This window comes from Podarcis muralis, chromosome 2 (genome assembly GCF_964188315.1).
Source record: "Podarcis muralis chromosome 2, rPodMur119.hap1.1, whole genome shotgun sequence".
Taxonomy (NCBI): Eukaryota; Metazoa; Chordata; class Lepidosauria; order Squamata; family Lacertidae; genus Podarcis; species Podarcis muralis.
This window is the reverse complement of record NC_135656.1, coordinates 110,075,471-110,217,612: the sequence shown is the minus strand read 5'-3', so window position 1 is coordinate 110,217,612 and position 142,142 is coordinate 110,075,471. Positions and strand designations below refer to the sequence as shown.

Below are 142,142 nucleotides of genomic sequence, written 5' to 3'. Positions count from 1 at the left end.
TCAGCCACAGGCTGTTCCCACCACTGAGAAGAAATGCAGAGAGGGTTAAAATGCAGAGACTGGCCCATTAAGAGACACAGGAAGGGGTTGACAGGCTTGAGAGGAAGGAAAAAGAAACAGAACGTGGAGATGCAGGGTTTTTGTTTTCAATTTTTATTTTTGTGTGGATTTATTGACTTTTCTGTTTTGTTTTCCGAACTGCCAGCAGACTCGCCTCAAGCTTCCTCCTCGGCCTCTTCGCCGAAATCCTCCTCTTCCTCCGCCGTGGCGTCTTGGTACTGCTGGTACTCGGACACCAGGTCGTTCATGTTGCTCTCGGCCTCCGTGAACTCCATCTCATCCATGCCCTCGCCCGTGTACCAGTGGAGGAAGGCCTTGCGCCGGAACATGGCCGTGAACTGCTCGGAGATGCGCTTGAAGAGCTCCTGGATGGCCGTGCTGTTGCCGATGAAGGTGACGGCCATCTTGAGGCCTCGGGGAGGGATGTCACAGACCGCTGTTTTGACGTTGTTGGGGATCCACTCCACGAAGTAGCTGCTGTTCTTGTTCTGGACGTTCAGCATCTGCTCGTCCACCTCCTTCATGGACATGCGGCCCCGGAAGACGGCCGCGACAGTTAGGTAGCGGCCGTGGCGTGGGTCACAGGCCGCCATCATGTTCTTGGCGTCAAAGACCTGCTGCGTTAGCTCGGGCACCGTCAGGGCGCGGTACTGCTGGCTGCCGCGGCTGGTCAGGGGGGCAAAACCGGGCATGAAGAAGTGAAGGCGAGGGAAGGGCACCATGTTGACTGCCAGCTTGCGGAGGTCGGCGTTCAGCTGGCCGGGGAAGCGGAGGCAGGTGGTGACGCCGCTCATGGTGGCCGAGACCAGGTGGTTGAGGTCTCCGTAGGTGGGCGTGGTGAGCTTGAGCGTGCGGAAGCAGATGTCGTACAGAGCCTCGTTGTCAATGCAGTAGGTCTCGTCCGTGTTCTCCACCAGCTGGTGCACGGAGAGGGTGGCGTTATACGGCTCCACCACGGTGTCAGACACCTTGGGAGAGGGCACCACGCTGAAGGTGTTCATTATGCGGTCGGGGTACTCCTCGCGGATCTTGCTGATCAGGAGCGTGCCCATCCCGGAACCGGTGCCGCCGCCCAAGGAGTGGGTCAGCTGGAAACCCTGGAGGCAGTCGCAGCTCTCCGCTTCCTTCCGGACCACGTCCAGGACGGAATCCACCAGCTCGGCACCTTCTGTGTAGTGGCCTTTCGCCCAGTTGTTCCCAGCTCCGCTCTGGCCTGTAGGAGGCAGGAGAGGGGAGGGGGGAGAAACCATGAAGCCAAACTGGCTCATTCTCACACCCCACACCACCCATGGCTGCTCTTCTGTTAGCTTCCCAGCCCACTTCATTCACATTCAGTGTGTCTCCCTGAACTTAAAACTAGATACACTCGTACCTTGGTTTTCGAACAGCTTAGTTCTCGAACGCTTTATTTTTTCCCCAAATTTTTTTATTGGTATTCACATTATAAACAAACAAACAAACAAACAAACACACAAGACAAACAAACAAAAACCATAGCCTTATTGAAAATTACACTTATTAACTTTGTTAAGTGACTTCCTCGCTTCCCCTTGGTCGAATTTCATTGCATGTCCTTTTAACGGTTTTCCAAAACCCAATTCTTATGAAATCTAACATTAACATCCTTAAATCTTCACCTTATGGAATTAAACATATTAATTTGTCACTTCACATAAATAAAATCCTAAGCCAATTAAGTATCTGCAAGCTATTAGGTAATTTAACTTAACAAATTTAACTAGATAATCATTAAATTTATTCCACTCTTCCTGATACCACTCCTCCTTCTGGTTGCGGACTCTTCCGGTTAGGTCAGCTAGCCGCGCTTTGGTTTCCAAATGTTTTGGAAATCGAATGGACTTCCGGAACGGATTCTGTTCGACTTCCAAGGCACAACTGTAGATCCTTTAGACCCCCAGTAGTAAGGAACAACTCTCTTGCGCAACCAGTTTTAAGAAAACCATCCCAGTGCAGCTCATTTGCATCTTCTGCTTGGATAAGGCCAAGAAGTTCGCTACATGAATATGGCCCGAAACGGGAGAAAGACGGTAATTATGGACTGTTGGGACTTTGCAAAAGTTGGAATGACAAACCAATCCACCCAATGCTAGGAAGTGATTGGAGATGCAGCTCAAAGGGGCTATATCTACAAGGAATGATGTGCCACCCTGGGGGAGCCTTACTCCTCTACAGCAGATCTTGGTGCCCTCCAGATTTTGCTGGAATGCAAATCCCACCATCTCCGACTGCTGCCCGTGCTTATCGAGGCTGATGGGAGAGTAGGGAGTCCAACAACTTTTGGAGGATCGCAAGTTCCCCCAGCCCTGCCCTAGATGCGCTGATCAGACCACTGGGAAGTCTTTTAGAGGCAAGGCTTAATGTCATTTAAAATGCTGGTTTGGGCACCGTGCTTTTGGGCAGCTCACAGATGGCCAATTGCCTACAAAAATTGTGCACGCAGCAGCGCTTCCTTTGCCAGGCTGATTACAGGGGGCGAGAATATGTGGTGAGAAATGGCTCCTGGACATCACTCCCTGTTACTCTCAAAGCCTGGTGTCTCTAATGCACAACTGGGGGGGAAGTAACAGAAGCAGAAGAGGAATTGTGGTGTTTCCACTCTCCCTGAAACTGACCGCAAGTGCACACCCACACCTTCTCCATGGGAGCAACCTATTCTCTTCTCCTTTCCACGATAAAGAAGGTCAACCCAACTAGTTTACAGGAGGCATTTGTTTGCAGTCCTACCCCCCTTCCCTCCCAACTACAGATAGAAACAGCAAAGATTGGGATTGCATCTTACCAAACACGAAGTTGTCTGGTCTGAAGATCTGACCGAAAGGTCCAGACCTCACGGAGTCCATAGTTCCTGGTTCCAGGTCAACCAAGATGGCACGAGGGACGTATTTGCCACCTGGGAGAAAGAAGGGCAAAGGATACCTGAGAAAGAGGACTGCGGTTCCCCATCCATGGGCCCCTTCCATAACAGAAACCATGTTGCTAGCTTCCTATCCATTCAAGTTAAATGCAAGTTTTTTAATGACGTTCAGGTTTCTCAGTAGAATAGAACAGTAAGTCACCAAGGAGCTTTGAGAAGGAAAGTACATTAGAATACAAGATGTTTGCAAGAGACACTTTGGACAGTGAACAAATGTGCGCTGGGACTGATGACAAATCTTGAAGGCTCATTTGAGCTCAAGGATGCTTCATCTATTATTTTACTGCCTGCACGTGGGGATAGCCTCCCATATAGATCCCTGGTAGGCAAAGCATCAAGGGATGAAAAACAATCTGAAGCTTATCCCTACATAGCAAAAGGAAGGGAGTAGATGAAGAGTGCAGCATCAAATGCGAGAGAGGCAAGCAGCAAAATGTCACTGGAAAGCGTGGGGAGATTTTGAGTCATTTCCCCTGCTCATTCTGGTGGAAGCCTCCCTCGTGGTCCCTAAAATTCTGCTGCTTGCGTTGTTCTGGTCCAGCAACAGCTTTCCAAGTTCCATTTTGAAGGCTTGCCTTCCCCGCCCTCAGCAGTTAAGAGCTAGGAGCTTGCATTTAAATTGCAGTGGTACCTCTAGTTACGAACTTAATTCGTTCCAGAGGTCCGTTCTTAACCTGAAACTGTTCTTAACTAGAGGCGTGCTTTCGCTAATGGGGCCTCTTGCTGCCACTGCGCCACCAGCACACGTTTTCCGTTCTCATCCTGGGGCAAAATTCTCAACTCAGGGGAACTCTTCCAGGTTAGCGGAGTTTGTAACCTGAAGCGTTTGTAATCTGAGGCGTTTGTAACTCGAGGTACCACTGTATTATTTTTTAAAGCTAACACAATGAAAGATGAAATTCTCTAAAGACTGAAAAGGTGGCACGAAGCAATCTCTGGCAACATGACCCTGAAATGCACAGATCCAGTATACACGCCTTCTCACTTGGGAAACTTTCCATATTCCTTTTTCCTACTTATACATAGGACAAAAGGTATAATAATGAGAAGAAATGGTAAGGGAGCCAGAAAAAAGGCAGGTTATTCAGATACAGTGGTACCTCGGGTTACATACCCTTCAGGTTACACACTCCGCTAACCCAGAAATAGTGCTTCAGGTTAAGAACTTTGCTTCAGGATAAGTACAGAAATCGGGCTACGGCAGCGCAGCGGCAGCAGGAGGCCCCATTAGCTAAAGTGGTGCTTCAGGTAAATAACAGTTTCAGGTTAAGTATGGACCTCCGGAACGAATTAAATACTTAACCCGAGGTACCACTGTACCGAGTTATGCACGCTATTTGCATAAGTAACTTTGTGAATCAAAATGGTCCAGAGCACCTTGGGGGGGTAGGGAAAGAGGTGAATACTCACCTGTGGCTTCATTGTAGTAAACACTGATGCGGTCAAGTTGTAGGTCACTATCGCCATGGTAGGTTCCAGTGGGGTCGATCCCATGTTCATCACTAATCACCTCCCAAAACTGCAGGGAATAAGAAGAAAAGGAAGATTCAAGTTAATGGCCAGGGACACACCCCAGTCATGGAAGCAGCACGACGTGACCATAACACACCAGGAAATCAGTTCTGGCTAAGGCAACACATGCCTGAAGCCACATCAAGACTGGGTTAATGCAATGCGCTCTACCTGGGGCTGTCTTTAATGCACCTTCAGAAGCAGCAAGCATGCACCAGCTAGAATGTTTAGCAAGACCATCCTGCCATGTTGCCACCGGTTGCCATTTCGCTCCCTGAAACAATTCAAAGAGGTGACTTATCTAAATGGATTGGGCCCAGGATACCAGTGGGATCTCCTCCCATGCTACCCAGCCCACTCTCCAAGATCAGAAGGAGAGGGCCTTCCACTTTGATTGGAGTGGAGACACAGTTGAGGACAATGACAATCGCAAGAGGCAGGGCCTTTTTAGTGCCTGCACCAATATCATGGAAGACTGCCGTGCGCAGAGTGACTAGCCTTTTCTGGTTGCTTTTCACCTGTTTGTAAACAGGGAACACTGTGCAACTGATTGCTGTACGTGTGTGGCACCCACAGGAGTTTCTCCACGTTGCAAATGTGCCCACAGGCCCGAAACCGTTAGCAACCCCATTCTTCTAAAAACAACAACAAAACTTTAATGACAAAAGGTTGTAGTCCTAACTGACGCAGCACTCTTCATCTAGCAGCAGTGCTCTACTGCAGTGTTTCCCAACCTTGTGCCTCCAGCTGTTTTTGAACTACAACTCCCATCATCCCTGACTAGCAAGACCAGTGGCAAGGGATGATGGGAATTGTAGTCCAAAAACAGCTGGAGGCACAAGGTTGGGAAACACTGCTCTACTGCACGGCTGCTCAGTGGTGAGAAGTGGACTTTGCACATGCTCAAGAGCTATTCGTGACCAACTCAGGCTGCTTCAGGTCAAAGCTGAACACTGAAATCTAGTTCCGTGGCCCTGTGCCAGCTGAAATCAAGACCTGGAATACAGATTTGGGAAAAGCAGAAATACGAGTGGGAGAGCGAGAGAGAGAAAATACTAGACTCCTTCCACACTACCTTAAAAGGAACATCTCCGCTCCTCTCCCCCATCCAGTCATCTTAAAGGAGAGACTGTTCGTATCTCCCTCAAAGGCAGATGGGCTGACTCAGCAGCTGCAGCAGCCAACACAAGCACTGCCTTGTTCTCCTGGAAGGCGAGCCATGGATGGGGAATGGCTTTTAGCTGCAGCTCAGTAGTGCCCATTGACTTCCCCCTGATCTAGAAAAAGTAAACACCCTTCTCAAGAGAAACTAAGGGGGCACAAACTTCGTAATCAGAGCCTCTGTCTCACACACATACCCTGAAAGCAGCACCCCAATATATCCTTCTATTTTATTCAGTTACGGTTCACTCCTAAGTGAAGTTGTGTTCTCACTCCCAGAAGGCCTTGCTCCATTGCTAGGAATCAGAGGGACGCCATTTTGTTTTAAAGCAAACTTCCTTCAACAAGGGGGCCCCAGATGTCATTGGACTACAACTCCCATCAGCCCCACTCAGCTTAAGTCAGTGGTTAAGGGGTGATGGGAATTGTAGTCCAACACCATATAAGGACTCAGATCGAATAATGTTGCTCCAAACCACAATTACAAACTCTTGCCTTGTGAAATCCATCAGGCTGATAGTTTCACATTGAAGAGGGCAGTGCCTCTTCAAACTACCGGTCCAGCCTCTTAAAGTGCACTGTTGTCTCAAGAACAAGCGGTTTCCAACAGCTGAGGCTACTCCATCTTGCCCTGTTCTTGAGCCATTGCCCACCCTCAGTAAGAAGCAATTCTGATCAGGGGTCATATTTAACAAGGGATGGGGGGGGGCCTTTTCTGTAGTGGCCCTACATCTCCCCCAACACTACCAGCTGTGATCTGACAGGCCCCAATACTTCAGAAGAGCCTTTATGTCTGCTTTTTCTTGAGCTGTGGTCCAACTGATGGTTTTTCTTGTATTTTTGGCAAAATGTTTGTTGCTTATTTTCACTTTATTTATCAATTTTGTTGTCATACTGTATTGTAACTGCACACCAACTTCAGAGCCTCCACCCCACCCCAAAAACAGTATCGAAGTATTTTAAGTGGATAAACGTGATGCTGGACTAATCTACTTCATCCCCCCCCCCAAAAAAAATGTCCCAGCTAAGGGGGCTTTTCTCAGCATCCAGCCCTAGAACCACATTCGTGGCCTGCCATGCAGTGCAAGTTATGCTGGTGCTGGCCAGGGTGATTGTTAAAAATTATTATTAAATTACCTCACGTGACATCTTGCCTAGCAATTTTCAAATGGTTTACAGGCATTTCGAAAGCCACGACATACCCAACACACCCCTGCGGTTTCAAATTGCAGAGAAAGCTTGGTGTGGGTGGACAACTCGTCTTTTTAGGGAAGCTTGATCCAACCATTACTCGGTACTTTGGGACAAACCACGCACAAAACTTTTCCTCAAAGCACAGCTTGAAAACCCCTGCCATTAGTCTCGCTCCCCTCCACCCGACTTCCTGGTCTTGAAAGAGCTTTGATTGATTGCATTTGAAGAAAATAAACTTGAACACTTTGGATAGTTTCTCTCCCGCTCCTCAGAATTTGTAGCAAGCAATTGCAGTAAGAAAATTAAGAGAATTATATATCTAACAGACAATGCATTTGGGTCCTCTAACAGGAGGGTAAGAGAGACTCAGTAAAGAGTAGGAAAGAGTAAAGAGTAGGAGAGAAATGGATCAGCATTGTATTAATATCAGAAAAGGGGAGTGAGGTTACAGGAAACCAGGCAGAGGACCTTCTCGGTAGTGGAACACCCTCCCATCAGTCGTCAAGGAAATAAACAAGTACGGTGGCACCTCGGGTTACATACGCTTCAGGTTACAGACTCCGCTAACCCAGAAATATTACCTTGGATTAATAACTTTGCTTCAGGATGAGAACAGAAATCATGCAGCGGCAGCAGGAGGCCCCATCAGCTAAAGTGGCGCTTCAGGTTAAGAACAGTTTCAGGTTAAGAACAGACCTCCAGAACAAATTAAGTTCTTAACCCGAGGTACCACTGTATCTAACTTTTAGAAGACATCTGAAGGTAGCCCTGTTTAGGGAAGTTTTTAATGTTTGACCTTTTATTGTGCTTTTAAATTCCCCAGAGTGACTGGGGAAACCCAGCCAGATGGGCGGGGTATGTATGTATTTATTTTTGGAAATTTCCAAAATGGCAGAAAGCCTTGATTGGGATGGGGAAGGGCTTTACAGGAAAAGAACAATAGACAAGTTTTCCTTGGCCCCTGATTTTGTGTTGCCACAGACCATGGCAAGTATTTGCAACACGCTGCTCCAAAACACCATTGCTCCATACCTGCCCCCTCACCCATCCCCACAGCCAAGCCGGCAATCAGGAAATACTTTGCGGGCCTCTTGAGCCACCAGCCTAGCTCCCGATTTATATCTTAAGATCCTTGGCATGCAAACATTAAATATAACCCCGTCAAGAGTGCAAGCCACCTGCTGCTGTTGCGGTTCTAACAAGGTGCATGTGTCCGAGACACACACTTATGGGTGTTGCACCTGCCAACATGACTACACACCAGACACCTCCATCCCCATTAACCTACCGGGACAGACAACACCCCCCCTTTCAGATGCCTCTTCCGCCCCCTACCCCCCGCCCCAGGGTCTTCAGGCCAGCTGCTTCGAACATGAGCAAGGTCTCTCACACATGCCAATAAGCTTTCAACTGCATGGACTGGACAGATGGCAAAGGACTGAGGTTAAGCTGCTTGTATCCGGCCTTTGTGGATCAATTCCCCAGCGGGGGGGCGGGGGAATTAGAGCTCCTTCTGGAAGCTGGAAGTCCCAAACAGGAGAGAAGATTTAGTTGAGGGAGCCCAATTAGACGCAGGGAAGGAAAACAGACATGCCCAAAGGCCAGCGTGAATGAAATAAAAGACTGTTTCCACTGGTGGGGATGCAGGTTAAGACCAGGAGAGAGAAAAACAAAGGTATCTTGTGAATTAAGATAGGGAGCAAAGGCCAAACAATTGCGACAAGCCATGGGCAAGCAGCAACACAGGTTTCTGTCAGCTACTCAGACATTCAAGACTAGGCAGCCAAGATGCAAAGGTGGAGCCTCCACTGCTGTTCATGAAAACTACACAGTACTATTTGCCTGTATTTCAGCCCACTGTGTTTTTTTAAATGTAAAACGCCCACAGAACTAGGTTGTCTGGGTAGTACATAAATGCAACAGATATATATGCACTTGGGGTTACTTTATCCTGCAATAAGGTTTGGAACCTGACAGGGACAGGAGGAAATTTGGCAGTGATAAATTAATATCCTGCACCACCTGGTGCCTCCCCCCTAGTCCAGATAAGAGCAGAAGCTATAGGGCGATGCAGGAAGGATCTATCCTGAACAAGGTTTCCTCTAATCTGGGAACACAAGCCTGATTCTGGAGTTGGAGCCCTACAGAACCACTGAGATATTAGTCTGTGATCGTGACAGGTGATGGCATCGTGACCCATCTTGCCTGCACCCCTAAGATTGATAATAATAAAATTTTATTTATATCCTCACTTTATCCATACAACAGGAGGAGTTGCCCCCTTGCCTAAGCTTGCTATGTTGGAGAAGAGAGCAGTTCATTGAGGAGCCGGGAGACAAAAACTATGAAAATTATGTGCAAATTCCTGTCTGTGTGTGTGTGTCACACACACACACACACACACACACACACACACACAGCCCACATCCCTCAGGGAGGCCCTTCAGTTCTATAGAAATCAAATCCAGCAGGGAAAGGGTTACTATACAGCCCCATCTGTCCATGCCCTGTGATGAATGGGGAGGGAGGCCCCTTAAGCTGCCACAGGAATCCATCTCATGGTCTGGGGAAAACAGAACTCCATTTTCCATTTCTGAGGACACCCCCCCCCTCCCCATCACCTCCCTTTAGGCCACAGCTGTGGGTGGTTGGACAAAACATTCCACACATTTTTCAGCGCCAGGGTAATGGTTGACTGGAGGGACACGGACTGGCCAAACCACCCTTACACACACACAAACACACCCATGCCCCCCAAGGGACTCTCTTACCAAGACAGCTGCTCGGAAGGAAAGGATAACTGAGAAGGCGGACACAGCAGACCTTAACTCTGCCCTGGAAAAATTAACAACAGTGCTACCAAAGTTCAAGTGACTTATGAGGAACCGCTAAGGGAGCTGGGCATGTTTAGCCTGGAGAAGAGGAGGTTAAGGGGTGATATGACAGCCATGTTCAAATATATAAAAGGATGTCATATAGAGGAGGGAGAAAGGTTGTTTTCTGCTGCTCCAGAGAAGCGGATATGGAGCAATGGATCCAAACTACAAGAAAGAAGATTCCACCTAAACATTAGGAAGAACTTCCTGACAGTAAGAGCTGTTCGACAGTGGAATTTGCTGCCAAGGAGTGTGGTGGAGTCTCCTTCTTTGGAGGTCTTTAAGCAGAGGCTTGACAACCATATGTCAGGAGTGCTCTGATGGTGTTTCCTGCTTGGCAGGGGGTTGGACTTGATGGCCCTTGTGGTCTATTCCAACTCTATGATTCACCCTGTGCGAAATCTAGTCACCCAACGTTGATGAAGGGAGACATATTCTGGGTTCTTCCCACAGAGCATGAAGGACTTTTAAATTCTGGGGGACATTTACAAGATTCATGCCTGCTTCTACTCAAGGGAAGTAAGGCAGCCAGCAGCTCAGCACAATCCTTCTTTGGCCAACTAAGAGCCTGTTGGATCGGAGCGTACAACTACAGAGGGAGTGGTCAATAGCCACTGATAGCCTTTAACCTCCACAAATTTGCCTAATCCTCTTCTAAACCATCCAGTTGGTTTCATAGTTTAATGATGCGAAGCACCTGCTCTGTCCTGAATCCTTCATCATTCTGCTTCATTTCATGTCCACAGGTTCTACTACTTTCTCCCGTGTCTCTCTCCTTATGCACCTCAGCTGCAATCTGGTTTGCCTGTGAAGCAGATTATGAGAGAGGAACCTTCTGGAGGAGCCTCTCTTGCTGCTCACACTGGGAAGAAGGAGGTTAAGAGGGAATTGCCCAACTTGAGTGCATGGGAGAGAGCCCACGGGCCAAGTTAAATCCTCCCATGCTTGTTCAGTTAAAGGCATCCATCCTTCCCAGACATCCTCAATTATCCGAAAGGCTCCCATGAAGAACACACACTTTGTTTTCTGTTGCAACAGAAGGCAAGAACCATGGGTGGAAGCTACAATGAAAGATTTCAGGTAAACTCTAGGAGAAACTTCCTTAAGGTAACAGGTGCTGAGACAGTGGAGCAGATGGCCTTAGGAGAGATGGTGGGCTCTCCTTTGCTGGAGGAATAGGAACCAGGGATGCTGTTGGTGAAAGATCCTGCACCAAGTATGAGGTTGGGATAATCCCTTCTGACTCCTTGAAGTGTTGTGATTCTAGAGCAGGCGTCCTCAACCTTAGCCCCCGCCAGATGTTTTGAGACTACAATTCCCATCATCCCTGACCACTGATCCTGCTAGCTAGGCATCATGGGAGTTGTAGGCTGAAACCATCTGGAGGGCCAAGGTTGAGGAAGCCTGTTCTAGAGCAAGGAATTGGCATGGCCATTTCCCAATGCCATATCAGGGTCTCACAATTACTTTAAGGAGACTTACTTACCACTTAAGTCATCCTGTCATTCACAATCAAAGTGGCTAAAGTAACTTTTGCTACATTTCCCAAGCTTATAAAAGGATTCCCCTCTTACTCATGTGGAACAAGGGACTGTAGCTATTCCAGATTAATGCAAAGTAGAACCATGGCAACTGCAGATGTGTAAAGGCAATTTTTTCAGCCTCTCTCTAGCTCCCTCCTCAAAAAGGGGGGGGGGGGAAGATTAGAGTACTAATCTACCTAGCTTTGAGGACAATTAAGGGATGCTGATATAATTTATGTAAAGTGCTATGTGGTCATGCAGCACTATCTCATAAACGTGGTTGTTCTAATCTTTTAACAGCAGCATTATATGCCCATGTTTTGAGATCACTCCCATATAGGTTAATATTTAACATTAACTACATTTTTGTTCTAGAAGGTAGATTAAGACCTACGGTTATGTAAGCACCTGCTATGTGTATCAGCTACTGCTATTGGGCGATTAAAGTTATCATAGAGTCCTCATGTGATCAAGTGACAAAGCCACTGTGTAATGCTCGCAGGCATCTCACAGGGATCTATGTCAAAAAGGATATTTTAAATATTTCAGGCTCCACCATTATGAACAAGAGCAAACTGCGGGGTTCGTTTAGGAGCAAGGCAGGCTATATTCTTGTACTGCATACGAATCATTATCAGGAACCTATTTCCCAGAGCACCTCAGATGATGCACTGTGAAAATATCCACGACTCTGTGTCATTCCTTCCCCAAAAAAAGGCATTAGCCCTACTCTGGGCATGCTCAGAGCTTTAGCAGATTTATATATCCTAAAAGGGACCTGCATTCCTCATTCCTTTTTGCTTTAATAGCTGAAACGGAACAAAAATTGTAGAAGGGAGTTTATGGTGTGTTAGGGAATGCTTGCACTACCAAAGCCATTATTGGGTTTTATATGGCTTACACCGCCATGGCTTGCTTCGAAGAATCACGGGGCACGACTTTAGTTGGTTCAATCCCATGGAATATCCAATGAGGGCTAGGAAAAGATCCCCTCTCTTAAATCCTGGAGAGCTTCTGCCTAGATGAGGCAATGCCCCCATTCAGTAGAAGGCAGCTTCCTTTGTTCCCATGGGAATTGTGTTCTATGGTCCTCAGAATCCAATTAGCATCTTCCCCAACCAGCCTTTCATCTTCTCAAGTGTTTTGAGTCCCTAGTATGGGCGCAGCCTTAAGTCACAGATGGCTGGGGCTGATGTGACCTGCAGTCCAACAGCACAACTGGAGGACACAAAAGCAAATAAAAGCTGCCCTGAGGTCAAGGTGGAACAGTGCAGACATGATAGCCTGCGGCCTAGTCGCGTCCCCCCCAAACACCATTCAGGGACAGGTATATCCTGTAGGGAAAGAGGAGTGAAGAACAGATAAGTTAACCACAAATCAACAGAACATCTATACTTGCCCAATTCCAAACTTTGTCTTATCGTTGAGTGGAGTGGGTGGGTCAGGGAAGAGAGGGACAGTACATAGAAAATGAATTTTGTTGTGACCAAAAATGTTCTCAAAGAAAGGGAGGGGAACCCCAGACCTGGCAGCGGGAAGGGGGGAGGCTAAAATGCATGCTAATCTTTTCTTTTCTTAACTCATTCCATCATGAAGACCAAAGTCAGAAAAGTAATGCCATTTCTACCACTGCTGCAGGAAGTTGTACTTCAATTCGAAAACACCCGCTATTTTCTTTAGAGAATTCCCTCCCCAAGATACTGGAGACTCACAATCGCTTCACACATTTTGATTTTTAGACGTACATCTAAAACGTAGCATGCAAGAGAAATCTAACTGGTATACAATAATCTCTCAGCTGAATTCAGAGCCAGAGTTGAGTGGCCAACATTGGTTAAGTTAGAAAACGAGGCAACAAAACAAACTCTGTGACCCTACAGCTCCCTTCTTCAAATGCCCTATTGAAGTTACCAAGGCAGCATTTACACTTTACCTTTAAAGCGAATTCTTCCCCTCAAAGAATTCTGGGCACTGTAGTTTTTTTTCAGGGTTGATTGGAATTGTCACTCTGTGTGGAGTTAACTACAGATCCCAGAATTCTTTGAGGGGCGGAGTGTTTTAAAGGTACTTAAAAGGTAGTGCAAGTGACACCAAATTGAAACAAACACCCTTGTAGAACATTTTTTAAAAACCCACAAAAAGCCAACTTGAAACTAAGCTACTTTTAGTTTTACAATAATCTCTCCAATTTCTCCGTATGGCCAAGTTTGCTTGTTTAAATGGAGAATGTTAAAAAAGAGATCTGTTCAAAAGATCTGACAGCTTATGTCGCCTTACAATTTGTCCCACTTAAGGACTGTGGCCTCGTTTTTTGTCTTAATGTCTATGCCAAGGCATAGCCAAAGCAACTCTGGACACCTGTGTTTGCCATTTGCTGGCCAAACACACCCAAGGCACTGCAGAGCCATGAATTTTTAAATACACCAGGGGCGGGGGCAGACTCACTTGGTCTGGACTCACCCCGCGGCAGATCCAAGCTGGCAAGAAACTGCATTTTTTTTTAAAAGCCAAGCTAAGCACCTACTAGAATTGGCAGCTCTAAGAGGTTCCAGAATATGTAGCTCTGGTAGGAAGTTTCTGCTCAAAGGAAATGGGAGGGGGGCACGTTCCAAAAATCGATGCTCCTCTTCTTGTAGAAAGATATGGCAACAATGCACCCGGCTGTGGGAGACAGAATACGCTCTCTCCTTTTTTTTTTTTTAATTCATCAGGTGCCAGCAGAGATGCGCAAACACGCCCTCCTGCCTACGAAAGAATGTGCCGCAATGTAGGTCATACAGAGGTGAGCTGGGTGGGGCAGCTGGGAAATTGCAGGCAGTGGGGTTGCCTAGCTTAGGTGCATCTTCAAGCATCATCATAAAAGAGGTAGCATTTTACACATCAGCTCAGTATTCAGGTAGTGGGACCACAATCCCCTAGTATGAAAGATTTCCATAGTATTTTCTAAGCCCAGTGCAACAGGAAGAAGGCTGGTTAATCAGATTCTCTTTCTCCCCCCCCCCCCAAACAAAGATCTACAGGGCAGTACACCAAACTGGATGACTCTTGCCTGCAATTGCAACCTTATGCCCTCAACCTCAATCTGTGTGTGTTTAAAATATACCATTCTTTTTAACCAGACAAGTCAGTTTGTAGCCTTCCCAAGCTACAACTTTACTGACATTCCACCACATTCTAATAAGAGCAAGCGTGGTTTACAGGTCAGGTTTAAACCTTAATGCCATCCTTTAATACATCGGGGTTTGGTGGCTCTTCCTCAACCCCATATTAATGAGTAACTGTCACTCATTTTGCAGTGGTGGCAAACCCTGCTTTCTGCCCATCACAATGTGTATAGACGTCTCTGTGATCTCCCATAAGGGTCCCTGTTTAAAGCCATGCACACACATCCAGTCTCACACAAAATGGAGCATCTGACCAGTGTAAAATCCACCCACACTGATCTGGCCCCTTCCAATTCTATGGTTTTATGGAAGATAATCAAGCAGGCAAAGACTGCACCCCTCATTTAAGGTGATAAAATGTGGGAGGAAATCGTTCCTTGGTGCAATGTAGATTGACATAGTAATATCCAAGCCTTGGACTGCAGTAGATATATATATATATATATATATATATATATTTGCCCAAGTGGAGAAGTATCATGTGAAAACCCAAAGCTTGCATAGTTCTTTTACAACTGCCAAATTCTTGACAAGATGTCCTTTATTTCTTTATACTAGGGAAGCATATCAGCTACCGGATTTTTTTTTAAAAAAAGCTTATTCCTTCATTTAAAGATGTACCTCACAATAGCTCTGCACCATTTTGATTGTGATTTACACCAGACTGAAAGCGAGCATTGGAAAATATTTACCATTTCCTGTTAAAAAGCATGATGAATGTAGGGTCCTGCTTTACACAGAAGTGAAAATCCAAAATTCCCCTTTATTTTACTTCATTTGCATTGTGGGGAGGGGCAAGCAGCTGACCACAGGACGCCCTTCCATTGTTCCCAGCTCTGCTGTAAGGGACACACCTTAAGAGCTGTCACTCCTTGCAGGTCTTGCCTGGCATACAAATAAGACCGCTATCCTCCAATCTGCGGACACAGTACTATACAGTGCTCTCTTTTTTGTTAGTATGGCTTGAAGCCCAGCTGAAGTTGACCAGGCTCCTTTATTTTTTTTGCTTGGAAGATGTTCTTACTATTCAAGCCAGCAAATGGAGAAAGATTTATCTTGATGCTCCCGACAGATGGGAGAAACCACAAGATTGCTACGTTTTTTAGGTCACACACACAGGCTCAATCTTGGTTTCTCCAGCAAGTAGTGCTAGAGAGAGTGCTACAACCCCTCCTCCCTCCCTTTGCTAAAGAGAGAGAGAGACCCACCCAAACCAGACAGCAGCCATTACAGGCACAAAGGACGGAGGAAAGTGGTGTCGTGGCTACGAGACAAAGTCATCATTCCAAAGCAATTTGCAATAATAAGAGGGGAGAGAAGCAGCCCGGGAGCCTCGACTCGGGAGGGAAAGAGGCTGGGGAAGGAAGGATCAAAGAGCACCCAGAAATTTAAAGTGTGGGGGGAAGAGCAGAGCAAATGCGCCAGCCCCTCCAGCCATGTGCTCCAGCCTCGCAGACAAAGAAGGTGGAAGATGGTGGGCGTGCCATTCGGCGCCAGAAATGGCATTTGCTCAGCAGAAAACGGGAAAGGGCGCGCGGGGGGAGGGGAAAGGCGAAAAAAACCCTAGTTTCTTTTTTTTTAAGTCACGAGGCGTTTTATTTCAATGAAAGAAGATACCAAGAATCAAAATCGTTCTCAGCAACATTCGACGGGCCATTGTTGCAACAAAATCACAACAGAGACCTCGCGGTTCCTTCCTCCCGTTTTTTCTTTTTTTGCAAACAAAAGGATACTCTCTCTGACTGCGCCGGGTGGGGGAGGGGAAAGATCAGCTCCCACGTTTCCTCGAACACGAGGGTGGGAGAGGCAGAAACGTAGTGGGGCATTACAGCACAAACTCTGCAAACCTCCCCCCCTTTTGAATCTGGGGTGGGAAAAGCACCATCCCAAATGACAACGAAGCTGTTGCAATTGACCGGGGGGATCCCGGCTTTGCGGCCACCAACCTACTTTGCTACTAAATAGCAGCTTTTTCAAAATACACCCATGATCGAGTTCCGGCCCCTCTGCTTTTATATCACGAACAGTGTCGGGTTTTTGTTCTTTTTGAGCCATTTTCTTGGGAGAGCAGCAGAGGGGCTTTTTGTTAAGCAAACAAAAACAAATCCCGAAATATATATGTTTAAAAACAGAATCCGCCCAAAGCCAGAAGGAAGCCGGGGTGTGGCGAACAACCGCGTGGGTCGCGCTAATCTGGTCCATTCCGTTGCAAGGAAGAGAAACCGTATCCTGCGCCTTGCACTTTAAGGAGCGGGTAGAGCCGAGCCTCGATCAATTCCGCGGGGGGGTCTTTTGGGGGGGGAGTCAAGCCCTTTTGCTGGAGATACCCCCCTCCCCGCTTTCTCCAGCTGTGTCATGCGCGTTTTTGTCTCCCCACGCCTACCGATCATTCCAGACCGTTGCCCCCCTACTCTGCCGCTTTTTTTTTACCTCCGAAAAAAAAAAAAATCTTCCCACCCCACCCGCGATCCCTTTAGGTTAAATGATCAATGCATGCACATTTGTGCATTTTATTCGGGCCAACTGCCACCCCAGCTTGAGAACAGGAAAACACGGTGGCGATGGAGCAGCCCGGGCTTTTGCTCCCCGCCTCTTTCCCCTCCCAAAAAATTCAAATCGCACCTTCGTACCGCAGCCGATTTGGCGCTTAAATCTACACGCAACGTTAGACCGATAGATCAACTGGCGCGCTCGCTCGCCCAACCCCACCACGCCGAGCGAGCGGGAACGGAGGAGATAATACAGCTTTTCTGGTTGACTCATCCGCCGAAGAGTCTAATCCCGTTAATTTTAAATCGCGGCATTTATTACGGGAGGACGGCACTCCCCCTCTTCCTTATTTTAGAGGAAGGTCTTTATTTATTTATTTTTAAACCCACACACCAGTAAACACTGCTAGCTTTATAAAGCAAGCCCCAAGGCGGACACAGATACCCTCCCACCCAAATCCTTTTCACCCGGACAATGGCTTCGCCTACACAGGCGGCCAATGCACTTTCTAGAGAACCGAAAGAACGCCGCACGGCGTTAGAAAAATCGGATTATATTTAGCAATGACCACACGCTGACAACAAAAAACAAAAAGGTCAGAGACTCCTGCTACTGCCCTTATTTTAAAATTAAGTGCAAAGCGAAAGATTATGCCACCGTGGCAAGTACCATAACCCGTTTTTTACCGAATTGTGCCGCTGCACCCCTCCCCCAAATAGTATCTGTTGCATTCACGCGAGAAACATATTTATGGCATTCTCACCTTAGCACCGATCTGGTTACCACATTGCCCAGCTTGAATGTGAACGATTTCCCTCATTTTGCTTGGATTTTATTTTTTAACCACTTCCCCACACTTTTAGCTTGCACGCTTAAAACGCCGCTGTTTGCTCTTTTTTTAAAAAACACAGAACGTTAGGGAGCTCAAAGTTCTCTTCTCCGAACGCGGCGGCGGAAGCTGAACGTTCCAAAGAGGTTGGCGAGGGAGGCTGGCGAAAGCCAGACAAAGCTTTTATAAAGTAGCGGGCGGCCCGCGCTCCGATTGGCCGAAACGGCCCAGGGGCGCCGAGCTGATTGGATGGCGGCGACAAGAGACACGTGGTGGAACGAGGGGGAAGGCCGAGCTGGGTGTGGCGGCTGATAGAGGCGCGGGGGGATGTTGGGAGTTGCGATTTTCCTTTTGTTGTGACAAAATGGGGAGTAAGGGGTCCGCTGTCGAGGGGGCTTGGAATGATGGCGGGTGGTGCACATATAGGATGTCTATTGATGCGCACAGCCCAGAATTCCGGAGCATGTCTGTGATGTAGTACCGCAGGCACTGATTATATAGATGGTGTGCAAAATTGGCCACCCAATTTCATGCAGCCTCCCCCAGGAATGAAGGGCAAGCATTCATATGCAGTATACTTAAAAGCATGCAGAAAACCTGTGGCCCTGCAGATGTTGTTGCGCTGCGACAGCCGCAGCCGGCAGGACCAATGGTTAGCGCTGTCCGGAGGACCACTCAGCTCCCCATTCCTCGGTCGCACTCTGACACCACTGTGAGTGATAAATTGCTCACTGTCAGAGGCTTGAGAATCAAGTTTTCTCTATTCCTGGGTAGCTTCGTCCTGGTCTATTTATTTGCAAAATTAAAAAATAATAATGTGGTACGTGTGTGTGTGTGTGTGTATTCACCATGAAAAGTGAACAGGATAAATCCACTTATATGTATAAAACAAGAATACATTCATGCAACGAGTTTGAAAAATATCACAAGTCGGTAGATCAGCTTAATATAATTGGATCACCCTGCAGAGAAAGCAAAGCCTGGGAGAACAAAGGAGTTTTAAGCAGGCAACTAAATGCCAGTACGTACTGGTGGTTCATTGGGAGCACGTTCTGAAGGGCATGTAGAGGTGTACCAAACTATGACCGAAATGTTGAGAATTGGCATTTTTATAAAGCAGTAACGTTTATTGGCAGGTTTTGGTATTTATTATTAGCAGATCGTTCAGTCTTTGTGCCATATGTTAAATATTTTGATGGACAGATTGCAAATTTGGTGCTATGTTTCATTAAAAGGTTACCAGTGTGCTTTGATTGAATTAATAAGATAATGTTGCTATATCTTATGCATTTTTTCCCTTTGTGAGGCGTGGCTTGCTGTGCGAAAGTAGCATACCAATAATGTTTCAATTTTATGTTTGACTCGCTGAATTGTTTTAACAGGGTTGTTTTATTCTACATTTTAATTATGGGTGTTTCTATTTCAGTGTTGTGTCATTGCTTACGATACCTGTAAACCACTAAGACGCCTATTTTGACAACATTAATTAAGAGGAATAATACAATAATAATTATGAGGACCCCTTAATAAAATCTTCAAGCCCTGCCCCTGACTCCTCCCTGCCACCCCCCAGGGACCCTATAAAACCTTTAGGGGGCTAGCCTCCCTCTACTAGGGTTGCCATATTTCAGAAAGAAAAACCAGGACACCCCGAAAGTTGTTGAGCTTTTTTAAGGAAGAACCCATAATTTGAGCACTGGCTGATGTCTATATGGGATTGGTTTTGGTAGGACTTACTTTCCATGTAAGAGTGCTGAGGACTGCTCCATCACTTGTCCAACCTTCCTGGCTTTTGAAGCACATTAGTAGGCTTCAGCGGGACACGGGTGGCGCTGTGCCTTAAACCACAAAGCCTAGGACTTGCCGATCAGAAGGTTGGTGGATCAGAAGGTTGGCGGTTCGAATCCCCACGACGGGGTGAGCTCCCGTTGCTCAGTCCCTGCTCCTGCCAACCTAGCAGTTCGAAAGCATGTCAAAGTGCAAGTAGATCAATAGGTACCGCTCCGGCGAGAAGGTAAACGATGTTCCTGTGCGCTGCTCTGGTTTGCCAGAAGTGGCTTAGTCATTCTGGCCACATGACCCGGAAGCTGTACGCCAGCTCCCTAGGACGAGGGAGCAAGACGAGCGCTGCAACCCCAGAGTCGGCCATGACTGGACCTAATGGTCAGGGGCCCCTTTGCCTTTTAGTAGTCTTCAGCACTTCCATGAACTCTGCTCTCTGGGAAGCCATGATGAGCAGCCGTTCATCCTCCCAACTTAGATGCTGCAAATGTGGGTGCTGGAGACTTGTCTGGGGTGCCTTGGCCACACAGGCCCCAACTAGAAAACCCACCTGTCTCACCGGCCTTGAGGCGGCACTCAGGTCAACAGATCACAGTCTTGGCCGCACCATGATGGGATGCAATTCCATTCAAATGATAGTTATGATTCCTGAATTTGCATTTACACATGTAAAAAAGCATCTGCAAATATGTGACTGGGTGCCCAGACCAGCATTTATGAACACAAGAGAAAAGTGTCCCTGCTAAGCTCACCTCTATCTTCTGCCGCTACAGCCACATCAGCTTCCTTGTTCGGCCTTTAGTTGGTTTGCATAAACGTCAAGGCTCTTGAGCTCATTTTCGAAAGCACTTCCCTCAGTGCTAGCCTGAAATGGGCTCGAAAGACCAGCGCCATCTGCCCTGTGCTAGAGGCAGGGTTGGCCCATTCATGAGACAAGGTGAGGCGACTGCCTCAGGCGGCAAAATTCACAGGGGCAGCAGATCCCAAAGCCAATCTTTATTCAGGGCCGGCCCACCCATGAGACAAGGTGAGGCGACTGCTTCAGGTGGCAGGATCCACTGAGGCAGCACTGGTTCCTGATGCCAATCTCTCCCTGTCTTTCTTCTGTTGTAGATCATCCTTCACCCTTTCCTCCCTGGCAGGGAGGGGAGCACCATTTTGGGGTCTGCCTCAGGTGCCAAATGTCTCAGGCCCACCCTGGCTAGAGTCTCACTGCATCATTCAGAAACCAAGTCTTACTTTTATCTTGCTCTGGCTGGCAAAGAAGGGGCACGGGAGCTGTGCTTCCACATCCTTTTTTTAAAAAATAAATTTTTATTGCTTTTCCAACATAGATTAGAGACAATACAATACACGATACATAGACAAACAAACATATAAACACGTATAATTTCAAAACCTCATTTTCATAAATCTTACTTCCCCGACTTCCCCATGCCTCCCCTTTCTGCATCTCTATTTTAAAATTTCTTCAGCAACTCCTCACTTCAATTAACAAATTACTCATTTTATTTTTTCCCTTCTTCTCTTACCTAATCATTTACAGCTGTAATTTGTTTTTCATTACCCTTGACATTTTAGCATTCATTAATTTTATAACAGTTCTTGAGATATACTTTAAATTTATTCCAATCTTCTTCTACCGTCTCTTTTCCTTGGTCACAAATTCTGCCAGTCATCTCCGCCAGTCCCATGTAGTCAATCACCTTTGTCTGCCATTCTTCCAGTGTGGGTAGTTCTTGTGTCTTCCAATACTTTGCTAAGAGAACCCTTGCTGCTGTGGTAGCATACATAAAAAATGTCCTATCTTTCCTTGACACCAATTGGCCGACCATGCCCAGAAGAAAAGCCTCTGGTTTCTTATGAAAGGTACATTTAAGGACCTTCTTAATTTCATTATATTTCATTTCCCAGAAGGCCTTAATCCTCGGGCATGTCCACCAAAGGTGATAGAAAGTGCCTTCAGTCTCATTACATTTCCAACATTTATTATTGGGCATATGATAGATTTTTGCAAGCTTGACTGGGGTCATGTACCACCTATAAATCATTTTCATAATATTCTCTCTTAAGGCATTACATGCCGTAAACTTTATACCGGTGGTCCATAACTGTTCCCAGTCAGCAAACATAATGTCATGAGCAATGTCTTGTGCCCACTTAATCATAGCTGATTTGACTGTTTCATCTTGTGTATTCCACTTCAACAGCAAGTTATACATTCTTGACAAATTCTTAGTATTGGGTTCTAACAATTCCGTTTCTAATTTTGATCTCTCCACCTGGAAGCCAATTTTCCTGTCTTGTTTAAACACCTCCATTATTTGATGATAATGGAACCAATCCCGTACTTTAAACTTCAATTTCTCATAACTCTGTAATTTCACTTTTTCACCATCTTGTTCTAAAATTTCCCAATATTTTGGCCATTTAGATTCCATGTTGAGTTTTTTCACCTCCTTAGCTTCCATTAGTGACAACGTGCTTCCACATCCTGTCTGGCTTCTGTACTGAGTGCGGGGAAAGTTAGTGGAGCAGGACCACACAGGAGAGGCATGGCCTGCAGGGAAGGTGAGAGTCTGGTGGGCCAGCTTCAGAGGGCTTGTTGTTTAGTCGTTTAGTCATGTCTGACTCTTCATGACCCCATGGACCAGAGCACGCCAGGAACTCCTGTCTTCCGCTGCCTCCTGCAGCTTGGTCAAACTAATGTTCGTAGCTTCGAGAACACTGTCCAACCATCTCGTCCTCTGTCGTCCCCTTCTCCTTGTGCCCTCCATCTTTCCCAACATCAGGGTCTTTTCCAGGGAGTCTTCTCTTCTCATGAGGTGGCCAAAATATTGGAGCCTCAGCTTCAGGATCTGTCCTTCCAGTGAGCACTCGGGGCTGATTTCCTTCAGAATGGATAGGTTTGATCTTCTTGCCATCCATGGGACTCTCAAGAGTTTCCTCCAGCACCATAATTCAAAAGCATCAATTCTTTGACGATCAGCCTTCTTTATGGTCCAGCTCTCACTTCCATACATCACTACTGGGAAAACCATAGCTTGAACTATACGGACCTTTGTTGGCAAGGTGATGTCTCTGCTTTGAGAGGGCTAGTGGGCCAGATATGGCTTGCAGGCTGCAATTTCTCATACCCCCTTCTTGTGGTGTTGCATGGTGTTGCTGTGTGGCAGGCTAACTCCAGACTGAAGTTTCTTCCCAAATTATTTTCTTCCTTGTTTCTCCTTATGACCTTATCCATCCCTTCCTCTCTGCTCTAGTTTCCCTTTGTTTCCTTCTCCATGGGACTTTTCATCAGGCTGTGCCTTCATCCACCCATGCTGTTTCTCCTCCTTCCCATGTATGGCCTTTGCAGAAGCTTTCCTTGAGACACACGACTAGCTCCATCTTCCCTGCCCCTCCGCTGCTATTCTCATTATTCACATGGGAATAGCTGGCTTCCTCCACACCCCAAATGTTGAATTGGTTCACTGAAGGTGGAACAGATGAAGCCATGGGCATAGCCAAGGGGGCCAGGGAGGGTCAGTTGCCCCCCCAATCAATGAAAATCAATTAAAAAATACATAGCAAACTGAGGTTCTGTCCCCCCTAACAAAGGCCTGGCTGCGCTCATGGATGAAGCTGGTTTATGGTACGTCAGGTGTCTGGATCATCTAGCCCAGTAATGGGGAACCTCAGGGCCAGAGGCCAAATGTGGTCCTCCAAGAATCTCTACCTGGCTTTGTGCTCTATCACTTCACGGCCACACCCAGCTCCACGTCATCTGCTTCCTGAGATGGCCACCTCACTTTGCCTAATAGCAAACTGCATTAACATCCCTGGCACTTGCGTCTGAATAATTTAGGCACAAGGCTATGTCCATCCTGTTTGGGCTTTTAACAGCCATTAGGATTCATCAGCCAGGACTGCATTCTCTATCGCTGCTTCCGGTATTTGCTATTTACTCAGCTTGCTTTTAATACTGTCTGAATCGTAACTGGATTTCTTTTGCATGCCACCTTTAGGACACTTTTATACTGCCATTAAGAAAGCAGCGCTCAATAAATTAGGGTTCCCATATTTCAAACAACGAAGATCCATTTTTGAGCTATTTCTATGGGAAATCGACAAAAATGGCGCTGCCAACATGAGCTCCCATACGTCTGGATATTTCTGAACATTTCACACACACACAGTTTCCGTCCGAACACTGCTGCCAACCGCAGTACAGTGGTACCTCGGGTTAAGAACTTAATTCGTTTTGGAGGTCTGTTCTTAACCTGAAACTGTTCTTAACCTAAGGTACCACTTTAGCTAATGGGGCCTCCCACTGCCGCTGCATGATTTCTGTTCCCATCCTGAAGCAAAGTTCTTAACCCGAGGTACTATTTCTGGGTTAGCGGAGTCTGTAACCTGAAGCGTCTGTAACCTGAAGCATCTGTAACCCGAGGTACCACTGTATTCCAGATATGTCTGGGGAGTTCTGGACGTATGGCAAGCCTAAAAAAATAAGCACCCTTAAGGCAGGAGGGAAGGCAATCTTTAAATGTCCTCAGGTCACTGGGAAGGGGAGGAGTTATGGAGCTCTGTTTGCCAGGCCTAGCCTTGGCATCTTGGCCCACACTCTGAAAAAAGATCAGGAAGCAGATAATAGGAGAGAAATTTGCCTGGCAAGGGACAAATGGTCCAATTCCAAGGAAGATGGCTTTGCATCCTGGGTGGGGGAACTGTGGTCCTCAGGATGCTGCTGGACTATAATGTGCATATTCCCTGACCATTGACCGTGGGTCCAGCCCTGGGGAAAGCGTGGGGAATGTTTGCGCGACACACATACACATTGCAGCTGGCACATTTAACGTGTCCACGACACAGTTTGGAAAGCTCTGCTGTAGGATCACTGATTTTCCACCTCTGCTTTGTATGCAGCCAGGTTTAGTAGCTATTCTTATCTGTTTTATATCAGTTTTATATTCTAAACTGCCCTGTGATCCTCAGTTGAAGGGTGGTATAGAAATTTAACACCACCATACTGTGACCCCCTTTTTCTAGATATTTCCAGTGCTTTTTTCCTGGGGGGGGGGACGCAGGGTTATGCATACCCCTAAATATTTTGTGAATCTAACAGGAGAAGAAAATTTTAACTTTCTTCAACTAGCACAGTGAATCGTCAGTTCCATTGCTATCCTGAATGGCGGCCTCATTTCTTGTCACGGTGTTTCCTGAGTCTCAGATGGAAGCGAGCGTTTAATGTGTGAAGTAGGAGTTGGAATCTAGCACAGTGATTGGTCAATTTCGTTGTTACCTCCTCTGATGGCAGCTTCATTTCCTTTCCCGGTGATTTTCTTGGGTCAAAATGAGAGTACTGTACCCCTAAACATTTTTTTAAAAGAAAAAAAGCACTGGATATTTCTGAAAGTTGTTGTTGGGCTCCAGCAACACACATCAACCCCAGCCAGCAAGGGTCAGTAGTTAGGGATGACAGGGGTTGTAGTCTAAGGTTACCAGACGTCCCCAGATTTACAAATCAGTCCCCATACAAAATCCATTGAAGTTGAAAAGTGTCCCCGGATTCATTGAAAAAAAATCTGGTAACCTTATTGTAGTCCAGCAACATCTGGCCCCAGGTGGCCCATCGCAGGTGCAGACATTAAAAACAATGGTGACTATGAGGCACAGAAAAGAGGTGTGTGTTGCTATTTCCATGGAATGAAGTACAGAGAGGAAAGCAAATATTTGAAAACAAAAACCTCATATTTTAATTTTTATTAAATTATGTATATATTTATATAGTACCCTGTTCAGCTTGTCTACACCAGTTAGCCTTTCCCCCGACATACTCTATTTTATATTTCAAGAATTGGATGCAGACGCGTTTTTGCTGCTTCCTGGTGTGGCGTGTGGTGCGTCTTGCTACTCAAATGCAGCTTGGATAAAATCTAACATTCCTCCTTTTTCATTTCCTATCTTTTTGCATGGGAAACGTTAACTTCCGCCAAAAAAAAAAAAGGCTTCGAAAGTGAACCCGGAAGCTGAAAGCTCTGTATAAATCTATCCAGTAATTGCTGTATTATAAACTCTATAGTTCCCGTACAACCCGACCTTTCCCTTCTCTGTGACTATTCTCTGAATTCCTAGAGGGCTCTGGGGAGGAGGGACCGTTCCACCAGCTCCATTCACCCATACAGACCAATGGAAAAGGAGAAGTGTTTAAAGTGGCAAGAGGATTGACCAATGGAAAGGAGCGTTTGCAAGAGAGGTGGGACGCATGCAGAGAGCGAAGTTCGAAAAGCTGCAACTTGCAGCCACTTGGCCTCGTGCTCAGTGTTAGAAATGGGTCTCTGGAAGCAGCTTGCGGAACGGTGTTTTCCTTTTTTGTTGTGGTGGTGAAAGGCAAGTGCGGGGAGGTGGCGGCTCTAGGAGTGGAAGTTGCACGCCCCTAAAAAGAAAGCTAGCCTGGAAAATGGGGCTGGTGCGGTGGAAAACGGAGGGGGCATCAGAAAATGGGTTGGGTGTGTGTGTTTCTGGAGCGATGCAGGGTCAGGATCAGTGCCGCTGAGATCTACAGAAGGGATCTGAGATCTGTGTGTGTGTGTCTCCGTCCTGGGTGGATTTTGATATAGCGCTAAATGTACTGCGTCCCTCCCCCTTCCACCCCCCGCCCGTGTTCTGGGTGTTCTCCTGGTGCCCCAGAGCACATTTGTCTATTCTGTCTACATTTCCCACTAGGATCTGATTCTTCTATCAAAGATGGTGCTGGAGAATCCTTCACTTCGACTTCCTCTGTGTTCTCGACGTTTTTGCGTTCCACAACAGAGGCTTTTACTTCATTATTGGTGACAACGTATTGAACGCCATACTGTTTTAGCAAGCTGCATGCTAATAAATAAATAAATATCCCGGCTCAGAAACAAAACTCTTTACCTGCAAACCTTCTTTCTCTACCTCTCCACGACACTCCTTTTCTTCGGACTCCCATTTTCTCCTGTAGTTTCAAAACTGTGCCGCCGTCCAAAGTCCACTGCTGGCACAAAAATTACCTTGGTCTCATCCTTTGGGGTTTGAGAATCGTTGGAAACTGCTAGTACCATAGTTTCATGGTCTGGCTCTTGTTCTGCTGTGAACACACCTACTGGTGAACTCTGTTGATACAGGCTCAGTGTACTCAACTTTCTGGTACAGTGGTACCTCAGGTTACGAACTTAATTCGTTCCAGAGGTCCGTTCTTAACCTGAGGTACCACTTTAGCTAATGGGGCTTCCTGCTGCTGCCACCACGCCACCGCCACACGATTTCTGTTCTCATCCTGAAGCAAAGTTCTTAACCCGAGGTACTATTTCTGGGTTAGCGGAGTCTGTAACCTGAAGCATAATCTGGTAATCTGAGGTACCACTGTATTGTGTATGTATATCACACCTGGTGACAGACTACCAGGAAAGGCAATCAGATAAGGCATTATCAGATAACCTGGCAGACAAGAAAAACAACAACATTCAAATTTCTGCTGTAGACCACCTTTTCTGTGATGTAGGTATGATGTTTGTGGGGGGTGGTCTTGGGTTACACCCCTTCTGTGATGTAGGTATGATGTTTCTGGGGGTGGTCTTGAGCTACATGGTGGCAATTTCAAAAGTCTATATAAGGCCTTGTGCGCCATTGTTCTGGGTTGTTCCTCCTTTCTTGCGGGTGAGGGGAGCACCCTGTTGCAACAGATCAATAAAGATCAAGCTTAAGCTTCTCAATATTCTCTGGTTGGCCTCTGTTATTTTCTCCTACCAATAGGGAACCCACGTAAGGACTCTATACGGGCTCTTGGATACCCCATAAGGGGAAAAGGGCAGATTTTTATTGTTTACAACACTTCAGAGCAGCTGGGGATCGCAAGAGAGCTCGCTTCCCGGGGAGCAGATCCCAAAGTGATCCCCTTTGGGGTTTCCTGAGGGGTACACAACAGCCTTTGCGCTTCCCCTAATTCCTCGCGAAGACCGAGCCTACCGGGAAGTGATAAAACATAACATTTATCCTTTATTTTTGAATGTGCAACATTCACTTCCGTATTCGGGCGCGCGCGCCGCAGTTCAGGAAGCTGAAATCTTTGTAACTCTATGGTTGTCGTGCCTGTGTGGCCCTCTAGCCCGACGTTTCTCTTCTCTGTGGTCGTTCTCTTCTTGCCTCCCGAGCAGGCGGGGGAACCGTTTAACCCTCTCCGTTCTCCCTCCCCCCCCCCGGTGAACAGACCAATGGAGAGGAGGAGAGCTTTGAAGTGGCGGCGCGGCTGACCAATGGAGAGAGAGGCGGGACCTGCATGCAGAGAAGTGAGCGCTGGAGCCCAACTCCTGGGGCTGCCGCTTGCAGAGACTTTTGTCCCGCGTTCGGTTTTAGGGGTTGGTTCCCTTAAAGCAGCTTGCAGTGCGGTTTATTGGGGGGGGGGGCGGTGAGGCTTTAGGATAGAAATGTGCAAAAAAAAAAAAAAAGTTGGGAAAATGGGTTTGCGGGCAGGTGGAAAATCGAGGGCAGGGGGCGTCTGAAAATGGGTCGGGAGGGTTTTTTTTGCAGGGTCAGGATCAGTGCAACTGAGATCTGGGGAAGGGGGCGTGTGTTTGTGTCTCTGCCACGATGCGAGGTTATGGCTCTCATTTTGTTTCTTGCAGAATGGATCTAACGCAGCGTTTGGTCTGGGATGAAGAAGGGGATCCTGACGATTCCTCCGATGGGGCTGGCGACTCTGGGAAGCCCCCCAAGCCCGTGGGGCGCTTGCGCCTCCTGAGCGGCAAGTATGGCCCCGAGAAAGGTAAGGACGGTGCCTCTTAACCCTGCGCTCCGGTTGCAATTTTCCTAAGAAGCGATCAAGCCTTTTCTGCTGCGTTTGATTGGATAGATTGCTATATTCCAAAGGCTGGGCATGAAGGGTTCTGGATCTCTGATCTGTACGAGGAGCCATTTCTATCTTAAGATCTGTGCGAAGAGAGAAAGAGAAGGAATGCAAATTAAAACCAGCCCTTGTCTTGTTGGATCGTGGGGCACTCAGTTCCTGCCAAGAGAAAAAAGGGGTTTTGCTGATTACTGTTAGTGTGGGTTGATTTTAAAGTTGGTTCGTGAATAATATAAAGTTACTCCTTGGCAGTGGGGCTTAGGGAGGAGGGCCAGTTTGAACAACAGAGGGGCTGCTTCCATAGGTTGGCATCTTTGCCATCTGCCCATCCCAACCTACCCATGAATTCTTCTTCTGCTCCTCCCAGAGGCAGTAGCCTGTAACCTGAGCTTTGCCACCACTTTCCTGGGGCCAAAACACACTGCTCCACAGCTCATCCCTAATTTGATGTTGCCTTCCTGTGGATTTGTCGTCATAAATTCCTTTCAGAGCTCACCTTGACTAAAAAGCAAGTAATAACAGTTCACCATACATAAGGGTCAAATGCTTAAGGTTATAAACCTGAGTTTGATTAACCTGCCAGTAACCTGAACTTGGGAATCCCAGCTGCATCAGTTTCTGCATGGGTTAACCCTTTGTTGATGGCTTTGCTAACTTGTCTCTTTTTGATGTTTATGGAAATTTCTAAACCTTCCTTCATCCACCAGAGAGGCAGTGATTTTTAGGGTGGGCCAGAGTTGCTAAATCCCATTGATCATGGTCTGATTTACCCTTGGTTATGTAAACAATTCAGGTGTGGTTGTACCTGACTAATGGTTCATATAAATAGGCTTGACTCTGAACAGATGGATGAACACAGGTGGAGGTTTGAAAGCCAGGGATTTGTGGGCTTGTTGGTGGAGTTTTATCCTGCCTTTTTGCTCAGAAAAGTGATCAGGGTGCTTTAACCTGCTTAAGCACTTTTTTATTTTTTTGAAAATATTTTTTATTTGCTTATATAAGTTTTAAAAATTATAATATCACAACACATCCACAATTAGAAGATTCAACCAAATCTCTGGACTTCCCATCTTCCCCTCCATGGGTTCTGTTGTTAAACCTTTTCGACTGCATCTTTTTTCAATAATCCATGTTTTTGATAACTCCTTTATGTCCATAGTTCTCATTACAAGTGTTGTAATAATAATAATAATAATAATAATAATAATAATAATAATAATAATAAATTTTATTTATACCCCACCCTCCCCAGCCAAGACTGGGCTCAGGGCAGCTAACATCAGGTATAAAAACAATTGATTAAAATACAACTTAAAAATAAGATTAAAATACAACATTAAAATGCAGCCTCATTTCAGTAGAAACTCAAATAAGAAACTTTTTTGGGATGAAAACATCAAATCCTGCTAATGTTTTCAACTGCTTACAGTGGTCTCCAATATAATTTATACCCCCCATTCCTTATTAAAGCTTTGATCTTCCTGATCCCCAAGCTTTCCAGTCAGTTTTGCCATTTCGGCATAGTCCAACATAACCTGCTTAAGCATATAATCAAAATATTGAGGTAAATACACAGAACAGCAACTGTAAGCAATTGAAACAAACCAAGAGGGAGCTAAAAACTATATTAAGAACTAACACCAATCAAATAAAAAGAACCGCCTAAATAACAGAGTTTGGTGGAAAACAGGAATGGAGTGGGCAAAGTGGATCTCCTGGATTGTGGAGATCTGTGGTTCCTTCCATGCAGTGTCTAGCACTCATCATATTGAAGGACGGACTTGGAAGTTGGTTGAGGGCTGACTTCAAGCATAATTATATAAGCACTTTTGCGATTCACTAGGATGAGTGTGCAACTTATTGGAAGTACTTATGGAGAATATATGCTACTCATAAAAGGCAAGGCTTTCCTTGTACGGAAGAGAATAAGGGAGGGCGTGTTAATATTTCAGAGAACTTGTTTCCTTCTCGGGATTCCTACTACCTAAGGGCTGCTTCCTGGTTTTCATACGGAGCTTCAGTGTGGAGGTTGTGTGAATAGGTCATCCGAAACTACACACCCTTTGAAAATCTGGTTGGCATCGGTGCTGATACCATTTTGGTGTCTGGTGACGAAAACATAGCTTCTGGAAATTATGCCCAGATGAGCTATCTTTGATACACCGGAGTTTATATGTATTTTTATTTTATTGGCCTAGGGTAGTATTACTCCCTGCCAGGGACGCGGGTGGCGCTGTGGGTTAAACCACAGAGCCTAGGACTTGCCAATCAGAAGGTCGGTGGTTCGAATCCCCGCGACGGGGTGAGCTCCCATTGCTCGGTCCCTGCTCCTGCCCACCTAGCAGTTCGAAAGCACTTCAAAGTGCAAGTAGATAAATAGGTACTGCTTCGGCGGGAAGGTAAACGGCGTTTCCGTGCGCTGCTCTGGTTCGCCAGAAGCGGCTTCGTCATGCTGGCCACATGACCCAGAAGCTGTACGCTGGCTCCCTCGGCCAATAAAGAGAGATGAGCGCCACAACCCCAGAGTCGGCCACGACTGGACCTAATGGTCAGGGGTCCCTTTACCTTTACTCCCTGCCCCGAGTTCTTTGGATGGAGGGCAGGATATAAATATTTTGCATTGATTAATCAATTCTTCTAGATTTCTGGATCTACCCTGGGGAGAACGTCATTGGCCGTCTGGAAAGCTGTCAGGTCTGCTTGCCCGCTGCTTCGGTTTCCAAAACTCACGCTGTGATTGAGGTTCCTTCCCACAAGGGACCCCACCTGTTGTATGACTTGGGAAGCCTGAACCGCACACGCCAACAGCGCATGGTGTTAATCCCACATGTCCGATACAGCCTTCAGGATGGAGACGCTCTGCTCTTTGGGGACGTGGGGTGCCAGTACTTCGTGCTGGTCCCGGATGGCACCGATGAATCGCTCGATGAGTCTGTGGAGGTGCCACCCACGCAGAAGATTGTGGATGTCGGTGCTTTGGCCATTGAGGAGACACCTGCACCGGGGAAGCGGATAGCCTTTGGAGGAGTCCTGGTGCAAGATTCCGACAAGGAGGAAGATGCGGAGGAATTAGTGAATGGGGCAGGCAGGAGCCGACATCTCCCAGCAAGTGATGGTAAGTGGGTGTTGGGAAAGTGATGGGGGTGGGAATCTGCCATACTGCCCAACTGGCAGGGTGGATAAAAATCAATGATTTTTTAAAAAAAATAAAATTAAAAAATCAGATTTTTAAAAAAATTAAATCAGATTTTTAAAATAAAATGCTTTTGGAGGAAAAATCTTTCTAAATATAGTTTTCTGTTTAAGTTACATTATAGTCCGAAGGCTATTCATCGGGAAATACGGTAAGTACAGTGGTTACCTCGGGTTACGTACGCATCAGGTTACATACGCTTCATGTTACAGACTCCGCTAACCCAGAAATTGCACCTCGGGTTAACAAACATGGATACATATGCTATAATGTTACTGCTTTAGTTAAATAAATTCTTTAAATTGTTATTAAGGAAATGATTATTTTTTTCTCCTTCTGATAAAATACAGCAGGAAAGTTGTCCAAATATAAACAGTTAACTTGCAGTTTCATAGGAGTATATATATTTAAAGAAGAAGAATAAATGAGCAGATTAAGTTAATTTGGATATGCAGAAGATATTAAAAATAAAATTAAGGAACCACAGAAAGAGGGGAGAAGGAAGTCAAGCTTTGAAATGTCAAAGTGACTGGAAAATTAGTGAAATGTATAACTTGTGTATATACACACACACACACACACACACACACACACATACACACACACACATACATACATATACATATGCATACAGTCATACCTCTTATTGCGAATGCTTCGTGTTGTGTTTTTTCGGGTTAAGAACGCGGCAAACCCAGAAATGTTTACTTCTGGGTTTCGCCATGCGCACACGCGCCAAAGCGTTCTGTGGGGTTCTCGCATGCGCAGAAGTGCTCTTTCACACATGCGCAGAAGCGCCGCTCTGGTTACGGACTTTTTGGGTTGTGAACGGTACCCCGGAATGGATCATGTCTGCAACCAGAGGTACCGCTGTATATACAGTGGTACCTCGGGTTACATATGCTTCAGGTTACAGACTCCACTAACCCGGAAATATTACCTTGGGTTAAGAACTTTGCTTCAGGATGAGAACAGAAATTGGGCTCCGGCGGCGCAGCGGCAGCAGGAGGCCCCATTAGCTAAAGTGGTGCTTCAGGTTAAGAACAGTTTCAGGTTAAGAACGGACCTCCGGAACGAATTAAGTACTTAACCCGAGGTACCACTGTATATATGTCGTATTGATTGCAAACGATTTGTTTAGGTTTATTTAATCTGGAGTTTCCCCATCCCTGCTGTTTCTGATTCTTTAAATTTCCGGTCTTCCCCACTAGGGTCAGATTCCTCTATCAAAGATGGTGCTGGAAGATGCTCTGCTTTGGGTTCCTCTGTGTTCTTCTCTCCCTCTGCTACTGTCGTGCCTGAAAGGTAATGCCTTTTTCTAGCTGCCTTTTCTCAAGGGAAGCAGGCCTGGTATATGGCAGTCCCTGTGGAAGAAATAGGGTGCGTAAGCATTGTGGGAAAGATTAAACATACCCGTGGACTGTACCGTGGTTCATAGTGACAATCGGTAGAAATGGAGCCTCCATGTCCAGTGATGGTATATCTTCAATTAACAGACCTTTGGAGGCGTCAACAGAGGGTGGTGTTAATTTTTTAATTAGTGCTAAAGCACATTCCAGCTACATACAGTCATACCTCGGGTTGCGAACGCTGCGGGTTGTGCATTTTCGGGTTATGGACTGCGCCAAACCCGGAAGTACTGAAATGGATGAGCACCAACACTTTGAATTGTGCTTGGAAATGTACTGGGAGCCAATGCAGGTCTTTCAGGATCGGTGTTATATGGTCTCGGCGGCCGCTCCCACCAAAAGCTTTATACACCACATAAATCTGTTAGATTCATTGACTAAGACATGGGTAGGCAACCTAAGGCCCCGGGGCCGGATCCAGCCCAATCGCCTTCTCAATCCGGCCCATGGACGGTCCGGGAATCAGCGTGTTTTTACATGAGTAGAATGTGTCCTTTTATTTAAAATGCATCTCTGGGTTATTTGTGGGGCAAAGGAATTTGTTCATCCCCCCCCCAAAAAAAATAGTCTGGCCCCCCACAAGGTCTGAGGGACAGTGTACCGGCTCCTTGCTGAACAAGTTTGCTGACCCCTGGACTAAGATATCTCTAAATGAATCAGAGCCCCAGGTTCTACAGTAGAGGGAATCTGACGACTTGCTGTGAGCTTTAATCCCCACCCTCCACCCCCGCTTGTTATTTGTACCCTGCAGTGATGAAGAGAACGAGGAACCCTCTGGCAGCGAACCGCCTTGTCCATCCCTGCGCCTGTTCCTTGAGAGCCAGGATGGTACCCCAAGCCAGGAGGGGCATCCTGTCCAGCCAAGAATTACAGGGACGGGAGTGAAGTCGGGAGACAAGGCACCCCCATCAGAGCCAAACCTCGTCAGTTCCCACCAGGACAGCGATACAGGCATGAAGGATGAGCTGAGAGTGGGCAGCACCCCTGAAACGCCAAAGTCAGGGGGCCTGAGGGAAGGTGGCTGGGACTTAGAGGTGGGCAGCGACACGGATGAGGAGGAGCCGGCGGTGGGGACTCCAGACATCGGCTGCCGGAAGAGCCACCAAACGGTGGACAGCGCCACAGATGTGGAGCGAGCAGAGAGCCCTGGGGTTGTGGGCTTGCAGGCACACCGACCGGTTGAAAATGGAGACAGCGACACAGATGCAGAGGAAGGACTGGAGAATTCAATTGCTGCATCTCCTGGAGGCCTTGATCCCTGCCCCGTAAAGGAGGGGGTTGGCTCCAAAGGGGCCAAAGGTGTTGCACATCCTGGGGGCTGCTGCCAGCCCAATGAGAAAGGGAGCGGTGACAGAGATGGGGAAGAGGCAGGAGCTAACCCAGATGTGCATGGAAAGAGGACCAAGAAGCCTGTTTTCGAGGAGGACAGCGACACAGATGTGGAAGACCCGTCCCTCGACGTGGAGGATCCTTCTGGGATTCCGAAGACCCACGAGGTTGCGGGGGACAGCGGTGGCGATACAGATGTGGAGATGGCCGACTTGGCGCTGGAGAATTCAGACGTTGCTCACAGCCTCCGTCCATCAAGCTGCAAGCCCGTCGGGACAAACGGAGGAGAGATCTCCATCGAGGAGGCTGCGCTGCCGGGCAACAGTCACCTGGGCAACTGTGTAAGGGATGGTGCTGATGTTGTAGGGGAGAGAAAGGAGCCTGATGCTGAACCCCAGAGAGGTTGTGAAGCTGCCAGTGGACAGTCCAGCAGTTTAGGTGGGAAGGAGCCCCTGGGGAAACCCGAGGCTATAGAGAGTCAACACTTGGCTGCTCTCTCTGTTGACAGTGATACAGATGTGGAAGAGGAGGATGCTGGAAATCCAGATGTGGGCTCAAACAAGGACCACGCAGCCACTGGGCTCAGTGGAGGATGTATCCCTCTTGAGAAACCAGATGTTTCTGGTCCTCAGGAGATCTCCAGAACCGTTGAAGGAGAGGACGCTGACACAGATGTGGAAGCGACGTCTCCATCCCACAAGGAATCTGTGGCTGAAGACAGCGACACGGACGCGGAGGGGGATGCTGAACGGTTGCCCAGGAAGCCCACGGAAGAGCAAGACATGCAGCTGGTCGCCGTGAAATCCTGTCCGAATGGGAAGAAGTTGACTGGCTCCACGTTGGAAGCAAGCGTTGGCCGTGAACCTTGCAAAGAGGATGAAGATACAGATGCAGAAGGAGAGGAGCCCCACCCAGGAGACGACAGCAACACTGATGGTGGGTATGAAGTAAAGCGATACGAAAAACTGTGTCTCTCGTTCGACTTGGAATACACCTGAGTTGTGGTACCAGGTTTGCGCTTGTGCAGTTATCCTGAGCAGGGCCTTGCACAAGTCAGGTGCCCTTTAGATTCATTTTACAATGGTACCTTGGTTCTCAAACTTAATCTGTTCCAAAACCAAAGCGTTCCAAAACCAAGGCACACTTTTCAATCCATTCCAGACTTTTAAAAACAACCCTTAAAACAGCAATTTAACATGAATTTTACTATCTAACAAGACCATTGATCCATAAAATGAAAGGAATAATCAATGTACTACAGTCACACAATCAGTAGCTGAACTGGGTTCCACACAGTCACAAAAGCAAAAGAAAAAAGAGCCACAAAAACGCAAAATAAATAAGCAAAAACAGACACACCTCAGCGTAACACTCAAATCAGAAGCATAACACTCAAAACGGAGCACATTCGACTTCCAAAAATAGTTTGCAAATTAGAACACTTACTTCCGGGTTTGCAGTATTTGGGTTCCAAGTTGTTTGAGTACCAAGGTACCAGAGTATTTTATTTAGACTACTTCTGTCCTGCCTTATGGGCCCCAGAGAGGTGTCCATAGGTACCAAGATCATTCAGGCAGTATCTTTTTCCTCAGATCCTTGCTTTTCCCTCAGCAGCTCTGAGCCAGGCGTGGGGAACCTTTGGCCTGTTGGGATTCGCAGGATACTGGATAAGTCTGCAGGCTTCAACAGGATGATGCAATACTCTGCTGGGTCAGAGTGACTCAGCAGGAGTGTGATTGGTGTGATTGGCTATCACCTGTTTTAAAAGGAAAGCCTGTTTAACAGTGGGTTGTGGTGGTTGTGCTGTAGTGTGGTGGTGCTGTGGTGGAGAGTATTCGTTTGTAAGTACTCTGTATGGACTGTTTCTTTTGTAAATGCCTGTATATAGCTCACATTAAAAGGACTGCACTGAAAAACCTGGAACTCTTAGTGCTTCGCTGAAAACGCCGCGTGGAATACGCGACAGGGTTATGGGCCCAGCACGCTCCCGCTGCGCAAGAGTACAGGTGGCAGTTATCTAGCCGTGGGTGCTGGAGGTGAGCTGCAGGGATGGAGCAGTCCAGAACTGGCGTGTTGCTGGAGAAGCTAACGGCCACGAACTACAGCATCTGGTCGGTCCGCATGCAACACTTCCTCAAGCGTGAGGGCCTGTGGAAAGTGGTGGAAGATCCACCGCAGCCCTCTGAGGAGGATGAAAGGGATGAGAAAGCTTTGGCTACGATCATCCTTGGAGTGGACGACAGCCAGCTAGTCTACGTAGCTGATAAGGTGACGGCAAGTGAAGCGTGGAATGCGCTCAAGGCTGTCCATGTGCGAGAGACAGCTGGCTCACTTATAACACTGACCAGGAGACTGTACCGGTGTCGGAAGAAACCGGGGGACTCCCTGGTAAACCACCTAAAATTCCTAACAGGCTGTTTCCAGGAGCTAGCCTTAAGAGGGAGGCCTGTGGGGGAAGAGGACAAAGTCTTTATAGTCCTGAGTTCCCTTGATGACAGCTATGATATGCTGGTCAACTCCCTCGAGTCTGTAGAGACTGATAAGCTGACTCTGGAATACGTTACCGGACGGTTGTATGCAGAGGAGGACAGGCGTGCAGAGCGAAAGATGACCTCAGCCCAGCTGTTGGAGCATCCCAGAGGGAACAACAGCCGGGAAGAGCAGAGGTGTTGGGAGCCGGAGAAACAGCCAGGAGGAGCTGCTGCAGACCAGCCGGTGGTCAACAAAGTAAGAAGGTGTTTTTGCTGCAAGTCCAGTGGACATCTGCTGCGGGACTGCCCAAGAAAACAACAAAAACAGCAGAAGCACAAGTGGCAGCAGAGGGAGTCTACCGCTTGGGTGTCTGCAGATGGTCAAGAAAATGAAGAGCTGTGGGTTCTGGACAGTGGAGCTTCTCAAACCTTTTGTAAAAGAAAAGGACTGCTAACTGATGCTAGGGCTTCAAACAAAAAACATGTAAGTCTTGCTACGGGCCAGAAAGCTAATGTGGTTTGTGAGGGGGAGGTTGTGTTCCCACAGCTGGGACACACATTCAGGAATGTGTTGTGTGTGCCTAGTTTGCAAAACAATCTCCTGAGCATTCCTGACTTGGCAAAAGCAGGCTTTGAAGTAAACTTTGTGGGAGATCAGTGCCAGATAAAGCAAAATGGGGCAGTGTTGGCAAATGCTAACCTTAGAACTAATATGTATGTACTGCAGTGTGAGTCTAAGGTTGCGAATGTGCAAAATGTCCCAACCCATGATATGTGTATTCATCTCCTGCACAGGCGTCTGGCTCATGCAAGCTATAAGGTGCTGAACAAAACATTGGAGTTGTGTGGGGGGATGAAAAACGTTAAAAGTTGTGATAATTACTTAGACTGCAATATCTGCAAGGAGGTTAAAAGCAGGGCTTGCCCAGTAGCAAGAGCAAGCCAGAGAGAAACCAAAAAACCACTGGAGTTGATTCATGCTGATGTAACTGGTCCTTTTCCACCAAGTGTCTCCCATAACAAGTATTGTTTGATTCTAGTGGATGACTATTCTAGATTTGGCTGGGTCTATCCATTAAAGCAAAAGTCTGACGTTGCCCAAACTTTGAAGTTCTGGGTAAGAAGGGTAGAAAGGCAACTTGGCGAAAAGGTGTGCTCTATTCAGACAGACAGGGGAGGAGAGTTTATGGCAAGCTCCCTAAGAAACTGGTTGCGTTCCCAAGGGATTAAACATAGGCTTACCAATGTGGCGACGCCTCAGGAGAATGGAGTAGCAGAGCGTAGGGGAGGTGTCTTGCAGACACAAATGAAAGCATTGTTAGCAGATGCAAATCTTCCAATTAAGTACTGGGCTGAAAGTATTAAGACTGCGAACTATATTGGGAATCGCTTGTGGTCAAGGGTACTAGATGACATACCCTATAAAATTCTCTATAACAAAAGTCCCAGTTTGCAACATTTGAGAATCTTTGGGACAAAGGCGTGGGTTGACATACCTGTAAAGAACCGAAGAAAAGGTGGGAAAAGGGCACAGCAGTTGCTGTTTCTTGGGTATGAAAGTGGTACGAAAGCCTATAGGTTTGAAGATGATAAAAATCTTTTGAGTTATAGTCGATCAGCCAGCTTTAATGAGCAAAGAAATTGGCCCAAGATACATGCAAACCTGCTGCCAGAAAAAGTTTTACTGCCGAGCATACCTGATAAGGCAGTTGAAACAAAGCTGAGAATTGGCAGCTCTCCCAGAGAAACTGAAAGGGAGGAGGTAAAGGTTGAGCATTTTTCTCCAGCTGCTAGCATGGAGCAGGGGAGAGAAGAAAGTGCAACAGGGACAGGAGGAGGTAAATCTCCAGGGTCAATCCACCCCAAAAGCAGTCCTGAAGGTAGCCCAGGGGGTGAGATAAATGAACCAAGGAGGTCTGCAAGAAGTAATAAAGGTCAACCTCCAGACCGTTATGGGTTCCCAGCCACCATAAACCAGGTTTGTGTAACTGAGCCAGAAAACTTTGAAGAAGTGCAAGAGTTACCTACTCTAGAGAAAGAGGCGTGGTTAAAGGCAATGCAGGCAGAGTATAACTCTCTGCTAAACAACAATGTCTTTGTACCTACAGAATTGCCTGAAGGTAAAAAGCCCATAAGCTGTAAGTGGGTTTTTAAAGTGAAAAAACTGGCTGATGGTAGTTGTCAGAGGAAAGCCAGGTTGGTTGCAAGGGGCTTTACACAAAGGAAAATGATACATTATGATGAAGTGTTTGCCCCAACAGCAAAGGCTGAAACAGTAAAATCAGTTTTAGCAATGGCAAGTCTGAGAGGGTTAAAAGTTAATCATTTTGATGTTGCCTCAGCATATTTAAATGCTCCTATCGACGCTGAGGTGTATTTACAGCAAATACCAGGTTATGAGCTGGAAAAAGACAGCATGGTGTTAAAACTGCAAAGGGCACTATACGGTTTACACCAAAGTGCACGTCTATGGCATGAATGCATAGACACAACTTTGAAAAAGATGGGATTCAAACAAAGCCTGGCTGATTCCTGTTTATATTCAGCAATGGTGCAAGGAAGTGTTTGTTATTTACTTTTGTACGTTGATGATATCTGTCTAATAACAACTGCACAAAAGCAAGTGTCTTGGTTTATAAACAGCCTAGGTAACAAATACAAACTGAAGTATTTGGGAGAGATTCAGAATTACTTAGGAGTAGAGGTTCAGAGAAATGAAGAGGGTGTCTACTCTCTGAGTCAGAAGGGAAAAATCGAAAAGTTACTGAAGACATATGGAATGGAGAGGGCAAATGAGGTTGACACTCCCATAACTACCCAGTACAAAAATGAACCAGAAGGGCAAAAATGTGAGAATGCAACAGCGTTTCATTCTCTGTTGGGTTCTCTGTTATATTTAAGTTGTTGGACAAGACCCGACATAACATTGGCAGTGCACATGTTAAGCCAAAGAAGTGCAGACCCGGCTCAGAGAGATTGGGTAGCACTTAAAAGAATCCTAAGGTATCTGAAAGGCACAAAAGATTACAAACTGGTGCTGGATACAGGATATGATCAGCAAATGTATGCATACGCTGATGCCAGCTGGGGGGACAGAGAAAATGGAAAGTCTACCACTGGCTATGCCATATATATTGGAAATGCCCTGGTTCAGTGGAAATCCCAGAAACAAACATTTGTTGCCACAAGTACTTGTGAAGCAGAGTACTCAGCCATAAGCGAATGTGTATCACAAATAGAATGGTTTGCTTGCCTAACAAAAGAGCTTGGAATACCTTCTGAAATGCCAATCACTGTGCTAAGTGACAACATGGCTGCACAACAGCTTGCCAACCAACAGAACTTTAAAAGCAAGAGTAAACATATTGCTATAAGATACGGAAATGTGAAAAATGCTTTGGAAAGAAATGTGTTAAAGGTACAGCACTGTAGCACGAAATGTAATGTGGCAGATTTGTATACAAAATGTTTGGATGCTCCTAAATTTCGAGACTTAAGAGAATTATTAGGTCTCAAGCCTTTGACTTAAGGAGGAGTGTTGGGATTCGCAGGATACTGGATAAGTCTGCAGGCTTCAACAGGATGATGCAATACTCTGCTGGGTCAGAGTGACTCAGCAGGAGTGTGATTGGTGTGATTGGCTATCACCTGTTTTAAAAGGAAAGCCTGTTTAACAGTGGGTTGTGGTGGTTGTGCTGTAGTGTGGTGGTGCTGTGGTGGAGAGTATTCGTTTGTAAGTACTCTGTATGGACTGTTTCTTTTGTAAATGCCTGTATATAGCTCACATTAAAAGGACTGCACTGAAAAACCTGGAACTCTTAGTGCTTCGCTGAAAACGCCGCGTGGAATACGCGACATGGCCTTCCAGGTGTTTCCAAAATACAGTTTCCTGCATCCCTGGCCGTTGGCCATTTTATTCATGGCTGCTGAGGGTTGTTGAACAAGCTGTGGTGGGCCAAAAGTTCCCCATGCCTGCTTGGAGCCAAGGGAGAGGGGCTTGGCAGCCGCAACTCAATAATAATAATAATAATAATAATAATAATAATAATAATAATAATAATAATAATAATAATTTATTAACAATAAAAATACAAAGTTCATTCTTCTCCCCTTCTCCTCTCATCACCCAGAGGAGCCTGACCTGGCTTTACAAGACACTCAGTGTTTCTTGCCTGTCGAGACCTCCTCTCCCATGGCTGCAAAGGCGAGAGATCCCTCCACAGCAGGTAAGGATCCTGAGTGAAGCCCGTGGCAGCTGTCACAGGGGTAAAAGTAAAGGTAAACGGACCCCTGACCATTAGGTCCAGTCGTGGCCGACTCTGGGGTTGCGGCGCTTCATCTCGCTTTACTGGCCGAGGGAGCCGGCGTACAGCTTCCAGGTCATGTGGCCAGCATGACTAAGCCGCTTCTGGCGAACCAGAGCAGCGCACGGAAACACCGTTTACCTTCCCGCCCGAGCAGTGCCTATTTATCTACTTGCACTTTGACGTGCTTTCGAACTGCTAGGTTGGCAGGGGTAGTGGTTGAGAAATCTGGCTTCTCTGGGGAAAACATTTGAGACCATGTGTGGCCACTATTTGGGCCTTGGCTTATAAGCACCAACACTGTCGTTTCTAAGCGCTGGTCTTGTGCAGCATCAGTGGGGGGGGGGGGATATGTAGAAAAGAGAGAGGACCTTGACTGTCAAATGCCCCCTGCCCCCCACCCGCCAGAGGAAGGTACACCTGACACTCATTAGCCCCAAGTTAAAGCCTTGTTATTTGCCCAAGCATTTTCTCTTATGATATTTTTTAACTCCGTTTCATTGCATTGGTTTGTGTTACATAGGGAAGGCCTGAAACTCAGTGGCAGGACACCTGCTTGGTATGTAGAAGGTCCCAGTTTCAATCCCGGGGGGGGGGGGCTGGGAGAGTCGGAGATGCCTGAGAGCCACTGCCAGCCTGTGCAGGCAGCACTGAGCTAGGGAAACCAGTTATCCGATTCTCCACAAAGCAGCTTCCCTATGACACGTTAGATTTATTTGTGTCAGTTTTTGGATGAAGATTGGGGCAGGGGGAAGAGGTATAGCTGTTGTGTTGGGAGAGGAGGAGTCCAGGGCCTAAAAGGCCGGGGTGTAAACTTGTGGTGGGGGAGGTTTGAAGATTTAAAGAGAGAGGGTCCTCTCTCTGTGTGTCTGTCTCTCTCTCTCCCTCTCTCTAATTCTTATTAACTTTTCTGTTTTACAGTTTAGAATATTCATTTAAACAACCTTAAAATATCAGTGACACCCCTTCTACTCTTTCCATGGTTCATTTTGCATTACATAAATCCCGCATATTTTTTATAACTAAACCGTTATTACTTCCATCAAAACTTATTTACGCTGTTGAATTTATCTTAACGCTGCCAACGTTTTAAAGTGTACACAATTTCCCCTCATATATTCAAAAAACATTTTCCAATCTTCTCTAAACGTATGTTCTTCTTGTTCTCTTATTCTATACGTTAAGTCCACAAGCTGCGCCTATTCCATCAGTTTAAGTTGCCATTCTTCTTTAGTTGGGACCTCGCTAGTTTTCCATTTTTGGGCTAACAAAACACGGGCCGCCGTAGTGGCATACTTAAATAACCTTTTTTGACACCTGTGGATTTCTGTCTGAATTATCCCCAACAAATAGGACTCTGGGTTTGTTTGTTTTTTGGAAAAGTGTTTTTAAACATTTTTTTCAGTTCATTATAAATTATTTCCCAATACTCTTTTACCCTTTTACAGGTCGGCCACATTTTTATATATATATAAAAAATGGATCCTCTCAAAATGTTGAACACCTTTCCTGTGTTTTCCACCCTCCACCCAGGTGCCAATTGTGCTCTCGAAGAGGCGGCTGCAAAGGCATTTGTCTTTCAGTCCCCCTCTGTGCCATGCAGACTCCAGGCTGCGAAAGGTGAGTCTATATTGACCCATGTCCACATGGCAGCCTCTTCCCCACAGTTGTCCAGATGGACTCTTCCAGACTGCACCACTTGCCTCAATCCTATAAGGCTACATGACCCACCATTTGGTCCAATGGGGTTCAGTACCGAATGTCTGGACCTGCCCTGATTGGCTCTGCTGGCTGGGACTGATGGGTATAAGGAATCCAAACTTTGGAGGGGTGGTTTCAGGCCTGAGGGGCAGCAAAGGGAGAAGGGGGCGGCGTGTAAGGGAGCAGTAGTTCTTGCTGAAAATCTCATGGCATAAACTCTTGTCAGCTTGTCCTCTTCGTCAGCTCTCTTTGAATTGTCCCTATCTGCATATCTATATATATATTCATTTCATTTCCTTCTGGCTTCACTTACAACGCCCAGTTTTCTTACCACCAGGAAAATATATTTTATAAATGCGTGTAAAGAGATTTGCACAGATGAACTGGGCATTAGCCTGTGAAAGATCGTAATAAAATTTGTTGGGTCTGTCCTTTCTTTCTTTCTTTCTTTCTTTCTTTCTTTCTTTCTTTCTTTCTTTCTATTTTCACACACACAATTGTTTGCATTAAACCATAGTCCATATCAATACATTTATGGGGTTCCCTGAACCCCCGGGCTTCCCCCCACCCCTCCCATGGCTCCCAAAATTTATATTCCCTTTTTTCCCCTGCATCTAATTATATTTATCTAAATTATCACCCTTTAATTTTATCCTTTGTCATTTTAAATTACAAGTATTATGTCAATCCTGCTAACATTTTTAAGTGTTTACAGTGTTCTTTAATATATTCTATAAAGTTATGCTATTCTTTGTTGAATTTATCATCACCTTGGTGCCTGATCTTCCCAGTCAGCCTTGACATTTCCACATAGTCCATCATCTTCATTATCCATTTGTTGGGTCTTTTCAGTTGCTGCAAGACTCTTAGTCGATTTCCCCACCCCACCCCATCATCACGCTAGTCAAAGGGCCGCTTTAAAAAGCACCTCCGATTTATTTCTATAAGGCCGTGATGAGAGGATTTAAGGGCTGAGAATTAGATGTGGCCAAACTACATCTCCCATCAACCCCAACAAGCATGGCCAGCGGTTGAGGCTGTTGGAAGTTGTAGTCCAGTAACATTTTGCAGGCCAAAGATCCCCCACCCCCTATATAATAATAATAGTAATAATAATAATAATAATAATAATAATATATTTATTTATACCCCGCCCATCTGGCTAGGTTTCCCCAGCCACTCTGGGCGACTTTCAACAGAATATTAAAATACAATAGTCTATTAAACATTAAAAGATTCCCTAAACAGGGCTGCCTTCAGGTGTCTTCTAAAAGTCTGGCAGTTGTTTTTCTCTTTGACATCTGGTGGGAGGGCGTTCCACAGGGCGGGTGCCACTACCGAGAAGGCCCTCTGCCTGGTTCCCTGTAACTTGGGTAGAACGATGGGGGTGGAGATGCTTCTTCAGGTATACTGGACCGAGGCCATTTAGGGCTTTAAAGGTCAGCACCAATACTTTGAATTGTGCTCGGAAACGTACTGGGAGCCAGTGTAGGTCTTTCAAGACCAGTGTTATATTGTCCCGATGGCCACTCCCAGTCACCAGTCTAGCTGCCGCATTCTGGATTAGTTGTAGTTTCCGGGTCACCTTCAAAGGTAGCCCCACGTAGAACGCACTGCGGTAGTCCAAGCGAGAGATAACTAGATTAGAGTCAGGGGAGAATGAACACTGTGTTGGGATTGCCTCTCTTCTTTCTCTCCGCGCAGAGAGCAGCTCCTTTCTGAATGACGACGACTCGGATGCTTACACGATGGAAGCCACCCAGCCATTCTGCCAGGACCCCGGGCGGTTCTTAGAAGACCCCACTCAGGACTTTCTTGGCAAAGAGGAGGAAGATACAGAACTAATCTTGCCGCGTTCGTCCGAACAGGCAACGCAGATGGTAGTTTCAGGGTCGGCCTCTAGGGGGCAACAGGCAGCCAGCCTCCTAGGGACCAACACTCCACAACTGTCCCATTCTCAGCCTGCATCGCAGCCAGTGGGAGGCGCTGCTGCCCAGGAGCTCAAGCAGGAAGAGGAAGCCCAGCTGATCCACGCAGGGCAGATTCCCTCTGTCGACAGCAGTCAACCCTCAACATTGGCCGACGAGGTCTCCGGGAGCCCAAAACAGGAGGGTGTGACAACTCCTGAAGGTGGAAGCACTGAAGTGAAGTTAGAGGCACAGAACGAGGCAGGTGAGCGGTAGGGATGGCTGGGGAGTGTATGGTCATCCAAAAAAGGTCTAATAATAGAATCATAGAATTGTCATGTTGGAAGGGACCACGAGGGTCCTCTAGTCCAGCCCCCTGCAGTGCGGGAATCTTTTGCCCAACGTGGAGCTCGAACTCAGAACCCTGAGAGTAAGAGCCCCAACTGCAGATGTGTGTGTTGAGATACTGCTTATTGTCATCTGGCTTTTCGTGACAGCAGACCGCCACCCCTCTTGCTCTCTGGATAGTTCCTCTTGGAATGGCTTCCTTGCCTGTGAATTGTGTATCTTTCCCTCTCTGTGTATATTAAATAACCACCAGCAGCAGAAGCCCTTAGGTCCCAGGGCAGGCTTTGACAATCAAAAACAACGCCAAAACCAGGGTAAATACATACGATCTCCAGAATTGGGTTGGGCCTTAAAAATATAGTGGTACCTCGGGTTACAGATGCTTCAATTTACAGACGCTTCAGCTTACAGACTCTGCTAACCCAGAAATAGTACCTCGGGTTAAGAACTTTACCTCAGGATGAGAACAGAAATCGCACGGCGGTGGCAGCAGGAGGCCCCATTAGCTAAAGTGGTGCTTCAGGTTAAGAACAGTTTCAGGTTAAGAACGGACCTCCAGAACAAATTAAGTTCTTAACCCGGGGTACCACTGTACATCAAAAGTCCGAGTAAAGAGGGGTTTGTTGTATATATGAGAGTTGCGTGGATGGTAGGGAAGGGGTGAAATAGCACATGGCTATTGTAGGGAAAGAGCACTGTGCAAGGCTGCCCAGCGTTCTCTCTGGCTCCATCCATTTCCTCTTGGACAACAACCCTTCATAGGGGGTGGGGGTGGGAAACCCACCTATTTGTTCATTGGAGGATTTCATAAGGGTCTGTCATGTGGGAGCTGGCCCAGTCTCCAAGTCGCAAGCCCAGGGGGGCTTAGCAGGGAAACTGGCGGTGACAGAGGCCAAACCATGGTGGGTTTCCGTTTGCGTTCCTGCAAATTAGGAATAGCTGACGGGCCTGGGAGGCTCAACTCTATGAGAATCCTCTGAGAGGGTCGAGCCGGGGTTTAGTGGGGCTTGTGTTTTGGAACCAGAGATCTCCTTCCAAGAAAGGAGTGGTGGTTCTTCCGGTTGGCGCTGCCTCCTTGTGGCTGGAGTGGAAGTGTTAGGATCGTTCTACTCCCGTGTAGGACCCTGGTAGAGACACATGCCTGACTGGCATGTTCTCTCCCTCCTGGTCGTTCGGGAGCTTCACAAGCTTTCTTCAGCCCGAACATCACAGCGACTGATACCAAGAAGCATCAGCACACTATTTGTAGTTCGCGTAACAGAACTCAGTAGCTCAGCATTTTGGCTAATCTACTTTATTTACATATAATACACTCGGAGCATTCTGCTTTAGCTCCTTCCTCTTTCTCATCAGACAGCAAAGAGAGAAAGAACAAAGGACAATAGTTCCACTTTCCGGAACACAGTACAGTGGTACCTCAGGTTACATACGCTTCAGGTTACATACGCTTCAGGTTACAGACTCCGCTAACCCAGAAATAGTGCTTCAGGGTGAGAACAGAAATCGTGCTCCGGCGGCGCAGCTGCAGCAGGAAGTCCCATTAGCTAAAGTGGTGCTTCAGGTTAAGAACAGTTTCATGACCTCCGGAATGAATTAAGTACTTAACCTGAGGTACCACTGTAATACCAAAACATCCTGTCTCCGTCACTTCCCACTCTGTGGAATGAAAACATACACCGTCATGTGATAGACAACAATCTCATGACTGCAAACATGGAGCAGGAATCCCAACAGGAAGTTGCGCCACTCGGCTTAAGACTTTTCACTCTGCTTCTTCCCTAGCTCCTGTTGACGTGGAGTCGGAAGGCAGGAGCTCAGCTCCGGCAGGAGAAGCAAGGAATTCTGAGCAGGTGGGCTTGGACTTGGCGACTACAGCCCTTCATTCCTCCCTCCCTGAATTTCTCCGCATAGCTCCTGTAGGCCTTAATCGCCCTTCATATTACAGGTGCAACAGGAGCCGGCGGCCTCTGTTGTTGTCCCGCGGAGGCGCGGTCTGCGGTCTGCCAGCAGTACTGTTTCCCCAGCTCCCGTTCCAGAGCGACTGACCCGTGGCCCTGCGGGATCTGCTGATGCGGGTGAGTCCAGGGAACCGGCGGTCCCTGTCTCCAGGCGCCAGGGGCTGCGGCGGCGGAGGAAGCCGACCCGACTTATGGGAGAGCCAGAAGAGGAGCCGGAGCAGTCGGAAGAAGAAGGACCGAGCCCTGGCAAGAAGACCAAGAACAGGGAACCGGCAGCCACCCCGCGTCAAGGCCGAGCCAGGGGCTCGCAGAGGAAAACGGGGGCCGCCAGCAGGCTTCAGGAAGGGCCGCCAACAGCCATAGACAGCCCTGGCCCCCGGGAGAGAACAAGGCGAGGGAAACAGGGGACGGCGGTCGAGCCTGCGGAAGAACAGGAGGCCCCGCGCCCGAGGACCCGAGCGGCCAGCAGGCGGTCGAGCTGCTCTTCAGTGAGCATGCCCAGCCCAAAGGATTCTGGGAAAGAAGCCAAACCTGGGCAGGTGGGTAAGGGAGCAGCAGGAGGAAGAAGGTCATTTGTGACGCTATTGGATGAGGTGGTCTCATGCCTGGTTAAATTGGATTTGGCCTTTTCAGAATCCTGTTAGACAGCCTGTTCTGAAAACGAAGCCAGATGCACGAGTGCTGAGTGGGTTTCAGAACCCTTCCTGCACCTTTCCTGTAGGAAAAATGCTCCTTTGCTGAGCTCCCAGTAAACCCGGCTTAGCCTTGCCTCCTGTGTGAATCCTCCTGGCTCCGGTGTGATAGTCCTTGGTAACCTGTAGGCAGGGAGAGTTGGGCCTTGACAAGCAGGCGGTGGGATGTCCGGTGGCAGGGAGGGGTTTGCGAGCCAAAGGATTGGCTAAGACGGTGAACTTTTCCGCCTCGGTGTGACCCTCTCCTCATTATTTTGTTTGCCCCCCTTCACCCCAGGAGCCAGCACAGTCCACTCCGCCCTCGGGAAGGAGGTCCCGGAAGCAGAGCACAGAGAGCAAGCCAGCGGGAACAAGAAGCCAGCCCCGGAGGCGAACCCAGGACTCGGGGGTCTCAGGCAGTCCTGTCCCAAAGGTACTGCACACACGTTTTGGGATGGAGGAAGGGGTTGGGATGGAGAAGACCTTGAGAGGGCGAGCTCCGGGATCTTAGCGTCTGGCACCCTCAGCAAGGAAACAGTAGCTTGTGCATATTTTTTAAATTTTATTTTTTTCACATATGACTTTTTAATCCACCTTCTGAACTCAACTGGAATGTAAACGGGAAAGCTATCAATATTTAGTAAAACCAGTAAGTTCTTAACTACTTTCATAGAAATATTTTTTAAAAGATAAGGAACAGGAATGGTTTTTGTTACAGTCAAACAGTAATGAAGACTCATTGCACAGTTTATAGACAAGCCAACAGTACTGAGCTCAAAGGCATTACCTCTGGTAATGACTAGTTTGTTTTAATCCAAGATGACATTTGCAGAGATAACACGGACAGTACATCAAGACTTTGAAATGTCCAGACCATTTCGTATTTGTATAGAAACATGCAAAATGCTATATGAAGTTTCGCATTGTTACTATGAGAGCAGTTTTCTTGCATGCAGCACGATAAACGTGTGGGCACAATCTAGCCCAGATTTCAGCGCTTTTAATTTCACAATGTTCACATATTTGTGTTGAGCAAAGACACACAAATGGAATTCATAGCTCGTGGCCCAAGTTTTGCAGTAGCCTTTCCCCAAGATGTTGTGGGACTACAACTCCCATCGTCCCTGACCACTGGTCCTGCTAGCTAGGGATGATGGGAGTCGTAGTCCGGCAGTCTTTGGGGGACTCAAGGTTGAAAAAGGGCTGTTCTATAGGGTTTGAGAAGCGTGGATTTGAATGGCTTGCCAGTGACTGCATGCTGAGGGTTGGGGTTATATTCCCCCCCCCCCGGCCCCAGTGACTTCCCTTTCCTTCTTTTGCTGCCCCTCCCAGGTGCTGTTCATGGCAGGGACAGGCGAAGAAGGGGAGCACATTGTGACGGAGCTGGGCGGCTCCTTGGCAGAGTCCGTCTTCGACTGCACCCACCTGGTGACGGACCGCATCCGGCGTACGGTCAAGTTCCTGTGTGCGATGGCGCGGGGCATCCCCATCGTGACCCTCAGCTGGCTGGAGAAGGTGAGCTGCTTCACTTGCCTCCCTCCCAGAATTCTCTGGGGCAGGGTTAGCCACCAGGGGGCCTTTCCAGTGCCAGTGGACTCCAACTCCCATCAGCCCCAGCGGTCAGAGATGATGGAAGCTGTAGGCCAACCATATCCATAGCCATTGACTACTTCTGTTCTGAGGGATGCGGGTGGCGCTGTGGGTTAAACCACAGAGCTTAGGACTTGCCGATCAGAAGGTTGGCAGTTCGAATCGCCACGACAGGGTGAGCTCCCATTGCTCGGTCCCTGCTCCTGCCAACCTAGCAGTTCGAAAGCACGTCAAAGTGCAAGTAGATAAATAGGTACCACTCTGGCGGGAAGGTAAACGGCGTTTCCGTGCGCTGCTCTGGTTCGCCAGAAGCGGCTTAGTCATGCTGGCCACATGACCCGGAAGCTGTATGCCGGCTCCCTCGGCCAATAAAGCGAGATGAGCACCGCAACCCCAGAGTCAGTCACGACTGGACCTAATGGTCAGGGGTCCCTTTACCTTTACCTTACTTCTGTTCTACAGCAGGGATGTACCACTTCTGCAGTCCGGAGGGGGTGGGCAGTGACATTTCATTCTCCAGGGAATAGTCTGGGAGAGAATACTGTGTACAGCTGCCTTTGATGACTGATCAGGCTCCATAGCAGTGATCTGAAGGAGCGTCTCCATCCCCGCCGTTCAGTCGTTCACTGAGGTTCAGCTCCGAGGGCCTTCTGGCAGTTTCCTCACTGCCAGAAGTGAAGTTACGGGGAACCAGGCAGAGAGCCTTCTCGGTGGTGGCGCCCTCCCTGTGGAACGCCCTCCCTTCAGATGTCAAGGAGATAAACAACTATCTGATTTTAGAAGACGTCTGAAGGCAGCCCTGTATAGGGATATGTTTAATGTTTTGTTACGTTTTTATATATCACGCTGAACGATGGGGGTGGAGGTGCTTCTTCAGGTATCCAGGGCCGAGACCGTTTAGAAGGGCCATTGGCTTGATCCAGCAGGGCTCTCCTTGTTTCGGTGAACCAACGAGAAGTTGGTATCATGGTAGGGCCTTATACCTTTCCGCAGTTGGCTGTGTGCGGTGGCCTCCTTTAAGGGGAAAGGGGTGGCCCTTCAGCGGTTTCCCCTGCCTATTCTCCAACCTCCTTCCCACGTTTCCTCTCCTCGCAGAGCCGGCAGAACTCCTTCTTCCTGGCCCCAAACAGCTTCCTCGTTTCTGACCCCGAGAAGGAGGAGTACTTCCGGTTCAAGCTCGCCACGTCGCTGCAGAAGGCCCGGCAAGAGGGAGGCGTGCTCCAGGTGAGGTCACGGTTAGCAGCCTTTGCCTTGGGCCACGCCCACAGAACTACCTAGCCCAGGTATGCACGGGAAAGGGGCAGAGGGTTTTCCCCAACCCCGGAGATGTTGGAATGGGGTTTGAATTTTTCTCTCTGATGTGCAGCAGGAACCCCGTCCGGGAAGAAACTGATAACCTGTAAGTTTAAGGTCCCAACCAAAGAAGAGTGGCAGCTTAAGCCGACAGAATATGTGCAGCTTGCAGACTTAACATATAGAATGAGAGAACAAGAAGAACATACCTTTAGAGAAGATTGGAAAACTGTTTTGAATATACAGTGGTACCTTGGGTTACGTACGCTTCAGGTTACAGACGCTTCAGGTTACAGACTCTGCTAACCCAGAAATAGTACCTCGGGTTAAGAACTTTACCTCAGGATGAGAACAGAAATCGCATGGCGGCAGCGGGAGGCCCCATTAGCTAACGTGGTGCTTCAGGTTAAGAACAGTTTCAGGTTAAGAATGGACCTCCGGAACGAATTAAGTACTTAACCCGAGGTACCACTGTATGGGAAATAACTGTGTACAGCTGAAAATGCTGGCAGCATTAAGATAAATTCAACAGTCTAAATAAGTTATGATGGATGTTATAACGGAATACTGAATGGTATAGTTTCTGCAAAATATGTAGGGATTTATGATATGTAAAATGAAACATGGAAGGAGAAGAGGGCAAGTCATTGATATCTTAAGGATGTAAAAATGAGTACTTTAAAGGGTAAAACAGAAAATTTAATTAAAAATTACAGTGGTACCTCAGGTTACAGACACTTCAGGTTACAGACTCCGCAAACCCAGAAATAGTACCTCAGGTTAATAACTTTGCTTCAGGATGAGAACAGAAATTGCGTGGCAGTGGCAGTGGGAGGCCCCATTAACTAAAGTGGTACCTGAGGTTAAGAACGGACCTCCAGAACAAATTAAGTTCTTAACCCGAGGTACTACTGTATATACAAAAAAAAGAAAAGAGGAAACTGATAACCCGCCCACTTCTTGTGGGCTGTAACGCCACAGCGAGTTGGCACCCTGACACCGCTTCGCTACAGTTCCTTGGGAGGTTGGGGGCAAGATCGGCAGAGGGGTCCCCTTTGGTGGTTCCCTGCCCTTGAAAAGTTTTGGGAGAGCACATTCTCTGCAGCAGGCCCTGAGTGGTGGAATTTCCTTCCCACAGACGCGTGTTATAGTATTAGGATGAGGAGATGTAATGCTAAACCGCCCCTGAGGTAACGGTGGGAGGCAAGATACAGCACGAAGGCTCAGAAAATGTCTTTCAGCTTTCAGAGGAGCAGCTGTATCCATCTGTTGCAGGAGAAACAACCTAGAGCTTTGCTAACCCTTTTAAAGACTAACACATTTCATTATGGTATCAGCTTTCTTTCTTTTTTCTTTATATTTTCAAATTTATACATTTCATTAGTTTTGCAATCAATTTAACATTTCAAAATTTGACTTCCTTCCCCCTCGTTCTGCAATTCCTTAAATTCATTTTTTCCTATTTTCTCCAATCCAAATTCATTTTAATGTACTCATTTCTTTATCTACTGTAGATATATACTCTTATAAAACTGCAGGTTATTACATTAATCCTGCCAATGTTTTTATCTGTTTGCAATTCTGTCAATATTCAAAAAACCATTTCCATTCTTTTATAAAAAGCTTGTTATCTTGAAATTCTTATTCTTCCAGTCAGTTTCACCATTTCTGCATATTCCATGAGTTTTTGTATCCATTCTTCCTTTTCTGGGACTTCTGCTTTTTTCCAGTTTGGGGCAAGTAACATTCTTGCTGCTGTAGTAGCATACATTAATAAATTTCTATACAATTTAGGTAGTTCTGTCCCTATAATTCCCAAAAGAAAAGCTTCTGGGTTTTCTAAAAAAACAAACATTATTTAAAACATATTTTTCAATTCATTATATATCATTTCTATGGTATAAGCTTCCATCTTGAGTCGCAGGCATAATCCAATTCTGAGTCAACCCTTCCTCGCTAATCTTCGCATTCCCGTGCCCCTTTGAAACAAAACAGACCTGTCTCTTTTCCCTTCCAGGGCTACGAGATCCACGTTACGCCTAACGTCAACCTGGAGCTGGAGGACATGAGGAACATCGTGCAGTGCGGTGGCGGGAAGTTCTTATCCAGAATGCCTCGAGCCTACAAGGTGAACTGTGCCTGTTTACATGGCATCCCGTGGGGTGCTGGCAGAAACGATGAGGCAAAAGGAATACCTGAGAGCAAGACCTGACTCTCTCTTTTTTATATAAATTTTTATTAGTTTTTTTAACATACCATTTTCAAAGTAATTAAACATATTTTTACATCTTATTCAATATTTTGACTTACATCAGTCCAGTCTGAAAATTTTCCAATCTCTTAGTATACATTTCTTATTTTCCCTGTTACATTTAAAACTCATAACCAATATCTCTATTCTTTAACTACTTTGTAGCACTTCATATATTTCTCCCTACAAACTTCTTGTAGTCCTACTAGCGTAATTTGTTGATTACAATTGCTCTTCAAATAGTTCGTATACTTCTTCCAATCTTCTGTAAATCTCTGTTCCCGCAAGTTTCGAATCCTTCCTGTCATTTTGTCCAATTCTGCATAGTCCATTAATTTCGTCTGCCATTCTTCTTTCATCTGAGTTTCTTCTTGCTTCCATTTCTGGGCTAACAATACTCTTGCTGCTGTTGTTGCATATAAAAACAATTTAACATCTTGCCTATTAATATCCTGACCTATAATACCAAGTAGAAATGCTTCTGGTTTTTTTTTTAAAAAAAACGTTTTTTCATCTCATCATATATCATTTCCCAAAAGTTCTTTATTTTCTTACATTCCCACCACATATGATAAAATGTTCCTGCTTTTTCTGAGAGTGAGACCTGACTCTCAACCTTTTTCATTTATTTCCTTAAGGACAAGTGCGTTGTGATTTCCTGTCCCGAAGACCTGCCCCGCTGCAAAGCAGCTCAGGACGCCAAGCTCCCAATCGCCAACGCAGAGTTCATCCTGACAGGTATATTGCAGCAGAAGCTGGATGTGGACGCCCACCGGCTGAACGGGATGAGCCCCCCCTCCGTTGCCACTCCCCCGACCAGGACGAGGAGGAAGAGGGCGGCTGCGGTGCCAGCAACCCCAGCCTTGCCCAGCACAGCCAAGAGGCGGCGTTGAGACCGAAGCACATGACGACGTTGCCTTAAACTTGTAAATAACTCTTGTGTGTTGTTTTTTTTACCACTGTCAATAAAATGGGTATAAAAAGCAACCTGGTTCTTTTGGAATTGTGTATCTGCGGGAAAGGGAGGGTGTGCATATTTCCTGTGGCTGTGCCAAGGGGGGGAATATAATAATAATAATAATAATAATAATAATAATAATAATAATAATAATTAATATAATAATAATAATAATAATAATAATAATAATAATAATAATAATAATAATAATAATTATTTATTATTTATACCAAACTGCATATGGAAGCCAAACAGTTTTCATGCAGGGCTTTCTGCAGTTCTGCCTCAGCAGGTTCAAGTTTTTTGTTCTACAGTCGTACCTCAGGTTACATCCGCTTCAGGTTACAGACTCCGCTAACCCAGAAATAGTACCTCAGGTTAAGAACTTTGTTTAATAACTTTTTATTGATAATAATCAGCTAAATAGTTTGAGGATCTATACAACTTTGTAACATGCAGAAAACAGCAGTCTCAGAGAAACCAAAGACTGGAACTGAGGGAAGTCGGGGGGTGGGGGTGGGTGGGTTTTGCCGGGGGGGGGGGGCAGGCAAAATGGGGGGGAAACAAGGATGATATGTTTTTGGATAATATGTCTTGTTTTAATTTTGAATAAAAAAACTTTTTTAAAAAAGAACTTTGCTTCAGGATGAGAACAGAAATCGTGCAGCGGCAGCAGGAGGCCCCATTAGCTAAAGTGGTGCTTCAGGTTAAGAACAGTTTCAGGTTAAGAACTGACCTCTGGAACGAATTAAGTTCTTAACCTGAGGTACCACTGTAAATAATTTTTATTAATTTTCAGTTAAAAACATCCCAATTGATAACAAATCCAATCAGAATACAAACACAAGTTAATGTGCTTTCAAACCGTCTTGAACCGTCTTTCTTTGATACTTTTTGGATGTAGTAAGTAAGAGCCACCACACGTGGTTATAAGGCCATCTTTGACACACTTCACTAGTACGAAAAGAATGTAAGCAAATGTGTCTAAAGGGCAGACCATACAAGAGCTAGTTTTGCCCTTGTTGTGCTCTCCAGAGACAACAGGACTCCCAGCTCCCATCAACCCCAGCTAGCTAGCGTGGTCGGGGATGATGGGAGTTGTAGTCTGGCAAATATGCTGTGTTGGCTTTGCCTGCTTCAGACAGTTACCAATTGTATGAAGGGCTTTTTTAAAAAAAGTAAATAGCAGGCCCTAACCCAGATCATAGATCCCTGTTGGTTGTGGGAATTAGAAGGGCTTTTCGCTCCTTTGCCTCATTCTGGATCGGGGCCTCCATGCCTGCTGTTTGTTGGTCTGGAAGAATAGCTAGAGCTCTCCATCGCACCCAGTGGAAACCTTTTCTTTCAGTGCAAATGACATTTGGCCTTATTTACCTTCCTCCCAGGATCCCAGCCTGTGTTGCGCACATACATATCTCCTGCCCGCTACTTGATTTTTTTTTTTTAAGTGATCTATCAGATTGCTAATCTAGTAGAGCTCTTACGTTATGCCCGGTTAAGAAATTGAGCTAAGAACCTGAAAGTCCCTGTGTCATGAATTTACTGAGTGAATGGAGCAAGTTGCAGCTCCTCACCTGCGATAAGGAAGGGGATGGTAATCGTTTGCCTTCATGGCAGGGGCATTTTGGGGAAAAGTCTAATGTTGAGAGCCACATTCCCTTCCCGTTTCCCAGGGGCACACACTTCTCAAACGCTTGGAGAATTGTGGCGCACTTAAGAACATTCCAAAATCCACATTCGGGCAATGCCTTTTATAGGTCAGCCAAAACGTCACGAAATAGTGAGCAAGCCTTCAAGTTACTCAGAGCTCTTCTTCAGGTTTGATAGCAAATAAGGCGAGGTGGGAGGGAAGTTGGCTGATGATGAAGTCATGGAGTTTGCATCTTGGCTGGCCTGATAAAAGCACTGCTTTGGTATGGACTTTGGACTTTTATCTGACGGGCAAACACACCTACCTTTCCTTTTTAGAATAATACCCTCTTAAGAATTGCTTTAATGTCCTAACTGTGAGAAGTTTTCAAGCTAATGGTGCGTTTTTGCCTGAAAGCAGCTGGCGTAGGTTGGAAGAAAGGGTAGACCTTTTCGCTGAAATGGGCTGTGTGTGTGCAGAGGTGAGACCCAGCTGCTACATCATAGAAAGAAACTTGGCCTCCCTCATAGTCCAGGTACACGCCGACCTTCCACCATGACGATCCATTTTGAGGCTCGCTATCCTCCTCTGTTGGCTCCAGACACCATATCTTGTCTGCCAGAGAAGTGGGATCCTTGCCTTTTTGCCTTGGGATGGACTCCAAGGCTACGCCAATCAACCAATCTCCCTTGTTTTGCACCTCAACCTCCCAGTAGTGTCTTCCTGAATGGAACCCCTCTTTCGCCAGCACAACGGGAGAGTCCTGAAATATCGCTGGATAGTTCAAGGGATTTTTAAGCAGTCCAAACGCCGTACGATAGTTTTGCAGTAAGAAAGTATATTTGGGATGAGCAGTGCCGCAGTCCAGGGTGATTGGTTCTACTTCTGATAAGCAAAGGAAAAGAACAAGTTAAATAAAATCGGGGCATCCTACCCTAGCTCCATCCTAGGTTAAAGGTAAAGGTAAAGGGACCCTGACTGTTAGGTCCAGTTGTGGCCGACTCTGGAGTTGCGGCGCTCATCTCGCTTTATTGGCTGAGGGAGCCGGCGTACAGCTTCCGGGTGATGTGGCCAACATGACTAAGCCACTTCTGGCAAACCAGAGCAGTGCACGGAAACGCCGTTTACCTTCCCGCAGGAGCGGTACCTATTTATCTACTTGCACTTTGACGTGCTTTCAAACTGCTTGGTTGGCAGGAGCAGGGACCAAGCAATGGGAGCTCACCCTATCGCGGGGAATCGAACCACCGACCTTCTGATCAGCAAGTCCTAGGCTCTGTGGTTTAACCCACAGCGCCACCCGCATCCCTGATCCCTGCTTAGACGGAAGCTTTTCAAGAAATGGCAAAGTAACTTCTCTTCCTATATAGAAGCCAGTTCCAAACACAAATAAACACAATCAAGAAACAGAAACCAGAATGGAGATGTGCTGATAGGAACAGCCTTGGCAGCGTATGGATGGTGTTTCTGGAGTCATCAGGCAGGTTTAAACCATAGCCTGACAATGTCACAGCGCCTTTTCCCACATTATACATGATTGGTTGCCGCTTGTAAACACAGCTGCACATAACAATGTCATCCCTCTGCTGAATCCTTGCAGAATGCAAGCTCTGCCTCCATGCACCTCAGGACACAGAGATGCAAGAAGGAGTTCTGCTGGATCAGACCAAAGGCCCGCCTTCTTCAGCATCCTGTCTTCAACAGTAGCCCAACCCACAAGCAGGCTCCGAGCATGAAACTTCCTCTCCCGTCATTGGTTCCTAGAGACTGGTCCCCAGCAGCATCCTGCCTCCACATGTAGAAGTTCCACTTCACTATCACGGCCTTTATTCTGATTATCAGGTGTTCAGGATGTAAGTGGCATGTAACCAAAATACACAACCCCCACACCAGAAGGAAATATCAGCGGTCTCGGGAGAACGCCAGAAGTATAGAAAAATTTTCAGGGAAGAAACCTAAGGGAGTCCCTATGAGGACTGAATGTTCATAGTGGCCGCAGAATGTACATTAACTGTTTGGGGTGGGGGGAATGGAAAACTGCAGGTGGGGTGACAGGATCATCATCATCATCTGTTGTTTTTGTTGTTGTCTTGTCACCCCACCTGCAGTTTTCCATTTCCTCCACCCATTATTATTATTATTATTATTATTATTATTATTATTATTATTATTATTATTACCCTGCCCATCTGGCTGGTTTCCCCAGCCACTCTGGGCAGCTCCCAACAGAATATTATTATTAATAATAAAGCGATAAAACACCAACCATTAAAAACTTCCCTAAACAGGGCTGCCTTCAGATGTCTTCTAAAAGTCAGATAGTTGTTTAGTTCCTTGACATCTGATGGGAGGGCGTTCCACAGGGCGGGTGCCACTTCCGAGAAGGCCCTCTGCCTGGAAGTGAGTGTCTGGGACTCTGAAGAGCAGCACACCACAATGCAACATTTTCTTCCACTTGCCATGGCAAGTCAACAGACGTGCCATGAATCTGTCTAATTCTCTTTGCAAGCAACCATTGCCACGTCTTCAGCCATAGAATTCCATGTGTTGATCACATGTGGTACGAAGAATGGTTTTCTTTCGTCTGATCTGACATTACTCTCAATCATTCCTGAACTTCCTTTCAGTTACCTGTTTTGACGATGGGTCTCATCTTATTCCATGCTAGGTATTGCAATGGACCCTTGAACTTGCCCAGGCAGAGTTCCCTGCAAACAGCAGAGCGGTCAGCCTGGTTTCCTACGCCCTCAGCCTCCTTTTCAGCAGGGAGCCTAGTGGGAAGAGGAGCAGAATACCAGTTACAGCAAGTGGCCATCCGCTCTCTCACATATGAAACTAGCGGAAAGACACCATACTCACTTCTTCAGGAGCTCCTTGACGCCCTGGGGAGGGGGAAAGAAGGTGAGATGGTTAGGAAGCTTGAATCTCTCCTTTCATATCCTGGAAAAATCACAGAATCTGATACACTCCGTCATCCACCCTAATCTTGCCTTCCTCAAAGCCATTAGGTCCCTCTGTCCTCCCATTGAATCATGGAGTGCTGGCTATCCTGTTTGCTAATTCTTCTTTTCTAGGGGCCTGGGAGTGTGGGGCTCCTTTCAGCCCACAACCCTAACTAACCATACCCCCTTGCCTTCCCAAAGATGGAAGACACTCTCCAATATTCCCACCTGATTTGATAAGACACAGAGAGATGACCTCATACAGGAGACTAGATTGACACGGAAACAGATTTTCTCCAAGTCAGCTTCACACACAATCATAGGATGTTGCGGAATCCCATGGACAAGAATGATGAGGGTAGAGCCAATGGTAAGATTTCCTCATCTAGCGATTAATATTTCACCTGGGTAGACGAAGAGCTAGGTGGAGGGCTCCCGGCATACTGGTTCAACTCAAATATAAACACCAACAACTGGGGAACACTGGCCTGCAAGCGCTCCAATTGGAGAACAGCCTTTACCAAAGGTGTTGTAGATTTTGAAGACGCTCAAACTCAGGGCAAAAGGGAGAAACGTGCTAAGGCATGCTTGGCAAACCCTCACTGAGATCAACTCCTGCCCGGAAACCTATGTCCCCACTGTGGAAGGATATGTGGGTCCAGAATTGGCCTCCACAGTCACTTACGGACTTATTGTTAAAACCGTGTTCATGGAAGACAATCTTACTTGGCTATGAGTGATCGCCAAAGAAAGAAGAAGAAGCAACTCAGGTTCATGCTGCTCCATGTCTTCCACAGAGAAGCAGCTCCTGCAGCACCAGCAGTATGTCTGAAGGGGACAGGGCTGGAAATTGGGTTTTGGCCTGGTACCAAGTCACACAAGTTGCTCAGGCTGAGGAGCTAGCTTGGCTGCAAGTTTTATAGGGTTAATTGTTCCCACACTGGCTTTTGGGGTCCTAGAATCATAGACTTGTATAGTTGGAAGGGGCAACGAGGGGCATCACTCCTCCTGCGTTGACTCCACCTACCGAAATGCCAGTCCTTGCTCCGAAGTGTCTTGGCCCTCTCCTCATTCTGAATCCTTAACCTATTCTGTGTGATTGGTTATAGATAGTGATGTGGGGCAGCCCACTTTCTAGCATGTTATTTTTCTGTGGGAAATTTGCCATTTTGTAAAAGCAGAGACATCACCTTGCCAACAAAGGTCCGTATAGTAAAAGCTATGGTTTCCCCCATAGTGACGTATGGAAGTGAGAGCTGGACCATAAAGAAGGCTGATCGCCAAAGAATTGATGCTTTTGAATTATGGTGCTGGAGGAGACTCTTGAGAGTCCCATGGACTCCAAGAAGATCAAACGCATCCATTCTGAAGGAAATCAGCCCTGAGTGCTCACTGGAAGGACAGATCGTGAAGCTGAGGCTCCAATACTTTGGCCACCTCATGAGAAGAGAAGACTCCCTGGAAAAGACCCTGATGTTGGGAAAGATGGAGGGCACAAGGAGAAGGGGACGACCAAAATTTTCTGGGAAACCCTCTGCAATGGTTACACTAAAGAGGGGCCAAGGTTTTGGCCTCACCAGGAGAAAGGCAGCTGAATCCGTCTGCTCCATTTTGGCCTTTCCCTGGCTCATCATCTCTCTGGCTGCAGACAGGCCATCCCGGATGTCCCAGAGATGCACCAGCATGTTCACGTGCGCAGCGTTTTCATCCTCATCTAGCTGGGCCAGTACTGCATCTTTCCTCTGGCTCAGGAATCGCTGCAGCTCAGCGAACTCGTCCTCAATCGTCTTGCGAAGGGAATCAGCTGAGTTCTGCAATGGAAAGAAGTTCCACTGGGAGGTTTTTGTGGTGGCGGAAGTGAGAACCCAGGTAGCCGTTCAGTGAGAAGAAACAAATGAATCAAAATATACCTTGTAAAAATGAGGGGTTGTTGCTAATCCAGGCCCCCTCACAAGCCCAACTTGGCCACATCCCCATTTAATGGTCTCCTTGCTAGGTCCATACATGCTTTTCAGTGGCAGGCGATGGTGCCATCCTTCAGCTGGGAGCCAAGCTCAGCACCCACCCATAGTGGGTGCCTGCCATTTTGAAGTAAACCCGATGTAAAATGAATTTTTCAGTTTTATACAGTCCAGGCAAGAAGATTTAGTAGGTCTATAGCAGGCATCCCCAACCCTCGGCCCTCCAGATGTTTTGGACTTCAATTCCCATCATCCCTGACCACTGGTCCTGCTAGCTGGGGATCATGGGAGTTGTAGGCCAAAACATCTGGAGGGCCGCAGGTTGGGGAAGCCTGGTTTGGACCCTTTTCAAAAGTGCCACTTTTGAAAAGAAGCTAAACTAAGCTCCCATCCATGGTGGCTGCTCACCATCTTAAGTCCCCAAAATGCAATGTCCCTGCCTTCTCTGTAGTGTCTCTCCCTTTGTGGAATGCTCTCCCCAGGGAGGCTTGCCTGACTCCTTCATTGCATACCTTTAGGCACCAGGCAAAATAATAATAATAATAATAATAATAATAATAATAATAATAATAATGATGTCTATAACCAGGCCTTTGGCCTTTAACTATCTGTGGCCTTTTAGAAGTGGGTGGGGTGTTTTTAATGAATTCTTTCCTTGGTTTTAATGTATCTATGTGGGCTTTTCTGTTTGGTTGTTAAGTCATTTTGGGTTGCCTTGGGCAAGATAAAGTGAATAAAAGAATATAAATAATAATAATAATAAGAAGTAGAAGAGGAAGAAGAAGAAGAAGAAGAAGCTAGGAATTATTTCCTCTTACTCTCAAGGAACATATGTTTTCTTCTTGACATCCTTCCTGTTGCTCTTGTTGTTTAATTCTGGTTTCCAGGCAACCCAGAACCTTGTCCAGCTTCCGCTAGGGGAGGAAGAAGAGTTTGTGAAATTAGGCAGGTCAGGGAACCTGCCGTGTCTCCCAGCGTTGTTTTTCTCTATTTCCTTTTATTATTTTTGTTCTACGTTCCAGGATTGCAGATATTCAATGAACAGCAGGTTATAAATACTGCAAATAAATAAAATGCCACCTCCTTAACTTTTCTTTTCTGAACTAAACAGCCCTAAGTGGTGTAACCATTTCTCACAGAGAAGTTCCTCCATCCCCTTAAACATTTTGATTGCCCTTTCCTGAAACTTCCCTATGCAGGGCTGCCTTCAGATGTCTTCTAAAGGTTGTCTAGCTACTTATCTCCTTGGGACGTTCTAAGGAAAAGTGGGACATTCCGGGATCAAATCAGAAACCGGGACGGCTTCCGCAAATCCGGGACTGTCCCTGAGAAATAGGGACACATGGAGGGTTTGTTATTATTTGATAACAAATAACAAGCTGCCCATTTACACCACAAAGAACTCATAACCCGCCTACTTTCAGCAACCAGAAACATCATAGCCAGACACTGGAGAGACCTGTCACGGGTAAGCATGGACCAATGGTACCAAATAGTATGGGAAACAGCCCTACTAGAAAAATTAACCAATAAACTGAAACTGACAAATAGAAGAAGACGCCTTCACCCCAGTATGGCTCCCCTTTATCACATACACAGCCCAACAAGACAACGACAAAAATCCACCAACCGCCTACAAATCAATATGGCTAACCTGATCCAAAACACCCACCCACTTCACTCACACATGAAAACAAAGATCACCACAGCCAATCACAAATGAATAACCACAACCTAGGCCAACCCTAACCTCTCTCACCACCAAAGGAACACAAGTGAATAGCAGAACCTGCACAAGTGACGCTGACACAAAACCCCACATATATTAAGTAAAATAGAAACATTGCCACCCGATCCCACCCCCACTCACCTTTCACCCCTCCACCTCTTTCCCCCTTTTCTTCCTAATGTCTCAACAAATGAAGGTAAAGGTAAAGGGACCCCTGACCATTATGTCCAGTTGTGGCCAACTTGGGGGTTGCGGTGCTCATCTCGCTTTATTGGCCGAGGGAGCCGGCGTACAGCTTCCAGGTCATGTGGCCAGCATGACTAAGCTGCTTCTGGCGAACCAGAGCAGCGCCCGGAAACGCCGTTTACCTTCCCGCCGGAGCAGTACCTATTTATCTACTTGCCCTTTGATGTGCTTTCGAACTGCTAGGTGGGCAGGAGCAGGGACCGAGCAACGGGAGCTCACCCCGTCGCAGGGATTCGAACCACCGACCTTCTAATCGGCAAGCCCTAGGCTCTGTGGTTTAGACCACAGCGCCACCCGCATCCCTCCTCAACAAATGAAACTGATCTGTAAAAAATGTTACTGGGAAAAAAGGGAGAGACATTGCACATACTTTTGTAAACCAAGAAAATCTTTAACAACAACAACAACAACAACAAATAAGGTTACCTTCCCTTTCACAACACCGCCTGAATCAGCTGTTGGAGGGCAATTGCCTCACTTTACTTCAAGCATCCCCAGTCTCTTGTTGCATGCTTACCTTGTTCTGCTCAGCAGCGTCTTTCAAGGAGCTGAACTTGTGTCCGGCGTGGGCAGGCGAATCCACACAGCACAAGCAAACGGGGTCCTCATCGGTGAGGCAGAAGAGCTGCAAAGTGCGACCGTGTTTTGCGCAGAGCAACCCCTGATCAGCACCCGGGCTGCTTCTGCCTGTCGGCGTCTCTCCGTGATTTTCTGGGTCTTCTCGCGCTTTCTTCTCGGGGACCTCCTCCTGGGCCTCTCTTGCCTTTTGGGCCAAGTTTCTCAGCAAGTGATTGGGTGTGAAATGTCTGTCAGGACAGGGGGCCCGGCAGTCAGGGCAGCTAGGAGCTCCGCCTTGCCTGTCCCAGGAGGAGGTGATGCATTTCTGGCAGAAGCAATGCCCACATCGAAGCAAGACAGGCTCAGTAAACACGTCGAGGCAGACGGAACAAGTCAGATCTTGCTGAAAACCCTCGGCCATCTCTGCTGACAGATTGCAGAGTCCAGTTTCGCTTTCTTTTCTCTAGTTCCTCCTTTTGCTTTTCTCTTGTTGCTTAAAGGAGCCACACCTTAGAGGTGGAGCAAAGTGACCTTTGCTGTAGCCATATGAAAAGACTTTGGAGTCTTTTGCAATAGCAAAGAGGCACTTCTTTCCCCCCAGGGTTTAAAATGGTTAACTTCTGAAATCAGCTGAAATTTAGGTCTTCTGTGTACTTTTAAAGACCTTGTGCAGCTTTTTTTGAGGGTGGGCGCTGAATTTTTATGCTGGGATTTGTTTACTGTTGCATGGTGCCATGCTTTTATAATTAAAATGTAACCCTTCTGTTGTCTGCAAGCCGATCAGAGAACAGTGTCATGGTGTGACATTGTTGGCATTCACCTGTCTCTGTTAATTAATAAAATTAACTAAGGGGACATGGGGTTTTTACATTGCAGATACAGCCCTGCCGTGCACCAGTTTTGAGGCAGAATTAATTACTAAATAATACTGCGTTTTAAAGAGTTATTTTGTGTTATGTATTCAGTGGTCTGTGTTTGCCTGAACTTAAGTCGGGACTAAGGATTCTGAGCCCCCCCCCCCCAATGTTCTGATTAGATACATGATATCCAATCACAGAACATTTCAGGATTTGGGCCTCTGCCATTGGCCTTTAATCTCTGGGTCATGATTCGCAGCTTGGAAGTTTAGACAGCCAATCACGTTGGGAGTGGGAGTGGCCCAGGACTTCAGAAATGTGTATAAACAGTTGCTTTGCCCGTTGTCAGTTCTGTTACAGTGGTACCTCAGGTTACATACGCTTCAGGTTACAGACTCCGCTAACCCAGAAATAGTGCTTCAAGTTAAGAACTTTGCTTCAGGATGAGAACAGAAATCATGCTCCGGCAGCACGGCGGCAGCAGGAGGCCCCATTTAGCTAAGTGGTGCTTCAGGTTAAGAACAATTTCAGATTAAGAACGGACCTCCGGAACAAATTAAGTACTTAACCCAAGGTACCACTGTATTTTGTACACAAGGAAGGAGTGATATGTACTTCAGGCGTTGAAATGTGCTTGATGACAGTAAGGACTCAAAACTATATTGCTCTTTACTTGACTTTTTAATCTCGGCACCCTGAAACTCCAGCCAAATTTCACTCGCAACCTGGGTCAGCTACAGGTGCAATTTCATCCCAGAGTTCCCCCAGTTGCACTTCTGGATGCTTGGACAGTTTAGGCAATTAAAGAAACACTGTGACACGGCTTCCCTACAGTTCCTTGGGAGGTTGGGGGGCAAGATCGGCAGAAGGGTCCCCTTTAGTAGTTCCACTGCCCTTGAAAAGTTTTGGGAGAAGGCATTCTCTGCAGCAGGCCCTGAGTGGTGGAATTTCCTCCCCACAGAGGAGTGTTATAGTATTAGGAAGAGGAGATGTAAGGCTAAACCGCCCGAGGTAACAGTGGGAGGCAAGATACAGAACGAAGGCTCAGAATATGCCTTCCAATTTTCTGAGGAGCAGCCGTATTGGTCTGTTGCAGGAGAAACAACCTAGAGCCTTGCTAATCCTTTTAAAGACTAACACATTTCATTATGGTGTCAGCTTTCTTTCTTTTTTCTTTATATTTTCAAATTTATACATTTCATTAGCTTTACAATCAATTTAACATTTCAAAACATTGATGCTTTTGAATTATGGTGCTGGAGGAGACTCTTGAGAGTCTCATGAACTGCAAGAAGATCAAACCTCTCCATTCTGAAGGAAATCAGCCCTGAGTGCTCACTGGAAGGACAGATCCTGAAGCTGAGGCTCCAATACTTTGGTCACCTCATGAGAAGAGAAGACTCCCTGGAAAAGACCCTGATGTTGGGAAAGATGGAGGGCACAAGGAGAAGGGGACGACAGAGGACGAGATGGTTGGACAGTGTTCTCGAAGCTACCAGCATGAGTTTGACCAAACTGCGTGAGACAGTGGAAGACAGGAATGCCTGGCGTGCTCTGGTCCATGGGGTCATGAAAAGTCGGACGTGACTAAATGACTAAACAACAACAACAACATTCTTGCTGCTGTAGTAGCATACATAAATAAATTTCTATACAATTTAGGTACTTCTTTTTTTTAAGAGATATTTATTAAAGTTTTACAAAAGCATGAATACAAAATACATGAAAGAAAAAATAAAAATAAAAAATACAACATACAAAAGACAAAACAAAAAGTAAGAAAAAATTTAAAAACAAAACAGTTTTTCGTAACTTTAAACTCCTTTGCTTGTTTCTTTGACCTCCTCACACCTCCCCTTTTTGTATTCCCATTTATATAATCAAATCAGCAAATCCTTACCCTCTTTCATTTATCTTAACTCTATGTCTTAACATTTTTTAACTCTATATTTTCATCCATTATCAATTCATTTTTGCATATTCTTATTAACTTTGTTGCTAATGCCACTTATTTTCAATCCAACATCATTTACAATTTAGGTACTTCTGTCCCTATAATTCCCAAAAGAAAAGCTTCTGGGTTTTTTTGTTTTTTTGTTTTTTTTACAAACGTTACTTAAAACATCTTTTTCAATTCATTATATATCATTTCTATGGTGTAAGCTTCCATCTTGAGTCGCAGGCGTAATCCAATTCTGGCTCAACCCTTCCTCACTAAGCTTCAGATTCCCTTGCTCCTTTGACACACTACAGACCTGTCTCTTTTCCCTTCCAGGGCTACGAAATCCACGTTACGCCTAACGTCAACCTGGAGCTGGAGGACATGAGGAACATTGTGCAGTGCGGTGGCGGGAAGTTCTTACCTAGAATGCCTCGAACCTACAAGATGAACCGTGCGTGTTTACATGGCATCCCGTGGGGTGCTGGCAGAAACACTGAGGCAAAAGGAATACTTGAGAGCGAGACCTGACTTTTTAAATATAAATTTTTATTAGTTTTTTAAACATACCATTTTCAACAGTAATTAAACATATTTTTACATCTTATTCAATATTTTGACTTCCATCAGTCCAGTCTGAAAATTTCCAATCTAATCTCTCAGTATACATTTCTTATTTTCCGTTACATTTAAAACTCATAACCAATATCTATTCTTTATCTACTTTGTAGCACTTCATATATTTCTCCCTACAAAACTTCTTATAGTCCTACTAGCGTATTTTGTTGATTACAATTGCTCTTCAAATAGTTAATATATTTCTTCCAATCTTCTGTAAATCTCTGTTCCCGCAAGTTTCGAATCCTTCCTGTCCTTTCGTCCAATTCTGCATAGTCCATTATTTTCGTCTGCCATTCTTCTTTCGTTGGAGATTCTTATTGCTTCCATTTCTGGGCTAACAATACTCTTGCCACTGTTGTTGCATATAAAAACAATTTAACATCTTGCCTATTAATATCCTAACCTATAATACCAAGTAGAAATGCTTCTGGGTTTTTTAAGAAAATGTATATTGCAACATCTTTTTCATCTCATCATATATCATTTCCCAAAAGTTCTTTATTTTCTTACATTCCCACCACATATGATAAAATGTTCCTTCTTTTTCTGAGAGCGAGACTTGACTCTCAACCTTTCATTTATTTGTTTAAGGACAAGTGTGTTGTGATTTCGTGTCCCGAAGACCTGCCCCGCTGCAAAGCGGCTCAGGACGCCAGGCTCCCCATAGCCAATGCAGAGTTCATCCTGACAGGTAAGCAGAAGCTGGATGTGGACGCCCACCGGCTGAACGGGATGAGCCCCCCCCTCCATTGCCACTCCCCCGACCAGGACGAGGAGGAAGAGCAACCCCAGCCTTGCCCAGCAGAGCCAAGAAGAGGCGTTGAGACCGAAGCGCAGCCCGTTACATGGCAACGTTGCCTTAAACTTGTAAATAACTCTTTTGTGGTTTTTTTTTTACCACTGTCAATAAAATGGGTATAAAAAGCAACCTGGTTCTTTTGGAATTGTGTACCTGCGGGAAAGGGAGGGTGTGCATATTTCCTGTGGCTGTCCCAAGGGGGGGGGAATATATGAAGTAATAGTAATAATAATAATAATAATAATTATTATTATTATTATTATTTATTTATACCAAACTGTATATGGATGCCAAACAGTTTTCATGCAGGGCTTTCTGCAGTTCTGCCTCAGCAGGTTCAAGTTTTTTGTTATACAGTGGTACCTCAGGTTACATCTGCTTCAGGTTACAGACTCCACTAACGCAGAAATAGTACCTCGGGTTAAGAACTTTGCTTAAAAATTTTTATTGATAATAATCAGCTAAATAGTTTGAGGATCTATACAACTTTGTAACATGCAGAGAACAGCAGTCTCAGAGAAACCAAAGACTGGAACTGAGGGAAGTCGGGGGGTGGGGGTGGGTGGATTTTGCCGGGGGGGCAGGCAAAATGGGGGGGGGGGGAACAAGGATGATATGTTTTTGGATAATATGTCTCGTTTTAATTTTGAATAAAAAAACTTAAAAAAAAAGAACTTTGCTTCAGGATGAGAACAGAAATCGTGCTCCGGCGGCGCAGCAGCAGCAGGAGGCCCCATTAGCTAAAGTGGTGCTTCAGGTTAAGAACAGTCTCAGGTTAAGAACGGACCTCCAGAACGAATTAAGTACTTAACCCGAGGTACCACTGTAAATATTTTTTATTAATTTTCAGTTAAAAACATCCCAATTGATAAGAAATCCAATCAGAATACAAACCCAAGTTAATGTGCTTTCAAACCGTCTTGAACCGTCTTTCTTTGATACTTTTTGGATGTAGTAAGTAAGAGCCACCACACGTGGTTATAAGGCCATCTTTGACACACTTCGCTAGTACGAAAAGAATGTAAGCAAATGTGTCTAAAGGGCAGACCATACAAGAGCTAGTTTTGCCCTTGTTGTGCTCTCCAGAGACAACAGGACTCCCAGCTCCCATCAACCCCAGCTAGCTAGCGTGGTCGGGGATGATGGGAGTTGTAGTCTGGCAAATATGCTGTGTTGGCTTTGCCTGCTTCAGACAGTTACCAATTGTATGAAGGGCTTTTTTTAAAAAAGTAAATAACAGGCCCTAACCCAGATCATAGATCCCTGGTGGTTGTGGGAATTAGAAGGGCTTTTCGCTCCTTTGCTTCATTCTGGATCGGTGCCTACAGGCCTGCTTTTTGTTGCTCTGGAAGAAAAGATAGAGCTCCACATCGCACCCAGTGGAAACGTTCAGTGCAAATGACATTTGGCCTTCTTTACCTTCCTCCCAGGATCCCAGCCTGCGTTTGCACACATATATGTCTCCTTATCACTACTTGATTTTTTTTTTTAAAAAATGATCTAAAGGTAAAGGGACCCCTGACCATTAGGTCCAGTCATGACTGACTCTGGGGTTGCAGCGCCCATCTCGCTTTATTGGCCAAGGGTCAATTTATCTAATGGCCAGTATTTATTTTATAGTACTGTACATTGATTATTGCTTTCATTTTGTGGATCAATGGTCTCATTAGATAGTAAAATTCATGTTAAATTGCTGTTTTAAATTAAAATTAGATTAATTAAATTAAATTAAATTAGATTAATTAAATTAAATTAAATTAGATAGTAAAATTCATGTTAAATTGCTGTTTTAGGGGTTGTTTTTAAAAGACTGAAACTGAAATCCATTCTGCATTACTTTCCATGGGAAAGCGTGCCTTGGTTTTAGGACACTTTGGTTTGGGAATGGACTTCTGGAATGGATAAAGTTTGGAAACCAAGGTACCACTGTACATATCACAAAAGACCTGAATTCACCAACAATCTCTTTCCCAGGGGCACACACTTCTCAATGCTTGGAGAATTGTGGCGCACTTAAGAACATTCCAAAATCCACATTAGGGCAATGCCTTTTATAGGTCAGCTAAAACGTCACGAAATAGTGAGCAAGCCTTCAAGTTACTCAGAGCTCTTCATCAGGTTTGATAGCAAATAAGGTGAGGTGGGAGGGAAGTTGGCTGATGATGAAGTCATGGAGTTTGCATCTTGGCTGGCCTGACAAAAGCACTGCCTTAGTATGGACTTTGGACTTTTATCTAATGGGCAAACACACCTACCTTTCCTTTTTATAATAATACCCTCTTAAGAATTGCTTTAATGTCCTAACTGTGACAAGTTTTCAAGCTTATGGTGCGTTTTTGCCTGAAAGCAGCTGGCGTAGGTTGGAAGAAAGGGTAGACTTTTTCGCTGAAACGGGCTGTGTGTGTGCAGAGGTGAGACCCGGCTGCTACATCATAGAAAGAAACTTGGCCTCCCTCATAGTCCAGGTACACGCCGACCTTCCACCATGACGATCCATTTTGAAGCTCGCTATCCTCCTCTGTTGGCTCCAGACACCAGATCTTGTCCGTCAGAGAAGTGGTATCCTTGCCTTTTTGCCTTGGGATGGACTCCACGGCTACGCCAATCAACCAATCTCCCTTGTTTTGCACCTCAACCTCCCAGTAGTGTCTTCCTGAATGGAACCCATATTTCGCCAGCACAACGGGAGAGTCCTGAAATATCACTGGATAGTTCAAGGGATTCTTAAGCAGTCCAAATGCCACACGATAGTTTTGCAATAAGAAAGTGTATTTGGGATGAGCAGTGCCGCAGTCCAGGGTGATTGGTTCTACTTCTGATAAGCAAAGGAAAAGAACGAGTTAAATAAAATTGGGGCATCCTACCTTAGCTCCATCCTAGGTTACCAAAAGGGAAAGAAACAAGTGGACGTGGGGGACTTTCTCTGGCTCTCATCTTACATTAAAAATGTAAGATGAGAGCCATTGTATTGGATCAGATTATTATAAGGTGTGTGGTCTTTGTTGTTTTCTTCAGCTCTTAAGCCGCCTTGCATATCGTACTATAGAAATACAAATTATTATATTATTCTATGGCTGAAGATGTGGGCATGGTCGGCCAATTGGTGTCAAAGAAGGATAGAACTTTCTTTATGTATGCTACAACAGCAGCAAGAATACTCATCACAAAGTACTGGAATACACAGGATCTACCCACTCTGGAAGAATGGCAGATGAAAATGATAGATTATATGGGACTGGCAGAAATGACCGGCAGAATCCGAGACCGGGGAGAAGAGTCAGCGGAAGAAGATTGGAAGAAATTTAAGGACTATCTACAGAAACACTGTAAAATTAATGAATGTTAGAATGATGTTGGATAGAAATTAAGTGGTTTCTGGCTGTAATGCTTTAAGAGAATATGGAAAAAAAGGTTTAGAAGCAGGTTAAAATTTATCGATAAGGATTTGCTGAATTAACAATTTGAATTGGAAATCAAAAAAGGGAGCTACGAGGAGGTCTGGGAAACAAGTTAATGGAAAATAAGTAATGGAAATTTTCTGTGTTTTTAATTATTCTTATTTTTTGTATTTTTGTTATTTTCTCTTTTTTATTTTCTATTTTTTTTCCTTATTGTATTAATATTGAAAACTTTAATAAACATCTTATATATATAAAAAATAGAAATACAAATTAAAAGTGAAATGAAATGAAATCTGGTGTTTAACATGTTAAAATGCAAGCTCCTAGGCCTCATGTTGGTGAATAGTCTGGAAATACAGTGAAGCAAAGTGTGTGATCCCTGCTTAGACGGAAGCTTTTCAAGAAATGGCAAAGTATCTTCTCTTCCTATATAGAAGCCAGTTCCAAACACAAATAAACATAATCAAGAAACAGAAACCAGAGTGGAGATGTGCTGATAGGAACAGCCTTGGCCCTCTATGGATGGTGCTTCTCAGTGTCACATTATACATGAATGGTTGCCGCTTGTAAACACAGCTGTACATTACAATGTCATCCCTCTGCTGAATCCTTGCAGAATGCAAGCTCTGCCTCCGTGCACGTAAGCAAAACAACAACAAACCTCTGGTTATGTGAAACATATTCAATAAACACACAAGACGTAACTGGCTGTACTTTTGAAAAAATAATATATACTATTCATTGTATTGAATTGTAGATTTCAACAGAAGTACAGTGGTGCCTTGCAAGACGAAATTAATTCGTTCCGCGAGTTTTTTCTTCTTGCGAGTTTTTCGTCTTGCGAAGCACGGTTTCCCATAGGAATGCATTGAAAATCAATCAATGCGTTCCTATGGAAACCGCCTTCAGACCAGGTCCGGGGACAGTCTGTCCCCCGACCTCTTCTGAAGGCTGGGGGGGGGGACAAGGGCTTTTCTTCCCACCCCCAGCATTTTAAAAAACCCCGGAACAGCGGAGGACTTCTCCGCTGTCCCGGGGTGATTTAAAAGCCCCTGGGAAGGCAGGCAGGGGGGAGCAAAGACTTTTGCCCCCCACCGGCCTTCAGAAGAGGTCCAGGACCTCTTCTGAAGGCCGGCGGGGGCAAAAGTCTTTGCTCCCCCCCCGCCTGCCTTCAAAAGCCGTCTGGGGTAGCGGAAAGCGCTTCCCTGCTATCCTGGACCGCTTTTAAAATGCTGGCGGTGGGGAGCAAAGCCTTTTGGCCCCCGCCGGCCTTCCTGGACCTCTTCTGAAGGCCGGAGGGGGGGAAAGGCATTGCTCCCCACCGCCAGCATTTAAAAGAGGTCCCCGGAGATTTCCCTATGGGCTTTCTTCTTGCGAAGCAAGCCCATAGGGAAATTCGTCTTGCGAAGCAACTCACAAACGGAAAACCCTTTCGTCTTGCGGGTTTTCCGTCTTGCGAGGCATTCGTCTTGCGGGGCACCCACTGTAGCTCATAAAGTTCAACGAAAAAAGTAGAAGACCCAGTGGATCAGTTCTATATCTAATCAGTTCATGCATAAGGTCCATATATGTGCAAGTGTCTATTCCACTTGTCTGTTCAGAGAGTCCAATAATCCACATGAAGAGTTGTCACAGTTCCACAGAATCCTTTCACAGAGTCTAAGACAAGGATTTCCGGAATATTAGCCTTGTTTCACCATCCTGGGCTTAATCAGTAGTATAAACTCATATATGATATCACAGGACAGTGAATTTTATAGCATAGCCTAAGGCTAATATTCCGGACATCTGATGGGAGGGCGGTCCACAGAGCGGGTGCCACTTCCGAGAAGGCCCTCTGCCTGGAAGTGAGTGTCTGGGACTCTGAAGAGCAGCACACCACAATGCAACATTTTGTTCCACTTGCCATGGCAAGTCAACAGACGTGCCATGAATCTGTCTAATTCTCTTTGCAAGCAACCATTGCCACATCTTCTGCCATAGAATTCCATGTGTTGATCACATGTGGTACGAAGAATGGTTTTCTTTCGTCTGATCTGACATTACTCTCAATCATTCCTGAACTTCCTTTCAGTTACCTGTTTTGACGATGGGTCTCATCTTATTCCATGCTAGGTATTGCAATGGACCCTTGAACTTGCCCAGGCAGAGTTCCCTGCAAACAGCAGAGCGGTCAGCCTGGTTTCCTACGCCCTCAGCCTCCTTTTCAGCAGGGAGCCTAGTGGGAAGAGGAGCAGAATACCAGTTACAGCAAGTGGCCACCCGCTCTCTCACATATGAAACTAGCGGAAAGACACCATACTCACTTCTTCAGGAGCTCCTTGACGCCCTGGGGAGGGGGAAAGAAGGTGAGATGGTTAGGAAGCTTGAATCTCTCCTTTCATATCCTGGAAAATAACAGAATCCTGATGCACCCCGTCATCCACCCTAATCTTGCCTTCCTCAAAGCCATTAGGTCCCACTGTCCTCCCACTGAATCGTGGAATGCTGGCTATCCTGTTTGCTAATTCTTCTGTGTTTCTAAGGGGTCTCCTTTCAGCCCACAACCCTAACCAACCATACCCCCTTGCCTTCCCAAAGACTAAAGGCACTCAAGCCTTTCCAATAACCTGATTAGATAAGACACAGAGAGACGACTTCCCCCTCACAGAGGAGACTAGATTGACACAGAAACAGATTTTCTCCAAGTCAGCTTCACACACAATCATAGGATGTTGCGGAATCCCATGGATAAGAATGATGAGGGTAGAGCCAATGGTAAGATTTCCTCATCTAGCGATTAATATTTCACCTGGGTAGACAAACACCTAGGTGGAGGGCTCCCAGCATACTGTTGTTGTTGTTGTTTAGTCATTTAGTCGTGTCCGATTCTTCGTGACCCCCTGGACCAGACTACGCCAGGCACTCCTGTCTTCCACTGCCTCCCGCCGTTTGGTCAGACTCATGCTGGTAGCTTCGAGAACACTGTCCAACCATCTCATCCTCTGTCGTCCCCTTCTCCTTGTGCCCTCCATCTTTCCCAACATCAGGGTCTTTTCCAGGGAGTCTTCTCTTCTCATGAGGTGGCCAAAGTATTGGAGCCTCAGCTTAACGATCTGTCCTTCCAGTGAGCACTCGGGGCTGATTTCCTTCAGAATGGATAGGTTTGATCTTCTTGCAGTCCATGGGACTGCGGGTGGGAGGCAGTGGAAGAGAGGAGTGCCTGGCCTGCTCTGGTCCACGTGGTCACGAAGAGTCGGACACGACTAAACAACAACAAAGGTTTGTTACTAACAACGAAGGCAGCATCAAAAGCTTTTAGCAAAGTAAATGCACCAATTTAGATCACTTTGCTGACACGTCAAAATAAATTTCAATTGGAAACCAACAACTGTCCAGTCCAAAATTTTCTGGGAAACCCTCAGCAATGGTTACACTAAAGAGGTGCCAAGGTTTTGTCCTCACCAGGAGGAAGGCAGCTGAATCCGTCTGTTCCATTTTGGCCTTTCCCTGGCTCATCATCTCTCTGGCTGCAGACAAGCCCTCCCGAATCTCCCAGAGATGTGCCATCATGTTCATGCGCGCGGCATTTTCATCCTCATCTAGCTGGGCCAGTACTGCATCTTTCCTCTGACTCAGGAATCGCTGCAGCTCAGTGAACTCGTCTTCAATCGTCTTGCGAAGGGACTCAGCTGAGTTCTGCAATGGAAAGAAGTTCCATTGGGAGGTTTTTGTGGTGGAGGAAGTGAGACCCAGTGACCCGTTCAGTGAGAAGAAACAAATGAATCGAAATATACTGTATTTTTTGCTCTATAAGACGCACCAGACCATAAGACGCACCTAGTTTTTGGAGGAGGAAAACAAGAAAATAAATATTATGAATCCCAGAAGCCAGAACAGCAAGAGGGATCTGGCTTCTGGGAAAGCCACTTGCTGTCCTGGCTTATGGGATAGCTGCGCACAGCCTCTCCCGGGCAGCGGGATGAAGGCTCCCCCTGCCCGGAAGAAGCTGCGCGGGGCTAAGCGAGAAGCCAGGACAGCAAGCAGCATTGCTGCGCACCGATCCCTCTTGCTCTCCTGGCTTCAGTGATAGCTGCGCAGCCTGCATTCGCTCCGTAACACACACACACATTTCCCCTTACTTTTTAGGAGGGGAAAAGTGTGTCTTATAGAGCGAAAAATACGGTACCTTGTAAAAATGAGGGGTTGTTGCTAATCCAGGCCCCCTCACAAGCCCAACTTGGCCACATCCCCATTTAATGGTCTCCTTGCTAGGTCCATACATGCTTTTCAGTGGCAGGCGATGGTGCCATCCTTCAGCTGGGAGCCAAGATCAGCTCCCACCCATAGCGGGTGCCTGCCATTTTGAAGTAAACCCGATGTAAAATGAATTTTTCAGTTTTATACAGACCAGGCAAAAAGATTTAGTAGGTCTATAGCAGGCATCCCCAACCTGCGGCCCTCCAGATGTTTTGGCCTACAACTCCCATGATCCCTAGCTAACAGGACCAGTGGTCAGGGATGATGGGAATTGTAGTCTCAAAAACATCTGGAGGGCCGAAGGTTGGGGATGCCTGCTCTATAGGCAGGGAGATTACATTTTGGGTACTTAAAATGATGAGCAGCTGGGCTGGGAAATGATATATAATGAATTGAAAAGGATGTTCAAAATAACTTTATAAAACAATAACAACTCAGAAGCTTTTCTTTGGGGAATTATAGGGACAGAACTACCTAAATTGTATAGAAATTTAGTTATGTATGCTACTACAGCAACAAGAATGTTACTTGTCCCAAAATGGAAAGAAGCAGAAGTCCCAGTAAAGGAAGAATGGATAAAAACACTTAAGGAATATGCAGAAATGGTGAAACTTACCGGAAAAATAAGAAATCAAGACAACAAACTTTTTATAAAAGAATGGAAATGATTTATTGAATATTTACAGATAAATTGTAAAGCGATAAAGACATTAGTAGGATTATTGTAATAACCTGCAGTTTTATTAGCGTATATGTTTACAGTCGATAATTAAATGAGCAAGTTACCATAAATGAATAAATTTAAGGAACCGCAGAAAGAGGGGGAAGTCAAATTTTGAAATGTTAAATGGATTGTAAAATTAATGAAATGTATAAATTTGAAATGTATACATAAAAATCAAGAAGAAGAAGAAGAAGAAGAAGAAGAAGAAGAAGAAGAAGAAGAAGAAGAAGAAGAAGAAGCTGAGCAGCCACCATGGTCCAGGCTTCCTTAACCCTCCAGATGTTTTGGGCTACAATTCCCATCATCCCTGACCACTGGTCCTGCTAGCTAGGGATCATGGGAGTTGTAGGCCAAAACATCTGGAGGGCTGAGGTTGAGGAAGCCTGGTTTTGTCCTTTTTCAAAAGTGCCACTTTTGAAAAGAAGCTAAACTAAGCTCCCATCCATGGTGGCTGCTCACCATCTTAAGTACCCAAAATGCAATGTCCCTGCCTATAGACACAAGAACAGGCCTTCTCTGTAGTGTCTCTCCCTTTGTGGAATGCTCTCCCCAGGGAGGCTTGCCTGACTCCTTCATTGCATACCTTTAGGCACCAGGCAAAATAATAATAATAATGTCTATACCCAGGCCTTTGGCCTTTAACTATCTGTGGCCTTTTAGAAGTGGTTGATGAGTTTTTAATGAATTATTTTCTTGGTTTTAATGTATCTATGTGGGCATTTCTGTTTGGTTGTTAAGTCATTTTGGGTTGCCTTGGGCAAGATAAAGTGAATAAAAGAATAATAATAATAATAATAATAATAATAATAATAATAATAATAATACTACTACTACTACTACTACTACTAATAATAATAATAATAATAATAAGCATAAGAAGCAACAGCAGCAGAAGCAGCAGCAGCTAGGAATTATTTCCTCTTACTCTCAAGGAACGTATGTTTTCTTCTTGACATCCTTCCTGTTGTTCTTGTTGTTTAATTCTGGTTTCCAGGCAACCCAGAACCTTGTCCAGCTTCCGCTAGGGGAGGAAGAAGAGTTTGTGAAATTAGGCAGGTCAGGTCCCCCAGTGTTGTTTTTTTCTGTTTCGTTTTATTATTTTTGTTCTACGTTCCAGGATTGCAGATATTCAATGAACAGCAGGTTATAAATACTGCAAATAAATAAAATGCCACCTCCTTAACTTTTCTTCTCTGAACTAAATAGCCCTAAGTGTTGTAACCATTTCTCACAGAGAAGTTCCTCCATCCCCTTAAACATTTTGATTGCCCTTTTCTGAAACTTCCCTATGCAGGAGTGCCTTCGGATGTCTTCTAAAGGTTGTCTAGCTACTTATCTCCTTGGCTCGGCGGGGGGGGGGGTGTCACATAACTCCATACCCTCCAACATTTCTCCCATGAAAATAGGGACGTTCTAAGGAAAAGTGAGGGACGCGGGTAGCGCTCTGGGTTAAACCACAGAGCCTAGGACTTGCTGATCAGAAGGTTGGCGATTCCAATCCCCATGACGGGGTGAGCTCCCATTGCTCGGTCCCAGCTCCTGCCAACCCAGCAGTTCAAAAGCACGTCAAAGTGCAAGTAGATCAATAGGTACCGCTCTAGCGGGAAGGTAAACGGCGTTTCCATGCGCTGCTGTGGTTCGCCAGAAGCAGCTTAGTCATGCTGGCCACATGACCCGGAAGCTGTACGCTGGCTCCCTCAGCCAATAAAGCGAGATGAGCGCTGCAACCCCAGAGTCGGTCACGACTGGACCTAATGGTCAGGGGTCCCTTTACCTTTACTTTAAGGAAAAGTGGGACATTCCGGGATCAAATTGGAAACCGGGACGGCTTCCGCAAATCCGGGACTGTCCCTGGGAAATAGGGACACATGGAGGGTTTATTATTATTTAATAACAAATAACGAGATGTCCATTTACACCACAAAGAACTCATAACCCACCTACTTTCAGCAGCCAGAAACATCATAACCAGACACTAGAGAGACCTGTCACGGGTAAGCATGGACCCATGGTACCAAATAGTATGGGAAACAGCCTTACTAGAAAAATTAACCAATAAACTGAAACTGACAAATAGATGAAGACACCTTCACCCCAGTATGGCTCCCCTTTATCACATACACAGCCCAACAAGACAACGACAAAAATCCACCAACCGCCTACAAATCAATATGGCTAACCTGATCCAAAACACCCACCCACCCCACTCACAAAGATCACCACAGCCAATCACAAATGAATAACCACAACCTAGGCCAACCCCAACCTCTCTCACCACCAAAGGAACACAAGTGAATAGCACAGAACCTGCACAAGCGACGCTGTTGGGATTCGCAGGATACTGGATAAGTCTGCAGGCTTCAACAGGATGATGCAATACTCTGCTGGGTCAGAGTGACTCAGCAGGAGTGTGATTAGTGTGATTGGCTATCACCTGTTTTAAAAGGAAAGCCTGTTTAACAGTGGGTGTGGTGGTTGTGCTGTAGTGTGGTGGTGCTGTGGTGGAGAGTATTCGTTTGTAAGTACTCTGTATGGACTGTTTCTTTTGTATATAGCCTGTGTATAGCTCACATTAAAAAGGACTGCACTGAAAAACCTGGAACTCTTAATGCTTTGCTGAAAACGCCGCGTGGAATACGCGACAGGGTTATGGGCCCAGCACGCTTCCGCTGCGCAAGAGTACAGGTGGCAGTTATCTAGCCGTGGGTGCTGGAGGTGAGCTGCAGGGATGGAGCAGTCCAGAACTGGCGTGTTGCTGGAGAAGCTGACGGCCACGAACTACAGCACCTGGTCAGTCCGCATGCAACACTTCCTCAAGCGTGAGGGCCTGTGGAAGGTGGTGGAAGATCCACCGCAGCCCCCTGAGGAGGATGAGGACGACGATGAAAAGCTGGCACTAGCAGAGGCCCAGCTTGAAAAGGATGAGAAAGCTTTGGCTACGATCATCCTTGGAGTGGACGACAGCCAGCTAGTCTACGTAGCTGATAAGGTGACGGCAAGTGAGGCGTGGAATGCGCTCAAGGCTGTCCATGTGCGAGAGACAGCTGGCTCACTGATAACACTGACCAGGAGACTGTACCGGTGTCGGAAGAAACCGGGGGACTCCCTGGTAAACCACCTAAAATTCCTAACAGGCTGTTTCCAGGAGCTAGCCTTAAGAGGGAGGCCTGTGGGGGAAGAGGACAAAGTCTTTATAGTCCTGAGTTCCCTTGATGACAGCTATGATATGCTGGTCAATTCCCTCGAGTCGGTAGAGACTGATAAGCTGACTCTGGAATACGTTACCGGACGGTTGTATGCAGAGGAGGACAGGCGTGCAGAGCGAAAGATGACCTCAGCCCAGCTGTTGGAGCATCCCAGAGGGAACAACAGCCGGGAAGAGCAGAGGTGTCGGGAGCCGGAGAAACAGCCAGGAGGAGCTGCTGCAGACCAGCCGGTGGTCAACAAAGTAAAAAGGTGTTTTTGCTGCAAGTCCAGTGGACATCTGCTTCGGGACTGCCCGAGGAAACAACAAAAACAGCAGAAGCACAGGAGGCAGCAGAGGGAGTCTACCGCTTGGGTATCTGCAGATGGCCAAGAAAATGAAGAGCTGTGGGTTCTGGACAGTGGAGCTTCTCAAACCTTTTGTAAAAGAAAAGGACTGCTAACTGATGCTAGGGCTTCAAACAAAAAACATGTAAGTCTTGCTACGGGCCAGAAAGCTAATGTGGTTTGTGAGGGGGAGGTTGTGTTCCCACAGCTGGGACACACATTCAGGAATGTGTTGTGTGTGCCTAGTTTGCAAAACAATCTCCTGAGCATTCCTGACTTGGCAAAAGCAGGCTTTGAAGTAAACTTTGTGGGAGATCAGTGCCAGATAAAGCAAAATGGGGCAGTGCTGGCAAATGCTAACCTTAGAGCTAATATGTATGTACTGCAGTGTGAGTCTAAGGTTGCGAATGTGCAAAATGTCCCAACCCATGATATGTGTATTCATCTCCTGCACAGGCGTCTGGCTCATGCAAGCTATAAGGTGCTGAACAAAACATTGGAGTTGTGTGGGGGGATGAAAAACATAAAAAGTTGTGATAATTACTTAGACTGCAATATCTGCAAGGAGGTTAAAAGCAGGGCTTGCCCAGTAGCAAGAGCAAGCCAGAGAGAAACCAAAAAACCACTGGAGTTGATTCATGCTGATGTAACTGGTCCTTTTCCACCAAGTGTCTCCCATAATAAGTATTGTTTGATCCTAGTGGATGACTATTCTAGATTTGGCTGGGTCTATCCATTAAAGCAAAAGTCTGACGTTGCCCAAACTTTGAAGTTTTGGGTAAGAAGGGTAGAAAGGCAACTTGGCGAAAAGGTGTGCTCTATTCAGACAGACAGGGGAGGAGAGTTTATGGCAAGCTCCCTAAGAAACTGGTTGCGTTCCCAAGGGATTAAACATAGGCTTACCAATGTGGCCACGCCTCAGGAGAACGGAGTAGCAGAGCGTAGGGGAGGTGTCTTGCAGACACAAATGAAAGCATTGTTAGCAGATGCAAATCTTCCAATTAAGTACTGGGCTGAGAGTATTAAGACCGCGAATTATATTGGGAATCGCTTGTGGTCAAGGGTACTAGATGACATACCCTATAAAATTCTCTATAACAAAAGTCCCAGTTTGCAACATTTAAGAATCTTTGGGACAAAGGCATGGGTTGACATACCTGTAAAAAACCGAAGAAAAGGTGGGAAAAGGGCACAGCAGTTGCTGTTTCTTGGGTATGAAAGTGGTACAAAAGCCTATAGGTTTGAAGATGATAAAAATCTTTTGAGTTATAGTCGATCAGCCAGCTTTAATGAGCAAAGAAATTGGCCCAAGATACATGCAAACCTGCTGCCAGAAAAAGTTTTACTGCCGAGCATACCTGATAAGGCAGTTGAAACAAAGCTGAGAATTGGCAGCTCTCCCAGAGAAACTGAAAGGGAGGAGGTAAAGGTTGAGCATTTTTCTCCAGCTGCTAGCATGGAGCAGGGGAGAGAAGAAAGTGCAAGAGGGACAGGAGGAGGTAGATCTACAGAGTCAATCCACCCCATAAGCAGTCCTGAAGGTAGCCCAGGGGGTGAGATTAATGAACCAAGGAGGTCTGCAAGAAGTAATAAAGGTCAACCTCCAGACCGTTATGGGTTCCCAGCCACCATAAACCAGGTTTGTGTAACTGAGCCAGAAAACTTTGAAGAAGTGCAAGAGTTACCTACTCTAGAGAAAGAGGCGTGGTTAAAGGCAATGCAGGCAGAGTATAACTCTCTGCTAAACAACAATGTCTTTGTACCTACAGAATTGCCTGAAGGTAAAAAGCCCATAAGCTGTAAGTGGGTTTTTAAAGTGAAAAAGCTGGCTGATGGTAGTTGTCAGAGGAAAGCCAGGTTGGTTGCAAGGGGCTTTACACAAAGGAAAATGATACATTATGATGAAGTGTTTGCCCCAACAGCAAAGGCTGAAACAGTAAAATCAGTTTTAGCAATGGCAAGTCTGAGAGGGTTAAAAGTTAATCATTTTGATGTTGCCTCAGCATATTTAAATGCTCCTATTGACGCCGAGGTGTATTTACAGCAAATACCAGGTTATGAGCTGGAAAAAGACAGCATGGTGTTAAAACTGCAAAGGGCACTATACGGTTTACACCAAAGTGCACGTCTATGGCATGAATGCATAGACACAACTTTGAAAAAGATGGGATTCAAACAAAGCCTGGCTGATTCCTGCTTATATTCAGCAATGGTGCAAGGAAGTGTTTGTTATTTACTTTTGTATGTTGACGATATCTGTCTAATAACAACTGCACAAAAGCAAGTGTCTTGGTTTATAAACAGCCTAGGTAACAAATACAAACTGAAGTATTTGGGAGAGATTCAGAATTACTTAGGAGTAGAGGTTCAGAGAAATGAAAAGGGCATCTACTCTCTGAGTCAGAAGGAAAAAATCGAAAAGTTACTGAAGACATATGGAATGGAGAGGGCAAATGAGGTTGACACTCCCATAACTACCCAGTACAAAAATGAACCAGAAGGGCAAAAATGTGAGAATGCAACAGCGTTTCATTCTCTGTTGGGTTCTCTGTTATATTTAAGTTGTTGGACAAGACCCGACATAACATTGGCAGTGCACATGTTAAGCCAAAGAAGTGCAGACCCGGCTCAGAGAGATTGGGTAGCACTTAAAAGAATCCTAAGGTATCTAAAAGGCACAAAAGATTACAAACTGGTGCTGGATACAGGATATGATCAGCAAGTGTATGCATACGCTGATGCCAGCTGGGGGGACAGAGAAAATGGAAAGTCTACCACTGGCTATGCCATATATATTGGAAATGCCCTGGTTCAGTGGAAATCCCAGAAACAAACATTTGTTGCCACAAGTACTTGTGAAGCAGAGTACTCAGCCATAAGTGAATGTGTATCACAAATAGAATGGTTTGCTTGCCTAACAAAAGAGCTTGGAATACCTTCAGAAATGCCAATCACTGTGCTAAGTGACAACATGGCTGCACAACAGCTTGCTAACCAACAGAACTTTAAAAGCAAGAGTAAACATATTGCTATAAGATACGGAAATGTGAAAAATGCTTTGGAAAGAAATGTGTTAAAGGTACAGCACTGTAACACAAAATGTAATGTGGCAGATTTGTATACAAAATGTTTGGATGCTCCTAAATTTCGAGACTTAAGAGAATTATTAGGTCTCAAGCCTTTGACTTAAGGAGGAGTGTTGGGATTCGCAGGATACTGGATAAGTCTGCAGGCTTCAACAGGATGATGCAATACTCTGCTGGGTCAGAGTGACTCAGCAGGAGTGTGATTAGTGTGATTGGCTATCACCTGTTTTAAAAGGAAAGCCTGTTTAACAGTGGGTGTGGTGGTTGTGCTGTAGTGTGGTGGTGCTGTGGTGGAGAGTATTCGTTTGTAAGTACTCTGTATGGACTGTTTCTTTTGTATATAGCCTGTGTATAGCTCACATTAAAAAGGACTGCACTGAAAAACCTGGAACTCTTAATGCTTTGCTGAAAACGCCGCGTGGAATACGCGACAACCCCCACATACAGTGGTACCTCAGCTTAAGTACTTAATTCGTTCCAGAGGTCCGTTCTTAACCTGAAGCTGTTCTTAACCTGAAGCACCACTTTAGCTAATGGGGCCTCCTGCTGCGGCCGCGCCACTGGAGCACAATTTCTGTTCTCATCCTGAAGCAAAGTTCTTAACCCGAGGTAATATTTCTGGGTTAGCGGAGTCTGTAACCTGAAGCGTATGTAACCTGAGGTACCACTGTATAATAGAAACATCGCCACCTGACCCCACCCCCACTCACCTTTCACCTCTCCACCTCTTTCCCCCTTTTCTTCCTAATGTATCAACAAATGAAACTGATCTGTAAAAAATGTTACTTTGAAAAGATAGACATTGCACATACAGTGGTACCTCGGGTTAAGTACTTAATTCGTTCTGGAGGTCCGTTCTTAACCTGAAACTGTTCTTAACCTGAAGCACCACATTAGCTAATGGGGCCTCTAGCTGCTGCCGTGCCGCTGGAGTACAATTTCTGTTCTCATCCTGAAGCAAAGTTCTTAACCTGAAGCAGTATTTCTGGGTTAGCGGAGTCTGTAACCTGAAGCGTATGTAACCTGAGGTTCCACTGTACTTTTGTAAACCAAGAAAATCTTTAACAACAACAACAAATAACGAGGAGTTACCTTCCCTTTCACAACACCGCCTGAATCAGCTGTTGGAGGGCAATTGCCTCACTTTACTTAAAGCAGTCTCACCTTGTAGGGCTCAGCAGCGTCTTTCAAGGAGCTGAACTTGTGTCCGGCGTGGGCAGGCGAATCCACACAGCACAAACAAACGGGGTCCTCATCGGTGAGGCAGAAGAGCTGCAAAGTGCGACCGTGTTTTGCGCAGAGCAACCCCTGATCAGCACCCGGGCTGCTTCTGCCTGTCGGCGTCTCTCTGTGATTTTCTGGGTCTTCTCGCGCTTTCTTCTCGGGGACCTCCTCCTGGGCCTCTCTTGCCTTTTGGGCCAAGTTTCTCAGCAAGTGATTGGGTGTGAAATGTCTGTCAGGACAGGGGGCCCGGCAGTCAGGGCAGCTAGGAGCTCCCCCTTGGCTGTCCCAGGAGGAGGTGATGCATTTCTGGCAGAAGCAATGCCCACATCGAAGCAAGACAGGCTCAGTAAACACGTCAAGGCAGACGGAACAAGTCAGATCTTGCTGAAAACCCTCCGCCATCTCTGCTGACAGGAAAGTGGCTGCTACAGATTGCAGAGTCCAGTTTCGCTTTCTTTTCTCTAGTTCCTCCTTTTGCTTCTCTCTCGTTGCCTAAAGGAACCTTAGAGGTGGAGCAAAGTGACCTTTGCTGTAGCAATTTGAGAACTTTGGAGTCTTTTGCAATAGCAAAGAGGCACTTCTCTCCCCCCCCCCCCCCGGTTTAAAATGGTTAACTTCTGAAATCAGCTGAAATTTAGGTCATCTGTGTACTTTGAATGACCTTATGCAGCTCTCAGCCTGTTTTGAGTCTGCTGCTGCTGTTTTTGAGGGTGGGCGCTGAATTTTTATGCTGGGATTTGTTTACTGTTGTATGGTGCCATGCTTTTATCATTAAAATGTAACCCTTCTGTTGTCTGCAAGCCGATCAGAGAACAGTGTCATGGTGTGACATGGTTGGCATTTACCTGTCTCTGTTAATTAATAAAATTAACTAAGGGGACATGGGGTTTTTACATTGCAGATACAGCCCTGCCGTGCACCAGTTTTGAGGCAGAATTAATTACTAAATAATATCGCTTTTTAAAGAGATATTTTGTGTTACGTATTCAGTGGTCTGTGTTTGCCTGAGCTTGAGTCGGGACTAAGGATTCTGAGCCCCCGCCCCCTGTGTTCTGATTCGATACATGATATCCAATCAGAGAACATTTCAGGATTTGGGCCTCTGCCATTGGCTTTTAAACTCCCGAGTCATGATTCGCAGCTTGGAAGTTTAGACAGCCAATCACGTTGGGAGTGGGAGTGGCCCAGGACTTCAGAAATGTATATAAGCAGTTGCTTTGCCCCTGTTGTCAGTTGTTATTTTGTACACAAGGAAGGATGATATGTACTTCAGGAGTTGAAATGTCCTTGATGACAGTAAGGACTCAAAACCATATTGCCCTTTACTGGACTTTTTAATCTTAGCACCCTAAAACTCCAGCCAAATTTCACTCACAACCTGGGTCAGCTACAGGAATAGCTGTCAACTTACAGATTTGAAAATAAGGGACCAGCAGCCAAAATTTTCTGGGCACAGGTAAGTTCAACTTCTGAGCCCCTCCGAGCCAAAGGCAGAAAGCCCAGCAAGCAGCCAAACGAAGCCTCAAGCGGTGGTTCCCACAGCGCAGCAACCCAGCAAAGGGGATGCAGCAAGGAAAACCACCGTCACCTCTCTGCTGGGAAGCGCTAAGCAAAGGCGAGTCCCAGGCAACGCGGCCGATTTGATTGGCACAAGGCATGCAAGCTCCACCCCCCAGTCGTTCTTAGACTCCTTACTGGGTGAGCAACGCAGCCAAGCAACACAGTTGGAGCCTCCCTCCTCCCTGGCCGGCCGGCAGGGAGGGAGGGACAGGAGCTGCTTCCTTTGAAACCTGGGAAATTTAAGGGACATCATCAATAAGGGACAGCAGTGGGACACAACGCTGGGATAAGGGAGTTTCCCGCCAAATAAGGGACGGTTGACAGCTATGGCTACAGGTGCAATCTGATCCCAGAGTTCCCCCAGTTGCACTTATGGATGCTTGGACATTTTAGGCGATTGAAGAAACACATATTTGTCTAACTTTCTTCTAGTGAGACAGTTACACAGGGCAGCCTCTTCTCAGTGGCTCCTTCCAGACTTGGAAGCTGCCGCCCTAGAGAAACGAGACTGTCTTCCTCCCTGCTGCCCTTCTGCCAACAGGTGAAGCCCTTGTTCCAACAGGTTTTTGGAAAGTTTTTAATGAAAAGGCTGCTGCCATGCTGTTTTCATTGCAATTATTTCTACAGTTTTAATAGTGTTTTTAGCACTATGATTACTGCCCTGAAATTCTTAGATGAACTAACACAGTGGCAATAATAATTCTTTCTAGTCTAAATGAAAAAATATATAGGCAAAGTTGACACCTGCAAACTGACCCAGTAATATCCAGAATTTCAGGATTGTCTCCAATCAGCAAAAGAGGAGGGCTGGAGCTGAAAGACCCAAGTTGAAGTGTGGATGGAGGAAGGGTGCGCATTGCAATAGATACTGCGATCCTTCTGAGATATTGGAGACTTGGGTGTCGGAAGTTTGTTTCCTTCTCCCTCCCCATCCCCTTTTCCTTGTGCGTTGTGTCTTTTGGTCTGTGTGCCTGTAGAAAGGGACTGTTTCCATTGACTGTATGTATGCAAGTCACTCTGGTAGCCTTTCTGGTTGTAAAGCAGAATAAAAATGCTCTAGATATATAAATTGGCTTAAATCCAGTAACGGCCAATATGCCGGGTCGCCTTCAAAATTAAGTAACACTCTCATAGGTTTCAAAAATTATTCGTTTCCTACAAACAGCTTCAGCTATTTATTGGTTTATCCATGGAAAGGGCTAAAGGAGAAGAGACTGGTAGAAACCCTCAATAGAAACACAATTATGTACAGTTTTGCTAGATGAACAAAGCAACTTTATTGAGGATTGTCTGCAAAGGTACATAGATGAATGCAGCAAATACAGCTTTCCAGAGGTCTTCCCCCAAATGATGCAGCAGAGGAGGGATTCTGCTAAGCACTGACCTGTTTCACACCTCCTTGACTCATGACCGGATTGGACTTTAGCTATCCACTGGATTTTGATGTCGTTCTCAACTGAAAGAAATGTTATCAGATTGCATATCTGGAGAAAATACGTTGAGAAATGTGCTTATGTTGAGAGAAAAACATGTTCAAAAATACACTTTTAATTGGGAAGGCAGGGTGGATAAAAATTAATGATTTTTTAAATTTAAATCAGATTTTTAAAATAATATGCCTTTGGAGGAAAAAGCTTTCTAAAGATATTTTTCTGTATAAGTATAGTCCGAAGGCTATTCATTAGGAAATAAGGATTTGTTTTAAGTTTTTCATGCATGCTAAAACTGTCTATGTGGTTGTTGTATTTTAATTGTTTAATCGCATCAGTTAACAAACATGGATACATATGCTATAATGTTATTGTTTTAGTTAAGTAAATTGTTAGTAAGGAAATGATTATTTTTCTCCTTCCAATAAAGCACAGCAGAAAAGTTGTCCAAATATAAACAATTATGAAATTATTGTGGGGTTTAATAAGTTATCTGTCTATGCATTTCTAACAGTATAACCAAATCAGTAACTTTTTATATAACTGTAAAAAACTACTCTGAAAATTTTTCATTCCAAAAATGAAACCTTCATCTGGTTCTAAATATTAAGATTATACCAGCAAGAATGAGACTTTCCGTTAAAAAGAAAAGAAAAGATTTAAGTCAAGTCTTACTGTCTAGTGATTTAAACCATGATTAATCATTTAAATTGATTTGATTTAAATCAAATCCACCCTGTGGAAGGTAATACTAATGTGTGAGTGCAAACCCCATAGTGTGGGATGGTGGTTGTTGCAAGCTGATCTTGCAAGACAGCAGCTGTCAGAGACTGCCTCCCGGTCTCAGCTCACAGAAGACCAACGCTAGCCATTAGAACTGTACAGAAGTCTTTATTGACATTTAGTTTCCATTTTCAAACACTAGCGTGCGTCTCTACGTCTATACCCTAGACCAGCGAAGCCTCGTCTGAGTCTCCGCCCCCTGTACACCAGCTTAAGACTCTAGCCTTACTCCACCTTCTACGTTTCTCCTTCCTCCTCTGGGTCCTACTACCCCCCTGGGTGCCTTCCTTCCTGGATGCCTCGGAAGCGGACCCTTCGGACTCCTCCCCTTCTCTCCGGCGGGCTTTGGGACCCGGCTCTCTCTCCGGACTGCCCATTGCGCCCCCCTCTTGTACATTTGAACTTGGCGCGCGCGCGCTGCCCCTGACCTTCCTTTTGACCGTTACCTCGCTCTCTGATGCAGGCGTGGCTAACCCTGACTCCTGTCCTTCCGCTGACGGAAGGCTGCCTGCTGCCGATGTTTGGGACTCCTCCCCCTTACTGCTCTCCGGTGGGGAAGCTGGTCCCGATTTCCAGCTGCTGCTCTCTGAGTCCCCTCTGGCCCCTCCTTCCTGGGGTGTTCCCTCTGGCAACCCCCTGGCTCTGACCACTGGGGCCCCTTTCTGTGAATCCTCTGATTCACTGGAGAGACTTAGAGACCTCGGATGGCTACCCTCGCTGACTTCTCCCTCAGATTCCTCTCCCTCGGTCTCTACTTCCTCCCTTTCCTGTCCCTCTGCTCCTGAACCCCTGACATCCATCCCCCCCTCGAAGCCCCCCCTTCCCCCCTCCCCTCCTTCCGGTGCGGGTACTGGGTGCTCCGTCGTAGCGGGGGTGCTTGCAGGATACAGTTCGTCCCCCATGTACTCGTCAACGTCGCTCTCCTCTGCTTCCATCTCTCTGTCTTCGTGCTCGAACCCCACGTTGTCCCCCAACACGTCCATGTCCGTCTCGCCCCTCTCCCCCTCTTCGGGTGGTCCCATCCAAGGACCCCTCAGCCACTTTCTGCGCCACTGCTCCTCTGGTTGATCGTCCCACCAATACGAGTGGTCTGAGGCAGACCCCGGTGGCGAACCCACCTGGGAGCTGGGGACTGGTGCCTGATCCTCGTCCGAGTCGAACCCCAGGAATGTGCTGGCTGAAAGAGTGGGTGTGAAAAGCCAGTCGTCGAAATACTCTGCTGGCATGGGCCTGTGCGGGAAGAGGGCATGAAACTCCTCTTTGAGCAGCGGTTCCTCCAAGGCATAGTCCGGTACCCAGCTGTTGGCACTGGCCGGGGTACCCTCTCTGGCTAGGAAATATTCTACTCCCTCTTCCCCCCATCTGGAGTCCAAAATCTCTGTGACCTCATTGATGTGCCCCCTCCTAGGCGACCCCCTCACTCTGGGCCCTTCTCTGCTCTGGTCTGGTGCTGTGTCTGGCTCCTGAAACCTATGAGGTGCTTTGTAGGGCGTGAGCACCGATCTATGGAACACCGGATGCATTCTGGAACCCTCCGGAAGAGCCAACCGGAAGGCCACTGGATTGACCTGCGCCTGGACTTGGTAAGGTCCTAGCTGCTTATGTCCTAGCTTCTTCTTAGCTAATGATCTGGTCGGCACTGCTTGCGCTGCTAACCAGACCCAGTCACCCACCTGTATGTCTTCCCCAACTCTTCTGTGTCTGTCGGCCTGCACCTTGTATGCGTGCTTTGCTAGTTCTAACTGCCTCCTGAGCTGTTCGTGGACCTCCTGCAACTCCGACGCTAAGACTTCCGCTGCCTGTGGCTCCCCCTCCCCCACTCTCTCTAAACCCGGGAAGGTTCTGGGATGCCTCCCGTTGTTGGCGAAGAACGGCGTCACCCCCGTCGACACGTGCTTCGTATTGTTGTAAGCGAACTCGGCGAGCGGCAGGTAGTCCACCCATGTCGTGGGCTGCTGGTTGGCGTAGCATCTTAGGTACTGCTGCATGATGGCGTTGACCCTCTCCGCTTGTCCGTTGGTCTGTGGGTGTCTCGCCGACGCCAAATTGACTTTGACGTTCAGAATGCCCATCAGCTTCTGCCAGAAGTTCGAGATGAACTGTCGCCCCCGGTCGGAGAGAATAGACCGTGGCAGACCGTGGACTTTGAACACGTGGTCTATGAACAGTTTGGCGGTCTGCTCTGCCGTGGCTACCTTTGCACACGGAATGAAGTGTGCCATCTTAGTAAACATGTCCACCACCACTAGCACTGCTGTCTTTCCCCTCGAGCTGGGCAGATCCGTGACGAAGTCCAGGGCCACCCTCTCCCACGGTTCAGACGGTGTCTGCAGCGGTTCCAGCAGTCCCGCCGGCGGTCTGTGAACTGACTTGGCCCTTTGGCAGGTGTCACATCTCGAGACGTAATCCGCTACTTCCCCCCGCATCTTGGGCCACCAAAAGTCTCTGGCTACGAGTTCGACAGTCTTTTCTTTGCCAAAGTGCCCGGCGGTGGGGGCGTCGTGTAGCTGCTGCAGGACCCTTGCGCGGAGGTCGTCTCCCGGCACGTAGAGTGCTCCCTTGTGGAGGAGCAACCCATCGCGTATCTGGAACTCGTCGGCCCTCGCTGTGCCCCTGTGCACCTCCTCCATCTTGGCCCGTGCGAAGGGGTCTTCCCGCAGCGCGCGACGTACGGCGTCCAGGTCCACGGTTGCCGACGCGCATGCCCACGCTTCCGGTGCGAAAATGTGCTTGGCCGCCGACGGTGCCGCCTCCTCCAGGTATTGCGGCTTTCTGGACAATGCATCCGCCATCACGTTGTTGTCACCTGGGATGTACTCTATCTTGAAGTCGAAGTCCGCGAAGAACTCTGCCCATCTAATGTGTCTCTGGTTGAGGAACCTAGCCGTGCGCCAGTACTCCAGATTCTTGTGGTCCGTGTGGACCTGCACTGTCTGTCTGGCTCCGATGAGGAAGTGCCTCCATGCCTTGAATGCTGCATGTATGGCTAGCAACTCCCTGTCCCAGATAGTGTAATTCTGCTCCGACTTGCTGAGCTTCCTCGAGTAGAAGGCGCACGGCCTCCAGTCCCCCTGCTGGTCTTGTTGCAACAGGACAGCTCCCACGGCTCTGTCTGAGGCGTCTGTCTCCACCCTCATGGGTCTGCTGGGATTCACATGCAGCAGCTGCTCTTCGGACGCGAAGAGACGCTTGAGTTTCTGAAAGGACTGCTCCGCTTGCTCCGTCCAGATGAATTTCTTCTTCTTGGAGCTGAGCGTGTCGGTGATGGCCGCTGTCTGCATGGCAAATCCCTTGATGAACTTGCGGTAAAAGTTGGCAAAGCCGACAAACCGCTGGACTTCCTTCCGATTGCGTGGGCTTTTCCAGTCCAAAACTGCGCGAACCTTGGCGCTGTCCATGGCGAGCCCCTTGTCCGACAACTTGTAGCCCAGGAAATCCACCTCCGTCACGTCGAACTGGCACTTCTCCAGCTTGGCGTACAGCCTGTGCTCCTTCAGTCTCTGCAGAACTTCCCTGACATCCCTCTCGTGCGCCTCTCGCGATTCTGAAAAAATCAGGATGTCGTCCAGGAAGCATACGCACTTCTTGTAAAGGAGCCCCGCCAGCACGTGATGCATAAAGGCTTGGAAAGTGTGAGAGCCATTTTGTAATCCGAAGGGCATAACTCTGTATTCGTAGGTGCCCAGTGGCGTGAACATGGCCGTCTTCCACTCGTCGCCGTCGCGCATGCGAATCAGGTTGTACGCCCCACGTAGATCCAGCTTGGTGAAAACGCGTCCTTTCCGCACCGTCGCGAGCAGGTCGTCTATTTTGGGCATGGGGAAAGCGGAGGGCTTGGTTTTCGAATTTAAGATTCTGAAGTCCACCACCAGCCTCCGTTGGGGCGTGTCCCGCTTCTTCACAAAGAATACGGGACTGCCTCCCACCGCTTTCGACTCCCGGATGAACCCACGCTTCAAATTGTGATCTATGAACTCCCTGAGTTCTTGCAGTTCATCCTCAGACATGGAATACAGTTTCCCAGTTGGCAGCGTCGCCCCCGGCAGGAGGTCAATCTTGCAATCATAGGGTCTGTGAGGGGGTAGCTTGTCCGCCTCCTTCTCGCAGAATACCTCCAAAAACTCCGCATACTTGTGGGGTACTGCTTGCAGCGTGCCCAACTGTAACTGCGGGTCCTCCTCTTCCCCTTCCGGGCTGGGTATAATGCAGTGTTCTGCACAGTAGGAGGAGCCAAAAGTCAGTTGGCGCTGGTACCAAGCCAATGCTGGGCTGTGTCTGTGCAGCCAACTCATGCCTAATACTATAGGCGTGTCGGACAGTTGGGTGACATTGAAACTGATGACTTCCCGGTGATTCCCAATTTGCATCACCATAGGCGGCGTCTGCTGCACCACCTGCCCCCCTAGCAGTTCCCTGCCATCCACCGTGACAACCTTCAGGGGCAGTGTGGCTGGCAGTAATGCTACGTTGTGTTGTTGAATGAACTCCAATCCTATAAAGTCTGCGTTACTGCCAGAGTCAATTGTAATAGGCACTTCTAAGGTGAGTCCATTGGGCAGCTGAAGCGATGCGGTTAGCTGCACCACTGGCTTGGGCGGGAGGGGGTCTGTGGGCTGCAAAATCTCTGGGGACTTCCTCACTGACTCGTCTGGCTGGGCCCCAGTGCCTCCTCTTCCAGCCAGACTCGGTCGTTTCCCTGCTGTGGTGCTCTCTGCTGAGTTGTTTCCAATACTGTCACTGAAGCTGCAGTGTGCTTGAGAAACCTCTGGGGACACTCTTTCGCCATGTGCTCTGCACTCTCACATATATAACACTTCCTGTTCCTTCTAGGCAGCTTCGATTTTACTGCTCCCGGTGTTAAGGCTCTGGTAGCTGAGTGAGCCCTAGCACCGCCAATCTCCATCTGCTCCTCGCCCCCTCCCTGTGGAGGCGTGGACTGCGCACGCGCTGCCTCTCTGGGCAAGAGGGAGGGCACTCTCGCTGGTGAGCGTCCCCAACGCCCTTCTTCTTTGCTCCACGGGCGTTCTTCCTGCCTCACCCCAATAGACAACGCTCTTTCAACCACTTGTTGAGTGGTTGTGGGTCTCTCTCCCCTTGCCATCTCATCCTTGATCTGTGCATTCAGACCCTCCCAAAAAAGGTCTCTAACCGGCGGAGAATCCTTATCCCAATTCAGCGCGTTGACCAATGCAAAAAACCGGGAATGATACTGCCTTACGCTGGCTTTCCCTTGTCTTAGCCCAAATATGTCCCTCCGGGCAATGTCAAGGTCTATTTTGGATAAGAAACAGGAGTCCATCGCCTTAATGAACGCATCTGCGCTTTGGAGCGCTGGATCCTTATCCCTCCACAGGTTGCGCAGCCATGCTTTCGCGTCCCCATGCAAATGAGACAAAATAAACCCCACTTTCTCCCGCTCATCTCTAAAGTCTCTTTCCAGCAGCTGCAGCGCAAACCGCACATCTGCTCGGAAATTGGGGTACTGCTGCAAATTCCCATCAAAATGAGATACAATGCTGCCTCCTCTCTTCCCCAAACCGATCCCCTCGGATCTGGGTACTGGGATCCCCTGCTTTACAAGCCCTTCCAACCTGGCTTGAAGATCTCTGCAGGCAGCTGCCGCTTCTTCCTCTCTCTTCCTGGATGCGATTATTTCAGCGTTGAGTAGTGTCACCGCTTCTTGCAGGGAAGCTATTTTCTGTTCTGTAGTCATCTTGCCTGACTCTTGTGAGCTCACAAGGCACCAGTCTTCTACCCTCCCTGCCTCGCTTCCTTAGCGATGCTTGAGGCGAAGAAAACCGATGATACTAGAGACGAGGCTTACTGTCAGAGACTGCCTCCCGGTCTCAGCTCACAGAAGACCAACGCTAGCCATTAGAACTGTACAGAAGTCTTTATTGACATTTAGTTTCCATTTTCAAACACTAGCGTGCGTCTCTACGTCTATACCCTAGACCAGCGAAGCCTCGTCTGAGTCTCCGCCCCCTGTACACCAGCTTAAGACTCTAGCCTTACTCCACCTTCTACGTTTCTCCTTCCTCCTCTGGGTCCTACTACCCCCCTGGGTGCCTTCCTTCCTGGATGCCTCGGAAGCGGACCCTTCGGACTCCTCCCCTTCTCTCCGGCGGGCTTTGGGACCCGGCTCTCTCTCCGGACTGCCCATTGCGCCCCCCTCTTGTACATTTGAACTTGGCGCGCGCGCGCTGCCCCTGACCTTCCTTTTGACCGTTACCTCGCTCTCTGATGCAGGCGTGGCTAACCCTGACTCCTGTCCTTCCGCTGACGGAAGGCTGCCTGCTGCCGATGTTTGGGACTCCTCCCCCTTACTGCTCTCCGGTGGGGAAGCTGGTCCCGATTTCCAGCTGCTGCTCTCTGAGTCCCCTCTGGCCCCTCCTTCCTGGGGTGTTCCCTCTGGCAACCCCCTGGCTCTGACCACTGGGGCCCCTTTCTGTGAATCCTCTGATTCACTGGAGAGACTTAGAGACCTCGGATGGCTACCCTCGCTGACTTCTCCCTCAGATTCCTCTCCCTCGGTCTCTACTTCCTCCCTTTCCTGTCCCTCTGCTCCTGAACCCCTGACAGCAGCGCAGAGGGAACATGCCCTATTCGGCACATTTTCTGGGATCTGCATTCCTCCAACTTGAAATTACTTGCAACATGTCATTTTTGCCAGTTTCCGGTCTGCTGACACCACCAGCACCTATGGACAAAGCAGGGGACAAGTGTCATTCATTTGTTATATAGGAAATAAAAGAGCTACATGCACACCAAACTCTTGCAAACAGGGAACACGAGTTCCCGCTGCGCTCCAAAGGCTTCAGGCGGCTATTCCTGAAGCCTGGAGAGCGAGAGGGGTTGGTGCGCATCAAGCCCTCTCAGTCTCCAGGCTTCAGCAAAAGCAACGCAAAGCCTCCGGAGCGTGGAGGGAGCTCTCCCTCTGCGCTTCGGAGGCTTCGCGTTGCTATCGCTGAAGCCAAGGAGCCTGCATTCGCTCCATAGGACGCACACACATTTCCCCTTCATTTTTGGAGGGGAAAAAGTGCGTCCTATAGAGCGAAAAATACAGTATATAAAATCAACCAATTTGATATAGAAAACAACAGAGAACAACCTTCCCCAACAAATGTGAGGGATGATACTCCAAAACATCTGGAAGTCACCACGTTGGGGAAGGGTGCAGAAGATAAAAATCCCGGCAAAATAAAATTCTGTAAATGGAGAGAGACCGCATATCATGGCAGCCAGTCCCAACATAAAAGCCTCTTTCCTTTTTTTAAAAAAAAAGTCAAAAGGCAGGCTAGGAACACCTTAAACCAGGCACCCCCAAACTCGGCCCTCCAGATGTTTTTGGGACTACAACTCCCATCATCCCTAGCTAACAGGACCAGTGGTCAGGGATGATGGGAATTGTAGTCCCCAAAACATCTGGAGGGCCGAGTTTGCCTTAAGCCAACCTTGGGTCTCCAGCTGTTTTGAGACTACAACTCCCATGGTCCCTGATCACTGGTCTTGCTAGCTAGGGATGATGGCAGTTGTAGTCCAAAAACAACTGGAGGGCCCACAGTTGGGAAACATTGCTTTAAACGACCGAAACAAAATGCACAACAGAATTCAAATACTTGGCATGCAGCACAGAAAACTGTAGGAACAGAGGATCCAGGAACAGCCCAGAGTGGTAGCCAGCCCTGTACAAAATAGCCTCCATCCCAATTAATCTGCCTCCAGTTCTTACGTGCCAACACACGGGAGAGTACAGGCACGCCTTTGTGGGAGGGTTCGCACACACAAATTTCTCAAGTCATCAAGAAGCTGAAAACGTAGTTGTCCCCTATCAGGAGGTGCCCACCCTCTTCCCCCAGCGCTGGCTGAACTGCTGTGACTTCATATCATGTTCTTAAACACCCTAAATAACTGGGTAGAGGTGTCATTTGCTGAAAATCAGCATATCCTCCAGGCGCAATGTGAGGGGATGTCCAACCAAGCTTTGTCAGCAGTAGGGAACCTCTGGCCCATGAGATTTCTGCCCAAAAGCCACACCCACTTGCCCCACACCTGATGTCATCCATATAAGATTTCAGGTGTGGGGCAGGTCAGGAGGCACCTGTAAAGGAACTACTGATTTCAAGCTCTGCTGGTGTTCCAGCTACATGCCAGCTCCCAACGCAGCGACCCACAGCCACAGCTGATCCAAGTGGGGCCTGAAGTCATTGCAGATCAGCTGAGCGCAGCTGTGACTTCAAGCCCCACTTGGGTCAGTTAAGATCTTCCTTTGCAGTGTGGCTTGATCTCAACCCACACTAGAAAGGAAACCATGGGTACCTGGCCTCATGGTTGTGTCAGTTTGCATTTCTTAGTGCAGGAAGTATTGATCTCATGTGTAAAGATCTTTCCTATTCTTATTAATTCTAGAAGCTTCTCTGTGTGAGAGAAGCAAAGGCAGCTCTTACTGTCAAGTCATTTGAATCCACTCGTTTGGGTCCCACCTTCCGGAGCAGAAGAAAACAACCTTTCTCCATTTTCCATGTGGCGGCCCTTTAGATATTTGAAGATTGGCTATCATCTCTCCTCCCAGTCCGACACCATGTTGGGGGACGCTGATATTACGCTAAATTGTCTGAAAATTTGCAAGGTTGCAGAACAGGTATCTTTCCTAGCACTCACCTGGAGAGCTGCCCTTACCTGGGGCCTTTTGCGTGCTTCAAAAAAAGCACGTGCTCTCCCCACCGAGCTAGGCTGAAGAGGCAAGCGCACATCCGCAAGGCTCAGGTTACCTAGGCAGGTCTGCGCCGTGGCGCTCGTGAGCCCAAACCAGCCCTGGAGGCGCGCGTTTAAAAAAGAGCCAAGCCGCGAGTCCTCATGAAACTTTCCGATCCCTCCATCTACTGACACGGCATTTCTCTCTCTCTCTCTCTCTCTCTCTCTCCGTATAACTGCTAAAGGAGCAGGAGCGCTGCTAAACAGTAAGAGGTGGCGAGATCCTAACCGGGAAAACCAGCTGCGCCCTGCGCATTTGGGGCTCACCCAGCAACCTCGCAGATCCACCCCGGTGGTGGGAACCTTACCTGCCCGATGCGCTGAATTAAGGGGGCTTAAAGTTAGCCTAACAAGGCTCCGGTGCAAGATCCCTGGGAGGCGCTCCAGGCCCCCACCATCCCCAACTGCGCGCCCGCCCGCCCGGCGCATCACCCGATCCGTGGCAAGTTTCCCGCGCAAGGATGGTGATGGATTCCCCCCTTTGCCAATATACACACCTGGCCAAGCTAGCCGGAGATCGAGCGCCGAAAGTGCAGCCTCCGGCTCCTCCTCCATGGCTGCGGCTGCAAAGCATGCTGGGGATCCTCTTAGCATGCCCAAATTGAATCGCCTCCGCTCTCATTGGCTGCCAGATCCCGGAATCGAGGTGGGGGGGGAGTGGGGAGGAGCTGCTGCGTCCGCATGGCCTCTTTCCCCGCAATGGAGCAGGGGCGCGTGCCCGAAGCGCGTTCACTGCGAAGTAATGCGCACCGCAGAAGCACAGAACTGTGCAGGGGTCCGAGGGTCATCTAGACCGACCCCCTGCAATGCAGGAATCTCAACGAGATCACGCAGGACACGTGGCCGCCCAACCTCTGCTTGAAAACCTCCGAGGAAGGAGAGGTTGTCGCCCTTCCAGGAAATCGGTTTCACTGTGCTCTTCCTGATGTGTAGTCGGAATCCGTGTTTGAAGTGTCGCGTGGACTTGCGTGGCAGACCAGCTGCGGCAGGTCTGTTGCAGCAAAAACCTCTGAGTCTTGCGGAATGGGCGCTATTAATTGCCTTTAATTCTATTAATTGCCTTCAATGCTATTAGTGGGCACTTCCTGAATTTCTTTTACCTCTGACCCAACGTTTATAATTACCCCAGCCACGCATGTGTCCTGTATATCTGAATCATCTGATTCAGTAGATTCGCTAGTCTGCCACAACAACAACAACAATAATATTTTTCCCCAACCCCAATTTTATTCTCACAACAACCCTGTGAGGTAGGCTGAGAGACGGTGACAGGCCCAAGTTCCCGAAGTGAGCTACATGGCTGAGAGGAGATTTGAACCCTGGTCTCCCAGTGCCTAGTCCAGCACTCTAACCACTATGCCACACTGATGCAGTAATCCATTTGTTTATTTGATCAATAAATATATATTTTTATTAATAAATCTCTGCACTGTATCAGAGTGGCTGGGGAAACCCAGCCAGATGGGTAGGGTATAAATAAATAAATAAATAAATAAATAAATGAAAGGTAAACGGACCCCTGACCATTAGGTCCAGTCGTGACCGACTCTGGGGTTGCGGCGCTCATCTCGCTTTATTGGCCGAGGGAGCCGGCGTACAGCTTCCAGGTCATGTGGCCAGCATGACTAAGCCGCTTCTGGCGAACCAGAGCAGCGCACGGCAACGCCGTTTACCTTCCCACCGGAGCGGTACCTATTGATCTACTTGCACTTTGACGTGCTTTCGAACTGCTAGGTTGGCAGGAGCAGGGACCGAGCAACGGGAGCTCACCCTGTTGCGGGGATTCGAACCGCCGACCTTCTGATTGGAAGTCCTAGGCTCTGTGGTTTGACCCACAGCGCCACCCGCGTCCCAATAATAATAATAATAATAATAATTAGATTGACTTAGGACTGGCTACTGTTGTTGCCTCCAGTTTGACTTGCAAAGTTCAGTCCTTAAAGTGTCTGAAGCCTAGTCAGCTCTTTGGCTAAAATGGGAAGGGGTTGTCTTAAATTCCACCACACACACACACACACACCAGGGGGCTTTGAAATGAGACTCCCTGATTGGCTGCTTCACTTAGCAACCAATGTTCCATCCCCTCTGCATTTTTGCTGCCTTTTGTTTGCAAGGCTCCCCCACCCCCCTGTTATTCTTTCATTACTTGAATAACTCGTTTCTCTTGAGCCTTCATTTCCTTTGTCCCAGATCTGGGCAAGGCCAGCTGCACCCACTCTGAATTTTGATATTGCTTTAACATTGCTTCAGGGAGATTCTTAACAAAAAAAAGAGAAAAGAAATGAGGCTCATCTGGGCATGGGGTTTTATTGTACATACTCAAATTGCTAAAAGTCCTGGTCTGAACCTCTTCTCCACGTTTCTGCCCTCTGAAGAAGAACGGTTGTTTCCTCCTCACAGCCTTGGCATTGAAACCTCTCCGTGCTGTTGAAATCCACAGTCTTTGCTGAAAGTGTCAGAATGCAATTCTGCTTGTCTGGAGGCTGATAGGTTTGCATGGGAAAGAGGAGAGAGAGAGAGGGGGAACCCCTAAATTTCCTTGGCTGTCCTTTAACCTGTACCGACCATCATTAAACTGATTGTGGACCTAATTTCCTCCCTTTTTCATGTGTCTCTCCTGCTAAGAAGAACAGGCATGGCTTTTTGTATCTCTGCCTTTAGTTGCTTAGCACTAGCAACTTTCCTCCAATGACGTTAGCTTTCTTATCTTCCTAAACTCCCAGTGTGATTGCTTTCAGTGATGTGCTCCTGCATCAAGAAGAAGAAGAAGAGTTTGGATTTGATATCCTGCCTTTCACTCCCTTTAAGGAGTCTCAAAGCGGCTAACAATCTCCTTTCCCTTCCTCCCCCACAACAAACACTCTGTGAGGTGAGTGGGGCTGAGAGACTTCAAAGAAGTGTGACTGGCCCAAGGTCACCCAGCAGCTGCATGTGGAGGAGCGGAGACGTGAACCCGGTTCCCCAGATTACGAGACTACCGCTCTTAACTACACCATCAAGGACTCAATTGTTAAGTTCTGCTGCTGCATTTAAGTCCAAATGCCATCAGTCTTCTCTCTCTTTCGAGATCAGGGGTCAGCAACCTTTTTCAGCCATGGGCCGGTCCACCGTCCCTCAGACCATGTGGGGGGTCGGACTCTATTTTGAAAAAAATATGAACAAATTCCTATGCCCCATAAATAACCCAGAGATGCATTTTATAATAATAATAATAATAATAATAATAATAATAATAATAATAATAATAATAATTTATTTATACCCCGCCCATCTGGCTGGGTTTTCCCAGCCACTCTGGGCAGCTTCCAACAAAACACTAAAATACAGTAACCTATTAAACATTAAAAGCTTCCCTAAACAGGGCTGCCTTCAGATGTCTTCTAAAAGTTTGGTAGTTATTTTTCTCTTTGACATCTGGTGGGAGGGCGTTCCACAGGGCGGGTGCCACTACTGAGAAGGCCCTCTGCCTGGTTCCCTGTAACTTGGCTTCTCACAGCGAGGGAACTGCCAGAAGGCCCTCGGCGCTGGACCTCAGTGTCCGGGCAGAACGATGGGGGTGGAGACGCTCCTTTAAATAAAAGCACACATTCTACTCATGTAAAAACACCAGGCAGACCCCACAAATAACCCAGAGATGCATTTTAAATAAAAGGACACATTCTACTCATGTAAAAACACGCTGATTCCCAGACAGTCGGCGGGCCAGATTGAGAAGGCAATTGGGCCGCATCCAGCCCACGGGTCTTGGGTTGCCTACCCTTGTTCTAGATGTTTGTTTTATTTGCAGATACAGTACTTGTATTCCATTCTTCAACCCTAAGTGGATTCCCAAAGCAGCTAACAATTGAAGCCAACATTAAAAATAAAAGTATGTGCATACAATTTTTGCAACAAAACAGCAGCATAGGAGCATCGCAAGCTCCCTAGGTAGAGAATTCCAAAGAAATAATGCCTTATTTCAGATGCTGGCCAGACCTGAATAAGGGACTCAGAAAATGATCTCAGAGTCTGGGCAGTTTCCATGGAACTCAACACTCCTTGAGGTATTTTGGTCCTAAGCCACATAGGATGTTGAAGGTCAGAGCCACCATTTTGGATATAGACAACTAATAGATACAGCTAATTGATATAGGTATGTAAATCAGGGACATGGGCGTAGCTAGGGGTTTTTTTTTGGGGGGGGGTGCAGATTTTATAACGAGGCTGATAGGAATTGTAGCCCAAGACATCTGGAGGCCACTGCATCGCCTATCCCTGATTTAAATGCAGAATTCTAGAATTGGGAAACAGCCTTTCAGGCCAGAAACAAAGAAGCAATAATAAGACAGCTGCGCGAGTGTGTGTGTTCACGATGCATTTTGCGAAATTCTCCTTGTCAAGGGACTTTCCTTCCACTTCAAACTGCTTGGGGACGACTTCTCTTTCAACTCCCCTGAGAAGTTTAATAAAGGGACATTCTCGAAATGTGTTGAGATCCTAGGCACTTGTGCAGCTGTCTCCTTGTCCCTGAATATGTCACCCTGTGCTGCGCTATTAGCGCAAATTGACTTTTGCGCTGTGTGACGTGATCTCACGTCTGCACAGCACCAGGGGTTGCCATCCAGGTTCTCTGTGGGAGCTTCCAGTCTGTCGCTATTTTTTGAGTGGGATCCCCTACCCAGCAGATTCAGCTTGCGTAATTATAGTTGATTGGGAGGCCTTGCACAACAAATCCACTTTCCCGGGTGGCTGGAATTTTTTATTTTATATTTTTTTTTTGCGGTAAGGAAAGCGCCAGAGATGTCCCAGTGGAAAATGTGCGAGGACTTTCCTTATCTAACCTTCCCACAAACTTATCACAATGAATGCTCATGTAAATAGCCAACAAATAAACCAGGATGAATGTTCAATAAGCAGGTCATTTAGAAGTGGAACAAGACTTTTTTGGGGGGAGAAGGAAAGAGAATGGCTGTTAGGGAGAACATAAATTACTTTTGCACGCATGGAGGAAACACATTAATTTGATGTCGTAACATATATTAGCCACTTGGTGTCAACCTAGGGCCTTCTTATTTCGGGTGTCTCTTCCGAATATTCCATAAGGGAGAAGCCCCTTCTAGTGTATTTACTCAAATACACACCTTTTATGGCCAAATTATGTCATGAAAATTAGGGTGTGCATTAGATTTGACGGCACATTTACATTCGCCAGCAAATACTTTTTTGGCTTCAAGGTTTTGAAAATTGAAGTGCGCATTAGATTTGATGGCGCATTAGATTTGCGTAAATATGGTAAATTTCCCTTGATATTCCCTTGAAATTCAACACAGAAGCTGAGCTGGTCTTGCGAGCGATCACGTCCCTGGTATTGCCCACACAAACTATTTCTTTGTCCTGCTTGCAGATCGGCGCCACCAGCCTCATCCAACTTTTTTTTTAATCCCACCCACTTCCACAACATGCTGAAAGGCCCCTCTAAAACAATAAGGAGTCTGGAATGGAGTAGTTCCTTGTCTCCACCCCCATAGTTCAGCCCGGACACTGAGGTCCAGCTCTGAGGGCCTTCTGGTGGTTCCTTCACTGTGAGAAGTGAGGTTACAGGGAACCAGGCAGAGGGCCTTCTCGGTGGTGGCACCCGCCTGGTGGAATGCCCTCCCACCACATGTCAAAGAAATAAACAACTATCTGACATTTAGAAGACATCTGAAGGCAGCCCTGTTTAGGGATTTTTTAATGTCTGATGTTTTATCATGTTTTGAATATTCTGTTGGGAACCACCCAGAACAGAACAGATCTGGGAAACCCAGCCAGATGGACGGGGTATAAATTGTTATTGTTTTTATTATTACAGTGGTACCTCTGGTTAAGAACTTAATTCATTCCGGAGGTCCGTTCTTAACCTGAAACTGTTCTTAACCTGAAGCACCACTTTAGCTAATGGGGCCTCCAGCTGCCGCCGCACCGCCAGCGCGCGATTTCTGTTCACATTCTGAAGCAAAGTTCTTAACCCAAGGTACTATTTCTGGGTTAGCGGAGTCTGTAACCTGAAGCGTTTGTAACCCGAAGCATTTGTAACCCGAGGTACCACTGTATTAAGGTTTGGGTAGAAACCGTAATCTGAGTTTGAGTTCTTCCTGTGAGAGCCGCTGGGGGGCTGATGGTTGTAGTTCAAGACACCTGCAGGTCATAACGTTAGGCAGCACTGCTCAAGACGGTTTTAGTCCCTGAATAATGAGTTATTATTATTATTATTGTTATTATTATAATAGCCAGAACCTCTGTGTCCTACTAGTCCCCAGGATGAACCGGGAAGGCCGGATTAGCCTGCAACTGCAGCCTTACTGAAACCAATTCTGATTTCACTCCCCAGCTGATGCCACAAACTCGTTGGCGAAGCATCTGTTCATGGCTGACCCGGTCAAGTCCACCCTGACGCCAAGAGCACATTGTCCCAGCCAGGATGGTTCTTTGGTCATGGGGCCTGGACTGGTGGGAACTGGCAGAATGGGAAAAGAGTGGGAGGCATTCTCTGCAGTGCCGTGGAACAGGTGGGCACCCTCAGCGCACGCTCTCAAGGCTAAGCCCCATTTCCTCTTCTGGGAGAAAGGGGATGTTTGTGCAACAGCCCCTCCCGTTCCATGCTGTTAGCATTTTTGGACTTGAACTAATTGACTTGTTTTGGTTGAAATGGGCTTAGCACCACTAGTGCAATGCCTGCAGGTTTATAGAATTATGGATAGTGGGGGAAGAAGGCGATGTTTCTCCCTCTTTTTAAAAAAAAAAACAATAATGAAAGAATTATGGGAGCTATACAGTGGTACCTCTGGTTGCGAACGGAATCCGTTCCGGAGGCCCGTTCGCAACATGAGCAGAACACAACCCGTGTCTGCACGTGCAAGGGTCGTGATTCACTGCTTCTGCGCATGCGCGTGACATCATTTTGCGTGTCTGCATATGCACAAGCGGCAAAACCCAGAAGTAACCCTTTTTTGGTACTTACTGGTCGCCGTGGGATGCAATCTGAAAATGTGCAACCTGAAGCAAACGTAACATGAGGTATGACTGTAGTTTTTATGGGTGCTGAGAGTTGTTAGGAGACGCCTAACAGAGCTACAAAATTCCCAGAGCGCCCTGCGAAAAATGGTGGGTTGTTAAATCGCCTCAGGAATTGTAATCGGTGAGGCAAATAGCCAGGTCTCCAAATTCCTCTCAGCACCCTTGACACTACAGTTCCCAGAATTCTTTGGGTGCTGCCATGACTGTTTAAAGTGTTATCACAGTGCTCTAAATGTCTTGGAGAGGCTGAGGTGGGCTGCGATCCGATGCAGGGAGGCCGACTGGAGCAGAACCCTCGCAGCCGAGAGCGTGCTGTCGCATGTTTTCGAGCAGAAAGTTCAGCTGTGGTTTCTGGCTTCCCGAAAGAAAGGATTCGCTCTGCCAGGGCTCCCTGGTGTATAATATCTTTCCTTTTAACAACCTGTCCCGAACATGTTTATGTTTCTCCATGGTAAGTCTGTGGGGCGGAAGGGGGAAACACACAGTTACAGCAAAACTTTCCTAGCTTCTTATCCACCAGAGATGGGCTGCATCATTCAGGCTCACCTTCCTCGCCCGCCTGAGTCGAGAACAAAGCGAAAGATGGATGAGCCTAACCTGCATCAGGCGGCAAGAGAAGGAGAGAGGGCCCCTCCATCTGCTCTGCTGTAAAACTTGCTCCTACCTCGCCTCTTAGGAGTAGCCCTGCCATCGGACTATAGGAGAGGGAGGGGGAAGCACAGTGTGGGGGCCTGCTGAAAGACCAGCAACTTTGGGGGCTCCTCTCCTGGACATTTTTCAATTCCAACAGGGCGCTGCAAGAATTTTGTACAGTGGATGCTTGGGTTGCAAATGTGATCCATGCGGGAAGCACGTTCGCAACCTGCAGCGGCCGCAATCCACAGTGCCGCGTCTGTGCATGTGCAGGTCGCAATTCGGCGCTTCTGCGCATGCACAAAGCATGATTTAGTGCTTCTGTGCATGCGTGTGGCGTTTGCCCCTAGGATGTGTCAAGGAAAGGGTTAAAATGTGTGTGAGGTGATTGGCCAGTGAGAATGCGAGGGGGGAGTAAAAGATAGAGTGGGAGGTTTTGAAAAGTCAGTTGAGGTTTGTCAGTTGGGAGTTGAGTCTTGGGTGTTGGAGAAGTAAGAGGGAGGCTTAGGTGTGGGTTGGTAGAGTTGTATTGTGAGAGAGTGAGAGGAATTGATAGGTGGAGTCAGATAGATAGTTGGGAATAATTCAGGTTGAAGTTGTTAGGAACTAAGATTTAAGAAACTGTCAAGAGAAATAAACAGAAACCATACTCTTATTCTTGCAGTTTAAAAATAAACTTGATTAGTTGTTTATGTTAACTACTGTCTGGACTCTGTGTGTCCCCGTGAGACGCGGGGTGGTGGCAGCGAAGAGAGCAACCGCAGTGGTGGCACAGGGTCAATAGACCGTGAAACGTCCGGGGGCCCTGTGTGATCGCCACAATGCGCAAGCGCCGAAACCCAGAAGTAATCTGTTCCGGTACTTTCGGGTTCGGCGCGGTGCACAACCCGAAACCGTGCAACCCGAAGCGTCTGTAACCCGAGGTATGGCTGTACTGAAAACAACAACAGTGCCCAGCTTTCTTTTTTCCACCTGTCCTCTCTCCAAGCCCTTTCCTTTTTTTGTTGTGCCCTTTAGGTTTTAAGCCCTGGAGCAGCAACTGTCTCATCAACGACATTTGTAAGTGGCTCTGGGAGCTGCTGCTGCTGCTTCCTTTTTTTTTAATACCCGAAGCATGGACTAAAAATGCTTTAAATAATTATAGATAGCATAAATGCGTATTCTTATGTTAAGTCACGATCTGGCAAAGGGGAAAGGCATACAAATTAGCTAGTCAAGGTTTGGGAGCCCTGTTCTCTTTTCATAGAAACACTGATGTTTTATCGTGTTTTTAATATTCTGTTGGGAGCCACCCAGAGTGACTGGGGAAACCCAGCCAGATGGGTGGGGTATAAATAATACATTATTATTATTATTATTATTATTAGAGTTGGAAGGGACCTCCAATAGCCATCTAGTCCATGGGTAGGCAAACTAAGGCCCGGGGGCCAGATCCGGCCTAATCACCTTCTAAATCCGGCCCCTGGACGGTCCAGGAATCCGTGCTTTTACATGAGTAGAATGTATCCTTTTATTAAACATGCATTTCTTGGTTTTTTTTGTTTGGCCTGCCTGGTGTTTTTACATGAGTAGAATGGGCCCTTTTATTTAAAATGCATCTCTGGGTTATTTGTGGGGCATAGGAATTCGTTCATATATATTTTTTCAAAGGTCTGAGGGACAGTGGACTGGTCCCCTGCTGAAAAAGTTTGCTGACCCCTGACTAGTTCAACCCCTTGCAATGCAGTCGTCTTTTGCATCTGGACACCCCGGTATCATCCTCATGTTCACCAGCCTCTTAATCCGAAGAGTGCATGTTGGCAGGCGTGGTCCTTCCCTCTCTCCATTTTATCTTTGTGTCAGCTCTGTGATGAAGGTGAGGTTTAGAGAGAGTTAACTGCCCAAGGTCACCCAGCGAGCTTCTCTGCTGAACTGTTCTTTTTTCAGTCTTGGCCCGACTCCAAATCCAGTATCATACCTGTTAACACCAGAGATGGGAATCTTGTACAGCCCTGTAGGTGGACGTTTTTAATGTTTAATCAATGTTTTATTATGTTTTTGTATATGCTGGAAGCTGTCTAGAGGGGATGGGGTACTACTAAAGTTAAAGGGACCCCTGACATTAGGTCCAGTCGTGGCCGACTCTGGGGTTGCAGCGCTCATCTCGCTTTATTGGCCGAGGGAGCCGGCGTACAGCTTCTGGGTCATGTGGCCAGCATGACTAAGCTGCTTCTGGTGAACCAGAGCAGCGCACGGAAACGCCATTTACCTTCCCGCCGGAGCGGTACCTATTTATCTACTTGCACTTTGATGTGCTTTCGAACTGCTAGGTTGGCAGGAGCAGAGACCAAGCAACGGGAGCTCACCCCGTCACGGGGATTCGAACCGCCGACCTTCTGATCGGCAAGCCCTAGGCTCTGTGGTTTAACCCACAGCGCCACCCGTATCCCAGGTGTACTGCTGCTAATACTACTACTACTACTAATAATAATGACCCTCCATACACTGTTTAACCCCCATCAGTCCAACCAGAATAACCAGTCATAGGATCATAGAATTGTAGAACTGGAAGGGACCTTGACGGTTCTCTAGTCCAACCCCCTGCAATGCAGGAATCTCAACTAAAGCATCCATGACTGATGGCCGTCCAACCTCTGCTTGAAAACCTCCAATGCTTGAAAACCTCAAGTGAATGGTTAGGGAGTTGCAACGCAGCAACACATGGAAGGCCACAGGTTCCCCATCCCTGAACTACCTGAGAACTGGCAAGTATGAAAAAGCTTGTTCATTTGCCTCTGCTTGACACAATTGCCACTTTTCATCAGCAATATGATGTGTACCAAAATGCAATGGGCAGGGGGCATTGCACACTTGCAGAACCTATGCCTTATATGCAGAAGGCCCAAGGTGCCATCATGCCCATCGCTAGAGTTGGGGGGTAGGGAACAGATGTTTTTTGTTTAGTCGTGTCCGACTCTTCGTGACCCCATGGACCAGAGCACGCCAGGCACTCCTGTCTTCCACTGCCTCCCGCAGTTTGGTCAGACTCATGCTAGTAGCTTCGAGAACACTGTCCCACCATCTCGTCCTGTGTCGTCCCCTTCTCCTTGTGCCCTCCATCTTTCCCAACATCAGGGTCTTTTCCAGGGAGTCTTCTCTTCTCATGAGGTGGCCAAAGTATTGGAGCCTCAGCTTCAGGATCTGTCCTTCTAGTGAGCACTCAGGGCTGATTTCCTTCAGAATGGAGATGTTTGATCTTCTTGCAGTCCATGGGACACTCAAGAGTCTCCTCCAGCACCATAATTCAAAAGCATCAATTCTTCGGTGATCAGCCTTTTTTATGGTCCAGCTCTCACTTCCATATGTCACTACTGGGAAAACCATAGCTTTAACTATACGGACCTTTGTCGGCAATCACTGGATTGCCGTGGTGAAGGGGCTTGAATAACTCAGAGAAGCTATGAGCTATGCTGTGCAGGGCCACCCAAGATGGACAGATCATAGTGGAGAGTTTTGACCAAACGTGACCCACCTGGAGCAGGAACCGGCAAGTCACTCCAGTATCCCTGCCAAGAAAACTCAATGGACAAAGACAATGGGGAACAGGTAGCCTCTGCCTAAGACCCTCCTGCCAAAACAGTTCTGGCCTAGACGTACAGAAGCTCCACCCCTTCAAAAACTGCCCAATGAGGACTGAGCAGGCAGAGCGGGCACAGAATGCAGAGAGGGGAAAGTGGAAATGGTAGGGGAGAGGGAGGGGAAAATGGAATGGAGTATTCTGGGAAAGAAGGGACGCGGGTGGCGCTGTGGGTTAAACCACAGAGCCTAGGACTTGCCAATCAGAAGGTCGGCGGTTCAAATCCCCATGACGGGGTGAGCTCCCATTGCTCAGTCCCAGCTCCTGCGAACCTAGCAGTTTGAAAGCACGTCAAAGTGCAAGTAGATAAATAGGAACCGCTCCAGCGGGAAGGTAAACGGCGTTTCCATGCACTGCTCTGGTTCGCCAGAAGCGGCTTAGTCATGCTGGCCACATGACCCAGAAGCTGTACGCCGGCTCCCTCGGCCAATAAAGCGAGATGAGCGCCGCAACCCCAGAGTCAGTCACGACTGGACCTAATGGTCAGGGGTCCCTTTACCTTTACCTTATTCTGGGAAAGGGCATGGAAACTTGGATTCCACGTGGCAACATTTCCCCTGCAGCTCTCACGCATGCATGACAATCCTTCTGTTGGTGTTTCCGCTTTAAAAGAAAAACAGAACTGGTTCTGCTCCATTGCCGTTTACACTAGCCTGCCGTGTGGATATGTAGCTGGTGAACCGTTCCTTAGCGTGATGGAGGCAGAAGAGCAGGAGCTGGCATTTTTTTTTAAAAAAATATTTTTTAAAATGGCAGCCTTATGGTCCCAGCCAGCACCCACCTGCCCCAATTTGCCCCGACATATCAGTTAACATTTTGCCTGATGGATTTAATCCAATAACGCCAGCCAGCCTTGTACGAAATGCCTGTGATCCCAATGACCTCCAGACAGGCCTCCATAGCAACCGTCCATTCAGCAGCATATTTCCCCCCATCAAAGCTTGCGCCTTCGTTAAACTATTAACTTGTTCTCTCTCCTTGGATCCCTGCCATGGCTTTGGGCGCAGGGTGGTGGTGGTGCCGGCCGGGTTTCCCCCCTCCCACTTCTTCCTCCATCCCATGAGTGTATCTTCGGCCTCTCAGGGCCCTTTCTTAAGTCGTCTTACTCACGGCTCCCTCCCTTGCCCAGATAGCAAATGCTAATTCATGCTTCTCAGGAATTTCTGTCCCATGACTTGACACCCGCCCCTTCTGACCTTCTGTGTTCTTGAAGCAGCAGCAGGGCTGGGATGACTTGCCTTGGGACGATGGCAAATGGGTCTGAGTGGATTAAAATTGGGAACCCAGGCAAAACTCAAAAATACGGTAATCTTAAAAGAGGCCCTCATGCCCCGTGCAGGGTAACGTTCGGTAAAGTAGGCTTTGATGTGTACTTAAAACGGCTCTATTCATAATTGCAGGCTGCTTTGAGAGCATTTTTTTTGTTTTGTTAAAATTAAGATCTATTAAAAGTTCTTAAAAGCCTTTTCATTTGATGCCAGTTAAGTTTACACGGCACTGGTTCAATCAGGAGCCTCTTGAGTTCAGATTCTGGGACTGTGCTTTGCCTTTTTAAGCACCTGGGGGGTTATCCACGCTGCTTCGTTTCCAGTCATTGCTTATCCTGTAACTTCCAGCTGAAGTCCCGAAACTTTTCATAACCGCTTACGTTCCAGAGGTTTCCCCCCCTCCCTTCTGTGTCCTGCTTTGGCTGCTCTGTAGCCCCTCTGGACAGCAATAACGTTGTAGCATCAGGAAAGCATCATAGTATTATTAATAATAATAATAATAATAATAATAATAATAATAATAATAATTTATTTATACCCCGCCCGTCTGGCTGGGTTTGCCCAGCCACTCAGGGCAGCTTCCAACAAAATATTAAAAACAACACAGCATCAGACATTAAAAGCTTCCCTAAACAGAGCGGCCTTCAGAGGTCTTTTAAAAGTAAAATAGTTGTTTATTGCCTTGACATCTGCTGGGAGGGCGTTCCACAGGGCAGGCGCCACTACTGAGAAGGCCCTCTGCCTGGTTCCCTGTAATTTTGCTTCTCGCAGGGAGGGAACCTCCAGAAGGCCCTCGTCGCTGGACCTCAGTGTCTGGGCAGAATGATGTGGGTGGAGACGCTCCTTCAGGTATACTGGACCGAGGCCATTTAGGGCTTTAAAGGTCAGCACCAACACTTTGAATTGTGCTCGGAAACGTACTGGGAACCAATGAAGATCTTTCAGGACCGGTGTTATATGGTCTCGGCGGCCACTCCCAGTCACCAGTCTAGCTGCTGCATTCTGGATTAGTTGTAGTTTCCGAGTCACCTTCAAAGGTAGCCCCACATAGAGTGCATTGCAGTAGTCCAAGCAAAATGAATCATATATAATAACACACCCCTACTGCATTATTACTGCCTGAGGAACATGATACAGAAGACATCCACAAAAAGCCTATCCACCCTTGGCTTTTAGCCATCATCAAGCCTAGCCCTGCTCATGAGGCAAACTGAGGCAGCTGCCTCAGCTGGCAAAGTCCAAGGGGGTGCGCTGCGAGTGCACCCATTGCCGGAGAAATGAGGAGCAGCGGCTGTGGCAGCTTCCTGGTTCTGCAGAAGAAGAGCAACTCTGATAGAGTTCAAGGATGCTTTGCAGCGAAGAAAATGCACTCAAGGAGGGTGTGAAGCAAGGCCAGTAAGGGTGTAGCCTGGGGGGGGGGTGGCCTTCAAACAGTGCCAAGGGCCAGATAGAGAGGCCTGGGAGCCATGCTTGGACCCCCAGAGCTGAGGTTGCACATCTCTGCATGATACCAACAGCATATTTTACTGCATATCTTGCTGCCCCCTTCAAAAACTGGACACTTGCTTCTTTTTCACTGGTTGCAGCCACATCAGTTTACAGTGATACCTCGGGTTACAAACGCTTCGGGTTACAAACTCCGCTAACCTGGAAGTAGTTGCTCCGGGTTGCAAACTTTGCCCCAGGATGAGAACAGAATTTAATTTTATTATTACGGTCACAGACCAGTTCTGGCTCACAATATCAGGAAAATCATAAAACACAACAGGAATACATTGAATTGCAATTGGGTATAACAGAGACAATTCAGATATAGCAGCAATTAAAAATATATATATTAAACCCTGATCACTAAAATATAACCTAAAATTGTCGTTTAAAACCTTAATCATTTTGGTAGTACAGCTTGTTCCCTAAGTTTTACGGCAGTCGCACAGAATTTGGCCACCCTTGGCGTGATCTCTAGATCCTTGTCCTCTACCAGGAGTTTTAGACATTGAAGTCCAGATCCATTTGGAGATATTTGTATAACAGGAGTGATAAATACCGAGCGTATATCCCTGTAGAAACGGCAGCGTAACAAGACATGAGAGACAGTTTCTACCTCCATCAAGCCACAGGGGCAGACTCGTTCGGCGAATGGTTTACCCTTGAGTCTGCCCTGCAATAAGGCAGATGGCAGCACGTTGAATCTAGTGAGGGTAAATGACCAGAGAACAGAAATTGTGTGGCGGTGGCAGGAGGCCCCATTAGCGAAAGCGCACCTCAGTTTAAGAACAGACCCCTGGAACTAATTACCGTATTTTTCGCTCTATAAGATGCACCAGACCACAAGACGCACCTGGTTTTTGGAGGAGGAAAACAAGAAAAAAAATATTCTCAATCTCAGAAGCCAGAACAGCAAGAGGGATCGCTGCACAGTGAAAGCAGCGATACTTCTTGCTGTTCTGGCTTCTGGGATAGCTGTGCAGCCTGTATTTGCTCCATAAGACGCACACACATTTCCCCTTACTTTTTAGGAGGGAAAAAGTGAGTCTTATAGAGCAAAAAATACGGTAAGTTCGTAACCCGAGGTACTACTGTGTTTCCCCCTTCTGCCACCACTTGCTCACCCTTCCTTGCAAAACAGTGGTCTCCGCCACCCCCACCCTGATGGCCAAGAACGCATGACCTGCAGTCCTAGATGAGACCTTGATGTCCCATCAATCAGCATTTGTTGGCAGGGGTCAAGCCACACAGCAGGACAGCATGTGGCTCACAGCAGCTGGGATCTGGACGCTGCCCTCCACCTCATATTACCCTCCCGGAGAATACAAGGATAATGGATTGTAGATCTTCCTCCTGCTAATGACACCTCTGGCTCCCCTTCCAAGACACCAAGAGGCCTGAGCGCTTGTCCTTATTGTGCATTCATGATGATTTGTGCTCAGGGCGGTCATACGCAATCAGTACTGTTCAATACTGTTTGCGCCTGCAATAGTTTCAAGGGCAGATGTCCTGCTTCATTTCCAGTCCCAATCCCAGGATTCCTGCTGAAATCCTATAATTTTAATAACTCACCTTTTCCAGTTTGGGGTTTTGTTTTGTTTTTGCCCTGTTTTAGTTGTGCTGTAGTGCAAGAGCGCCCCTCCAGATAGTAATAATGTGATAAAAAAATTGGGGAAGCATCGCAGAACAAGGAATAAAGTGGAATGATATGTGGATGTCCCAGTAGAAACCCACTGCTAATGTGATATTATTGTATCAATGTCAATTGTCTGGATAGCTAGGTTGACTAGAACGTGGTGGTGATAAAGCCAAGGCTTCAGGTTCGATCCTCGTATAGGACAGCTGCATATACACGCATTGCAGAGAGTTGGGCTAGATGATCCTCATAACAATAATTTATTATTTATACCCCGCCCATCTGGCTGGGTTTCCCCAGCCACTGGGCGGCTTCCAACTGAATATTAAAAACAATACAGCATCAGACATTAAAAACTTCCCTAAACAGGGCCGCCTTCAGTTGTCTTTTAAAAGTAAACTAGTTGTTTATTGCCTTGACATCTGCTGGGAGGGCGTTCCACAGGGCAGGCGCCACTACCGAGAAGGTCTTCTGCCTGGTTCCCTGTAACCTCACTTCTCGCAGCAAGGGAACCTCCAGAAGGCCCTCGGTGCTGGATCTCAGTGTCCGGGCTGGATGATGGGGGTGGAGATGTTCCTTCAGGTATACAGGATCGAGGCCGTTTAGGGCTTTAAAGGTCAGAACCAACACTTTGAATTGTGCTCAGAAACGTACTCAGGGTCCCTTCCAACACTATAGCTCTATGAATCTATTATTCTATTTTTGCATAATGCACACACACTCCAGGCAGGAGACTGATATGCACTGAAAAGTGGTTTTAAGAAGCTTTTGCTTCCTATAGGCTACTCATACACATTGATCCCCCCCCACTCACTTCTGTTCAAATGGGGTTTTTGGAACAACAGAAAAAACTACAATGTCTGTCTTGAACAGCAGGTGAAAGTGGCCAGATCCCTTTCAATTGTCTGGAAAACTGAGAATTTAAAATAGGAGGACATGGTGCAGGTTTCGGAACAAAGGGGGCGGAGGCACAGGACTCCTGGGTTCTCCGACTACATCCACCTTACGAAAGATTCTGCATGGTAGCAAGCAGTTTTGAGCAGACCCAGAGACGCGGGTGATGGATGGTACATTGTTAGGAGCAGGACGGGCAGACATGGTGTTATCTTTCCCCTGGGAGCCTGGCGAATGCTGCTCCTGGCGTGACTTTTACATTCACCCGGCTGACCTTGCAAGCAAACGGCGTTGTTTAAGATCTCATTAACGTCAACGCAGAATCCACGGACGCCCGACTGCCTCCCTCTTGGTCCCGGCTGGTTTGTGTGAATAAATCTGGGGGCACCCTCCTTGATGATACATGGAAATGTGTGATTGCAGAATGTCTGGTTGTTGCTTTAAAAATAGCAGCTGTACCATCGGGGCTGAAAGCCTTCTCCCTTCCCTCTGTGCCATTTTCCCAACAAAAATACTGTTGTCCAATGCTGCTTAGGAGCATAGGGGAAAAAACCATAGGTTCATCTAGCTCAGTACAGTGGTACCTCGGGTTACATACGCTTCAGGTTACATACGCTTCAGGTTACAGCTCTGCTAACCCAGAAATGGTACCTTGGGTTAAGAACTTTGCTTCAGGATGAGAATAGAAATTGTGCAGTGGTGGCAGCAGGAGGCCCCATTAGCTAAAGTCAGGTTAAGAACAGTTTCAGGTTAAGTACGGACCTCCGGAACGAATTAAGTACTTAACCCGAGGTACCACTGTACAGTGGTACCTCGGGTTACAGACGCTTCAGGTTACAGATGCTGCAGGTTACAGACTTCGCTAACCCAGAAATAGTACCTCAGGTTAAGAACTTTGCTTCAGGATGAGAACAGAAATCGCGCAGCGGCAGCACGGCGGCAGTGGGAGGCCCCATTAGCTAAAATGGTGCTTCAGCTTAAGAACAGTTTAAGGTTAAGAACAGACCTCCAGAAGGAATTAAGTTCTTAACCCGAGGTACCACTGTATTGCCAACATTGACCGACAGCAGCTCCTTTCTGTTTCCATCCTGCCCCATAACTCACCTTCTTTCTCAGTCCTCGGATGCCAGCTGTCCGCCTGTTCCCATTTCCTCCCTGCTAAGATCTTCTTCTCCTTTCTCTTTACCTTTTCACACATTTCTATCCTTTCTTTCTCTCCCCTCCTTCTGCTTTCTTTTCACCTGCTGCTGCTGCCTATCCTACTGTTTAGGACACAGAAAACAGCTAACATTGCCTCCTCAATGTACAAACATCTTATGCTACAGCCACCCAGCCACCCACAACCCAGTGCAATTTCCTTACTTTGCAGATCACCAGACCACCATCAAAAGCAAACTTTGTGAGTACCTGGAGTTAGCAAAACTGACGGATTTAATAAGGCATAAATCAAAAATTACAATTCAGAAACAATGGGAATGCTTAAACAAATATTTATACAAGCAGGGCTCAAATACAAAAGTTTGGTTGTGCCTAGACTCACCTTGTGAAGAATATAGAGAACATAAAGATTTGACTTGATTATGAAAGAATCTAAGGAAGGGAACTGATTGAAGAACAGATGTAAAGGCGAGCAAGATAACTAAGAGATGTGCGGTGAATGAGGTGGAAGTCTTTTATAATATTTTAACTAAGATTTATATATTGTAATGTTTGAAGCATGAATTTGGTAATATTATGGGTTATGAAAAGTATTTTCTTTTTTAGTTTGGATTTTGGAAAACATGGATATAAATGTGTTTACAGTGTTATGTATTGTTTTTTCTTTTTTGTAAAATTCAATATTATTATTATTTTTAAAGCAAAGTGCCGCCCTACGGCTGGCTGAAGGGGGGAGGGGGCAAGCTGCCTGGGCAGATGTTCTGAAACGGGAAGAAGGAGTTTGCGGAGAAGAGAGGAGAGAAATGGAAGCAAGGCCACTTGAGGCATTATCAACTTGGCAGCTGTACAGAGAGAGCCATAAATGGATTCCCCCTCTCTGCCCAGCGAGGAACTCCCCTACCGCTGCAACCCAACCCTATTTCAGGCCGTAGGGAGTGGCATGAGGATGTTGTGGCATCCCTGCTCCTCTTAACTCTCACCTCCTGCAGTCAGACAGACATCTGTTGTCGTTTCCTGGGCCTCCAGCTTGCTGCTATGCTGGGCAACTGAGCTACTCACTGCAGTAGACACTTTTGCGTTCTAGTCTCCTTCCTGCTTCCTATTCTGGGAGAAGTCTGGAAACCCACAGAAACGACTAGAAAGTGAATGGAGCGTTCCTGCTCCACAAACCCTCCAAGTGTCCCTGTTTTCCAGGGACAGTCCTAGATTCACAGAAGCCGTCCCAGTTTCTGAGTTGATCCCGGAATGTCCCACTTTCCCCTAGGATTTAGTAGCGGGGTCCTCCCCCTGCAAACCAACTTTAACAATTGGTTTAGGGTGGGATTGCTAAGGTCAAATGTACTGTTACTCCAAAAAGGCTCTCATGCCGATTGTGCAAACAGTTCTCCCCCTGAGCCATGTAGTATGAAATGGTGTTGTTGTTGTTTAGTTGTTTAGCCGTGTCCGACTCTTCGTGATCCCCTGGACCAGAGCACGCAAGGAACTCCTGTCTTCCACTGTCTCTGCAGTTTGGTCAAACTCATGCTGGTAGCTTCGAGAACACTGTCCAACCACCTCGTCCTCTGTCGTCCCCTTCTCCTTGTGCCTCCAGTCTTTTCCAACATCAGGGTCTTTTCCATGGAGTCTTCTCTTCTCATGAGGTGGCCAAAGTACTGGCGCCTCAGCTTCAGGATCTGTCCTTCCAGTGAGCACTCAGGGCTGATTTCCTTCAGAATGGATAGGTTTGATCTTCTTGCAGTCTATGGGACTCTCATGAAGTGTAAATCAGAATCAACAGCGAACTACTGCATGAAAGGGGACTCGCCAGTGGCGTAGCGTGGGGGGTGCAGGGGGGGGCAGCCGCACCGGGCGCAACATCTGGGGTTAGGGCAAATCCACGGGTTAGGGGGCGCAAATTACTTGCCTTGCCCCGGGTGCTGACAACCCACGCTACGCCGCTGGGACTCGCTAACAGAAAAGGGACAGAGGGAAAAGGAATTCTAGCACGAATAGGTGGAAGTTTGGATTTTCTGTGCAGGTTGGCTTGTGGAGGAGAGATTTGCCCTCTCTCCCTCTCTCCACAGCGTCTCCCACCTGTTTCCCCTTCGGCAGCAGTTGCCACACGCAGGCAAAGCCCACACCTCACAACTGTCCGGGACACACAGTTGTCTCTTTCTGGGAGCTGTGGAAACAGTTGTCACCCACAGTATCTGTGAATCAAGGCCGGCAGAGTCGAGGAAGCCCTTGGGGTAGGTCTGGATTAAAACTCCTCTCCTCTTCGGTACACGCAGAAGGCGGGCGGGCGGCACTGGGAAATAATTTAAGAAATCAATTTCAACTGTGGAAAGGCGTGAAAAGGACAAAAAAAAATTTAAAAATGGCACGACAAGAGCAGAAAAGCAGCTAGCAATCCCAGGAGCCTTTGCCCTGACCTCTGAGGCCTGTGGAGAGTTGGGAGTTTGAGAAGAGAGGTTTGGTGGGAGCAATCGTGGTGGAGTTGGGCAGATTTTTGTGGATTTTTGGCAGAGGAAAACCGAGAGCCACCATTGCCATAGTTCATGCCGGTCTGGTAAGTGCTTTTCGTTTGTTTGTTTTTTAAAGGGTTTTTCTAGGGCTTCCAGAAGTTTAGAGAGTGCTTACAGGCTTTTGAGATGATATATGTGATTTCACGCTTACGGGAGACGCCTGTAAATATATTTGGGCTGCACTTTAATGTACAAGTCTGCCCCTTAAAAAAAAAAAGGGCCTCTTATCCAAAGACTGAAATGGGGACCTCAAAAAGAGAAGAGAAGGAGGAGGCAACTACTGTAGTCAAGGGTAACTAGTAAAGAATAGGGGAAAGTGCCACATTATTTGCTAACAGGCCTGGCAGCAGAGTTTTGCTGGGAAACAGGGATTTCTAAGAGCTTGTGGGGAGGGCAAACTACATTCTAGATTCACACAGCCCTTAACAGAAGCTCTCTGAGCAGCTCCTGAACCAAGAAATAAAATAAGGCAGCATTAGGATAAAGCATAATGCAATAAGAAAATTATAAACCACTTAATTAAAAAATCTGAAACAAAACTGCGACTCCCAGCCCATGAAACGAAAGTTTTCTCTCAGCCTCCACCTGATGTCATGGCACCAAAATGCTCGCTTGTATCCGCCACCCCCATTCAACCCAAATTTACCCTTCCTGCAGAAAATCTGATCGTAGAATAAGCCTGTTTCTAGCAGTCCACTTGCAATATTAAGTTCCTGCCTGGGAGCAACAAGGGTGTGTGTGTGTGTTCAACAGCCGCTGACATGTTGACTGACCGCAGAGTCTGGAATCTGGAACGGCTTTCAAAGGGCAACATTTTGTGTCAGGGCCCACTTGTAAGATTTCTGTCTGAGATAACTGCCTCCCCCTCTACTGTGTGTTAGTGCATGTTTTACATTTTTGGAGCCTTTTAGTCATTCTTCCGGAACAATGGAAACAAAACACTTGTCGTGAGATGCTTGTTGTGAGATGCACAAGGACAAGACCTTTCCCATATAGATCTTTGGCTGAAAGGCTGCTCCACGTTATCTCACAACTGGAGTGTCCTGAAAATGTTAAAACACTTAAGATTTCTCCAGATGTTGAGACCTGGGCAGCACAGTACACTTTTGAATTATGTTGCATCATTTATTGTCTTGTGGCTGTTTAAAAATCTGTAAACTACATCTCTGCGCTCTTAAATACGTGATTTGTACCTTAGGTTTTTTGTCTCGTTATATCCAGTAGTTTGTTTTGTCTGTTTCTTAGATAATTTGAGAGTCTCCCTCCGTTGTGTGCGCCAAGGTTTCCCCGTAGTCAGAGATTTCTGTTTCGTTTCAGTCCTTTACAGCACTTTTGTCTCTCCCTGTAATTTCCAGAAGTGGGATAAATCATGTTGTCTTTGCCTGCTGAATTTGCATGACATAAGCAAGCTGCAGAATTCAGCTTTGATCTTGCAGAATCAGTCTGATGTAGAGCTAACAGTTTTAACAAGAAGGGCAACACACAAAACACAGTTAAATTAGGCCATACATATTTAAGGCACATGACTCCCCCTCCCAAAGAATCCTGGGAACTGTAGTTTGCTAAGAGCCCTGGGGATTACAGCTTTGCAAGAGGTAAAGTTCCCAGGATTCCTGGAGGGAAGTCTTGTTCTTTAAATGCATTGCATGCATGCAGCCTTAGAGGTGGAAGTAATATATTTTGCACATATTCTGAAGTCCACCACTTCCTCTTGGAGCTGGGTTGTGAGCGGCCGTCCATTTCTGGGACATTATCCATCAAGCAGCAGTCAGAAAACTCTGGACAGCAGAGACACCCCAGCTACAGGGACTAATAACAGGGTAGCTTGAGGTGTAGCAAGAGAAAAACCAACTGAAATATTCTCAGTGTGAATTTCATGCTCTTTATTCAGCTTGTAGTAGCAATGAATGAAACGTTCCCCTAAACGTCTAGCTATATATACATTATTTACACAATGGGCCCCGTGTGATTGGCTAATTACAGGTTGCTCCTGTAGGCCAATCAGGTTGTGGATTCACTTCCTCCAGAAGCCTGATTGGCTGCTCCTGTAGGCCAATCAGGTCGCTGATTCACTTCCACCTGGAGCTGGATTGGGTGGCTCCTGCGGACCAATCAGACTGCTGCTTTCTGGATCCTATTGTGCTAGGATTCAGCTCAGTACATAACACCAATGCTTTAATTTCCCTCCATATCAATGCTGGCTTCAGCCAAGGTGATCCAATGATGCGTGGGCAGACAAGGAAGCAAAGCCTGAAGGCCTGCCTGTGGGTGATAACAGTGGGTCAAAGGAACACCTAAGGTGAGGGGGCATCAGCAGAAAATATTGTTTTAAAATTTATTACCTGCCCTTCTACCAGCAGGTCCCAAGGCATGACATAAGCAAGCTGCAGAGTTCAGCTTTGGTCTTGTAGAATCAGTCTGATGTAGAGCTAACAGTTTTAACAAAAAGAGCAACACAAGGCAGGTTGCGACAATATAAATTCAGAATTAAAAACGGATTACTGGCACAGGAACTGGGTAGACTCTGAAAACACAGCTGTCGAAGAGTAAAGAGGTGAGTCTTCAGCATTTGCCAAAAGCTGGGCAGTGAAGAAGCCAGACGGGCCCCTATAGGGAGGGAATTCCACAACTTTAGGGGGTATCACAGACATTGCCCTCTCCTGTCTTTCCCCCCAACATCTGCAGAACTACCAAGAAGGCCCCCCTCTGCTGATCTTAAGACTCAGGAGGCGGTCTTTCAGATTTTTTGGGGCCAAAGTCATTCGGTGCTTTAGACACTAGTTTGAGCACCTTAAATAGGACCCAGAATTAGATTCAATTTTCATAAAATGGAACCGTCCTCCAAGATACGCCCTTCTCCGAATCTTGCGATACAGTACTCCAGCCAAGTAATGTGTATAAAAATGCATACATTCGGGGAAAGTGTGACCAAAAATGCAAACTATTAGTGAAAACAGAACATGCGTAATAAAATATGTTTAATTAGGAAAGGTTGCTTTGCAGAAATGTGCAGATTGGGGGAGAGCTGCAGACAAAAATGTGTACATGACCCACCTTAACTGAAAACTAATGAAAATAAAATAGAGTATTGGGGACTGATCTGCATTAAAATGCCGGTGAATTTTCGTGAGGACTTAGAAACAGGAAGTTGCAAACTGATTTGGAAATGTGGAGATCTGAACACCAGTCGCTGCTGCTGAACATGGAGTCTCCATTTAGCATTTGCCATTGGCCAAGGCTGCTTCTAGGGCTTTGTCCAATCCCCTTATAAACAGAGGCTCCAAAGCAGGCATAGGCAAACTCGGCCCTCCAGATGTTTTGGGACTACAACTCCCATCATCCGTGACCACTGGTCTTGTTAGCTAGGGATGATGGGAGTTGTAGTCCCAAAACATTTGGAGGGCCGAGTTTGCCTATGCCTGCTCTAAAGGGACAGTCTCATTTGGGGGCAAACCTCGTCCCCAACGCCTCTCTCCTGCTGCAAATTGTCCGCACACTGCTCAGTGCGTTGGGATGGAGGAACATGGGCGACTCGCTTAGGACAGCAGCAGCCCAGTAACATTATCCCCGTCCTCGGCGCATTCTTGGCTGTGCACACTGGCTCCAGGCGGGTGTCACCCGAGCTCCTTGCTTCCCCAGCCAGGGCAGCGGACTGTTTACTCCAGGCAAGCCTAGCTGCGTATTATTAGCTCTCTCTGGTTTCTTGTTTGCATTTGAAGATGCGAAGGTCATGGCTGGAAAAGACCCATTAGGTCATGTCTCAGCCATCTCTTTCTCCCCCGCAAATCCCCACAGTCCATTCCTGATAGGTGGCTGTGGAGACTTTGTAGTCAGGGCTGTTGGCTTCCTTAGGGAAGGGAGAGCGGTGCCTGGGTGGTTCGCAGGGCCGGCCCACCCAGGAGGCAAGGTGAGGCGACTGCCTCAGGTGACAGGATTCACAGGGGCGGCAGATCCGGCCTCCAAGGAATGCATTGTCCACCACTGCTGCTGCTGTAGCAATAACAGTGGTACGCTCCATGGAGGCCAGATCCATGCCTCATTTTGCTGAATAGGAGGCGCTGCTGGTCTCCTGCTACTCTTAGGGAGAAAATGGTGTGTTGAGCTGAGCTCTGGGGTTTCTTGGGGTCTGCACTCGCTTGGCATAATTCAGAGCAGGCCCCTTTGATTCCCACCTCAACATCTAGCAAGATTGATCCGATTCCCTCCTTGTGTCCACGACAATTTAAGATGTTTGTTGTGAAATAAAAATTTAAGGTCTTATATATATGTAATAGGGACGCAGGTGGCGCTGTGGGTAAAAGCCTCAGCGCCTAGGGCTTGCCGATCGAAAGGTCGGCGGTTCAAATCCCCGTGGCGGGGTGCGCTCCCGTCGTTCGGTCCCAGCGCCTGCCAACCTAGCAGTTCGAAAGCACCCCCGGGTGCAAGTAGATAAATAGGGACCGCTTACTAGCGGGAAGGTAAACGGCGTTTCCGTGTGCGGCTCTGGCTCGCCAGAGCAGCGATGTCACGCTGGCCACGTGACCTGGCAGTGTCTCCGGACAGCGCTGGCCCCCGGCCTCTTGAGTGAGATGGGCGCACAACCCCAGAGTCTGGCAAGACTGGCCCGTACGGGCAGGGGCACCTTTACCTTTACCTTTATATATGTAATAAATGTTCATAAATGTACCAACCAAGCGCATACATAGATGTGTGGACCACATGTCTGGAGCAGCACAGGAGGACCGCCCTGAAGCCATTTTCACTTCCAAATTGACCAAATGTTTTCTCTGCAAGGAGGGAGGAGGTGGGGGAGCCTCCCCATTGTCTTTTCCTTCACAAATCCTGTCTTAAGGGTATGTCTGTGTATGAATAGGGTGAGCCTGTGACCTGGCTCAGGAACTAAGTATTTGTTATTACAAAAGACTGGCCAGGCTCCCCAGGGTATCCAATCAAGTAAGCATTAACAGGTAACCTGCCAGACATGAGGTAAACAACGCACTCAGATTTCTGTTGTAGACCACCCTTTCTGTGATGTAGGTATGATGTGTCTGGGGGTGGTCTTGGACTCCAAGGCGGGTAATTTAAAATGTCTATAAAAGGGCAGACAGACCTTTGTTCTGGGTCCTCCTCCTCTCTCCTTCTTTTGGGGGGAGCACCCTGTTGCAACAGTTCAATAAAGATCAGGCTTACTAGCTGCTTTGCTTCTCAGTATTCTCTGGTTGGCCTCTGTTATTTTCTCCGACCGATGGAGAACCTACAAAGGACTCTATCAGGGCTCGTGCGTCCCCCATGAGGGAATAAGGGCAGATTTCCACTTATTACAGTTCACAAGCTGGAATGTGTGCAGATGAGGTAGACCAAGATGACCCAGGGTCTTATGAGACTTCAAATTACAATAAAGGAGATTCTGATCAAACATCAGGAAGAACTTTCTGACACTAAGAGATGTTTCACAGCGGAAGGGACTCACTCGGAAGGTTGTGGCCTCTCCTTCCTTGGAGGTTTTTAAGCAGAGGTTGGATGGCCACCTGTCATGGATGCTTTAGTTGAGATTCCTGTATTGCAGGGGGTTGGACTAGATGACCCTTGGGTCCCTTTGAACTCTACAATGATTCTATTATTCTCTTCCCAGTGTAGCTCTTCATTGCCTCCTTGTTGCAAGTGTAGATCTCCCGCCACCCTTGTTCCTGATGTAGATCTTCACTCGTTCCTTTTTTCTTACGGTCGGGGTATGTGTGGCATTTTGGGGCTTGCTGCAGCTCCCAAAATGTTAGAAGGAGAAGGGTTTGGGAAGTGCGTCTTCTGAAGGAGGACCTGGGTTGTTGTTGGTGGAGGGGCAAGCGGAGGAAAAAGCTCAAGGTGAAATGCTCAATAAACATGTCATCTGCAAGAGTGACCTCTCTCTCTCTCCCAGCAAGAGATAAGACCCTGCAGCCTTGCATCGCAGAGGCAGGCTTCCTTTAATCTTTGTGTGCTTATCGGGCCAAAAGCAAATGGAGCGTCAACAGAAAATGTTGAGACTGTAGAAAATCCCATGGAAAGGAAGGGAGAAGGAAACCAAAGAAGAAAATGAGCGACGATCTGGATCGGCCATCGTATTTTCCACCCTTTTCCTCTCATGCATGGAGATTCGTTATTTCACTTCCATGTTCCCATGTTAGTAACATCTGTTGCAGTAAGGACATCTTGCTGTAAAGAGCCATGAGGCACTTAAAAAAATAAAATTATTATTATTATTATTATTATGAATATATTTATTATTTAAACCTCACCCATCTGGCTGGGTTTCCCCAGCCACTCTGGGCGGCTCCCAACAGAATATAAAAAACACGATAAAACATAAAACGATAAAAACTTCCTAATACAGGGCTGCCACCAGATATCTTCTAAAAGTCAGATAGTTGTTTGTTTATTTGAAACCAGAAGGGAGGGCATTCCACAGGGAGGGCGCCACCACCGAGAAGGCCCTCTGCCTGGTTCCCTGTAACTTCGCTTCTCGCAGTGAGGGAACTGCCAGAAGGCCCTTGGTGCTGGACCTCAGTGTCTGGGCTGAACAATGGGGGTGAAGATGCTCCTTCAGGCATATTATGGCATAAGCTTTTGTGGACTAGGATTCACTTGATCTGTGTGTGATGAAAAACTGAATAATTTGTTAGTTTTTAAAGTTGTTCTCTGTGCCAGTTTGATTCATTCTGCTTTCCCTGAATCAATGTTAAAGGACTGTGACATACGCAGAGGACAAAATGCTCCTCTTGGAGGGAGTGGTTTGAATCTAAACTGCTTTAAATTATTATTATTATTATTATTATTATTATTATTATTATTATTATTATTATTATTATTATTCTCCAGATGGACTTCAAAGAGGCTCCCTTTAACCGCCAATCAGCTGATTGACAGTTACAGTGACTTCCTTTAGATACCAGCAGATGGGAATGACCAAACATCATTATAATGTAATGTTATTGACAGGTGAGTGGTCCCACTCTCCTGTCACAGTTGGTCTGTGGGGAAATTAGGGATATCACGGACCAGGAATATTGACAAAGGAGTGCCTCAGATTCACCACTCAACCCTTTCTTGTTGAGTACAGTGGTACCTCGGGTTAAATGCTTAATTCGTTCTGGAGGTCCGTTCTTAACCTTAAAATGTTCTTAACCTGAAGCACCACTTTAGCTAATGGGGCCTCCTGCTGCCGCTGCGCCTCCAGAGCACGATTTCTGTTCTTATCCTGAAGCAAAGTTCTTAACCCAAGGTAATATTTCTGGGATAGCGGCGTTCGTAACCTGAAGCATCTGTAACCGGAAGCGTATGTAACCCGAGGTACCACTGTACTGTCAACTAATTTAAGATGTACTGAAACTTGCCATTCTGAGAGGTGGTTTCGGTCCTCCTTCCAGCAGATGTTGAGGTGAGATTCTGATGTGGAGGTAACAGCACCAAGAAATTATTGCTAGCTTAACTGTCATGGCTTCTCCTAAAGAATTCTGGGAAATCTAGTCTGGCGGGGCTGCTGATAACCCATGACAGGGCTGCAGGTTCTTCAGAGACAGGGAATGGTTTGTTGACCACTTCCAGCCTGTAGTTTACAGATGACCAGTGCTTTTTCCCTGAGGGGATGCAGGGGTACACATACCCCTAAACATTTTGTGAATATGATACGATACAATAATCTTTATTGTCATTGTCCCATACAGAACAATGAAATTGAAAAAATCTACACCAGACATTCAGAAACCAACAAGCCTGCTCTCCCAGCTATCCCAGCCTGGTTAACCCCCTAGAAACTCTGATACCCCATAATTATATACAATATACTCCCATAGAGACTACCTTACACTGTGTTTAAAACCAAAATCGCATTTGGATAGAAACTGTCTCTTAGGTGGCTAGTCCTAGTCTTTATAACCCTGTACCTTCTTCCAGAAGGCAGAAACTGAAAGAGATAATTTCCAGGGTGCGCACTATTCTGCACTATCTCTGCAGCTTTCTTGTGACTCCTGGAAGCATAGATTTGATCTTTTGTCCATTTACTGTATTTCTTTTCCACGATTTGAACTATAAAATGGTGATTTTCTTGAGTCAAAAGGAGAGTACACCTAAACATATATTTTTTTTAAAAAAGAAAAATAGCTCTGCATGTGATGGCCCTGGTTATTCCACCTTCTACAAAACGCAGCCAGGAGACTTGCGAGGAAGGTTTCAGCTCTTTTTAAAAAAAGATTAACCAAAGCTCCTAGCCCCAGCACCTTTTTATCAGCTGGGCACCACACTTCTTCCTGAGGGAGCGGAAAACAATATCGCTTTGTGCCTCCCCATCACTACCCAGCATGCAAAGGGTTTCAGGTCAGGCTTTCTCCCATCACCTTCCTTAGTCGCTTCTGTCCACAGGCCCATCCGTAAAACAGTGCGATTTGATTAGCGGCTACATGTTTTGGGCAAGAGAGAGATACTGCAACATTTCACACCTGGGGGTGAAATATTTCAGAGTCTTTCTTTGTAGATACTCTCCCCAACCCTTCCTCCCAAGTTGCACGGCCGTTTTCATCCTGTTTCTGAGGGCCTTGCAGGACACCAGGGCTCTCCAGGAACCGAGAGAGCCATGGCTGATTAGGACCTACTTCACTGGCTCTAAGGAAGGTTGTTGTTATCTAGTATCTACCCTTGAAAATTGCTGTCCCTACTGTTTCCTTCTGGGAAAGCAATGGGGGATAGCTTTGAGCACGATTACTGTTTCATAATTGCGAAACTGCCCTGGAAAAAACGGGACAGCCTGTGTTGTTGTTGTTTTTTGCTTGAGGTTGTGGTAGCCATTTTGGGTACCGTGTTCTTGCACTCTTTCGTGCTGTGCTGTTGTCCCCCCAAAAGCGCTTTTTCTGGGGCCACGATCTCACACATCACCCCCAAAGGTGTGTTTTGGGGTGCCACGTGAGACCGCGCCTCAAAAAAAGCACGGGGGGGGGGGGGAGGTTGAGAGCATGGCGTGGGTCACGTGATTCGCCCGGGAGCATGTCCCAGAAGACCCACGTCCCGGTTTCCGATCAGAAAAAGTTGGACAGTATGCTGTTTGTTAGATTCTGTAGTCTTCACGGTGTCCAAGCTACTTACATTTAAAAACCTAAATATATTATACCATTAAATTTCATATAAAACATTGAAGTTATCATACAGTCACCTATGATTCAAACACACCCATAGAGAGAGAAAAGCACACACACAGCATAATGGTCACAGGCAGTATGACTGCAGCAGCACAAAATCAGCTATCAAAAACCTGGAGGGGAAAGGTAAAAATATCTGAAAAGATATCAGCAAAAGTGCCAAGCAGGCTTCACCATGAAGAGCCTTCCACAGATGGGGAGCCACAACTGAAAAGGCCTTCCAGCCCTTTCTATTGTACTTGTTCACCCTACTGCCCTTGTCTTCATATCCGTCCCCGTCGCTCATGGTGAAACAGAGGGGGGTTGGTGGAATGAATTGTCAATATCAGCAGGCACCAAGTGTGATGGCGTTTAGCCCTTCTGCCTTTCTACAGTACTTGCCCAAACAGCTGCTCTATGGTTCCTCCCCTTGCACATTGTATTGTCCAGCCCTGCAACATCTGGATGGAGAAAGGGTGGGGACTGGCATCTGATATTACAGTATTGACAAAAGGGACACTGGTGGCGCTGTGGTCTAAACCACTGAGCCTCTTGAGCTTGCCGATCAGAAGGTTGGTGGTTCGATTCCCCATGACGGGGTGAGCTCCCGTTGCTCTGCCCCAGCTCCTGCCAACCTAGCAGCTCAAAAGCATACCAGCGCAAGTAGATAAATAGGTACTGCTGTGATGGGGAGGTTAATGGCATTTCCATGCGCTCTGGCTTCTGTTACAGTGTTCCGTTACACCAGAAGCGTTTTAGTCCTACTGGCCACATGACCCCGGAAAGCTGTCTGTGGACAGATGCCGGCTCCCTCGGCCTGGAAACGAGTGAGCGTCAGTTTTTGGGGCGAATTTCCTTTAAAATAGCTTAAAAATCTCCAGTTTTTGGGAGATTTTGCAACAACTTTGCCCCCCCCCCCGGGGGAAAGCTCAAGTTTTGTCTCTGGGTTTTCAGTTTTTGAAATACGGCAACCTGATTTGAAGCACACTCGAAGCACATTATTTTGCTCAAAGGCTTCTGGGTCCTGTATAGTTTAACTCGCACAGAGCTACAATTCCCTCCAGCTCTTAACAAACTACAGTGCCCGAAATTCTTTGACGGGGGAAATGTTTCTCAAATGTGCTTTAAAGGTTTAGAGTGTGTAAGAAGTGAGCAAGAGATGATTTCCTAAGGTTGCCATATTTTCAAGAGGTAAAAATCCGGAAACAAAAAGTTGTCGAGCTTTTTTAGGGCAATCACCCATTAGGCCCTCTGCCTGAGCCTGAACGAGAGCTGTCCGTGCACACACACACAAAATTTAAACCCAAAATCCAGAACATCTCCTTTAAAATGTAAAATTCCCCTTAGATGGGCATGCAGGACTCCTGAAAGAGGAAGTGTCCAGGAATTCCAGGACATATGGCAACCCTAATTTCTGTGTCCCTCGATTTCTGGGAATGGAGTTGAGAGATGACCTAACCTGGGGAGAAAACAATAAAGACCTGATGAAGAGAGCACAGCAGAGGTTATATTTTCTGAGAATCCTCCGGAAAAATAATCTCTCAGAGGACTGATATTTATCGATCGATACAGATTATTGATCGATCAAAGGAGCCAAGACTCTGAGATTCTGTGTTTGAAGCCTGATAAGGCCCAGAGTGACGCAGCCTGATAAGACCCGTGTGTGTGTGTGTGTGTGTGTGTGTGTGTGTGTGTGTGTGTGTGTGCAGATTGTATAGGATTAGGAAGCGGGATAATGACAGTGATACATTGGTGTCTCCCTCTGCGTATTGATATGGCAGGGGGCATCTGAGCAATCTCTGAATAATTCAATAGCAGGTTCTCTCCCCGGTCGCCGAGCTGTGCTGCAATCGTGCCAGATGGGCCGTTTTGCAACCTCGGTGGTGAATAATGAATGAATAAGCCCCTGATAATGAGGACGCCATCGGCCCCGTGGGAGGAGAGAAGGAGAGAGCGGGAGACAAAGGCAGATGAGGCGGCTGGTGCCTCTGAATAAGGGGGAATAAGGAGGAAAAGCAAGGCCGCTCCTTCCTTCTCCCTTGCGCAAATCCTGCACCCAGCACCCTGCCTAAGCCTGGGAACGAAATCAAGACTTGCTTCACCCAGAATCAGCTATAGCTGAGAAATGCTCATTCCCAAGCAAAGAGAGTCACAGTACGATCCTCTTAGAGGGTTGCTTCTGACTAAGGCAGGGGTCAGCAAACTTTTTCAGCAGGGGGCCGGTCCACTGTCCCTCAGACCTTGTGGGGGGCCAGACTATATTTTGAAGAAAAGAAATGAACGAATTCCTATGCCCCACAAATAACCCAGAGATGCATTTTAAATAAAAGCACACATTCTACTCATGTAAAAACACACTGATTCCCAGACCGTCCGCGGGCCGGATTTAGACGGCGATTAGGCCGGATCCGGCCCCCCGGGCCACCAGCAGCTGCCTATTGCCCGCCCAATTGCCGCTGCAGCAGCAAATTTAAAAAAGCCATTTCCGCAGCCACCAATCACACGCACTAACCACTGCTGACAATCTCTGGCTCGCGGAAGCAACCAATCACCCGTCCCCCCTCAGCACTACCCGTGTATAAGACGACCCCAATTTTTAAACATTACTTTCACGTAAAAAATCCTCGTCTTATACACGGAAAAGTACGGTAATTCTTTATTGTGGTTGATAAGTGCAAACTGTTTAATTATTATTTTCTGATTTGTAGTTTTACTGTTCACTGATTCTGATGGATTGTTGAATGTTGCTTTGTTTGATATGAAGTTGTTTATTTTAAAGTTATTGCGACTTTTTATATTGGATCAGATTGTTATTGTTTGATGTTTTATTTTGTTTTCATATGTGTTGGAAGCCGCCCAGAGTGGCTGGGGCAACCCAGGCAGATGGGCGGGGTATAAATAAATATTATTATTATTATCATTAGTATTATTAGTATTAGTAAATCAGCACTTTGAATCTCGCATAGGAGCATGGTGGTAAACTTACAGTCCAATCTACATTCTCTCTCTCTCGTTCTCTTCTATTATTATTGCAGTGGTACCTTGGTTGTCGAACTTAATTCATTCTGGGAATCTGGTTGACTCCCGAAACTGTTCAAAAACCAAGGCACGACTTCCGATTGGCTGCAGAAGCTTCCTGCACTCAATCGGAAGCCACGTCGGATGTTCGGCTTCCAAAAAACGTTCGCAAACCGGAACGCTCACTTCTGGGTTTGTGGTGTTTCGGAGCCAATTTGTTCAGGACCCAAGCCGTTCGACAACCAAGGTACCACTGTATTATTATTTTTTGAATTTATATACAGTGGTACCTCGGGTTAAGTACTTAATTCGTTCCGGAGGTCCGTTCTTAACCTGAAACTGTTCTTAACCTGAAGCACCACTTTAGTTAATGGGGCCTCCTGCTGCCGCCGCGCTGCCGGAGCACGATTTCTGTTCCCATCCTGAAGCAAAGTTCTTAACCTGAGGTACTATTTCTGGGTTAGTGGAGTCTGTAACCTGAAGCGTATGTAACCTGAAGCATATGTAACCCGAGGTACCACTGTACCACCCTATACCTGGAGGTCTCAGGGCGCTTCACGGAACAGAATCAGAATATAAACCACAAAATATATAATCAAAACAACACGCACACATTGCTGGAGTGCTTTGAGCAGCACAGACCATGCAATTTTGTTTCCGTCTGTTGGAAAACCATTATATGTACCTGACTTGTCTGTGTTTCTCAAGAAGCTGAATGTGTATGATTCATGGGGGTTTGTTGGGACCTGCAATAGCTCTAGCATTCAGCTATACCCAAGCAGAAAAACTGGACAAACAAGAAACATGAGACTCAGATGAAATGGAATAAAACCAGAGACAGAAGAGAAACAACGAAGTGTTTTGAAATGCTTTGAGAACTCAGGCCGTGTACACGTCACACATCCAAGTCCCTTTTGAAGCACATCACCCTCCTTCACAGAGCTACAATTCTCAGCACCCTCAGCAAACTACAGTTCCCGGGTTTGTTTGGCGGGGTGTGCTTTCAATGTATCTGCTCAGTAGACCCACTAAATTAGGACTAAGCCCCACTGATTTCAGGGGGGGTTTACTCCCAGGTAAGTGGAGCAACTTGCAGCATAATCTGACCAACATCTTCCATGCAACTGCAAGGATGGGGGCCAGTTTCATGGAAACCAGTGAAATTTCCTTCCGGGGAAAAGCGCTCCATCTCCAGGTTGAAAGGTTTTGATTCTTTTTTGCAAATGAAAATGTGAATTTCACTTCCACTGATTTCAATCAGGCTGGATTACAGCCTGCCGCAGTAGAAGTTAATTTGCTCCTCAAAATTCTAATTTGCAAAATGTTGCTGATTCTCATACTCTGAATGATCAACACTTGCGCTAGATTTGCATGTCTTTGGCACCCAGTTCTGCCTGAATTGCATATCTGACACCTGACAATAGGGGTTTGAAACTCAAGAGGAGGCATGCAATAGCAGTTAGTATTTGACAGGAGTGATAGCTGGGGGGGGGGGGGGGCACTGTGTGCTGACATATCATGAGCGAAGGGACCGGCTAAGCATGATTTCTAGTGTAACAAGAGGACACACATTTCTAGTGGTTGACAGAAGGGACACAAAAGTTGTTGAGCTTTTTAAAGTTTTGCCCAAAGTTGTTGAGCTGTTTTTAAGGAAATTTGATGGCTGAATTCTGGCAATGTCTGGAAAAATTCCTTTGGTTTAGCCAGTGCTTTTTCCTGGGGGTACACATACCCCTAAACATTTTGTGAATCTTTGTACTTTTGTCCATTTATTGTATTTATTTTTCCCGATTCGAACTATAAAATTGTGATTTTCTTGAGTCAAAATGAGAGTACCCCTAAACATATATTATTATTATTATTTTTAAAAAGCAGTGGGTTTAGCAAAACCAGACTAAATTTTGCAAAGATATATTTTAAAGAAATGGTATGTGTGTGGGGGAAATACAGTGGTACCTCTGGTTACATACGCTTTAGGTTACATATGCTTCAGGTTACAGACTCCGCTAACCCAGAAATAGTACCCAAGGTACCACTGTAATTCAAAATAGAAAACATGCGGATATTCTTCATCTGGCTAATTTGATCCAGCTTTTCTTCTTCACACAGAATTTAAAACACATTGGTACCTCGGGTTACAGACGCTTCAGGTTATAGACGCTTCAGGTTACAGACTCTGCTAACCCAGAAATAATACCTCGGGTTAAGAATTTTCTTCAGGATGAGAACAGAAATCGTGCAGGGGCGGCAGCGGGAGGCCGCATTAGCTAAAGTGGTTCTTCAGGTTAAGAACAGTTTCAGGTTAAGAACGGACCTCCAGAACGAATTAAGTTCTTAACCCGAGGTACCATTGTACCTTGGTGCAGAATTCTGATTTCTTTAGCATGCAGTGTTACAAGATACAAGAGCCGTCATATTGTTGTCCCATCTGCCTTCCTCTATTCTGCCGTTTTTTCATTGCTTGTCTGACTCCCCTTCTTCCTCCCCTCTCTGCCCCCTCTCTCTGCAACTAAATTTAACCACATGAAGCCTCCTGGAATCACAGTAGACAAAGCCGGTCCTTCTCCCAGAGGCGCCTGGGCTTTGATCCCTGCCAAACCTTGAACAAGAGGTTCAGTTAGTGACAGCTAAGTGGCTGGGACAGAACGGAGCAGGGGGAGTGGGTGGGTGGGCTGGGCCTTGGGGAGGGGGCCAAGGCTTCCAGCAGAACTGTAGGAGGATGGTAGCGGTGCCTCTTCTGCCTGGGGTACTTTCTCCCTCTCCTCTCTCAGGAGATAATCTCCCTGGGAAATCAGAATCTCCTTCTCCAGCCAGAATAAAACAACCCTCTCTTGGCTGGCAACCCAGAGCCCAGACGGTTTGGGAGGGGCCGGGTCACGCGTTGTCACATTTATGCACTTAGAGAGACGGGCAGAGACGCCAGTGGGGAAGCTAATGGGCTCCAAGGCATGGCTGTCGCTGCGGCTCGGAGGTGTGCGTGTTCTGCCCTCCTTTTCCCGAGGCCTCCGGCTGTTTCCAGCACCCCACAGTATCAAGCATCTGTGCCACAACGATGCTTGCAACTACTGGCACCCCAAATATCGGGCAGATTTAGACAGCTCCTGCACTGGGTAGATTTAGACAACTGGTAGCGGCACAAGTTGCAGGTGCCAAGTTTGGCCAGTTACTGTCTCTTTTTTCGTATATAATTTTATTAAGTTTTCTGTTTTACAATTTAAAACACTAATTTTACATCCTTAAGATATCAATGACTTCCTTTCTCTTTCCATGCTTCATTTTACATATCATAAATCCCTGCATGTTTTATAATAATAATAATTTATTATTTATACCCCGCCCATCTGGCATAATATTCCAACAGAATATTAAAATACAATAGTCTATTAGACATTAAAAGCTTCCCTAAACAGGGCTGCCTTCAGGTGTCTTCTAAAAGTCTGGTAATTGTTTCTCTCTTTGACATCTGGTGGGAGGGCGTTCCACAGGGCGGGTGCCACTACCGAGAATGCCCTCTGCCTGGTTCCCTGTAACTTGGCTTCTTGCAGCGAGGGAACCACCAGAAGGCCCTCGGTGCTGGACTTCAGTGTCCAGGTAGAACAAAAACTATTCCATTATTGCATCCATCAAAACTTGTTTACACTGTTGAATTTATCTTAATGCTGCCAGTGTTTTCAGCTGTACACAATTATTTCCCATATATTCAGTAAACGTTTTCCAGTCTTCTTTAAACGTATGTTCTTCTTGTTCTCTTATTCTATATGTTAAGTCTGCGAGTTGTGCGTATTCTGTCAACTTAAGTTGCCATTCTTCTTTAGTTGGGACCTCGCTCGTTTTCCAACAAAACATGGGTCACAGTAGCAGCATACATAAATATCCTTTTTTGACACCTGTGAATTTCAGCATGAGTTATCCCCAACAGAAAGGACACTGGGTTTTTTGGGGGGGAAAGTACTTTAAAACATTTCTTTCAATTCATTATGGATCATATCCCAATACTCTTTTACCCTTTTGCAAGTCCACCACATGTGAAAGAACGTTCCCTCCACCTCTTTGCATCTCCAGCACTTATCTGATTCAGTCTTAGACAAATTAGCAAGCCTGTTGTTGTTTAGTCGTTTAGTCATGTCCGACTCTTTGTGACCCCCTGGACCAGAGCACGCCAGGCACTCCTGTCTTCCACTGCTTCCCGCAGTTTGGTCAAACTCATGCTGGTAGCTTCAAGAACACTGTCCAACCATCTCGTCCTCTGTCGTCCCCTTCTCCTTGTGCCCTCCATCTTTCCCAACATCAGGGTCTTTTCCAGGGAGTCTTCTCTTCTCATGAGGTGGCCAAAGTATTGGAGCCTCAGCTTCACGATCTGTCCTTCAAGTGAGCACTCAGGGCTAATTTCCTTAAGAATGGATGCGTTTGATCTTCTTGCAGTCCATGGGACTCTCAAGAGTCTCCTCCAGCACCATAATTCAAAAGCATCAATTCTTTGGTAATCAGCCTTCTTTATGGTCCAGCTCTCACTTCCATACATCACTACTGGGAAAACCATAGCTTTAACTATATGGACCTTTGTTGGCAAGGTGGTGTCTCTGCTTTTTAAGATGCTGTCTAGGTTTGAATTAATTCATCACCCCCCCCCCCAATATTTTTTTTTTGGGGGGGAATTAATTCATCCCCCCCAAGAAAATATAGTCCGGTCCCCCACAAGGTCTGAGGGACAGTGGACCAGCCTCCTGCTGAAAAAGTTTGCTGACCCCTGGTGTAGACAATACTGAGCAAGGGGGACCAATGGTCTGACTCAGCATACGCGCTTTCCTAACTAAGATGCAGCTGCCATTCTGGCCAGCTTCTGTATACAGAATGGTTGTGTGTGTGTGTGTGTGTGTGTGTGTGTGTGAGAGAGAGAGAGAGAGAGAGAGCGAGAGCGCAATCTTGTCCATTGCTTTAGGCAGCAAGACGTCTTGGGCCAGCCCTGACTTTGATCCATTGCTCTGAGAACAGCGTCCCTTGTGTGCCATTGTCGTGCTGCCCTCTCTCCGTCTGCCTTCCCAAACCTGGAATTAGTCACACGCACCCAAGCCAAACCCAAGCCAACAATGGCCCCCATTGTCCCTTCCACCCTTCCTCCCCTTCCCTCTCGCAGGCTTCTCGCGCAGCCGTCCCTTGGCAGTGCCCTCTGCAGGATCCTCCCCCACCCGGGGCGTGCCAGGCTCAGGAGCTTGGCGCTTTGCCCTCTCCTTCTGTGGCTTCTGCCGGGCAAAGGAATGCCAGTCAGGGAGTGGCTGGCACAGGCCTAAGGCAAACGGGGCAATGCCATTCAAGTTAACACTCTGCATGCTGGAGAACATGGGGATCGCTGGATCTGTCCATTTTGGGCCTCTCCATTTCTCATTCCCCCCCCCCCCAATCTAAAATCCAGGTTCTCCACATTTCAGCAGGAATCTCTGTGTTGTTGCGACTCGTGAAAATGTCCCACAAATGCAGTTTTCTCCCAATAAACCTACGTTGGCATGCAGTTTTGACTAATGCATGTGTGCTGACAAGCAGTTCCTCCTAATGTAATGCAATTTTTTTGGGTACGTTATTTTCATGCATTTTTTCTGCACACTTCTTCCTAGTGCATGCACTTCTGCAGACGCTGGTTGGTTGGAGAATTGCATCGCAAGATTTGGATAAGTGTGGGTTTTTGAAGCTGGCGTTCCTTTGTTTTGGAAAGTGTGATTCGTGTAGGTTTGCCTTTAAATGGAAACTGAATCAGATCCCATCCCTATCACTAGTAGGGCACCAACTCTGACCCAGGGCATGTCGTTCAAGGAAGGGGAGGGGCCATGATTGTGGAAAAGCATATGCTCTGCATGCAAAAAACAGCAACAACCCTGGATTTGCTCTGTGGCATCCCCATTTAAAAAGATCCAGTTAAGCAGAGATAGCTCAGTCGGTAGAGCATGAGACTCTTAATCTCAGGGTTGTGGGTTTGAGCCCCATGTTGGGCAAAAGATTCCTGCACTGCATGGGGCTGGACTAGATGACCCCCATGGTCCCCTTAAACTCTACAATTCTGTGATCTAAGATCTCTGCCTGAGACTCTGGGAAATGGTTGCAGTCAGAGGAGACGTCAGAGATAGCGAGGGCCACATTCTTGGATGGCTTTAAAAGAGGACTAGACCATTTCAATGAAGAAAATGTGACATTCAGTGGTCAAGACAGTGCGGTGTAGTGGTTAGAACTGCTGGGCTAGGAGCTGGGAGACAAGGGTTCAAATCATCACGTAGCCTGCAATGAAGCTCACTGGGTGGCCTTGGGCTAGTCCCTGTCACATAGCATGTGACATAACATCCACAAACCTTTTTTTTGTACAGTGGTACCTTGGTTTAAGAACAGCTTAGTTTATGAACAACTTGGTTTAAGAACGCTGCAAACCCGGAAGTAGGCGTTTTGGTTTGTGAACTTTGCCTTGGAATAAGAACATGTTTTGCTTCCTGTCAAGTGTGTTCCATTTGTAAATCGAGTCCCCCGCTGCTATGGGAAAGCATGCCTTGGTTTAAGAACGCTTTGGTTTAAGAATGGACTTCCAGAACGGATTAAGTTCCTAAACCAAGGTACCACTGTAATGGCAGGTTTGTGCAGCACCTGATGAATCTGAGGGATGTTCAGGAAGGAAAAGCACTCTGCACATGGTCTGAAACACTTTCCCCTGCATTGAGCTTCACATCTTCTACGGGTCGTTGCAAAGAAGGCCTTTGTTGCCACCAGTTCTTAGATGAGAGTGGGTGGCTTGGGGCAAAAGGGCACGAGAGAAAAGTTATGCCAGTCGCCAGGAGTCTTGCCTTTTTTCTGAGGAGATTTCAGAAAACAGTTCCCTTTCAGGAGAGAACGGGTTTTCTGGTTATTTAAAAAATAATATTTATTAAAGATTTTCCTCGTTTACAAAATCACATACATAGCCTCTTTCTTCAGGCTGTGTTTTCTACACAGCAATTGCATTTGTTGTGAGACATTGGTGTTTCTTTTTGATTAATGACATCGCAGCTTGCAGTAAGCCAACTGGAACGGCAGCTCTTATCTTTGGTGTCTGGGATTTGAAGAAGAGGAGGAGCCTGTCTGAAGATAAGAGCAGCCAGGGTGCAGGTGCTGCACTGCTATGCAGCTGAGTTCCAGTCAATAACAGCCACTCAATTCGCCTTTACCCTTTTGTCTATCCAAAGCCCATGGGAGAAAATACACAACAGGCAAGCAACGCTAATTGCAAAATGAAAAGGGGAGAGAGAGAGAGAGAGAGAGAGAGAGAGAGAGAGAGAGAGAGTGTGTAACCTGTCTAGCTACAGTTTCAAAGTTTAAATCATTTCACATTAAAATGTCCAGTTGGCTCTTTGCCCCGGACGGGTGACTGAAGAATCCTGTGAACCCCAGCTTTAAAAAGTTTATAGTCCTCATTGTTTAGGACAAAATCATTACCAACAGCTGTGTGCCGTGGAGCCTATTTAAGGTTTTGCAAAATGCGAATGCATCTAACCACGTGGTTCTCAAGGGCTGGTGTGGCAGGAGAGGACGGTAAGATTCAAGGACAATCAATAATATATTTTGGGAATAATTCATGTTCTTATGTAGCTGCTGTCTCATGATCATATTATAAAGGAGCTGTGTTCTGTGTTATAAATGAAGCCGTGCTGGGAGTTCTTTCTTTTTGTTTTCCAATGTATTTCTTATCAATAAGAAATCTGGTGTGCCGTGAGCAAATTTTTAACTTTTAAGTGTGGTCCGGAGGAAAAAAGTTTGAGAACCACTGATCTAACAATTCGCCCTGATTTCCTGTGGGGCATTTGCAAGTTTCACCGTTAGTCATGCGTCCATCCTACACAATGCATTTCTCAGTCGCTTTCCAAATCAAAAGAAGTCTGTTTTTTAAAAAGCGTATTTGTTGTGCAAGGGCGAAGGAGCCCTCTAAACCGTCTTAAGATGTGCAAACCTGAAGTTCTGGCATGTGCTTGAATCCCTCCCGCAAAATCCCCAGCGTCCAAAAGCTGCCTGGTTCAGTGTCCTGCATCTCCATTTAAAAAGAAAAAAAGAGGATTCTATAGCAGTGAATGTGGAAGACCGCTGTGTTAGGCCCTGGATCACTAGGACCATAAAGACATAAGAAGAGCCTGCTGGATCAGGCCAATGACCCATCTAGTCCAGCATCCTGTTCCCACAGCAGCCAACCAGATGCCACTGAGAGCAGTCTTCTTCTTTGTCTTCCATAAACATGGATTGTCTTCCATAAACATGGTTTTAACAATGAGTCCATAAGTGACTGTAGAGGCCAATTCTGGACCCACACGTCCTTCCACAGTGGGGACATATGTTTCCGGGTGGGAGTTGATCATGGTGTGGATTTGCCAAGCATGCCTTCCTCTTAGAACGTTTCTCCCTTGCGTCCTGAGTTCGAGTGTCTTCAAAGCCCATGACACCTTCGGTAAAGGCTGTTCTCCAGTTGGAGTGTTCTCAGGCCAGAGTTTCCCAGTTGTTGATGTTATACATTTTTTAAGCTTTGCCTTGAGAGAGTCTTTAAACCTCTTTTGTTGACCACTGGCATTACACTTTCCATTTTTAAGTTCAGAATAGAGTAGTTGCTTTGGAAGACTATCATCAGGCATCCGCACATGACCAGTCCAACGAAGCTGATGTTGAAGAATAAATGCTTTGACACTGGTGATCTTTGCTTCTTCTAGTACACTGACATTGGTTTGCCTGTCTTCCCAAGTGATGTGTAAATTTTTTCGGAGACGCTGTTGATGGAATCTTTCGAGGTGTTAGAGATGGCGTTTATAAGTGGTCCATGTTTCACAAGCATACAGTAAGGTTGGTAGTACAATAGCTTTTTAAACAAGCATTTGGGTTTCCCTTTTGAATGTCCTGGTCCTCAAACACTCTGCATTCCAATAGTATATATCTGCTTCCTGCATTCTAACGATGGCTATTAAACCAGTTCGCATTTGTGGGGTAGATAATGCCCATATAGTCCATCCAATGGCTGTCTTCCTGCTCCTTCCACAAATTAATGCCTCTCACAGCCATTATTACTCTACAGAAAGGCGAGGACCCTGCTGGGAGCTGCCTGCCTGTCAGAGGCACTGGACCGTGGTTGCTTGATTTGACCCATTGAAGTCTCAGCACAAAGGGGGCACATCCTGACTCTCAAGCTGCCCCCCTCCCATTCCCCCACCCCCAGCTTTTCATAGTGTTCTTGCTGGCAGACTAATTCTTCCTGGCAGGCTAGTCCCCCCACCCCCCCAGATTATTCTAAAGCACCATCCATGGGAATCTATTGATTCCTAAGGCTAGCTCAGCTGTGCTGTGTGCATGGACTGCGGGAGTCAAAGTCCATTCCTTTTTCCTTTAGGAGAAGTGGAAGAAAACAAGAGAATAATAACAATAATATATTACTTATAGCCCGCCCATCTGGCTGGGCCTCCCCAGCCACTCTGAGTGGCTTCCAACAGGATATTAAAAACACAAAAAAGATCAAACATTAAAAACTTCCCTAAACAGGGCTGCCTTCAGATGTCTTCTGAAAGTCAGGTAGTTGTTTATTTCCTTGACATCTGATGGGAGGGCGTTCCACAGGGCAGGCGCCACTACCGAGAAGGCCCTCTGCCTGGTTCCCTGTAACTTCACTTGACGCAGTGAGGGAACCACCAGAAGGCCCTCAGAGCTGGACCTCAGTGTCCGGGTTGGATGATGGAGGTGGAGACGCTCCTTCAGGTATACTGGGCCAAGGCCGTTTAGGGCTTTAAAGGTTAGCACCAACACTTTGAATTATGCTCGGAAATGTACTGGGAGCCAATGTAGATCTTTCAGGACCGGTGTTATGTGGTCTCGGCAGCCGCTCCCAGTCACCAATCTAGCTGTCGCATTCTGGATTAGTTGTAGTTTCCAGGTCACTTTCAAAGAAGAAGTGTTTGGATTTGATATCCCGCTTTATCACTACCCGAAGGAGTCTCAAAGCGGCTAACATTCTCCTTTCCCTTCCTCCCCCACAACAAACACTCTGTGAGGTGAGTGGGGCTGAGAGACTTCAGAGAAGTGTGACTGCATGTGAAGGAGTGGGAAGCGAACCCGGTTCACCAGATTACGAGTCTACCGCTCTTACCCACTACACCACACTGGCTCTCAAAGCAGAAGGCTGTGCACACACAAACACACCCACCCACCATGTTTTAGAGCACCCCAAAGAATTATGGGAACTGTAGTTTGTTAAAGGTATACACAACAGCTAGAGAGCAGTTGGGTGTGGAAAGTTCCATAGCTATAATCCTAAACCACAAGGAACCTTTCCAGTTCACCCCAGGACAAATGGAAAAGGAGGAAAGAGAGAAAGGCAACACACACAACCCAAGAGCCAGGGAAGGGTAGGAGGAGATGTACCAACCTGTCTTGCCCAACCATTTGAGCAAGGCAGGTTGATACAGTTCCTCCCCCCCCCCACCCCTTAGCCCTTTGTCTTTTGTTTTCTTCCTATCCAACGTTTCTTAGGTGTTTCCCCCTGAGCTTCAGTGGTATTCTCACTGATTCTCACTGATTCAGCTAACCAGGCTTTCCTAAACAGAAACGCATTCCCAGAGCTTCCTAGTTTTGAACTTTATATCCCTCAGAGGAAGTCCTGCCATAGATGGAGACCTGCTAGGAACGTAGTGACTGATCAGCCTCTACAAAAGGGAAGGGGGAGGACTTTAATTTTGTTTGCATTTTAATGAGAAGCTCCCCAACTCACGGTTTTCGAACCGGTGTGCAAACCGAAATACAGCTAGCCTTCAAAAGTCGCACTTCTCTGGATTATAGTGGTACCTCTGGTTACGAACTTAATTCGTTCCGGAGGTCCGTTCTTAAGATGAAACCATTCTTATCCTGAGGTGCGCTTTTGCTAATGGGGCCTCCCACTGCACGCACACCTCTGGTGCGCGATTTCTGTTTGCATCCTGGGGCAAAGTTCACAACCAGGAGCAGCTACTTCTGGGTTAGTGGAGCTCGTAACCTGAAGCATTCGTAACCAGAAGCGTTCGTAACCAGAGGTACCACTGTATTATTTTTTCAATGCAGTTCTCCAACCAAAGTTTACAAAAAAATGCATACATTGAGGAAAGTGAGTGCAAAAAATGAAAATAGCATACCTACGGAAATGCGTTGTCTTATGAAAAACGGCGTACCTTAATCAAAATTGCACACCGACACGTGCTCATTAGGAGAAATTTGCATGAAAATGCTGGGGGGGGGGGGAATCCAAGATTTTTTTTAAAAAATAGCAAATCGCTGCAGAGACATTTAGAACCGAACTAAAGACGGGAAAAAGGAGGAACCGAGAGAGCCAAGCTTGGCTGTTCTGTCCATTCCTATCTGTACATAACCTCCTGAAGTTTGTTGCTGTTCTTTTGCTGTAAGACAGCTGATCTTTTGACTCCACTTGCAGGCAGCATCCCTCTTAAAACCACAGACAAAGATATTTTCAGAAAGAGCACATCCGCCCAAGATCCTTTAACTAGAGAGATCAGAAGTCCAATTGGGGATTTTATAAGACAAATCATTGCTCTCGCCTTTCTCCTGCAATCTCTCTTGAACCAGGCAGGCTCAGAATGTTTTGTTCATTTGGAAGGATGAGTCAGAAATACCAGGGCGCTGGGACAGCTACCATTCCTCACAACCACCGCCACCTAATTTTAACCCAGACCGTAGTCCAGGGATAGGGAATCTGTGGCCCTCCATGCGCTGTTGGACTCCCAACTCTCATCAGCAGGGCCGTCTTTAGCATATGCGCCGCCGGGGTGCAAATATCCGCCCAGCGCCCCCAAATTTAGTTTAGCCCCCCAATTAACTCTTATTATGCTTATGTCAGACACCACGCTTATGCCTTAGGGCAGAGGAGTTCGCCAAAGTAGGGAAAAACCCCTTTTTTGCCATGCCAGTGAGCAAAAGTGACCCTCAGCTCGCCAGCCCCAAAGCCAGCCAAGAAGCAGCCTGCCCCACTCTGTCTCAGGGTCCAGGAAGGGCAGGCAGCAGGGCACGTTTCGCCTTCCCCGGGGCGGCTCTCCGTCGGCGCTTAAGCCTGCTTGTCGGAGCGCGGTGTAGGGGGAGCGAGAGAAGGAGGGTCCCGGGATGGGAGGCGGGGGCGCCTCAAGGAGTTTCTCACCTTTGTGGGTCTGGGCACCCTGGAGCAGGACCAGGAGGGGGACGAGGAGAGGGGCGCTGGCCCCACGGAGGCTGCCCATGATGTGTCTTTGGTAAATGAGCGCACAAAGTCAAAAGTCTTTTAGTGGAACGGTAAAGGTAAAGGGACCCCTGACCATTAGGTCCAGTCGTGGCCGACTCTGGGGTGGCGGCGCTCATCTCGCTTTATTGGCCGAGGGAGCCGGCGTACAGCTTCCGGGTCATGTGGCCAGCATGACTAAGCTGCTTCTGGCTAACCATAGCAGCGCACGGAAACGCCGTTTACCTTCCCACCGGAGCGGTACCTATTTATCTATTTGCAATTGGCTTGCTTACGAACTGCTAGGTTGGCAGGAGCAGGGACTGAGCAACGGGCGCTCACCCCGTCGTGGGGATTCGAACCGCCGACCTTCTCCTAGGCTCTGTGGTTTAACCCACAGCGCCACCCGCGTCCCTAAGTGGAACAGTAGGTATATATTTTGGTAATACCTAGTTATGTATGTATTTTGTTTTTCTAGCTTGATCAAAATTATTTATTATTTCATAACAGGTAGATAGTTAAGCGTATAGTTAAAGCTATGGTTTTCCCAGTAGCGATGTATGCAAGTGAGAGCTGGACCATAAAGAAGGCTGATCGCCGAAGAATTGATACTTTTGAATTATGGTGCTGGAGGAGACTCTTGAGAGTCCCATGGACTGCAAGAAGATCAAACCTATCCATTCTGAAGGAAATCAGCCCTGAGTGCTCACTGGAAGGACAGATCCTGAAGCTGAGGCTCCAATACTTTGGCCACCTCATGAGAAGAGAAGACTCCCTGGAGAAGACCCTGGTGTTGGGAAAGATGGAGGGCACAAGGAGAAGGGGACGACAGAGGACGAGATGGTTGGACAGTGTTCTCGAAGCTACCAGCATGAGTTTGACCAAACTGCGTGAGACAGTGGAAGACAGGAGTGCCTGGCGTGCTCTGGTCCATGGACACGACTAAACGACTAAACAACAACAAGATGGTTAAGAGGTTAGGCGGCTTCAGCGGTGGGCGCCTAGCACCCCCCCCCCAGAATTCGGCGCCCAGGTGCCCTACACCCCTTGCACCCCCGGGTAAAGACGGCCCTGCTCATCAGACCCGGCCAGCATGCTCAGAGGTCAGGGATGATTGCAGCTGGGCAGTGCAACAGCATCTAAAAGGCCACAGTTTCTCCATTCAGGGCTTAATCCATATGATTCCTGACTTTGGGATCTTCTCATTATCTGACTGCTTGTTTGTCTAATGGTGCGTTGTCTCTCCAGCATCTCAGGCAGAGATATTTCCCATCAATTGCTACCTGAAACCTTTAAACAAGAGATGCCAAGATAAGAACCTCGGACATGTACAAAACCACTGAGCTCCCGAGCGATGGTCTCTCCCCAAAGGGGATTAGATTTACTGTTGTTGGATAATCAGATAGGGCTGCTTCTCAGTTCTCCTGAACTGGCCCACTTGGAAGAGGCTGGGTCCTGCAAATCTCCTTTGAACCAGCCACAATCTGCACTTGGATCCCCCTTTCTCCATGTGGTCTGGTTACACGGTCTTGCCACAAACGTTGAGTTGTGCGCTCTCAGAATCCAGAGGATGGACTTGGTGGCAGCTTTGATCCGACCCTCAGGGCATGCCTTGACGTTTCTCAACCTGAGAAACATATCTGAACTTCTGCAGGGGTATTTTAATCAGGGCCTGGGGCAGGAAACCCAAATTTCACTCCTCCTCCTACTGTGGACTACTGCAATGCGCTCAACGTGGGGCTACCTTTGAAGGTGACCCGGAAACTACAACTAATACAGAATGCGGCA

The 142,142-nt window shown here is 46.9% G+C and overlaps 4 protein-coding genes across 9 annotated transcripts in view; 1 reads left to right on the top strand and 3 right to left on the bottom strand.

The window, feature by feature from the left end:
- The window catches only part of TUBB (tubulin beta class I), a 19,693-nt gene extending 1,782 nt beyond the window's left edge, over window positions 1-17,911 (bottom strand). The window contains exons 1-4 of the mRNA XM_028719779.2: window positions 17,679-17,911; window positions 4,406-4,514; window positions 2,861-2,971; window positions 1-1,273 (exon numbers count right to left, since the gene is read on the bottom strand). The exon at window positions 1-1,273 is cut by the window's left edge and continues 1,782 nt beyond it. Of these exons, the coding sequence (XP_028575612.1) occupies window positions 216-1,273; window positions 2,861-2,971; window positions 4,406-4,514; window positions 17,679-17,735 (1,335 nt within the window). The 5' untranslated portion in view covers window positions 17,736-17,911 and the 3' untranslated portion in view covers window positions 1-215. The remainder of the gene's footprint in view (window positions 1,274-2,860; window positions 2,972-4,405; window positions 4,515-17,678) is intronic.
- Window positions 17,912-27,415: 9,504 nt separating this feature from the next.
- MDC1 (mediator of DNA damage checkpoint 1) lies at window positions 27,416-53,744 on the top strand. 4 transcript variants are annotated; one of them, XM_077925234.1, is made up of 15 exons: window positions 27,420-27,820; window positions 28,157-28,296; window positions 31,019-31,492; window positions 32,782-32,875; window positions 33,731-35,244; window positions 40,910-41,005; window positions 42,617-42,703; window positions 44,489-44,956; window positions 46,822-46,889; window positions 46,985-47,536; window positions 47,967-48,101; window positions 49,001-49,183; window positions 50,354-50,482; window positions 52,569-52,679; window positions 53,441-53,744. In XM_077925234.1, exons 2-15 carry the CDS (start codon window positions 28,158-28,160, stop codon window positions 53,693-53,695), a joined length of 4,305 nt encoding a protein of 1,434 aa, XP_077781360.1. In that variant the 5' UTR covers window positions 27,420-27,820; window position 28,157; the 3' UTR covers window positions 53,696-53,744. The 4 variants fall into 4 exon arrangements, with proteins under 4 accessions (XP_077781362.1, XP_077781361.1, XP_077781360.1 ...); XM_077925233.1 differs by having other exon boundaries at window positions 27,421-27,889; XM_077925236.1 differs by lacking the exon at window positions 53,441-53,744 and having other exon boundaries at window positions 27,416-27,889; window positions 50,354-50,541.
- A 785-nt stretch (window positions 53,745-54,529) lies between these two features.
- On the bottom strand, window positions 54,530-68,737 carry LOC114590958 (nuclear factor 7, brain-like). The gene is made up of 6 exons (XM_077925232.1): window positions 62,786-68,737; window positions 61,112-61,207; window positions 59,910-60,143; window positions 58,250-58,272; window positions 58,022-58,161; window positions 54,530-56,275 (listed from the first exon to the last, which is right to left on the bottom strand). The coding sequence occupies exons 1-6, from the start codon at window positions 63,245-63,247 to the stop codon at window positions 55,761-55,763; spliced, it is 1,470 nt and encodes a 489-aa protein (XP_077781358.1). The 5' UTR covers window positions 63,248-68,737; the 3' UTR covers window positions 54,530-55,760.
- Window positions 68,738-68,804: 67 nt separating this feature from the next.
- On the bottom strand, window positions 68,805-87,058 carry LOC114591983 (nuclear factor 7, ovary-like). Of its 3 annotated transcripts, XM_077925231.1 has the most exons (9): window positions 87,008-87,058; window positions 86,192-86,263; window positions 84,659-85,037; window positions 83,188-83,749; window positions 76,332-76,427; window positions 73,888-74,121; window positions 72,750-72,772; window positions 72,522-72,661; window positions 68,805-69,857 (listed from the first exon to the last, which is right to left on the bottom strand). In XM_077925231.1, the coding sequence occupies exons 4-9, from the start codon at window positions 83,647-83,649 to the stop codon at window positions 69,343-69,345; spliced, it is 1,470 nt and encodes a 489-aa protein (XP_077781357.1). In that variant the 5' UTR covers window positions 83,650-83,749; window positions 84,659-85,037; window positions 86,192-86,263; window positions 87,008-87,058; the 3' UTR covers window positions 68,805-69,342. The 3 variants fall into 3 exon arrangements, with proteins under 3 accessions (XP_077781357.1, XP_077781355.1, XP_077781356.1); XM_077925229.1 differs by having other exon boundaries at window positions 84,943-85,037; window positions 86,192-87,052; XM_077925230.1 differs by lacking the exon at window positions 84,659-85,037 and having other exon boundaries at window positions 86,192-87,052.
- Between the last annotated feature and the right edge of the window lie 55,084 nt (window positions 87,059-142,142).

Excerpts from the sequence above, each read along its gene's own strand:
- LOC114590958 (XM_077925232.1), bottom strand. The coding sequence starts at position 63,247 with ATGGCCGAGGGTTTTCAGCAAGATCTGACTTGTTCCGTCTGCCTCGAC. Across the intron at positions 60,144-61,111 it reads AAAACATATGTTCCTTGAGA|AACTCAGCTGATTCCCTTCG; the intron begins GTAAGAGGAAAT and ends TTTCCATTGCAG. Across the intron at positions 58,162-58,249 it reads GTCAAGGAGCTCCTGAAGAA|GCTCCCTGCTGAAAAGGAGG; the intron begins GTGAGTATGGTG and ends TCTTCCCACTAG.
- MDC1 (XM_077925234.1), top strand. The coding sequence starts at position 28,158 with ATGGATCTAACGCAGCGTTTGGTCTGGGATGAAGAAGGGGATCCTGAC. Across the intron at positions 35,245-40,909 it reads AGACGACAGCAACACTGATG|AGGAGCCTGACCTGGCTTTA; the intron begins GTGGGTATGAAG and ends CTCATCACCCAG. Across the intron at positions 48,102-49,000 it reads CAGGCAGTCCTGTCCCAAAG|GTGCTGTTCATGGCAGGGAC; the intron begins GTACTGCACACA and ends TGCCCCTCCCAG.
- LOC114591983 (XM_077925231.1), bottom strand. The coding sequence starts at position 83,649 with ATGGCGGAGGGTTTTCAGCAAGATCTGACTTGTTCCGTCTGCCTTGAC. Across the intron at positions 72,773-73,887 it reads ATTCAGCTGCCTTCCTCCTG|GGCGTCAAGGAGCTCCTGAA; the intron begins GTGAGGACAAAA and ends CCCCCTCCCCAG. Across the intron at positions 72,662-72,749 it reads GTCAAGGAGCTCCTGAAGAA|GCTCCCTGCTGAAAAGGAGG; the intron begins GTGAGTATGGTG and ends TCTTCCCACTAG.